Raw genomic sequence first — 144,179 nt, forward strand, 5'->3', positions numbered from 1 at the left:
ACCGTTTCATGCTTGAGAAGTGATGGTGTGATGTGTTTGAAGTGCATTTATTCCCTATTAGATGTCCTGTTGTTCTGCTCATGTGATCATCATCATCAGAATTTGCTTTGCAAAGCAAAAAGAAATGCAGGGACTTCTTTTTAGAAACTTCTACAAATGTATTAAAGCTGAAAGATATGTGAGGGAGTCGTTCAGAGAGAGGAGCACAGCGTCTTGATTTCTGTATTTAAGTGATTGATAAGAGACCTGCACAAGTACTGAAAGAAGCCTCCGGTAAGTCAGGTGTGATGCGCTTTCTAATAACGTGATGCCTTTTCATTATTTTTACAGACTCTGGGATGACGGCATTATCGATCCCGCCGACACTCGGCTGGTTTTGGGACTGAGCCTCAGCGCGGCACTGAATGCGTCGACGAAGAAGACTCGCTTCGGGGTGTTCAGGATGTAAGGCTCGCGTAGCTTGTACAGCTGTGGACCTCAGACTCGCACTGTACTCAAACTAGTCTTTCTTTGTAGTTTTTACTGTGAGGTGTCGCCAGATTAAGAGCAACAAACGGGAAGAAAAATAAAATAGAAATCACACAACCTTTGATCAATGGGAATATGATCGGATGGTGTGCTGTTGTGGGATATTTACACTAATTAGTTGTGCCTTAACTGTTACTGTTCCGAGTGTAAATGCAAACTGTACTCTCCTTCACCTTTTTCCCCTCAAACTTGGATTGTTTTTTAAAAATAAAATACTGTAAATGATGAAAAATGAAAAATATGAGAACATTCAAAGTAGCTGTCTTTTTCTTCAGGACAATCACTGCTGCTAACAGAGGAATATCATAAGAACAACAATCTGCATAAGGGGGCGCTGTTTAGCTATAAATATCTGACTGGCCACAGTCCAGCACACGTGTCAAACTCAAGGCCCGCGGGCCGAATCCGGCCCCCCACTTCATTCTATTTCATCCTTACTGACCGCCAGAGGCAGTGCTTAACACTGGATGTATCCCGTCTCGCGCATGCGCAGGTCGAATATTTATATCAACAAAGTCACGTGTGACCTCGGATGACCACCGTCATCTATAAGTTCCGGTGTCATCCTGAGCTCAGTCCTTTTTTTCTTCTCGCGTCGCAGGTTAGCTACCATGGTAGCTTAAACAAGGATGTGTCTACGATCAAGACATATTAGAGCTCGTCGCTGTAGCCTTGTGACTACCGGTCGGAGTTGCGGTTCTCTCGCCCTCCAAAGGCTGCGACGAGCTGTCCCTCTTCGGAGGGAACGGTGTGTTCGCCGTTCGGACATCGAGCCCCGGACTGGTGGCCGCCCCTATCATCGGTCGTCACCAGTCTGATAAGGGTCAGCTAAGTCGTGATGACAGCAATCGGTAAGATCGATTAACATTGTTTTCTATAACAGTTGTTTGTTCCACGGTTGGCAGAGCGCTTCCGCTCTAGTAATCGAGTGGCGCGCTAACGAGAGCGTAGAATTACGCTGTCGGCCCGCCCTTCACAGTGTTACGGCTATCACAGTTAGCAGAGTGTTCCTGCTCAGGCAAACTTTGTGAGACACTAGTCCGCATTGGCGTTGTGTACATGGAGATTTAATCTTTACATCTGACGTAATTCGCAGTTAGCAGTGTCTTCACTCAGGCTAACTTGGATGCTAGCTGGCTAGCTAAACAAAGCTGATACTGGGGCTGTAGCCATCAACTTTGTATCCTTACAGCTGTCACAGTTAACAGAGCGTCCTCGCTCAGGTTAACTCAGTGGGAAACTAGCTAAAACAAAAGCTGATACTGGGACTGCGTCCATCAACTTTGTATCCTTACGGCTGTCACAGTTAACAGAGCTGTCACAGTTAACAGAGCGTCCTCGCTCAGGTTAACTCAGTGGGAAACTAGCTAAACAGAGCTGATACTGGGACTGCGTCCATCAACTTTGTATCCTTACGGCTGTCACAGTTAACAGAGCGTCCTCGCTCAGGTTAACTCAGTGGAAAACTAGCTAAACAAAGCTGATACTGGGGCTGTAGCCATCAACTTTGTATCCTTACAGCTGTCACAGTTAACAGAGCGTCCTCGCTCAGGTTAACTCAGTGGGAAACTAGCTAAACAAAAGCTGAGACTGGGACTGCGTCCAGCAACTTTGTATCCTTACGGCTGTCACAGTTAACAGAGCGTCCTCGCTCAGGTTAACTCAGTGGAAAACTAGCTAAACAAAGCTGATACTGGGGCTGTAGCCATCAACTTTGTATCCTTACAGCTGTCACAGTTAACAGAGCGTCCTCGCTCAGGTTAACTCAGTGGGAAACTAGCTAAACAAAAGCTGAGACTGGGACTGCGTCCAGCAACTTTGTATCCTTACGGCTGTCACAGTTAACAGAGCGTCCTCGCTCAGGTTAACTCAGTGGGAAACTAGATAAACAAAGCTGGTACTGGGGCTGTGGCCATCAACTTTGTAGCATTACAACGATCACAGTTAGCGGAATGTGCTCGCTCAGGCTAACTCGGTGAATGCTAGTTATACTAAATCAACATTGAGGTTGTGCCCATTGATGGTTTTGACGCATTACGGCTGTCGAGTTCGCTCCGGCTAACTAGACTAAGCTAATACTCTGTGTGTCCATTGATTGTTGTAAACATTATGGACATATCGGTAGCGGATATCAGTTAGCAGAGTGCCCTCGCTCAGGCTAACTGGTAGCACACCAAGAGTTACAGCACCTGTCCAAGTGGAGAGTGTCCTCGCACTGTAAGGACTGTGGGTTTTTTTGTCCGTTTTTCACAGTAGCAGAGTGCTCTCGCTCAAGCTAACTGGTGGGACACCAATATCGGCAGCAACTAGTTTAGTGAAGAGTGTCCTCGCCCCTCTCACTATAAGGACTTTGCCTGACCTGTTTCCACAGTGGCAGAGTGCTCTCGCTCAAGCTAACTGGTGGGACACCAATATCGGCAGCAACTATCTTAGTGAAGAGTGTCCTCGCTCCCCTCTCACTGTACGGACTGTGGTCTGTTTTGTCCGTTTTTACGGTAACAGAGTGCTCTCGCTCAAGCTAACTGGGGGGACACTAATATCTGCAGCAACTATCTTAGTGAAGAGAGTGGGCTTAGAGAGTGTCCTCGCCCCTCTCACTATAAGGACTTTGCCTGACCTGTTTCCGCAGTTGCAGAGTGCTCTCGCTCAGGCTAACTGGTGGGTCACCAATATCCGCAGCGGCTGGCTAAGGGAAGAGTGTCCGAAGGATCACTCGCCACTGACTGCCCCCTGCCTGTTCTCTCAACCTTCAGCAGAGCGCTCTCGCTCGGACTGATTGGGAATTCCGCATAAACTAGTGGGACAAGGGTTCCACCAGAATCGCGGCCATGTTCAACTCTCCCGGCTGTAGGACCTGTATAGCTCCTCTTCAGCCGGAGGACGGCCCTGACCTCTTGCCCTAGCAGGGAGAACCCAGGCAGGACCTGCGGCATCACGCCTTGAGCAGTAAGGTCTGCTAGGCTGGCCGAAGTGGAACACCTGATGCGGGAGGTCTACCTCCCCCTGTCAGGGCAGCTGAATCCAGACCAACCTACCCTGGTCATTGGTATGGCGCTTGCACGCCGGGCATACACAGCAGCTGGAGCATCCACCTGTGAGTGCCTTCTTCAGGCACCTTCCCGCCCTCACCACCTTTTCTGTTCCTCCCTCCGAGGAATATCTGAGGGAGTTGCGTGCATGGTGGAGACACCAGGGCTCTCTCCCGCCTTACATCAGACCATGCAGGAGGTGGCAAATCTGGCCTTGCACGTATGCCAGCCAGTTCGACGACTATGGCGTCCATCAGTTTCCCCTGAGGAGACTCTGAGGCCCGATGCCAGGTGCCCTCGACCCAATGTCGGGTCAAAGATGACCTGCTATCCAGGGCTTAGGACACAGCAGCGCTGTGCACCGTATCGACAACTCCCTCTCCCACCTCATGCTTTCCCTCGCAGATTCTCTGCAGCGGGCTACTTCGACGCTTCTGCTCAGTGATGCTTCATTGCAGGCGTTTGCGCTCATATCGAGGGAACGTGGATGGATGATGTCCACCCTGGTTCAGACTCGCCGCCAGGTTTGGCTGGCGCAGTCACCCCTATCTGAGACATGTAGGAGGACCCTCCATACTGTCCCAGTGGAGCCTGGTGAGCTGTTCGAGTCAGCTGCTGTACAGGCGCTTCAGCGGACTGTTAGAGCTAGCCAGACCTGGCAGCAGTTCTCTGGTCTTTGCAGGGACATGCCTGCACCCCCAGACCTAGGGGTCCCATTTTTGGCCCACAAGGCCGTTTCTCAGCCTCCAGCTTACCCTAGTAGCGCAACAGGCCTCGGCGTCCTGCTGAGAGGCCGGACCGCTACCTATACAACCTTACTTACGTCCCCGTCCCCCCCGGCAGGGGTGCCAGGAGATGTCTCCAGGCCGGCTGTCAGGGTTCTTTCTCCCATCAGCGGATGTCCAAGGGAGAGTGGTGCACGTCTATCGACGCCTGTTCCCATGGTGCGTCACCACAACTTTCAGTCCTGGGTGCTTCCATTCGGACTCTCCCATCTCCCCATGGGTGTCCACAGTGTGTTACTGCTGTCCTTTCCCCCTGCAATCGCAGGGCGTGAACATACTGCCGTACTTAGACGACTGGCTGACCTAGGCGCCGTCCCGGCTTCAGGTGCCACAGGACACTGCTCGCCTTCTCTCACGTGGCCCGGTAGGCCTCAAGGTGAACATGGAGAGGAGCTACCTGAGCCCTTCTCAGAGCATAACCTTCATTAGGGTGGCCCTATGAGGGCCTGTCTGTCGCCCCAGTGCGGATGGCTGAACAGCCTTCACTTGGATGCCAAGTGGCACAGATACAGGGCAATAATATTATCGAAACAGTGTCTATTCATCTATTCACTATCCCCATGGAGGGAGTGCATATCTGGCGAACAGTGTCCCAGGAACCGAGCCCCAGGGGCTCGGTTCCATTCCACCAGGAGATTGTCACAACAGTTACCTGCCTCTCAAGGCGGGTGCAGGGTGACAGAACGGGACAGCCTGGGGGCAGTTGTCTGCTGAAAGACCGCAGGTCCAGGTTCTAGAGCTAGCGCTCGAGCACTTCCTTCCATGTTGAAGGGAAAGCATGTGCTTGTCCGGTGGACAGCACCTCTGCTGTGATTTCCCATGAACTATCGATGGGGCACCAGATCTGCAGAAGTTGCTACGGGGATCACCGTGGCCTTCTGACTTGGGAGGCCCCTCGCCTGACCAGCCTGTGGGCAATGTACCCACCAGGAGAATGGAACAAGGTTGTGGTTTTCCTGTTCCGTTACAAGCCTCCACCGGGAGAGTGGCGGCTGCAGCCAGACGTGTCGACCCACTGCCCCCACTGGGTCTCCCTGACGGAGGACCAGCCCTCTGGGTCAAGATGCCCTGGCTCACACGTGGCCAGAGGATCTTCTTTATGCCTTTCCACCATTCCCTCTGCTTTTGCTGTAAGCTTGTCAGAGTTCTTCCCCGACAGGAGGGATCTCCTGTCGCAACTAGAGGGTCGGATTTGGCATTCCAATCCCTGCCGCCTTCAATTAGGGGTCACGGGAGGGCCCGACCGGATGCTGAGTGGCTGCATAGAACCAGTCTGACGGACTATTCTGAATGCCAGTGCGCGGTCTACCTGCCTGCAGTACAAGAAACAGGTGGAAGCTGTTCTCCGACTAGTGTGCGGCTCAGAACAAGGTCCCAGTACAGCGCCCCGTGCCTGCTGTACTGAGTTTCTACAGTCTCTCCTGGATAAGGGCCGGTCTCCCCTGCATGGGACCTACCCTTGGTACTGGACAGCTTATGCTTGTCCTTTTGAACCCCTGGCACAGGCGGAGCCTAGATGGCTATCAGCAAGACGGTTTTCTCCTTGCTGTCAATTCAGCTCAATGTGGGGGCGAGCTGCATGCCCTATCAGTGGAAGAATCATGTCTGAGGTGGAACTCAGATGGCTTGGGTGTCACTTTCTGGCCTAAGGCAGTGTTTCTCCCAAGGGGGTGGATACGGTCACATATAAACCGGCCTATCCAGCTGGCAAAGTTGACCCCCCCCCCCTCCCCCATCGGGAGAGGAGAGGTCAAGGCTGCTGTGCCCAGTGTGGGCCCTCAGAGCTTATATGGCAGCCACCGCCTGCATAGTCAGTTATGGTGAGCCTAAGAAGGGCTGTGCTCCTTTTTAAGGGAAAAGGGAAAAACGGCACCTGTCCCACTGGATAGTGGAGGCCATTGCCGATACATACAAGGCGAGCGGCTGCGCTCGGCCATCCGGGGTGAAGGGTCACTACCAAGAGTGTCTCCACACCGAGGGCAAGCCTGAGTGGTGTGCCTGTGGGGGATACATGTGCGGCGGCCTCATGGGCATCGCCGAGCACATTCACCAAACACTACAGAGTTAACGTTGCCGGCCCTCACCCACTGGGGAGGGTTCTTGGTCAATTTTCTCTGCCGGAGCTATAAGGGGTAGTTACTGTGCTTCCTCGTGACTCTTTTGGTATAAGTCATCCAGTGTTAAGCACTGCCTCTGGCGGTCAGTAAGGATGAAATAGAACGAAAGTTACGGACGTAACTACGGTTCTATGAATCCTGGATGACCGCCAGAGTTCTTGGTCACTCGGAATCCCGTGAACTCGCGAGAAGATTCCATAGGACTGAGCTCAGGATGACACCGGAACTTATAGATGACGGTGGTCATCCGAGGTCACACGTGACTTTGTTGATATAAATATTCGACCTGCGCATGCGCGAGACGGGATACATCCAGTGTTAAGCACTGCCTCTGGCGGTCATCCAGGATTCATAGAACCGTAGTTACGTCCGTAACTTTCGTTTTATGTGGCCTGCGAATCGGCCAGCAAAAAATAAATAAAAATAAAAAATATATATATATATATATTTTTTTTTTTGGAAAAATAATTGAAAGTTAGAGTTGAAAATAAAAGTATCCCCATGGTCGGAATTATGAGATAGCATGTTGTCTGTGTACCGACATTAAAACTATCACAACAGGTGGACAGGAGAGGAAACAGCCCGTAAAACGGTTTTCCAACGATTGAAAAAGATCGACAAATAATCCCAAAATGTCCACGAAGAGAAAAATTGATGCAGAGGGAAGAAAATGTAATGAAAGATGGGAAAGTGAATACATGTTTGTGCTTCAAGGAGAAAAACGTGTCTGTCTTCTGTGTTATGAGGCGTGTCGGTGATGAAGGATACAATTCACGTCGGCATTTTGACACCAAACACGGAGCTAAATTTAGCCTCCAAGAAAAACATCAAATTGTCCAAGAATTAAAAGGCAGACTGCAATCACAGCAGAATATATTTACACAGCTACAGCCCAGTGCATGCTGAAGGTATGTGAGCAGAGCTCCGACCAGATACAGACTTTTACAAATGTCAGTTTGTGAAGAAACACCATCGCAGACCGAGTTCATGAACTAGCAGCAATCTAACAACACAGCTAGCTAAGAGACGAGCAGGTACTCGTCTTGTTAATTATCTGTTGATGAAAGCACAGACAACACGGACACAGCGCATCTATCCATGTTTATCAGACCTGACTCTCAGTGAGGAGCTCTTGGATGAAGCTGCATGCACAGGACGATGACAGGGAGGAACATTAGTGATGCAGAGAGGTGACACAAACCGCTTTGAACAAAGTTAATGTCATAACTTGTGTTTGATATTTGTCTTTGTTCTTTTCTTTAATAGTTTGATCTTTGATACAGTCATGTGGGTTTCTTAACCCTCAATTAAAATGATTTATGTTATAATAACAGAAATGTGTTTAAATATCATTTTTCATTTATATAACTGCATGTACAATATTTGTACACTTAAATAAACAATAATCAAATGCAGAGAGAGTTATTTAACAATATGTTAGGGAGAAGTTAGTTATACAGTCTTACAGTTACAACCGGCCTTTTGAGGGCGACCGTGATGCTGATGTGGCCCAGAGTGAAAATGAGTTTGACACCCCTGGTCTAGCAGGATGGCAGAAGACCACTCGAAATGCCTTTTTAGATAACAGCGTTGTGTTGACAGAGGAGCTGGTTTCAGGGAATAATAAAAATAACGCTGAAGCATGTATGCAGCACACTTAAAGCACTCTGGAGGTTTATTATGCCTTCTGATCCGGCCTTATGTTCGCTTTTCATGTTTTTTTTAATCGTGCAAATATAGCGTTACGTCACAATGTAGTAGTATAGATGGCTGCAGGGAGAATGTGCCGAAGCTGAGCCACAGAGGAGGAGTGCTTAACTTCACCAGCTGGCCACCCTGTCCTCCTCCCTCCCTCTATCTCCTAAACTGAACATGCTGCACACAGTTGGTACACTCACATATTTGTATAGACCATCTGAGCTCACTTTGGCAACAAGTGACTTTTAGCGCTCAAGGATTAGTTGCAGCAGTGGATTTGAATGTTTCAACGTCTTCCTATGAAGCCAGCTGGTAAAAAAACAAAAACGAAGTCTTTCATGCCCCTCTGTGTATGACTGTGAGTGGAGAGTGGAAATAACTCGGGCAGTGTGTGTGTGTGTGTGTGTGTGTGTGTGTGTGTGTGTGTGTGTGTGTGTGTGTGTGTGTGTGTGTGTGTGTGTGTGTGTGTGTGTGTGTGTGTGTGTGTGTGTGTGTGTGTGTGTGTGTGTGTTACATCCTCCACTACCGCCAATTTTTAGAACTGGTTCGCTGGTTTTCTTCTTGGCACTGTGGGGATCATCACCAAATGGCATGAACCAGTTTTTAGAAGTTTGGATTTCATTGAGTTGCCAGAATGTTGAGATCTAATGAAAAGTCTCATCTCAATACGTGTTGTCAAGGTGTTTGCTAAAAGAAACAGACCGGGGAAATGTATGTTCATCAACCATTCAAGATTTCCCTCTAGATTTATGACCTAACCTTTCTCTGACTGACTGCTCTTAATTGCGGTAATAATCACTCACTCGCTGGCTCAAGGACAAAGTCGTCCTTTTTGTCTTGTTAAGAAATATCTGGCAAGCTTTTCCGCTATTCTGGCTTTGAGGTTGTACAACACTTGACAACCTAGAGGCCTTCCCCAGCGTACGCTGGATGTAGAGGCATCGGTGCATGTGCATCTTCATCAAGCGTATCTGCGTTACAGGGATAGACGGCGTCTGAAGGAGGACACAGTGGCGTGTATTCCAGCTGAGCTGATTATTGCAGCTGGACACGACGGGTTGCCGTGCGCGGGTGGTGGTATCTATGGCATCTGTACAACGTTCGGAAGGAAACTTCAGAGAGAACTGTGACTGCTTCCAACCGCATGCCAGTTATCAACGTATTACATAGTCGCAACAAAAGAGTTCTTCCCCAGCTGTTCATGCATTGTTCCATATCTTTATCAAGGTGACAGGAATGTAGTACGCCACACATCTTGCAAGAGATTTCAGAATCCACCTAATTTCCTCGTTCTTGGTCACTGAAATGTAACATTATGTAATACTAGTGTTCTCATTTTTAGTTGGAATATCGACCTGCTTTCATTTCTACACAGCAAATCCAGACCCTTTTTTTAACCCCCTCGGGCGTCTGATACCGACCCACAACGTGCCCCTTTAACATCCGGGCTTTCAAGTTACTACAATGTAAACCCATCCGCGTCATAGCTGACGCTCCGGGAGTGTAATGTCCTGGTATTCAGACCAAAAAAGCCCCCACACGGAGATAGAGTGGTCAAACATTGTGGTCCCTCCATTACAAATCTCCCTGTAGAGTCAAAGTGCCAAAGACTCTGTCAAGACTTTATCATCGCATATCATCTGTTAATAATAAACAATTATCTTTTCTTCATCTGACTTGTCTCTCCTGATTGAAGTGGTTTTGTTGCCAAACCCAAGTTTACGTACTTTTGAAATTTGTAATTTGATTTCCTACACCTAACTTTTTGCCTATACTTAACTAAGGGGGGTTTGTTGCCTAAACCTAAGTTCAATAATAAAATGAACATCTTTAACCTCAGCCCTATTTTTAGGCCTCTGCTCGAAAATTGCATACCCATACTAAAAATAATGTATTTCTCTAACTACAAGGTATATTTGAATAATTTGATGTTATAATAAAGGTAACACTTGTGAGATTTTTTCAGATGTGTAAATATCAGTGTATTTTCGCCTGGAAAAAAAAGCACTGAAAGCATGAATATCTCTTTTGAATGATGCAGCTGAAAGTTTAAACCGCTCCCAAATCATAGCACAATATGTGAACAGTCTCTGCAAATTTTGACTTTGATAAAGTGAAGCAGAACAAAATTAGAGAGGTTTTAGTACAGAGAGGTCAGGCGAGGTCATCAAAATGGTCATTTTGGAACCGGCTGTTCCACTGTAATTTGATATACTATATAACGATATATTTCACTTGTTTTATCACTAATAGTGTTCAATTTATCCAAATACAGCAGTTTGGCTTCATTTTGAGAGCCAGAATCCTCTCTGAACCCTGTTTGTGTCTGTGATTCATGGGGTTTTCCTGTCTGAATTCCAGTTTCTCTGTGTCTATGGAGACCTAAGTCAGCAGCCCATTCGTCGATTTCAGTGAATGAACCCTCCTTCGACCCGTCAGAGCCTGTAGAATTGAGCTGGGATAACGTGGGAAAGATTGACAGAATCGTTAGCCAGTCAGAATCAAAACCGCACCGTCCTTCGCGAAGCGTCCTTTCCAGAACCGGGAAATTATGCCTTTGTCTACACGAAAACAGCGTAAAGGTAAGCTGCATTTCTGATTATTATCAATAAAGCGGTTTGTGGTTCTAGTGCTTGTTGGCTGATATCTCTGTGATGGTTTCACGGAGAGAAATATTGAAGATATCTCTGGAATCTGTGTCGAATTATGTTGCTTTCTGATCTTGTTGTCCGTGTTAGCTTTCAGCTTTGTGTTGGTAGCTTTGTCCGGAGTACATAGCAGGCGGACTCATGGCGAAAAATATGTGATATTGTGGTAAATCTTCAAGTTGAAATATTAGTTGTGTAGAATTGTGTTTGGAGCATGTAAAAATGGCTTACATGATATTGTTACCCAGACTTTTTTCTTCAACTGGGTATATAACATGTGTGTAACATTCATTATGAAAAGTGCATTGTATAACACGCTGTACGCTAAACTTTCTCTGTAAAATCGAGAACCCCCCACCTCGGGCTAGAACCATGATGCATTTCCTCAACCTAACTTTTTGGCTATACAAGTAGTTTTGTTGCTTAAAATTGTACGTACCTATTTTAAGCCCAACTGTGATGTTTTTCCCGAAACCTAAGCCGGTGTTTTTGTTTGAATTCATAACATTAACCATGTGTTTACTGCAACTGTTTGCTGGGCTACCAACAAAGCAATGGCAAGGGGTCTGACCAAGCTTCATGTGACGAGTTGTAATGACGACGTATTTGGACTACACATTAATGAGCTGGAAATGGATAACTGACTTCCTGTTACGACAAAATACAAACTAAATATTCCTGTCAGACTGCAAAGAGGAAAGTAAACCCTTGTTACGTGGCTCATTGTGACCATTTACTGTTCATACATTCGTTGAGATGCAGAGATCAGGTTAATTCATCGCAGGCTATTCTGTTGTCTGTAGTTGCAGCCTAAGCAACACAAACACCAGGCGGATTAGTTGACTAAACAAATTTACCTAAAAACACAAGTGTGCTGTGAGGCGACTTAGTTTGAGGTCAGCACAAAGTAAAATCCAGCTCACTCATCATTCTTAACCTGCTAGGCATTTGTTCTCAGTTCAGCGGCAACTGTTCATTTTAATGATTCATTTATGTCAGACAGATTATACCCAACCTGATTCAGGAGCTCATTCACTCTCTTGACGGATCTGCTTGGACAGTTATGACTCATGTTGAAGTCACCCCGCAGCCTAAAAATAATCATGACTGAGAGTTTGAGTCAGTCTTAATGTCCAGCTCCTGGAGGGAAATGGATTATTGTCTGATGCGGACGTTGGTGATTTAATTTTTTCTTATTATTTTTTTCCCCCAATGAGTGCATTCACCTGCTGAACATGAGCGAGATGCTTAAAATGAATATTTCAAAGTCCAGGAGATAACTATTTGTGTGTTGATTTAGCAGAATAAAGTATGCATTGTTTTTCAAAAGGAATACATAATAGCATAATGAAAATGCTATCGTTTTAGCACCCTTTTATTTTTAGTTCAGTGCAACAATGCTTATGTCATTATTAGTCTATTTAGTTAAGTTACCTTTGGCTTTACATTTTGGGTCCCACATACCCCACTGCTCTGTGTGTATGTTATATAAAATAGTAATTAATAAATAAATCATTATTATTACAAAATTTGCCAATTTCTTTCCTTCAATTTTCTTTTCTTTTCATCTGATCTTATTAAAAGCCAATATGTAATCCATTCCTTTGACGGGATCGGACTTGAATATTTGATGAAGGTGACAAAATACAAAATAAATAAGTGATAAAACATTGTCTTAAAACCAAATAAGGAAATATTTCACGTTTTGTATGTTAGCATGTTGGCGGCGCGAGCAGTCGCAGCGGCCCCTTGCGGTCCCGGAAAAACAGTGTTTTCGTCTTTTTCGTCTAGTTTGTCTAGTCTGCCGCTGTGTTCGTCATGCCCGACGGACTTATATCGCAAAACACAACAATACAGCCGTGAGTTTCTTCTTGGAAAAAGTACAACTTTCTTCAACTTGGAAGCCAAACTCTCCGTGGATCTTAGCAGCCTGGGACTTCTCTGCTCCCCCCATTGTGTCAACCCCCACCCGGTAAGGAGACATCGCAAGCGGTGCGAGAGGAAGCAAAAGCGGGGAAAGCGTGGAGGTATCCGGGCTAGGCTAACGGCTAGCCCACACAAGCCGGCAATTCCAACATTACTCATGGCAAATGTCCGTTCACTGGACAACAAGATGGACAATATACGGCTACTCAGAACCAAGCGTGAGGTGAGGGACTGCTGTGTTTACGTGTTCACGGAAACATGGCTCCACCACAACATCCCGGACTCCGCTATTCAACTGGACAAGCTAACATGCTACCGAGCAGACAGAGACATAGTTAGCGTGGGAAAGTCCCGCGGCGGCGGTGTGTGTGTTTACATCAGTGATGCTTGGTGTCGAGACGCTATTGTTGTTAACCAACACTGTTCCCCGCTGGTGGAGTTTATGGTTTTAAAGTGCCGTCCTTTTTACCTGCCGAGGGAGTTTTCAGCCATTCTACTGGTGGCTGTTTATATACCTCCGAGCCCCAACAACAAGGACAGAGAGGAGGCACTCAGTGAACTTTACAGAGCCATCAGTGAGCAACAGACAGCACACCCAGACGGCATTCTCATCGTTGCTGGAGACTTCAACCATGCTAACCTAAAAACTGTTCTGCCTAAAATATACCAGCATGTTGATTTTCCAACCAGGGAAAACAACAAATTAGACCTAGTCTACACATCGATCAAGGGAGCGTACAAGGCGTCCCCCCTCCCCCACATTGGCCTCTCCGACCACCTCACTGTCTTGCTGAAACCGGCCTACAGAGCAAGGGTAAAGGTTACCAAACCGGTTTCAAAACAGGTACGGGTGTGGCCAGAGGACAGTACTGCTGCACTTCAGGACTGCTTTGGTACTACAGACTGGGACATGTTCAAGCAGGCAGCCACCTACAACCATCACATTAACATTCAAGAATACACAGAGACAGTCACAGGTTACATCACCAAGTGCATTGATGATGTAACTACCACCAGAGCCATCACCATCCGAGCCAACCAGAAGCCATGGCTGACAGGGGAGGTCCGCACACTGCTCAAGGCTCGCGACACCGCCTTCAGAGCTGGAGACCCAGCTGGGCTGGGAGCAGCCAGGGCTGACCTGTGCCGTGGCATCAGGAAAGCTAAACGACTGTACACCAGGAAAATCACAGGACATTTCAAAGACAGCAGGGACTCACGGAGCCTGTGGCAGGGCATTAGGACCATAACGGACTACAAACTACCGCCACAGACCTGTGACAGTCACACCTCCCTGCTTAACAACCTCAATGGCTTCTTTGCACGCTTCGAAGCACAGAACAACACACCTGCGCAGAAAACCACCCCCCCCACCGACGACCAGGCTCTGTGCCTGTCCCCAGCCAGTGTGAGGAGCACACTGCTGAGGATTAATACCCGCAAGGCTGCGGGACCTGACAACATTCCTGGTCGTGTGCTGAGGGACTGCGCAGAGGAGCTCACGGATGTCCTCACCGACATCTTTAACACCTCCCTGAGCCAGGCTGTTGTTCCCACGTGCTTCAAGGAAACCACCATCATTCCTGTGCCGAAGAAGTCATCTCCAGCCTGCTTCAACGACTACCGCCCCGTCGCATTGACTTCTACCATCATGAAGTGTTTCGAAAGGCTGGTCATGAAGCAGATCAAATCCACCCTTCCTCCCTCCCTGGACCAGTTTCAGTTTGCTTACCGAACTAAACGGTCCACAGAGGATGCAATCTCCTCCGCTCTACACCCAGCCCTCACACACCTGGACACTAAGAACTCCTACGTCAGAATGCTGTTCATAGATTTCAGCTCAGCATTCAATACAATCATCCCCCAGCAGCTTGTGTGTAAACTTACAGACCTGGGCCTCAGCCCCTCTCTCTGCAACTGGTTGTTGGACTTCCTCACAGAGAGACCACAAGCTGTTCGGGTCAACAACAACACTTCGAACACACTAACACTGAGTACGGGGGCCCCCCAAGGTTGTGTGCTCAGCCCCCTTCTCTTCACCCTGCTGACCCATGACTGTAAACCCAACTACAGCTCCAACCACATCGTGAAGTTCGCTGACGACACTACCGTGGTAGGTCTCATCAGCCACAACGATGAGACTAACTACAGGAAGGAAGTGAACCAGCTGGTCCGTTGGTGCCAAAATAACAATCTCTTCCTCAATGTGGGGAAAACAAAGGAGATTGTTGTTGACTTCAGGAGAACCCACTCCCAACCCCCCCTCCCTCTGACCATCAATGGTGCTGCTGTGGAACAGGTGAGCAGCACCAAATTCCTGGGTGTGACAATCACAGATGACCTCACCTGGAACAGCAACACCACTGCACTGGCAAAGAAGGCCCAGCAACGCCTGTACTTCATCAGGAAGCTCAAGCGAGCAGGAGCCCCCCCCCCCATCATGCTCTCATTCTACCGAGGCGCCACTGAGAGCATCCTCAGCAGCTGCATCACGCTGTGGTTCGGAAGCTGCACCGCCTCCAACCGCAAGAGCCTGCAGCGCATTGTGAACTCTGCCCAGAGGATCATCGGAGTCTCACTCCCTACACTACAGGACATTTACAACACCCGCCTCACCCGCAAAGCACTCGGCATTGCGGGTGACCCCACCCACCCCTCCAACAGCCTCTTCAGCCTCCTGCCTTCAGGGAGAAGGTTCCGCAGTCTCCGTTCGAGCTCTACCCGGCTGAGGAACAGCTTCTTCCACCAGGCGGTCAGGATGCTGAACTCTCTCCCTCCCTCTCTCCTCTCGCTCCCCCTCTCTCCCCCCCTGCCATCTCTCCCCTGACCTCTCTACCCTCCCCCTCACCCACCTTTCCCCACTGCCTCAAATGGAACATACCAGGACATCTACTCCCCCTCACACCCCTTCCCTCATCCAGCACCAGTCACTTTTTCTATTTATTTATTTTAATTTTTTATTCTCTGCTGCTACGAACAAATACCCCCCTCACACACCCTTCCCTCATCCAGCACCAGTCACTTTTTATTCTCTGCTGCTACTTGTTAATCCTTTATCTAGGCCCTTATGTTCTTAACTTTATTCTATTTTATTCTATTATATGTTATATGTTCATGTCTATATTACACTGTGGGACTGCGAGAAACGGCATTTCGAATTTTCTGTATGCATAACACATGTGGAAACTTTGACAATAAAGTGAACTTTGAACTTTGAACTTTGAATATCTCGTGTTTTAACAGGGGTGGTTAACATAATGAAACGTAATAAAAAAAATACAAAGTAAAAGCTTTGTGATTGCAGCTCAGTAATAGATATTAATATTGTATATGTTTCAATGCAAAATACATGCACTGCAATGCAGAAGAAGCTGCAAGTGTCTACAACACAATACAGACGTATTTGTCACGGATGCCAGATCAGGTCAGATGTCCCATACACTCCCCCCCCCCCCCCCCCCCCCCACCCCACCCCCCAACTAGGGAGCACAGGGACGCCGAAAGTGACGAGCCTTGTGGTGCAATGTGTGTCTGCACCCCCGCCCCCCCTCCAACCAGACTGACGGGGCCGGAGGTCCAATGAAATGAGCCGACATATTGAGATTGTCAAATCAAAGCCAAAGGGGAGGAGCTGTCCCGTCGTCGTCTGAATTACGTCATGCCCAAACAGCTGGTCGTTGGCAAAAAAAAGAACTGGGAAGGAAAAAAAAAAAATGTAGACCAGCACAGCGACTGAGAACTGCACCCGGGCTGGCTGTACCCCTCCACTTAATATTTCGCTTCTAACGATGCGGCGACTGGAGCGCCCGGGCTCAGGATGTAGCCCTCCCAGGCTCCTCGTGCTGGTTTACACCTCTCTGTGGTGCGCGCTTGTCGGAGGTAAGAGTGCTTTTTCCTGTTCAGTGTGCGTTGCTTTGATTCGCGGGGAGCTGTTCCTTTTGTCGGGGGTGCTGAAAGCCTCTTCCACAGTAGCAGCAGTAACAGCAGCAGCGGCAGTAACGGCAGCGGTGGATCCCGTTTGCAAGGCGATTTCAGTCCCCGTTAAACAGCCACAGCTTGCTGCGTTTAGCCACCAATACAAACCCGTTTCTTTTCTTTTCTGTCATGAACACGAACTGGCTTCGTTACGTCTCGCGTGGGGACGATCGCTGCTAATTATGGTACGCTAACACACTTGACAGATGCTCCTATAGGTTGTGTGCGCTACGATACCGAGGGATGAATGTGGCCACGGTGGAGACAACAAATAAAAGATCCACACCGGTGCTGGACACTTTTGACATTGTTGTCGGCTCTTTCGGTGGTTTCATTTGATTTGTTTCTTGTTCTTTTTGCTCTGTTCAAGAAAAGGGCAAAACACGAGTTGAGACACGTTGGCGTTGTGCGAAAAAAAATAAAATAGGACCAGAGTCATTGGACAATAAAGAAATATTTAAGTTGCACCTTGTCATTTATTGTTTTTAATTTAGCCTAATTGAAAAAAGAGCAGATTTCCTTTATTTATGTGGCAACATTTAAGTTAAACCTTGAATTTTTGCTTCCTGTTATGATTAAATGTACAAAAGTACATATTGTTCTTGCTGTATGTGCTTTTTTATGTCGATATATTTAAGAGTGTCTTTTCTCGTGTTTGCGGTGTCCTCCGCCAAGACGTTCGCTGCTTCAAGACACAAAGCTCAGTGGTGAGACAACAATGAATCCATACCTGCAGCACATGCTGTACCTGCCACCTGCTGGCTGTGGTCACAGAAGACCTTAAAGATCCCTCTGAGGGTGTTGCAGTCCACTGGCAGACTTGTTGCTGCTTCTCTCCATCTGTTTTTTTTATTGTAAATCCTCTGACTTGGTTGAAGTCAGTAAGATCACTGTCCCCTTTTACCCTCTTTTTTCCTGGATTACTGGGTTTTTTTCGTATCAGTGAAGAGGATCATTGTCTCAGTGATCAGTCAGTTTATCCCCTTAGTGATGGTGTGTTGACCAACAAATGATGGCCATGTTTGAACCAAATCCTGTTTTTATTCATTGTGTTAATTTTCATTCTTCGTTTTTTTTTTTTCAAGTTTTTAAAACCCGACACGAACATCCTAATATAGGATTATTTTTTTTTTGGAGAAGCAACCTTTCTTGTTCCAAAAGAGACTTCCCCCACTTAAGCATTCAAGGCTAAATCTCCAGTAGAGATGACAAAAAGCAGGATTATGTCTGTATTAAGCCCCTAACGGAGTAAAACAGTGGTTGGGAGGCGCTCGTTGAAGATTACTGAGATTACTGAATTCAGAGCCGTGCTGTGAGAACGCCTGTAAGCCTTTATCTTTAAACGTCTTTATTTAGCAATCCAACAGGCATTTTTTAAATATGTCTGCGTGTAGTATTTTAGCACATACAATAACAAAATGAACACTTAAGGTGTTTTTTATTGAATAGCTACATTTTGGTACAGTGACCGCTGTCAGCCGTTTCCACACACCAAAATATTAATATTCAGACCACCAGTTAATGCGAAGCAACGTCTATACTCACTACTCAAACGTCTTTTTAGTTGTCAGCAGTTCAACCGAAGAGTGATTTTTCTCTTAACTGAAATAGTTTCTCCATGCTGAAGAGGGCTAAACTACAAAGTTTGGACAAAAGTTTGAAAAATAAACAATTTTATGTACTATGAATTCGTTTTCCTTCCTTCCTACTCCCTTTAAAGGGACAGTTCACCCCAAAATTAAAACTACATATTTTTCCTGAATGAACTGCCCCTTTAATCATCTCACTTGACCCCCCCCCCCCCCCACCACTGATTTAGTGTGTGTGTGGAAGCTTACTTTTGATGACACAATGGATATCCCTGTAACTGGGATTACATTTTCTGATGAATGTGGCGACTTTTGAATAGCCATCCATAACAAGTCTTATCTCCAGATGTGCAAAACTGGGGACTTTTTCCTCTCAAACATCTGTCGGACCGACAAGCAACTGGTATGATAACATGCTGTTGTCAACTCGTAGCAGTGATCGATAGCTGGAAGAAGTCTGTTTCTTTCTAGTCAGGCAGCATTAGTGCCACACTGGAACCAGTTTCTCCTCATCCTCAGTCGTAATCAGTGTAATGAACACGCGAGGAAGAGCCTCGATGCAATGAAGGCTCACGTGTAGTGCAAGGACAGGTTGGGACAAGAGTGAAATTAAGGCCTGGGGGCTTTGAACGGGACTAAGCTTCAGGTCTTTGACAGCAATATGGCTTCATTATTCTGAGTTGCTTCCCCCACTTATTCTGCGTCTTTAGTATTCAAAGATAGCTTCCATAGGTGAGAGCCGGCGCAAGCTTTGAGGACAGCGGTAGGGAGGGGGAGGGGGAAGGGGGGGGGGGGATGAGCAAAGCAGAGCAATTTTTTGTCCTCTATTTCCTATTAGAACACACTGCACATTCAAGAAAAAGCTTTTCCTTCCTGCATCCGCCCGCCTCAGCACCCTGTCACTGCGGACCGGGGGCCACTTGGTTTTCCTTTGCCCCGTGTTGCCATCAAGGTAAAACAAAAGCAAAACCACATAGCCACAAATGACAGCATCAGTGCAGTGTGCTTGCTTACTCTTAGGTGGATTGGGCTCCTGCTGTTTTAGAGGCACACAGGCTTTTCATTGCATCCTCGAAAACGGCTTTTACGAGATTTTACCGTTTTTTTGTGTGTGCAAATTGCAGGTGAGATAAATTATCCCCCAAAACGATGAACGACATCGCCGGAGGTACTCCAAGTGCAGATGGCGCAATAAACACAAAGGGGAGCGCGCTGCAAATGGGGAAACGTTCTCCTCCGGTGAAACATCAAGCCTCCACATTGTTCTGATGAAATATGCTTTCTTATCTCCTTATATTTATATTTACGATAACGCTAATCTGAGAGATGCAGTATGTTCCGGTGTAGCAATTAACTGCCTCGCACTCCATTTCCCCTGATTCCACCCCCCGTTGGGCGTAGCTATACACCTGTCACTCGTTCTGCTTGCTTTTATATGCGGGAGCCTTCGCTGGATGTAATCCAAGGATTTGACATTATGCAGGGACGCGAGTGAGCCTGCATACCTGCATCTCCCTCAGCTGCTTTAAAAGGAGGTGATGTCTGCGATCACATATTTGGATGATCTAGCTCTCTTTTGCGTCCCGGGTTCAAGGAGAAGATTGGTATTATCCCAGTGAGCACTAACCCGGATTTCAACGTTGATTTCTGGTTGAAAAAGCGTTGAAATGGAGCCTGAACGTCTTAGACCTTTTTTCAACGTGTTTTAAACCTTCTAAATTACGGTTACAATATCAACCTGTCACAAAACACCAATTTCTTTGAAAATATTGATGGTTTGTTCAGTTGTAGGTTGAAAGAGACGTGATTTTGGTTACTTTAAACCAGTGGCGGCTGGTGGAAAAGGTAGGGCCATCCTAGCAAACATCCCATTATGATTTAATGCAACAAAATTTAAGTATCAAACACGCATTATTACTTGGCAGTTAAATATTTAACATTTATTCCAACACGAAAAAAGCAGTAAATAACACATTATATAATATAATATAACATGTTATTGAGATGCCCCTATGGACCTTGTTATAGGAGGTAAAGATCAGGAGAAGGAAACATGAAGTGTAATTATGAATACTGATGTTAAATTAAGCTATGATGAGTTTTCACTGTTAATTTAACATCTCTATTACATGTTGATGCCTCCATGACCAAGTTAAGCAGATGAGACTGAGGCTATGTAGAAGAAAAGATGTTCACTTTGCATAATATGTAGCTTGACAGAGTTCTCCATGTGTGTCCTGGTGTTCTCATGTTTCCTTACCTCCTCATCCCTCACTCCTGTAACTGTCCGTGCTGGATCCGTCCCCGTTGTTTTAAAAAGCTAAATAAATGATTAGCATGACGTCATCCAGCTAGCCAAACCTGTCTGGTGTACAGCTTGTACAGAAGCTTTGCATGTACTGCTTCCCTTTCCCGCTAGTCTGCTGTCTGATCGTGAGGTCAGGCTGATCTGATATCAGCTCTTTGGCTGCAGAATCTCCGCCAAAGTTCTCCTCTCAAACGAGTCTTGGAGGAGTACTGCTCGGCGCTGGTGCGGGCGCTCGCCTGCAGAGACTTCTCCTGACGAGAACGTGCAGCTAGGGGGGCCAGATCGTTCTGGCCCCACTCTGAATCTATTTGAGGGCACTGATTGACTAAATTGTATGTCACTCATTTATATCTTTAATCAGCAATTGGCTAAACTGCTTCATAGACCCGCCTCTTTTGGGCCAAAACGATTAGGCCCCCCAAGCTGCTCGTTCTCAGAGTGTCGTGCACACAGGCGGAGAGGACGAGCAGACGAGCACACAGGCGGAGAGGACGAGCAGGAAAAGCATATATTTTGCGCAGATATCATATGTTACACACATTACTGGGTACATTCCATAGTTCAAAAACACAAATATTGACAATTTGTATAATTTATGATTATTATAATTTATCTTTGTGTGGCTCATGGTGGGGCCAGGCCCCATGGGCCTCTATTGACCAGCCGCCACTGCTTTAAACGTATTTCTCCAAAATCATATTACGCTGTCCGTTCATATGTGGTCTACACGGAGACGTGATTTCAACGCATTCAATGTCTCATATAAAACGTTGTAAATATAGAACTATAGACTGTGCTGTCAACAAGAAGCTCCCAGGACATCATAATGAGAGCAGAGCACATTATGTCTGTATGTTCACTAAAATACAACTCAGTGTTTACTGCTGGAATACGCATGCGCATGAACTCTTGCATTTTTCTAAGGTAGAGGCTGGCTGGAAACAAACACGGCACTATTTGAGCTAGCTAGCTAGAGCTTACTGAGTTCATGAGCGAAGTGAACGAGCTGACGGAATAAACGAGGCTTCACGCTAACGACATACTCTGTAAGTACTTGAACTACTTTATTCCAATATTGCAGACCGAAATATCATTACCATACCACTAATATCATGTAATGCTCATCATGCGGGCGAGGCTGCTAGCTTGTAGTTTAGCATGTTAGCTTGTATAGCGGTGCATGTTATGAACGGTAAACTTAGACACGTGTGTTAGTTAATGGAGACACTTTCTTTGTGGACTGTCCCTGTAGCCCAACATTATAAAATATAGTATATACTGTGTAATATCCAGGTCAGCATCGTTCCGTTCAAAACATATTTAAAAGACGTCTATGGTCTCCGGTGAAGAGGTTCAAAACTGGTCTAAAAGTCTATGTTTTTTAATACTTGTTTTATTTACAGATGTCCAGCTTGAAAATATGGCAGATCTCCTGAAACCGGCTCCTGTGTGGCTTTGAAAACGGCATTTAAAGAAGGAAAAGGAGATTATGTTTTTATATGAAGAACATTGTTCTATTTATATTGTGCTTTAATAAATACAAATGAACTGTTGCTGAACTTTTTTGTGTTGCGCAAATTAGCAAACACATCAAACTAAGATGGTTAACACTATAGCTGCTTAACAATAGGACATTAGCATTAACATTGGGAATATTTTAACACGCTAACACATGGTGAACTCAAAGCTCAGAGCAGTGCTGTGACTAAGTACAGCCCTAAGACTCTTAATCATGTCAATCAAATATAGGGAGCACTTTTTATTTTATTGATGAGGATATCTCGTGTGTTCCTGACATTTATCCCCGCACATATTGTTGTGGCAAAATGACGAGATGAGATGGCAAACTGGGGTTGCAATCCAGTGGGTAGTGTTTTAATAAGATCAAGCCAACATCAACAAGTTCAGTATATTGAAACGACTCCCCTGTACTGCTTTACACAGATCACTCTTATAGTCAAGTTTCACGCCCCTTTAGCTGTGTTTCATCAATCAAACCTGTCTGTTGAATCAAAACAGGACACATCTGGACTCCTAATTTAGGACATGTAGTTATGCTATTTTGACCTCTTGCCCTCTGATAGGACACAGCCCCAAGTACGGAAATGTTTTGGTATGCTTGAGAGATTAATTACTTTTTGTCTGGCGCCGATCATCCTTTCCCACGAACGATGCTGAGAACCAGAATAACACGTTATGTAACTGTTGCTTGTGATATGAGGTTTTACGTCTCAAATGATTCTGGATACTTTTACATAAAGAGGAACACTCGTGTTTACTGCAATCATGGAAATTAAGATTGTCACAACAGTTGGATTCAAAAGCTATATGATGATTTTCTTCAGGGAGACTCCTCTGGTTCTGTTCCCCACAGATTGCCTTTTTGTGACCGAATACTTCACCCGCACGCCTCGTAAGCTGAACGCTTTCAACTCCTTCGCCAGCGTGGAGCTGTTCCACTTCAATGTGCCTGACGACACCATGATGGCCGTATGGAACCTCATCACCTTCAAGGAGCAAGGGGGCACGTTTGGAGATAGCTGCCCGAACCGCAACGTGACCGTGTAAGACGATGACTTTGTACCCGACTTTAAAGCCTTTCTCTTGTTGGATTTAAACACTTAGAAGTTGAAGTCTGCTCCTTCTCTAGGGTATAAATGGATAACAATAAGCATCTTATACACATTGCCTTTGGGGGAAAAGGGTTATAGCAGCTGGTTCAACACTGAGCAGTGTCAGCTATTACTCGGCATATGGAGGGGACTGCTGTTAAAGCATGAGCTGCATTTAACTTTTAATTTTTCCTGTCTATATTTATCATATTGGTAAGTGTTTGTGATGAGAGCTGGCATCTCAGGTGACTCCTCTGTGTCCCTGTGATGCTGTGACTGAACATGGGCATGGTTATCACATTCAAATACGTAGGGCTAGATATGATTATTAATGTTTCGGATTTGAATTTTTTCACATTTCCAAACAGAAGATGCCATCTGTGCTCATGCTGTCAGCTGCTCCTATGGATGAATTTCTATATTCGGCAGATGCCTGTGTTGTATGTGAGAAATATTAGGGCCAAACAGCGATCGCATTTTGTGTTGGTGGTCAACAGGTACTTCAGGTCTGGTGCTCCTCCAGTAATCAACCCCCTGTACACCCGCTTCCCTCGGGACACGGTTGTACCAGGATCCTTTGCTGTGACTCTCACCTGGACTCTTCCAAACCGCACCACAGGAGCATTCAACGTGACCAGCCCGCTCCCTGGAGACTGGTTCCTAGCTGCACATTTGCCCAAGGATGAAGGCAAGATCTCAGTCAAGGTGAGCCTGAACATCTATCACCAGTGAACATCATGGCTATGTGTTAGAATTTGAATCACTGAGATGTGATTTAGGAAATATTGGTGCTAGCATTGGTCATTCTGTTTCTGCACTGCACCTCCCAGAGGTCCACTTATAAACAAACTGTTAAAAAAAAGCTGTGTTCTGTAGATGGTGTTTTTTTATTTGCTTTTACTGCCTAAATTACCACCAGATCAATCCTTCAAAAAATAATTAAGAGTCGAGAGCATAGACTATCTAAAATGGACGTTGTCTCCGTGACATCACCCATTGGTTTGTGGAATGTGGTTTTGAAACTTCAAGTTTGCCATTTTGTTCGTCACCATGTCAACTTTCAAATGTTGAGAAAACCCTGAACTATTGCCGCATAATTCAACTTTCCAATATCTTTTAAACTTTTTGAACTGCAGCAATTTAACTTTTATGATTTTTCAGCCCTTTTCTGACTTTATAATGGGTGTGTATTGCGCAGCTTAGCGTTCGTGAAGTCACCGCTAGAGTGAAGAGCAGCTTGAGATTCTTGTGAAAAAAACATTTGTGTTTTGCCACTGTGTCCACAATCTTCACTCTTCATGCATAATTTCTGGATGTAAAAGTAGCTAATATTGTCCTTGTCGTAGAAAAATGACTGTGGAATCCCACAGATTTCCACATTTGACACAGAAGCCGTTAATTGAGAGGAAAACCGACTTTCTGCTCCATAGAGACCAATGTTCAATTTTGCTTCAAAAACATCTTCCACAGAACACGGTACCCCATTTCTAGATCGCCAGTTAAGCCACATTTGTTACACTACAGACACAATTTTTACAGGATCTGTTTCTTAAGTCATCCTTCCTCTCAATTATTAATATCGGAGCAATAGGAGCTACGGTTATGGGCGTTTTGAGGATTTGTTTGAGAGGTGTTTCCCTGTTTTATCTCCATGAAATGGCTTCAGGCACACAGGTGTTTGCGATTGAGCCAATTAGTGATGTTGGTAAACATCCAGTCTCACAGACACACATGCACTCCTCTCTCCCTCTCTCTCTCTCTCTCTGTGTCTCTCATACAGTCATTCAGGTCTTGGAGACTTTTAGAGGATCCCCCCCCCACACACACACACACCCCATTTTAAAATAAAAGCCGCACACACATGATTTGTTGCAGCTGTTACGTGTTGCAGCTTGGCCAATCAAATATGGGTATTCTGATCAGTTTCCTGATTCGAGTGACATTTACACACACCGCGACACAAGACAGAGAGGCGAGGAAAGATATGGCAGAGCAGGACAAGTCATGTAAGCTGTAAAAGATAAAACATAGTACAATCTCCAAATGAGAAAGTTTGCCAGAGATATCAGTCTCTCTCTCTCACTCTCTCCCTGTCTGTGTCTCTCTCTCATACAGTCATTCAGGTCTTAGAGACTTTTAGAGGAGCCCCCTCCCACACACACACACACACACACACCCTATTTCAAAATAAAAGCCCTAAGAGTGAATTCTAATTGAAATGCTTGTGATGAAGCCAGGCATTTAATAACCTCTGTTTATGTGTGTCAGACATTATGATTATGTCTCCTCTCCCCCTCTCCCCCCCACCCAGCACCACCCTTTCAAAATAAAAGCCCCATGGATGAACTGTATTTAAACAAGCTCAAAATTTGGCTTTTTTGTTAAAAAAAATGAATGCGCTTACTAATACTGCGACAACTACTACTGCTGCTGCTAATATAGTATTACTACTACTGCTACTACTATTACTGCTACCATCAACATTATTACTACCACTACTACTATTACTTATACGACAACTGCTACAACTACTACTGCTATTCATGCTACTAAAAGTAGTAATACTACTACAGCTATTTGTACGACTGCTTCTAGTACCACTACTACTACTGTGATATTAAATACTATGACCAATACTACAGCTATTACTATGACTACTGATACTACGACCAATACTACAGCTATTACGATGACTACTGATACTACGTCTTCTACTACTTCTTCTAATTACTAATACTTCTACAACTAATAATACTTCTACTACTACTACTACAAATATCACTACTACTACTAGTACTTATTCTAATGCTACTAATACGTCTACTAATAATACTTCTACTACAACTTATACTACTACAAATATCACCACTGATGAATTTTTTTAAGCCACAGAAACTGTTCAAATATCAAAATGTTCAGCTCTTTTAGGAGAGGTGTGATATGACTTTTCATATTTGTAATCTTTAAACTTTTTGAATTATTAAGCTTTTTGCAATTTGTTTTTGAATTGTATATCTATTTTCAGCAATGTTTTTGCGATTAATTTCAGTTTTCAGCATTCCAACGCATTTTCAGCAGGAAATACATTTTCTAGTTCAGTTCATTGGCCAAATTAATTTAAATTATAATAACTTTGACCTGATATTGGCCAAAGTAATTAGATGAATGTCTGAGCCACATTTCATGGCCATCCATTCACTCAAAACCACAAAAACCTCATGGAGGCACAAGGGGAAAAGTCACGCCCCAGGCAAAAGTTTTACGCCAATCTATTTACTAGATGTTGAGGTATTTCACTGCATAAGTGAACAACTTTACCTGCTGGCGGCACTAGATAAAAGTCAGGGGATCACCATAGTCAGTAGGATTCGTCCTCCAGGCACCATGAAAGTCCGTACCAAATTTCATGGCAATCCATCTAATACTGGAGCTGTTGAGACATTCACGAATTGCCAAAAATGTCAATCTCATGGAGGTGCGAGAGGAAATGTCAGAGGATGACAAAAATTCTAAAGGACTGTTGGGAACTAAAGGAGCGTGTTTGGGTTATCAGCATTTAAGAAACTGAATTCTTGACATCAATAGAATTATTGATGTATGTAACAATTATTAATGATTATTAATAACAACGGGGCACCACCCTGCGAACAGGGACCAATAACCAAATGATAAAACTAAGTCTCATAATTAGTAGTCACTCATAATGTCAATAGTCTGCGTATGACTATACATTCTGTGACAGTGAAGGTTTTTAAGTTCGAGCACAGGCTACTACATACAGGTTTATCAAATACATATGCACAAGCAATCACAGACGACTGCTCCTTAAAGTATAACAGAGTTTATTAGATCAACATAATAAATGATCAAATCAATTAATATTGCAACCAACAAACGTATCATACAATTTTATATGCCTAAACTAAAGAATGAATAAAAATGGATGAGGGGGTATGTCTGTGTGTGTGTGTATGTGTGGGTCTGTGGGTGAAAAGGAAGGAGAGTCTTACAGCTACCGCTAAAGACTACAAAGATGGCGGCGTCGAGTGACGCGGGCCAAAAGGGGAGGGGCCTTAAGATACTACAGCTAAACTACCACCAGATGGCGGAGTCGAGTAACTCGGGCAAAATGGCGGTGGGACTGCTGTATGTAATCACGTGTGCCGATGCACACATGTGTTGTGAGGCGATCGTTTGAACGGGGTTTCCCCAGGGGCAGAGATAAGAAAGAGAGCAAAGGTGGGGGTCATGAATCAAACTTCTGCGTGCGGTCCGCGTTGCAGTGAGAATGGGGATCGCTGGCCGTATCGTACACAACGTGCCGTTGTCGGTAGAACTGCCAGCAGTTATGTACGATAGCCGAGATTCCACACTTCACTCACAGAGCTGATTTAATGAGGAGAGAATACCACACGAAGTGTAATAAAACAAATGAAAATAAAACAAATAAATCCCAAGCAAACAGTCATAGTTAATACACAAATACAGCGGAGCTTCTCTGCTCCGTAATGATTGCGCAATATCTCAATATCACGCGACAGTAACAAACACACAAAAACACGGGAATATCAACATATAAATGAATGACCTGAATTAAACTTAAATTAATTTAAGCTAAGCTACGCCTAGATATCAAGAATCTTACTTGTCGATGCGTCGTTGCAACGTTGAAGTGTGTTCGTGGCAAAGTGGTCCGTTTCCTCGTCAGGAAGGGGGAGCAGGGGGAGCTTGCTTGCAACGCGGCTTTGCCGGCGCTGTGTTGTCGTGGCGTGAGCTCGCTCTGGAGCGAAACGCAGACGTGATCTATCCTCGCTGCAGGGAGGGTGATCTAACTTCGGCTGACGCCGTGGTCCGTGCGTCTTACCGGGAATCGTCGGTGAAGGAGGGAGGCTTGGTCGTCTTTCCTTCGCCGGAATGTGTGCACCAAAAGAAAAGCAAAAAAGCGGAGAACGGATCGCTGAAGCGGATTTGTTATCGCGGGCTGAGTGTGCCTTTACTCAACGTGGAACACGGCTGTTTCGTCCAGCGAAATGGCTTGTGACCTGACAGGGTTTGAGGCGGGGTGAAGGGCCGTTGCTTCCTCGTGGCCAGCGTCGCGCTGGCGGGGAAAGCTGGATCGTCTGTGGCCTGGACGGGGGGTCCGGGCGAAGAGAGCGTTGTGTGCTCCCTGTTCGACGGAGGTCGAAGGGAAAAAGCGTGCAGGTCCGGGGCGAAGAGAGTGTTTGCGTGCCTCCTGTTACCCCGTAGGGATTGTTGGAAAAGGGCATTGAGGTGTGATCTGCAGGCAGTTTTGTAGAACAGTGGTTGAACCACAGGGGTCCTGGGGTCTCTTGGCCTTCGGCCAATGAGATTGCAGCAGTGCATTCAGGTGACCATGGTTTTTTTGGGGGGGGAGAAATTTACACCCTAGTGTGACATTCCTTTGCTCTCATCAAACTACAAATCATGATGAAACCTTTGCTTGACAAAGTGAAGGCCTTATTCTCTTTGTTCACAGCACATGTTGAAGCCATATGGTCAGACCCCAACAGGACTATGAATGTACGGACAAAATTTCATGAGTTTGTCAGTATGGACTAAAGTGGTGAACCGAAAGACACAAGTATCCTCATACAACGGTTTGTCTGATATTGTTATGATGTGGGGTGTTTCACGGACCCAAATGCAGACTCAGACAGCAAAGTTCTATTTCAAAACCAAGGTTCGTTTATTTCTCTCAGTCAAGGGAAGAAACAGGAAATGGACAAAGTCAATAGGAGGAGTCTTCACGCCTCCGGCCGGTTCCAAGCCAGAAAGTGGCTAATCCTGCGGAGCGGCAGACGAAGCTGACAGGAAAACTGTCAACGTCAATACGGCGGCGCGTCCTCGCGCTCCGCTCGGATCTTAGCCGGGAAGTGGCCGGTCCGCGTCCGCGGCTGGCAGACAGGCTGGACCGTCTGTGTGACACCCGAGGCTCGACACAGGAACGCCAAGACTAAACAGTTGATCTCCGAGGAACGAACTGGAAGGCTTCCTCGTACAGGTGAAAACCCGAGGCTCGACACTGTACGGCAGGCAGGTCGAAAAAACGAGAGGCAACGTTAGTTTCAGATCTTCAGAGAGTAACAAATGGACTACTCACGGGTCGGAATACCAGGTAGGTAAACGGACGGACTGACAACTGGGTTGAGAGTGACAGGAGTATTTATGTCAGCTGGAGGCGATCACCGGAGATGAGGCACAGCTGTGCCTACGGGGAGAGGCGCGGCAGTGGGCGGGACTCTTAGGAGGACACTACTGAGGGAAACACAGCAGAGATCGACATAAATCCTCACAGATATCTCATGAAAAAGTCATTTTTTGTGCGTTCTCTTACGAAAGTCCACCAACACATATCAATTTCTGCTCGTTGCATGCATACAGTCTTTTCAATATAAACTTTTATCTTCACAGGAAACAACTCAGGTGGTTTAGGCAACAGCACTACTTGGTAAGCTTTAGGAAACGATTTCTGAAACAGTTGGTGACTTTTCGGCAACAAAACAAATTAGTTAGGTTTAGGAAAAGATTGTGGTTTGGGTTAAAACAATTACAGAATTAACGTTAATTAAGTACAGAAGTTACGTAGGAAATTAATCTACATTGACTTCTCATTTCACACACATGAACAGCGGTTATCTGGGTAGACCGTATTTTTGTTTATACTTTCTCATTCATGATTATGTGGATTACAAACAAATTGATTTTGTTGGATGTCTAACAGATACCAAAAGCGCATCATTTTTCGTAGCTATAGCTTCAAGAGCTGTACATAGCCAACCCTAGAGCCACACTGCTAGCGCGGAGGATCAGCGGTTTGGAGTAGCAAATGAAAAGTTCCAGTCTGTTAGAGACTGATAAAACCAAAGCTTATTAATGTGGAAAGCGTTGTTTCCGATAACTTCAGTGGGATCTACATCTATAATATTTTCTTCACGGTTACTTACCTCCTCTGTAAGATAGAAAAGATTATAATAAAACTGATGTTTGTGATGGTTTGGATTAGTATTCTGTGCTTGCTCTGCAGAGCTTCTTTTTTTCTCCTCCATCTCATCATGTCCTTCTATTTGGCCACATAAAAGCACCTGCTGATTTCCATTTTCAGGCAATTTATTTGTCACTGGCATGGTGTTCAGTTGTGCTTCCTTTGTGGTTTCCACTGGCTGGCACAAGTGCACCTGGAATACACAACAATCAAAAATATCATCAAAAGTTGGTGTCAACCTCGCATGTGCAAAAATAATTGGTTTGCTTTGGGGTGCACAGAGAATAGAAGCTGCCGTGGCTCAAATATGACCGGCCTAAAATGACACACCGTATAGATGGAAATAACCTCTTTTCTGCATTCTCCTTTCTGAAGCATTTTTATTTTTTTAAACAACCAAGATGTGATGTTATCAGTTCAGAGAGGACAACACGGGTGTAAGCAATGCAAGCCAAGCAGGGGAATGCACGCTGCATTTATAACAATATCAGTCAAATACCGAACTTGAGCAATCCTGCGCACAGAGGGCATAAGGATTTGGCAACTAAGAACAAAGAAGCGATGATAAAACTGTATTTTCTGTCAAATACATCATTTTCATTATGTTCTTTGGCTTGCTAAAATTGGAGAGTCAAGATTAGCTGTGTTTGATATATTTCACTCTGGCATATCTCTCCGAGAATTATTTGACCTGTAATCTTCCTTGGAATTAATAATTGTTAAACGCATTTATCTAATTTAGTCTTACCTCATAAAAGCCAGAAATTTGGTTTAAAAGATAAAACAATGTCAACATTATCAACAAAATATAAAGAGATGTTGTGCCAAAGATGTCGATGTATTGTGTTACAGACGTAGCTACTGGAATTAGCATGCTAACCAGCTAGCCTCAGCCCGTCCTGTCTTGTAACACCACTTGTACCTCGAGAGGCGATAGTGAGTCACTAGCATCCAGTCTGACCTTAGACCGACATGAGAGGATGGAGAAGTAGAGCTCTGGGAGACGGACCTTCAGTTAGCAGTTATCTACAGCAACTTGCACACAGCTAGCTCAAACCCCAGCGCCCGCCGTCACAGCGGGCTGGCTCTGGGTCTAACCTGTGTAACGGCGGCAAGAAAACAATTCTGGATCCAGGGGGGAGTCCAGGCAGTCCCCCAGGATCAGACCCCTATAGGCGCTGTTGGTTTTGCGCTGGCTGAATGCAAGTTGTTTTAGCTAAAGGCTAACTGGAGAGCCGTCTCCCCCGGAGCTGACACATGCTCTGCTCCCTTCAAAAATAGTCTCCTGGTGGCTGCGAGGACAGTATAGAAATATGAGTCGGTTCTGCCACTTTTAATTCTAATCCAACAAACAAACTATCAAAGCATACAATGAAGTGTACAGCCCCGGTTACTGTCACGGTAAACACATAGATGGCTAACGTTTTTTTTAACTTGCTCTCAGAGTTTCAACAGTTTGGTCGAATTTTGCATATTCTTGCCCTGCTGTTAGTTAGTAATTGGCTTCTTTTTGTTTTGAATGACTGATGACTGTAAATTTAGATTGTATGGACCCAGTGGATAAGGTAAAGTCCTGCCACCTATGGAGCATATGGCCAGAACTTACACACTGCACCTTTAAGAAGACAAAAAGCAACATTGGGATGCTTTTCCCATTTTCTTGCTGCTTATCAAGGTGTATCATATCGGATTAGATATTATGTGAAGAGGAAAATACATAAGAAATAAATGCGAAGTGATACAAGCAATAAATTATCGAAGATGTTTACCAATGCCACCATCTTTGTACCTTTAGACCAGGGGTCTCAAACTCATTTTCACTCCGGGCCACATCAGCATCATGGTCGCCCGCAAAGGGCCGGTTGTAAATGTAACTACTCGTGCATTCACAGTTTAAAGTAGTCTTCAATGTGCTCACAATACATTTCCATGTTAAATGTACAGTAAGCCAAAGAGCTGCTTCTATGACTGTGTTTAAGTATCTCATAATTTTGACTTTCTATCTCAGAATTATGACTTTCTATCATAGTTATGACTTTCTATCCAATAACTTCGACTTTCTATCTCATAATTTCGACTATGGGGATATTTTTATTATTATTAGTCTAACTTAAAAAAATAAATTAAATAAATTACTTCTTTTTTTTGCTGGCGGATTCGCGGGCCACATAAAATTACGTGGCGGGCCGGGAGTTTCAGACCCCTGCTTTAGACGTTTGTTGGTACAACGTCACTGGAGTGTAGGGCAACCAGCTTATCTTGTTTCAGGATTATGGTGACTAGTTAGTTTTTGTAGTAACATATTAATAGAAATAAGGGCGGTAGAAAAAAAAGACTAACTTGCAATCAATATAATCCATCACAATTCTGGAGGGGTTTCTTCTCTCTTATCATCCATTGCTTAAAAAAGATCTTACCGTTTTATGATGCTCATTAAAATCAAGCTTTGATATGATATATTAGCTTTTCATTAAATGCTGGATATTGGCCAGTCAGCGTCGTCTGCCAGTCAGTATAATGGGGTCTCAGTTCAAGTCTGTAAATATAGAAAAAAACAGTCATTAAAAACTGCAATTAAGTATCTTTTTTCCTTACATATTAGTTACTAATTGAAATGGTCATATGTTTTGTGAATGAGTATCATTCTTTATCTAAAGACCAAACACTCTAAGTAATCTTAGCTGATAGAATCTAATAGCTTGTTCCTGCAATAAATCCTTCCTATGTGAGCATTAAAATGATAATGAAAGGTATTCCTCTCTGTCTCATTATAACGGGCGTATTCAATACATAACAAACTCAATATATTGCAATGCGATGCAACAATGTGCGCTAACTGCAGACTTTAAAATGGCCGCAGACTTTAATAAAGCTGCACATAAGCTCGTAAATGTTGCATTTTTTGCACTATTGCGATGGATTGCATTAGATTGTTCAGGTGTACCTAATAAAGTGGAAGCTCGGCGTATACCCCAGAGTGGTCCCGAACAGATCATGGTCTCAGAACATGTCCTCACTACTCCGTGTCTAGTTTGATGCAGAGTTGTCAAATAGAAATGATCTCCGTCCACACGGGAGTTTCAGCATTATTCTCAAGTTGATCTGCATCCACACGGCAGCCTTCGAAGGCGGACAGCACGTGACCATTAACGTACACTGGGCATGCGCGTGACGGTGTAAACAGGAAGTGGATTGCTTGCTCAGTTAAAAAAAATACGACAGAGTAATGAAGTAGTCTTTAAAAATGAAAGATTGTATTTGATACTTAAGATCTTCCTCTAAAATCTTCCTCTATAAACTCAAACAGACACAGTTCATGGAAAATTTTAGAAGTTTTATTTTTCAGACGTAGTTACAGCGCTGCGGGTCTATCTCTCTCTCTCTCTCACATCAACTTTACTTTAAAATCAACACTTACATGTAAACGTTTACTAGACTATGGTCCATAAATGTGGTCAACACACGTCGATCACTCGCTTCCTCTGTGTTGTTGTCTGTTGTTGCCGTGGGGGCTGATGAATGTAACGTTAGCTCCGCCATTGGGGTATTCCTTCATGAGATACGGCATCAGGGGATGAGCTGGGTCACCCAGCAGAAAAACAGGGACATCATCTTCGCCCTCTATCAATTATTTAGGGCATGGGGGAATTGCTCCATCTTTTAGGGCACAACATCATGCAACAGGTCCGACTCACTAGCTTCTAAGCTAATTTTAACATTACCTCCAATGGGGAAATGCTAACCGCGATTAGCATTCGCGAATATAATATATCTTCGTAAATCTTTTCATGCTTCATAAAGAAATACTTACAGACTAAGGTCTCTCAAGGCTACCAAACGTAAAAAAGGGTTTTACAGGCTTTAAAGGCACAGTTCACCCCGAAATACAAAAAAACATCATATTTTTGTACTTTTGATCAATATAGATTGTTTTGGTGTGAGTGGCCTTGTTTTGGAGATATCGGCCGTAGAGATGTCATCCTTCTCTCAAATAGCAGTTTCATGCAGGAAATAATGGTAGAAAGAAAATAGCCCTTACAGGAAGCAGCTCACAACAAGGACTGTGGATTATTTTGAGTAACAGGGTCATGCTTTCTGGAAAGAGACATTGCTGTTGAGTTTTTCAAGTGGTTTTCTTTTGGCGCTTTGAGCACCGTAAGACGAGCGCCATGTAGTCCCTTTATATTGGAGAGAAGGCAGACATCTCCAAAACAAGACAGATCACACCAAAACAATCTGGATTGATAAATAGCACTGCAGCTAAGAGGAAAAATACGTAGTTTAGATTTTTGGGTGAACTGTCTCATTAATATCCTGCCAAAAGATAAGAATTCTGGGGGAAATAAACAAACGGCTGTATATATTTTGGCATGACGTTTAAAGATATTAAACACAACATAGTGTAAAAACATTGGCTCCTTTAAACCTCTGTCCTAATGGTTGAGCCTTAATTAAAACACAACATCCCCTCCAAGACGCATGTGCAGGTCCAACTGACAGGCTGTAATAAATCAAAGGGTCACCTCGGCAGCTCCCGGACTAATGACATGCCACGGTAATTGTGGCTGGAGCAGGCGGGGTCAGTGATCGGCTGACAGCAAATGAAGGGCCTCATTTGGTATTCACACCTGTCCTTTTGAATCAGGTGCGAAAAGGCGCATCCATTTCCTTTAACAACTTTTCAGCAGCGCAGGAAATGATTCGCGGCCTCCGAGTCGATCGGTCCGCTCGGCTCATCTCACAGAGAAATGCACATTGAGCGTTAAATGGTTCAGAATGACACGAGTGGAACAACGGGTTGCGTGTTCCACTGCGTGGCAGGCAAGCAGAGGGAGGACAGAGTGATATTAATCCAGGAGGCTGACAGGCTTTATACACACCACCTCGCATGATATCTAATCCCCTCCTTAGCAGCTTTTAAGAAACATCGGTGACTTAAGCGCTAAAGCGCCCTGGTTAAACCGCTGCTGTGTTGTCTTTGCAGGGTTTGTCCGAAGAATGCCAGTATCTGTTCCAACCTCAGCTCATCGTCCAGAGGCTGATTGGGATTTCCGTGCTTTATCCTGGATACTTCATCGACCAGATGATCCCCATCCATAACAGATCTGCACTCTATAAGTAAGTCTTCCAGACCAAAGTGTCCCTAACCGTGGACAGTCTCAGTGAAAAATTCACTTTTATTTGTGCACAGTCTACCTCCCGGAGTTCTTCCTCTCTGTGAGTTTATCTTGCATGTTTCATTTGAAAAAGATGCAATTTCCAAGTGTGTGCTTATAGTCTGAGCATCTTTATTAGCTTCCTCTTCTCTAAAAGTCAACTTAAAGTGTTGTGAATATGAATGTTCTATAGGTTGACGCTGTTTGTGATCTTCTGAAGGTGCCAAAAGGAAGGAGAATCAGTATTATTTGAATTCTTTAATAATATTTGAAGGGTATTGAAATGTTTGTTCTTTGAACAATATACAGCATATTTTGATAGAAAGTTTGTCGTCTGATGTATTTTCAGTCTTTGATCTATGTTTGTACTGTGAAAATCTTATTTTTCATTTATTTTTTTTACTTATTAAAGCACCAGTCTTTGCAGAGTAGCAGCATTTTTATGAAAGAGACAGGCAAAATAATATACGTTCACACAATACATTACTGCAGAGCTATGGGTTTATGTAATTAAAAAAACAGCGAAGCATGTCTCACAACACCATAAAAGTAAAATTAAACCTGCAACGGCAAAGACATGCTGCTCTCTTAAGGGAAGTTTTTTCCCCAATAAACAAAAATTTGGATACATTTCATACACAGTGCTGCTCTACATTTTGCTGTCTGTTATAATGTATAGCCAAGGTTGTTGTTATTTCACCCTGAAACACATCTGTGTGTGTGTTTTGCTCTGTGTGTGTGTGTGCAGAGTGTTCATCCCCAATTATATATCAAAGGTGAAGGTCCAGCTGGTAAACTGCAGCACCAGGAACAAGAGCAGGGACAGTTGTCCCGTGGTGCTGAAGATAAGAGCGCGGGCGCCGCCGGTGCACAACTCGAGCGCCCTCGACTGCAGGGACGTGAACCCTTGTGAATTAGACACCCTCGTCCCCGTCTGGGAACAATGGTACTACATCCTGGTGGAGAGATACCCGAGCAACTGCAACGTCTACTTCCGCATCGGGGTGCAGGTCACTGGTGAGTGGGTTTCACGCGCAGAATGTGATTAATGAGTCCTTTTTTTTCTTAATTCTTATGCGTTTTATTTCGGTCTTGCAATATGCATTCTTTCTTTTTCATTAGAAAAAGTCAGACACCCAACTAAAAAGACTCTGAGATTCACCTTATCTTTGAAACATGACAGACTGAATTATGCTACTCAAACTTAATGGTAGCTTGACCTTTGCCCTTTTCCTTCGATAAGGTTGCTGGCACCCCAATATAAATATTTCAGTCAAATTATTTGACCATTTACTGTCATTAGTTATTACAGCAAGGGCCAAGTATAGACCTGTGTCTGTATACAGTTATAATAATAATATGCTACATAGGTTCGTTAACGAACATCTAAAGGAGCAGAAAAACATGGTTTTATCATAGTGGGCTGTCCTGCTCATTGCTTTCATTTACAATCACTAATCTGGCTAACAGAAAAATCTGAGGTAGGTTGTAAATTTATGATTTTTTCATTATTTTATTACTGTTAAAAGTGGAGTATGAATACTTGCAGTGTTTAATTCGTCTCATCAGGGTTTTGTGTGTACGGTCTTTGGTAAATGAGAGCATTTTGACCATTTTTGCCAATCAAACAACATTATTATTTAAGTGTTTGGCGAGGTGTTAGATTCTCCTTCCTGAGTCTGCTTCCACCGTTGTTCATCATTTTTCTTCCTGCTGCTTCTGATGTTCAATTCAATAACAATTTAAGATGATCGGGTTTTTGTTTTTTATAAACCTGAAAACTCATGAATTAGGCTCAAAGTAGATCATAACCAACATCTAAAAGTCAAAAAAGTCAAAAAAGTCAAAAGTCAAAAAAGTCAAAGTAAAAAGGAGTGTGGCTGTCGATTTGCAGAGGCGCTCACAAAAAAAACCCCAACTGACTCTTATGTGCAGTTTTGTCCTCGAATCAAAGCAAATATGTTATTTAAAACATGTTCGAGGTCGCAGATACGTTGGGCACAAATTTAATTTGAACCTGTTTTGACACGGTCAGAGCATCAAGAGGCTCGTTGTACAGAGGACTGGAGCCCAAAGGGGGGGATTCATATGCACAAACAGGGATGGCTCACAAATCTGTGGGAAGTCCTCTCCCTGAGGAGCAACCCCCTCCCTCCGTCGGACACTGTACCGTGCACTTTGTTGCCATGGCAACGCAGACACTAATTATTCACACTCTGTTTCTCTCCCCCCCTGCCTGCCAGGCAGATCTTACTTGACCTTTTGTGGAATTTGAATTGAAGAACACCTCAGGTTCAGAGGTGGGGGTGGTGGTGGGTTGAAAGAAAGACTATCTGGAGTCCTCACCTTCTCATGCTTTCGCCCTCTTATCGGTTATGGTCATTAAAAAATGGGCCCTCATCCAAAATTCAGCCCCATTCCCAGACGTCGCGGTCGCTGTGGCTAGACAGGAAGCGGTTTCACTTTATTATTGATTACTGTCGTTCAGGCAGTATTGTCACTGCAGGTATGTTGCCCTCAATAGATGATTGGGAACCGAAGAGTGTTACTCTAGACAGGAAAGCGAAAAGGAAGCCAGTTCTTTGGATTATGAATTTTATGAATGTTTACACAGCCCCTCCGCTCCCACCCACCCACGCATACATAAACATACACTGTACGTTTGTGTCTTAGCTGATTTGTCACAGATTTTCTCGTGTCTCTACCAGAGTTCCAATTGCCTTGAGCCAGCAGTATTTGGTATTTCAGTCATTTTTTAGTGAGTTCTTCAGCTGCCTGAGCGGACATAAGAAACACTTCAAACCCTTTCAGAGACAACCCTGTGTATGAACGAGGCTACAGAAGCCTTTGAAATCCTCTCCCCTTGGGGATTGGCGGTATGCGATGGTGCTTTGCCAGTTGCCATCAATGATAATTTTTTGCAGGGTTGCTTTGTGTTGAGTGAGAGCATACTGTTTGCAATTACTGCAAATCCTTGTCTCATTAAAAAGCAGTGTACGGCGCCGAAAATACCTCGCTGTTTACATTGTGGAAACCAGCCGAAGGGGATCATTTCAAACATTTGCAAAAGCCCCGGTTGCTGAGTTAGCGTGCATAACAACGCAAGTAGAATAACTGTTCTTGGTTATTGCCTGTTTGTTTGAGACATGGCAGGGATTGGTTGTTGGACTTCCTGGTGGGGATTCTTGTATAAAACAAGGTGTATTTTAAAAAAAAGCAGCAAGCCAGTGAAAAGTCCATCATACTGGAACCAGTTTGATTGATTTCCTTTGTGAATGTGATGTCTTCCTCCTCCGGCTAGATTGCTCCAAGTCCAATTTGTCCGAGGACCAAGCACAGCCCGGCTCCTCCATGAACATGCCTCAGTCTTTCGGGACGGCGATGGGCTTCTCCCTGTCTGAGACGCTGTCGGTGGCCTCCCTGCCCAGCCTGTCGCAGAATGCCAGTCTCCTGCGCACCTCGGAGGACGGCGTTGTTTACCTCGCCCCCGCGGCCGACGCCAACAAGTGCTGGCCCATCCGCCCGACTCTACGCAATGAGCTGGACACCTTCTCCGTGCACTTCTACGTCTTCTTCGGTCCAAACATATCCATCCCACCGGACAGGGCAGCCGTGTTCGCCATCAACCTGATGCCCGTTTTGGACAGTGGAGGAGTCCTCAACATGGAGCTCAAACTCAACATGGTGAGTCGCTCTGATGGCGCTGTTCTTTCCACTGTTTAAAGGGGTAATCCATGATCCAATTGTAGTATTTCAAAGATATCTTGCTATGACCCCAACTAGTTCTAATGTTTTTTATAAACATATAAATACTACACAAACTAAAGTCAATGTTCACTGATACTGTTAATATTTAGCTCACTTTCTTTTCTATACGGAACAAGATTATTTTTATCAGGCGGCAACCTCCAGGTCTGAAAAGTGAAGCCAATAGGGAAGTGTCATAAACTTGTATTCTCTCTAATGGCCATCAGGGGGCGACTCCTCTGGTCGCAAAAATAAGTCTGATTGAATAGAAGTCAATGGGAAAATTACCCTACTTCTCTCTTGATTTATTCCCTCAGTAAACATTGTAAACATGAGTTTATGATCTCAATCTCTAGTTCCAAGTCTTCTTCAATACAGCATGATAGTAAATTATGATCCATTTAGAGTCAAATAGACCACAGGGTAAGCTTTAGGGCTGGGCTATCTTGTGATTGGCACGACGTTGTCTGGTCTGGGAGTTGTCCGTGTTTTTAGACTTAAAGTATTAACCCTGTCACAGTGTGTTTTCAGTTCATTTCAGTTAATTGTAAAATCTTTGGTCACCTAAAAATGTCTCATTCAGTGTTCAGTTGTACTTAGCTCTCTCGTGTCACTTGTGGTTGCAAAAAAAAACAAGATGGCGAAGGCCAAAACGCCGAACTCGAGGATTGAAAACCGTGGTTCACTCACCAATGGGTGAAGTCACTGTGACTACGTCCACTTTTTATATCCAGTCTATGATTTTCATTTATGTTCAGTTGACAAACACAATATGATTTATTTTTTAACCAGTAAGCCACATCAATTAGTTACACGTTTGTAATTTTTGCTTTGTTAAAACTGAAGGAATGGACAAGATTGAGCATTTTATTTGCTATCTTGACAAAGCTGGAGAAATTTGTAGTCATATACGGGCTGATGTAACTTATGTGACCCTGGTATATGTGGAGGCCAAAACTCACCCCCCAGAGAAGGAGGCCAGCGCACGTGTGTCCGGCTGCTTTGTGCAGACGACACGCTGCAATAAGAAATCTACCAAGACTGGTTTACAATTATAAGGAATTTAATTCCACTGATGCAAGTACGATTACAGTTAAACATTGGAGTACATACTCCTATGAAATATTAAATCAATAAAACCCCATTTGCAAAAAACTCAACTCAGCTCCTCAGGTATAAAAAACACGTCCGTCGTCTGAGAGCCTTCACCTGAGAGAGCAAAAAAGTATTTTAAATCAAACCTCCCACATATTCGTTCGCGACTCCTCCCCTTCCGTCTATCTCAATTTCTATTGGCTAACTTCCATACACCTATCTCCACATCTCTCTCTCCCTGAGCAGCTAACACATTCAAATCCTGTCAGTTATGACTTACTCCCTTCTATGATAATCCTTCAGTATATAAGCTACACTTCTGCAAACTTGGCAGAAGCTTCATGTCTTATTAGCTACTAATCCTACATCACTTTATGTTTATCTTAATTATGCATTCCCAAAACCCTTATGTTTATGACTAATTATGAATTCTTAATTATGAATTATTAAACACTTTTATTATATCTACTAACTACAGTTTTTTGCTCAAATTTCTTACATATATCAGTCAAAAAAATGGTTACAAGACACCTAGAGGATTCTTAAAAAAGACATTTTGGTTGCACAGGCTCTCTGTTGCCATCCTTCACTTGCTGCATGCTATACTATAGTAATAGTATATAGTATAGTATATATATAGTATATAGTAATCAGGGTAACTGGACAATGTGTATGGCTGAGCTAGCATGCTAAATATGGACGCTCGTACAGTCAGACTGCCGTGGGAGCTAAAACTGTTCACAGTGAAAAAGGCGCCAATGTTTGTGACATACGTTTCTAATTAAGAGCTAACAAAATGCAAATATCAGCCAAGCAGGATTCGATGTCTCTCTGTTAAGCTGCCCTTCAGACAGTAATGATATTATACACCTGCAGGTCTGAAGGGAGTTGGAAACTAGAGAGCCACAAGCTGGCAGATGGACTTTTGAACATTTTACTCCAAATAGAAAGCAAGCCAGATGCTGTTGAAGCAACTCGAGGATGAAGCATAAAACCCTAACGAATGTCATTGTTCAGTTCAAAAGAATATCCTGACATTTTGGGAAATATGCTTTTCTTTTTTGCTGTCTTTGTGGGAGTTTGCTTGATATCAGTTTCATCTGTCTGCCTTCAGAAAGATATTGGTCGAGGATATTTTTAGCCCGCAGCACCTGTTGCTTCACAGTAAATTACCCAGTGTCAAATATGCATTGTCAAAGTATATGGACTCTTTCAGAGTTATTACAACAACGGCAAGAGTAATTACTACCAATTTATCGGCCAGTGTTGGTGAAAATAATCAGAGTTAAACATTTCAGTGTATAATATACAGTGTCAAAGTACATTGACTATTTCAGAGTTATTACAACAACAGCAAGAGTAAAACGCCCCCCAGTGTTGATGTCATTGTTCACTGTGACAAGTGTACTCTGGAAAGAACTCTGTACTCTGGTAAGCTCCGCCCCCCTCCTCCTTTCAAACGGATCAGGAGTTTCACCGTGCCGCCATCTTGCACTTCTCGACAGCCTGGTAAGTTTCTCTAAATCACTTTTGAAACCAAATTTTGGCATTTCAGCAGAAAAGAATAATTCGAATAACTTAATATTGTTGTTCAACATACACTCCAGTTGTTTTTGTGTCTTGAAATACCGAATAGCAGAGGGCTAACCTGACTGAGTTTTAAGCTAACACATGCGTGTGTGGGGAGTTGTTATATTATCAATATCTCTTCTTCAAGCACACCTTCCCTTTGAGTGCATGGGCCCTCATAGGATTCACTTTAAAGCCAATTAGTTTAATTTAATAGTTTATTTTCTGTCTGTTAAACTGAATAAGCACTTTTCAACGTAACGTGAGCGTTATATATTGCTGTCTTTAATGTGTTTGACTAAAGCTAGTTAGTGTTACATTTAACTTCAGTGTCTCAGAATGAATTGTGTTGTAGGTCATAATGCCATTTCACTTTTGCTGTTTTTACAGATACCATCATGTTGATTAAAACAAAAATCATCGTTTCACAGTTGGAAAAATCTGCGTTGGCCAAGAAACCTGGTGGAGACTATAATGTCAAGGAACACAACCGGACGAAAGGTGACTGAAGCTCTGAGGTAATTTAGATATCTCTTCTTCAAGCACATCTGTTCTTCTACGCTTGTGGGAAAAATATATATTTATTTTAGGGCTGTACTCAACTCAGAACTTTGTCTCTCAAATCAGATTTGGCTGTTCAATACGAAGATACAAATTTTGCCATGCAAGACTTCAGTCATTTGTGTTTTCCTAAGGATGATTTTTCTGCATTTACTGTGGTTAAAATAGAGTTATTGTTATTCAACTTAGAGACAACTTTCTATCATCTGCCAAGATACTAATGAATTCCAACCAAGACCTTTACAATAGAGTCATGAGGGCTGTCACTTTAAAATATTGTATCTGCAACTATATGTTTTAATACCAAATTTGAGTGCAGTTAGATTTACATCATGAGCAGATAAATTGAAATAAAGGTTGAAATCTGTGAATCTCTCCTTTAAAAATGTATTTTAAACACCTACTGGTATAGAAGACTATCTGTGGCAAATCAAAAATCCAATATTAAATCTAACTGCAGTCAAATTTGATATAACATATAGTTACAGAATTAGAAAATTACAACCCTATGATTTTAGTTTTTCCCAGTTTTCCCAGCAGCAGTACAATGTCTGGAGGCAGCAGATAATCATAATATTTAAAGCCAAAATAACATCCCAACTCTTTCAGTGGCCAATCAGATTTTTGTTTGCATTGCTTAGATTGCAGATGATAGCGCAGTTTGTTCTAAGGTGAAAAGGACTTGTACTCGGATGTGTGTATCAGCGGTTCCCAAACTTTTTAGGCCACGCACCCCCTTCTACATCCCGACCGGGTTCACGCACCCCAAATCCCCCCCCCCCCCACACACACACCTTAAAAAAAATAAAAAAAATCAACAGAGCCTATTTATAGCCGCATAAAAATCGGACTAATGAGAGAACAGTTTGCTCGCGCGTGCCGTTTGTTTACAAGATAAAAAAACACAAAAACGGACGTACACCAGAAGATTGGCCAGATTAGCCACATCTGTAGACTCGTCTACTTGCAGAGAGTAAAACTCACTCTTCTTCACGCGACCGACTAATGTAGCCAGGATGTCTTCGGACAAAGCATCGATGCGGAGCGACACTGTTGTTGGACACCGGGATTACGTCAAACTTTTTTGCTTCTCTCTCTCCAATCATACATTCCACCATCTCTTTAACATTTTTTTCCCTCTCCACCACCGCCTCTCCTTCTCCCTATTACGCGGTCAGAATACTACCACAACACGCGCCTGTCTCCGGCAGAAATGCGCTCATCCACGCACGGGAACAACACCGAGTTGTAATATATACCTCCATAACACCCCGCCACTCTCGGCTCATACCTCCCCAGCAACGAGGCACATCACCCGGTCACAATACCTCCAGAATATCCCCCGTGTGAAATCCGGGACTTGGTTTTATGGTTCCGAGTGGCGGGCGCTCACCCGTTGGCGCCGGGACGCAAGGTCTCCAGCCGTCCCCGCCGTGAGGCACCCGATCGTCAGGTCTTCAGCCGTCGGAACAGGCCGCGGGTCAACAACTTGTGGGTGGCGGGGTAGAGGCGAGGCAGATCACAGAAAAATAATAAAGACTAGAGTATGGAAAAGATATGTTGATGAGAAACGTATTTGTAATACGTCAAACACAAACGTAATCAGGGAGAAAATACGTTCATGGTAAAACGTAATTGAGAATGCATTTTAGTTTTGGGGGAACGTAATCTTTAGGAGACAGGACTGCGCCGCCATTACATTTTTCCTCTCGCGCACCCCCTAGAGGCAGCTCACTTTGGGAATCCCTGCTCTAAATGCACTGTAAACACACATATTTCAGTGTTTACAGACATTGTTAAGATTACTATTCTAAATATACCATGTCTTGTAAGAACAATGTTTTTTTTCCATCTTTGAAACTGAAAGTGAAGTTTAATTGTTGCACAATGTAGCACAAATGGGAGTTACACTTGCATCTCTAAACTGATAATGACAAATTGTATGCAAACTAAATGTTTTTTTATTTTTTAATAAATTGTTATTAAGATATGGATATAATGGTGTTTGTTGTTTTTTCCCCTGCAAACATTTTTAGTTTTATTGTTTGAAGTGTTAGCTGACATGGTAAAGTAGAAAATGCAAAACTCTTGAAAGTGTTCTGTTGAAGATTTAAAAAGGAGTAAATTGAAAATAAGGTGTTGGGTAAGAATTACACTAAGGGAGTAAATACAAGAGTAAATATGTTTTAACACTGGCAGGAGTCAGTTAAAAAGCAACACTGTATTTGGTGTAATTTCTTAATCAACACTTAGTGTCAAGTAGGTCCAACACTCATGAAGAGTAACTTGATTAGAGTTCATTCTAATTAACACTCAAAAAGACCTAGTGTCAAATTGAAATAACACTACAAGAGTTATTTACATCATAATGTCAAATTTGAGTAACACTTCTCAGTGTAGTGTAGTGTCAAATATTAACTCTAACCAGAGTTAAATTTACTCAAACAATGTAACACTATGTCCAGTGTGACTTTAACACTCTGTAGATAGGGACCATATGTTCACTGAATCAGTGTTAAAATTGACTCTTTAAGTGTTTCATTGACATTTTACTGTGTTGGCACAAAGGGCGGAGGCAGGAGGAAACAAGAGGGAAAATAAGCCCGGCTAACAACTCGAAAGCAAACAAAACAACCTCAACACAAGGTCCATTCAGAGGCTTTTCTGCTGCTTTTGGTCATATGACCTCCTCAGCTGATGGAGCTGCCCACTTGTCATGGAATCGCAGATGGTAAAAGTCCTTTTTCTTTAGAGCGCTCGAAATACACTCTTCAATTGTTACATAAAAATTGAGATTGAAAGTTGATTCTTGACTGTGGAAACAGAAGTTTGATACTATCTAAAGCTCCAAACCAGCTACTGAACAGACCTTGTGTTCGCAGACAACAAACATCTTTGTCCAGAGATTGGAAAGCACTTCCGCTTTAGTAACAAAAGAAATCGAATACAAAATCTAATTGTTCAAAACACATCATCATTTCATGTGTCAATATACAACATGTAAAACTGAAATTGGAAAAATCTGATCACTGGCAAATGGATTGGTCAATTAGTCAAGACGGAAAATCAATCAGCGACAATTGTGTAATCATTTTATTTCAGTCATTTTTAAAGGAATGGTGTGTAGTGTTTAGAGGAATTAATTGGCAGAAATGGAATAAAATATAAGTATGCTGTCTTTAATGACCTGGACATATGAATTCCCTGTGTTCTTGTTACGTTAGAATGAGCCGTTTATCTAGATACGCCGCCATGTTACTACAGTAGCCCAGATTGGACAAACCAAACATTCACTCATAAGCCCATTTTCGAGTTTTTGCGTAGGCCACCATAGTTGTCCAACACGCTACGCACATGGCAGAAGTTTTAGTTTGATCCATTCTGCAGCCTCACCGCTAGATGGCAGAAACTCCTACACACTGGTCCTTAGAACAAAAATGTACCGCCTCAAATGTGAACATTTGCTGCTTTTCTTCTTTTTATATTATATTGAACTTCTATGGACATTTTTTAACGACTCAACCATTAATCGATTTGTCGAGAAAATAATGTGGGATTAATCCATAATGAAAATAATCGTACGTTGCAGCCCAACACGTTCAAAATGTGAGTTGTTATCTTGCAGCCTCTGTGCCGTCTCTCCCTGCTTGCAGACTTTGTGATAAGCCAGGCTAAACACATCTTTCATCTCCACCGAACACCCGGAGATGAAATTGATAATCGATCTTCTCATCTAACCCCCGGTGAGAAAGCAAGCAGCCTTATTTCCCAAAATGTCAGAGTAAAGCACAAATGGTTGAGGGTTAAAGGAAATGAAAAATAATTGACTGTAATGAATCTGATGGCTTATTGATTGATTCCTTGGTGGATGTGGCTGCTGTCACCTCACAGGGAGATCGTCGTGGGTTTAAGTTTTCCTTAATGTTGATGCGTGCTTCATCCAAAAGTCATCATCTGCGTTGGTAATTAGTTTCAATAGCGATATCCTGGTTGTTTTCCTGCCTTGTACGTCCTTGCATAGACCCTGACCCCTCCAATCCATAACCCTAACTCAGCGGATGTCACTGAGACGGTATGCTGTAATGAAACCAGGCTGCTTTTGCCGTACAAGCACGAGATGCATTCTTCAGAGACAATGTCATGCTATATTATTCAATGGACAGATCCCCCCCCCCACCCCCACACACACCCTCTGCAACGATCTGTCACTCGCTTGTCACAGGCGTGGAATCCAGTCAGCCGCTGCCAGTGGGGTACTCTGGCAGATATGCAGGGCTTTAGGAGATAATAGCTGGTGCTGCTTGCCTGCCTTGCATCCCTCCCTGGGAAAGAGTGGGGAAAAGGAATGCATCTGGCCTTTTATTTCCAAAGCTACCTCGAATGGCGGGGGATCAGTTTCATCGCTTTGGATCCATCTTTCAATGTTTTCTTCGTGTGGGGATAATACAGGTAAAGAAATCATAAGCACTGCAATGCACGTTCAATGTATGTCTCGTTTTTATATGTAATTGTTGTTTCACAACAACAACAATACACTTTCATCTGAGGATGGGGGGGGGGCCTCAAATAAAATGATGAATAAATAAGCATGATAAATAAAAAATAAATAGATGAAATTTAAACGTCCCCAAAAAGATATTAAATAAATAGGCAACAGCAATAAATAAATAAAGAGTATAATTGTTCTGTATTTATTTATTCATAAATTTATGAATTATTTTAATATTTATTTATATCCACATTTATTGTCAGTGAATAGGAGCCAGGAGACACCATGACATAGTTGTGTGACACCATTTCTCATTATCACACAGGAGATGTGGAAATAAATCAAATTATGAATAAATAAATTAGAAATATATCAATACAATATAATAAATTAAATATATTTTATTCATGCCCATTAATCTATTAATCTTTCCTTTTGTTTTGGCAAAATTATATTTTATTTATTGTTAAATCATCATGCTCAATTATTTATTCATTTATTTATTTATCTCCCCCCCCCCCGTGTGTGAGAACTTCTTTGTTAAATGATCTTTAATTTGACATTTTAAAATGAAAGAAAGCATGTTTGCTGTTGCTAAGCTGCATTCATATGTTCAGAGGAGGAGATGCTTACAAAACCTAATCGTAAGGTCCAATATGTGTCAAAACAGAAGACAGCTTCATATTTTAGAGAGCAAAATTAAAACTCATCATGGAGTTTATTTTAATTAGTTTGGGCACTGGGATGTGCAGCATATAGTGTACATGCCAGCTTCTTCTCTGTTCTTGCATTCTGGCACATGTCATCAGCGTTACTCCAGGGAAATTTAGCAAAGCAAAAATCACAGGAGTAAACAACACGGATGAACCGGCATTCATCAGAAGCTTTCTTTTTTTCGATCCGCAGCATTTTCCCAAGTGTTGAAGTCTGTCCCATTGTTGCAATTATTTTGACGGGATGTTTACTGTTAAGTTTTTCCCGCAGAAGTTTGCTTCAGTCGGTAACCTTGAAGACAGCACTCCTGATTGAATTATCCCTCTGCAACTCTCCACAATCCTAACTAACAGCTGCATAATGGATCGCGGCTTATAAATCACAATATCAAATGTAATAAATGTAGTGAATGTTCGCAACAATGTTACCAAGTGCTTTACAAGTGACAGCAGTAAATAAAAACCCCAAACAAAATTCAAATTCCAGGCATGAATTAAAAAATGGGACACACAGAAAACACACACACACACACACACACACACACAAGCGCAACAAGAACATAAATTAACAGCAATGTCCCGACAACAGACGAGTGATTGAAATCCTTTTCCTAACACTGCTTACCAGACAGAAAAGATGCAGGGTGCCGAGGTCAGCATCCAGCTTGAGGCGAGATCATATATGACACGGAGCTGTAAGAGCCTTGGAAGCAGGGGCGGACTGGGGGAAAAACATGGCCCTGGAGTTTACTGTCAGACCGGCCCACTCAATACACGGCGCGTTGGCCACTCAATGCATCGCACGTATCGACCAGTCAGTGACCTACTTGGAAAAATACCCACACACTTAACATTATTTTGGATGATTACAAAGAAATTATATCATATATGTTTTTTTTTACAACATTTGGATCCACCAATTTGCCTGGATGGACACATTGAATAAAATAATACTCGCTATTTTAACACTCGAAGGTAGGTATAGTTTGCTAGATGAATATGCTTAACTCTGGGCTAGTATCAGATGGTTATACGCAGTGGCGGCTGGTGGAAAATGTTCTAGGTAGGGCTTTGAAATGGAAATGTATTGTGAGTACAATGAAGACTACTTTAAACGTGGCTTTACAACAGATGAAATACTTCACGTGGGATTGTGCAAACGCACCCTTGTAAGGATTTTAAGCATTGAACAAAGTTATTGTCATAACTTGTCTTTGATATTTTCTTTAAAAGTTTGACAGAGTAATGTGGGTTTCTTAACCCTAAATTAAAAGGGTATTGTAATAACAGAAATGTGCTGAAATATATTTTTACATTTATATAACTGCATGTATTTTACTCTTGAATAAACAATAATCAAATACAGAGACAGTTATTTATCAATATGTTAGGAGTACACAGTCTTACATTTACAACCAGCCCTTTGTGGGCGACCGTAATGCTGATGTGGCGAAGAGTGAAAGTGAGTTTGAGACCCCTGACTGAAAGAGTTTAACCCCAGTACATCGTTTCAGTTCCAGTAAGAAGTCATGGACGAATCGACCGCGACCGACCGGCCGCACACCGAACTCAGATTCGTTCCCTGCGAACGTGTTCGTTGATCTGTAGATCCACTCGAGTCTCTCCAAACGTTTTCAAAAGCACTGTAGTGTCCTGCTGTGCTCAGGTTAGCATTGCATAGCTCCAAACACGAAGATACTCAGTTAAAATTAAACACATTCCCAGCCATACAATGTGCAACGCTGTCAGCCAGGAACACCGTTCATACAAATCCTTTTCCTGGCTGAGTCAGCCATTGAGTGTTAAAAAAACAAAGCTAGGTAAAAAAATAAAATAAACTACACCAAGCAAAACCCTAAACATTTTATAATTTCTGCCATATATTTCAATTTGAATTCTTACCAGTGGCAGCTGGTGGAAAATGTTCTAGGTAGGGCTGTGCCACATCCAATCAATTTCAGCAAACATCCCAGAATGATTTAATGCAAAACAATTAAGGTATCAAACTTTATACTTTGCAGTTACATATTTAACTTTTATTCCAACATGAAAAAAGCAGTAAATAACACTTTGACAAACACGTCAGGACATCTTATTTGTGTCACCCACACAGGGAATTCAGTATAATATAATAATATATAAATCATATAATAATATAATGACATATATATCATATAATAATATATATATCATATAACAATATATATATATCATATAATAATATATATATCGTATAATATTCACTATAATATAAAACACACACACACATATATATAATTATTTATTTATAACTATATATCATTTCTCAGCAGGTGCTGAATGTCTCTCACTCCCTAACTGTCCATGCTGGATCTGTCCCCGTTGTTTTAAAAAGCTATTAGCATTATAACTTAAAAATAATAACTTAAAAATAAGTTATTAGCATGACGTCATCCAGCTAGCCAAACCTGTCTGGTGTACAGCTACTGGAGAAGCTTAGCATGTAATGCTTCCCTTTCCTGCTAGTCTGCTGTCTGATCGTGCAGTTTCTCCGCCACAGTTCTCCTCTCAAACGGCTCTTGGAGGAGTAGTGCTCGCGCTGGCGTTCGCGCTCGCCTGTAGAGAGTAGTCCGGACGGAAATGCGCAACTTGGGGCAGAATTCTGCCCCCAAGCTGAATCTATTTGAGGACGCTGATTGGCTAAATTGTATGTCACTCATTTATATCTTTAATCAGCATTAAAGCATCATTGGCTAAACTGCTTCATAGTCCCGCCTCTTTGGGGCAGATTGCATGCTGGTTGTGTGATTGTGTGTGTGTGTGTAGGGGTGCTGCCGGCTCACAGATGGAAACCATGAGTGTGAATACAGATCGCGAGGACTAGTATAAATATCAGTCAGCGATTATTGACTTTAAGTATTAGAATAAATTTAACGTGTTCTGTGACACATAGAATATAGTTGGGGTCGCGATCTCAGAGCGAGGGCCGGTTAGTAATGGATGTGGTGGTGGTGGGCATCGTGGCTGAAAAAGTGACAATGACCAGCGCAGCGTAATTTCTTTCTAAATTCTCGGCGACCAGAAAAACAATTAAAAGATAGCTGGCCTCAGGACAAAAAAAAGCTTTGGTGGACACAGCCCCTTAAAAGGAGCAGTTGTCTGGCTTCAACTAAGATGATTAAGAATTGGATAATAAAGACCTAATATGTTAAGCTCATTGTGACGCGAAAGGAACAGTCACAGGATCACTGACGTCATCAAGCGTACACCGTCTGGGCACCATGAGTGTGGGCCAAATTGTTGAGATATAACACAGAATAAACTTTGACCTGTGGGAGGAATCGCCAAAGTCAGTATAAGTTATCATCTAGGGGCTTTGAATATCTATTGTAAATTGCATTGCAATCCATTTAATAGTGGTTGATATATCATTCTGAACCACGAATGTCAACCTCGTGGTGGCGCTGGAGAAAAAGTCATAGGATCACCTGTAGAAATAGGAATAAAACGGACATTGCACTGTTTTCCGTGGTCATTTGACTGGTACAAAAGAAAATGGTGATTGTTGTTAGTTCTTAAGGTGATGCACGTCAGCGGGGCCATAAAGTGTTGTTGGAGCTTGCCGGAAAAGAGAGCGAACGCAGCTCTGGGGAGAGGCGGGTGGACCATTAGACCCAGCTTTCACCGGTCCGCTGTTTGACTCACTTTCTGTAACCAGTGTAGCATTAAAGCATGGTAAATGGACTTGTACTTGTATAGCGCTTTTCTAGTCTTCCGACCACGCAAAGTGCTTTAACGCTACATGCCATTCACCCATTCACGCCCATTCATACCATGCAAGGTGCCACCTGCCCATCAGAACTAACTAACATTCATACCAATTCATACACCGCGACCACAGCCTACGGGAGCAATTTGGGGTTAAGTGCACTAACTAGCGGAGCCAGGGATTACTCCTATTCTATTTCTCTGGGATCATTAGGGTCATTCAAATTTTACCCCTAGTGACCTTGAATATCTATTGCAAATGTCTTTCGTCAAATAGTTGTGGACAGGCCAACCGCCATTGCCATCCTGCTGGCATGACCTTAAAAACATGTCTACTTTTAACCGATCACATTGTCATACCAACCAAAAATGTCAATAGCAGTCACTTCAAACAAAGAGTGTGACTTTGGGGGGCCTCCTGTTCCCTCTAGAGTCTAGCCCCTGGGCTTGGTTCTTGCCCAGCTGGTAATCCATCCTCGAGTGTGCCTCTGCTCAAGCCTTCATCTACAAACTGTATGGCAGAGTTGGGATGAAAAGGTGAGGAGGGGCTATCTTGAAGTGCCAGTGGGCGTGATTGAGTCTTACTACCAAGAGAGTATGGGCCAGATGGCGAGTTAGGAAGCCTGAAATCTCAGCACCTGGCAATGTGTTTGTTGAGTCATTGCATTAATCAACAACTTTGCCAACTCCATGCATATATATTTTACTCATTTTGTGCTAGAGGGGGGCGGTGATAGAGATCTTATTTATTCAAGAAGTAATTGCCTAAAGTTATCCTTACCACGAAGCGCATTTCCCTCTGGACACAAAGCAAATGAATATAAGGTGCTGTATCTGAAAAAGACTATATTTTGCCTTGCACTTTCAGGTTCAGCAATTTATTATTTTCAGAGTGGATTTAAAAATGCCCTTCATTCCCAAGTAGTAATGTGAATAACTTAGAGAGAACTTAGAAACTTAACAAAGCGTCAAATGTGATGCCTGAGTGCACACAGACACTTTAATAATGCACGCAGTAATTTATTGCTGTTATTTGTACTCCCGTTGTCCTTTCACCCATTCACCTAATTGGACCGTTGTGGTCTCCTTTCACCTCTCTGCGGAGTGAGCCAATAAGTGAATGTGGCTCCCAACGCTGATGTGTTAGTTTTACAATTTGCCATCTCACGGCTGAAACGAGACCTGAGGTGACCGCGAACGGTGACCGCGAACGGTGACCGCGAACGGTGACCGCGAACGGTGACCGCGAACGGTATCGGCTCGCCGGCGTGACGGCAGCAGATGGCTGACGGCCAGATGGATGAATGACGTGTGCTTGTGCTTCCTCCCTGCAGTCTACGCTGAAAGGAGCTAATGTCACGGTGTTTGGCTGCCTGAACCACGGGACGCCTCTCTTCTTGAGGGAAAACTCCTCACTGAAATGTGAATCAGGTATGTCAAAATGACCCCCAAATTAATCAAACAGTTTTATTGTTCCGTAAAAATGTTACAAGTGATTTACGTTATTTCCATATGAGAGGGACCGTCCACACCAAGAACTACAAATACGTTGTTTTAAAAATCAAGCAAACTCCAGTGGACGGCATCCACACCACGACTTTAACGACACCAGCAAAAAATAAAAATGTTTTTGGGATTACTTTATTTCTTATATGAATATGAAGACTAAAAATAAGAAAACTGTTGAAAATTAGCTGAACAGCCGTGATGCTGTTTGTCTTTCAGCACCACGGATGATGATGTTTATTTTAACACTTTATAGCTGATGGAAAATATGTTCAGTGACCATTTGTTCTAATCCCCCCCTCTTGTGTGAAACAAATACACCTTCGTATTCCTGAGTACACACATTAGTTCACTCTTTTATTTTTCTGCTTTACAAATCGATCTGCCGTTTCCTGACCAGGAAAACAAAAGCCAAAGAACATTAGGTGACAGTGACTTAATGAAGTGGACAGCTGGAGCATGCAGCTCGTGCTTGGCGCTCTTTTTACAGAACGTTATCGTTCATCAGTGTGGCTGCTCACATCATTATCATTATAGTTCCCATTATAGTTATTGTTCCTGGTGTGCACGGCCCTTATGGCTCGTCCAGGGCTTCACCTTTGAGCAGACAAAAATACTTCTCCAGCACCTCTCAACTCCCAGAACTTTGACTATTTCTACACGATTTACTCCACCTGTTTTGCTTAAATGTCAGACAACATTTCAATTGGCATCATCTTTCAGTGTAATCACTTGAACTAGCACTGATTTCTATTAGGACATCCACTTCAAGCTCACTATATATACCAACACACGGCTGACATTTCAACTCATTTCCGTGATTGAACGTGAATCTTTAACTCTTTTCAGCACTTTCATTTCAACTTACCTCACCTCACACTAGAATTTCCCACTTCATCTACATTCAGCAATTCCAATTGAACCTCTGTTTCAACTTCTTTAAGTATTTTACTTTTGAATGTAACTTGAATTGTTCCAGTATTCAGAAAAAGCGAGTACATTTTCATCAGAAAATGTAATCTACTCTCATTAATGCTGTTTTGCTGTTTTAAGCTCTCTGATGGTTTTCTCCTGTTGCAGAATCAGTTGCCGGGTTTTTCCTCGCTGTGAACGCCTCTGCTAATATCACCAAATTGAGGATTCCTTACCCGCAAACAGGCACCTGGTACCTCAGTCTTCGCTCTCTATGTGCCACTGAACATGGGTAAGACAGGCAATGCTGCTCCTGTATTTCTATCCTATTGGCTTTACACTCTACTTCAATGGAGATCTTCACTCAACCATATTTAGAATGTTCATGAAGATAAAATTACTGTCCACATTTTTTTTTGTCTTTAACGTAAAAGTTTCACACTTCGTTCAAAATTGCTTATTCACCCTCTTGAGGCAATATTGAAGTTCAATGCAACTATTATGGCTGTACACTAAATATGAAGCTTCTACCGGCAGCCAGCTAACTTAGCTTAGCATAAAGATTTGAAACAGAGGGAAATAGCTAGCCAAGTCTCTATCCAAAGGTAAGAATGTGCCTAACAGCATTCGGAAGCTCCCTGTTTTCAGACTTTATGCTTAGGAAGCTGTTGGCGGTAGCTTCCTTATTTAGCATACAGTCATGAGAATAGTATCCATCTTCTCCTGTAAAGACCCAGACACACCAAACTGACATCAAAGAACCAGCGGCGGCAAAGACAGACTGTTGCCTTGCCTCACGTTGCAAGTGTCTTGACTGAATGTTACACATGAACACACTGCAAAAGCTGGCAACTGGCACATAAGTTGCTTTCTCGAGAGGACATTACTCTCCATACCAGCAGGTGGCGGTTGTCTGCTGGTCAAGAGCCGACTAGTGCCAAGAGTGAAGGACAGGCTGCAAAAACTAGGGCCACCGGTCGGGCTGGTGTGCCAGGGCCTTAACTATTGGCAAGAAAGCGAATGAGTTTACTTCCCAAAATGTTTAACTTTTTCCATTATACCTATAAAATGGAAACAATGGTGTAAATTGTTTGCACTGTAGAAGTCAACTCAGTGGTCTCCAAAACATTATTTACAAGCTGAAATTGATTGAAACAATTTGAGTGACGGTTACTCATACATTTTTGACATTCTCACAATCATTTTTTTTCGGCTTGGTCCCAGTGTCCCAAAGCATCCTCTGTGAGACAATATTTGCTGTCAATTACAGGAAGACAATTGCAAAATAGGTCATTCAGTATTTCTTAAAAAGCATCTCTGTATAACAATCACTAGTTTATTTACCCAAATGAATAATTCAGAGCTCTAATGAAGACACCATACTCACTTTAAACGGTGCTGCCTCCCTCATTCAACCACATACTTTCCCATCTGTCACCCTGCAGATTATTTTGGGATTGGCTTCATGAATGTGCCAATGGTGCGCACCTAGCATATGGCATGGAAGAGGGTTCAATTTTGAGGTTTAAAAAGCAAATGTTTCAGATTTCCCTCACTACCCCTGGAAAACAAATTCTTCAGTCAATGAAATCATCAAATCAGAGGCAAAAGTCAAATGTCCGAAAATCTCATTTTGCCCTTGAAAATATTTTTCCCTTTTGCAGAGAACGAACTACAAGCTATCTATCCGAGCTCCCCAAAACAGATAACATTGCCACGTGAACGGCACGTTCAAGATCATATTAACGTTTTTGAATAGGCTGATTTTGTGGAAATGTTGTGAACACACTGCCAAGTCTCGTCACATTGTAAGCAAGGTTGGATGACATTACATAACGTTGCTTTCTTCCCAACTTGTTTTAAATGGTTGAATAATAGGTAAGCAATATTTGATCCATTTGCTAAAGTTGACGCGCTTGCTAGCTTGTTTTGCTTGCGGAGGGTGGGTGATTCAACTCGGGCTAAGAGCAATGGTTTCAAATCTGGGAGATGTTGAGAGAGTATAAAGTATGATAATGTATATAATGTCAGTGCCAGAGATTAGGTGGTATTATTACTCGTGATTACAGGTTTGGTTTGCTTTAAACCATCGCTTTAGCATCTGGATAATGTTTAAAACTATCTTAATTAAATAGATTGGCCTTGTTAGACTCCGCTTAACATTACTAATAAACGGGATAAGGTATCAACAGTCAGTACATTTCAGTAAACTTGACTGTAAGTTTGAATTGTACATTTAGGTTTGTAGAGTTCAGCCTAGATTTGTAAGTTGGCAAAATTGTAGGCTATTTTCAGTATTGCTATAGAACAGATTAGTGTATGGGGCCATCTCTGTCTGTCATATCAGTGAGATTATCACAAAAAATGTGGTGGAAAAGTCCCGGAAAATAATGTGAACCCTGACACAATACATTGCCCCTGCAAAATATGAGGGGGGATTTATAAAGGGCACGACTCTTTACTTTTCATTACTGGAAAATATCTTGTTAGCTCTATTGTTCTCTCCAACATCATGTGCAGTTTAATCCACAGATGAGTACAATAATTACACACTTTCTCTCTCTGAGGGTTGTTTAAAGTCATGAGAAATGTCGCAAAGGGAAGGGGGGCTGCTATTGGTCCATTAAGTTGTCCAACGCAATGTTTTTCACAAGTTCTTAAGGATTAGCTATTTAGCAGATTGAGCTGTTTTGACAAACCCTTAATGGCACGAAAATGTGAACAGAATGAAATTAAGCAGATTTTTTCACCGGCCACTTGAGACTTTCCAATTGAATTTGAAAAACAAATAATAACAGATGGTACGGGACATGATCTCGTCCTCACATGAGAGCTTTGCTGAGGTATGTAAATGTAGAAAACAGTCACGTAGCTGTGCGTTCGATTTCCAGAAAATGTACACATGCTAAATGAATCGGGTCTCGTTAATGAAGAATAGAGGTAGCGTAAATTATGCTCTTCAAGGCTACAATTAAGTTGAGTGATATAACTTGAAGATTAAGAAGCAAGCAGCTGTGCCAATTAAGAAATAGGTTCCGGGAAAAAGCAAATAAACACATTTGATAGTTTATGGAGTTTCCTTTTCTGTGACAGATTATATCTGCCAGCAATTACAAAAGATACAATGCAAGTACAATATTGCAAGTTTTTTTTTCTGTGACCATATATAATATCAGAGATTAATTTATGCTATATAAGTACATGTACAGTTGTTAGTTGCGCTACATTTAGCTGCATAACAACAACCTCTATCAGCTCGTGAAATACCTAAACAATTTTACCTTTTATTGGAAATTGTTCTTTCGAAATACAAAACAGGAGACATAAAATATGGAGCTATTTGTTAGGTAGAGTAGTGTGAAAGATTTTAAGTAGGGTAGTACTGTAATTGACCCTTCGCTACTTTAGACTTGAAATGGAAATGTATTGTGAGTACAATGAAGACTACTTTAAACGTGGCTTTACAACAGATGAAATACTTCACGTGGGATTGTGCAAACGCACCCTTGTAAGGATTTTAAGCATTGAACAAAGTTATTGTCATAACTTGTCTTTGATATTTTCTTTAAAAGTTTGACAGAGTAATGTGGGTTTCTTAACCCTAAATTAAAAGGGTATTGTAATAACAGAAATGTGCTGAAATATATTTTTACATTTATATAACTGCATGTATTTTACTCTTGAATAAACAATAATCAAATACAGAGACAGTTATTTATCAATATGTTAGGAGTACACAGTCTTACATTTACAACCAGCCCTTTGTGGGCGACCGTAATGCTGATGTGGCGAAGAGTGAAAGTGAGTTTGAGACCCCTGACTGAAAGAGTTTAACCCCAGTACATCGTTTCAGTTCCAGTAAGAAGTCATGGACGAATCGACCGCGACCGACCGGCCGCACACCGAACTCAGATTCGTTCCCTGCGAACGTGTTCGTTGATCTGTAGATCCACTCGAGTCTCTCCAAACGTTTTCAAAAGCACTGTAGTGTCCTGCTGTGCTCAGGTTAGCATTGCATAGCTCCAAACACGAAGATACTCAGTTAAAATGAAACACATTCCCAGCCATACAATGTGCAACGCTGTCAGCCAGGAACACCGTTCATACAAATCCTTTTCCTGGCTGAGTCAGCCATTGAGTGTTAAAAAAACAAAGCTAGGTAAAAAAATAAAATAAACTACACCAAGCAAAACCCTAAACATTTTATAATTTCTGCCATATATTTCAATTTGAATTCTTACCAGTGGCAGCTGGTGGAAAATGTTCTAGGTAGGGCTGTGCCACATACAATCAATTTCAGCAAACATCCCAGTATGATTTAATGCTGGGAATCGATTCTGCCCCAAGCTGAAGCTATTTGAGGACGCTGATTGGCTAAATTGTTCGTCACACATTTATATCTTCAATCAGCAATTGGCTAAACTGCTTCATAGACCCGCCTCTTTTGGGCAGTTTCGGCAGCGCCCCAGCCAGCTGAGATGTGCACATGCGGAGAGGACGTGCAGACAGGCGGAGATGACGTGCAGGAAAAGCATATATTTACTGCAGATATCATATTTTACACATATTACTGGGTGATTCCATATTTCAATAACACAAATATTGACAATTTGTATAGTTTGTTATTATCGTTATTTATTTTATTTGTTGCGGCTCAAGGTGGGGCGGTGCCCTAGCACCCTCTATTGACCAGCCGCCACTGATTCTTACAACTCCAACTAACTTCTGCCAGCTTCCTTAAATTTCACATTAGTCACATGCTCGCCCACTGACCAATCACGGTGCACGTTAATGCTGACGTACTTAGCAAGCTACCTCGGTGCCACTGGCAGGTCAAAGAATACGCCCAACATGTCAAACTAAAGATCTGATTGGTTGAAGACTATGACAATCAACAATGTTGTCCCCATTCACTTAAACTGCAAAGTCTACGTAGAGGACCTCGGGCCTCTCTCCTTACATAGAGAAATAGGGGCTGAATCTGATTGGATAAAAGCTCCCCTTAAAGCAAGCTGCACTGGAAGCAGCGCTGCAGGCTGGAAGCAGAGTAACAGAGGAAGACAGGAGCTGTGCAATGAGAAAATAAGCTAATGGGGAAAAAAAGTATAATACATGTAGTTGTTGGGATCTAAAGGAGCGTGTTTGGGTTATCAGCATTTAAGAAACTGAATTCTTGACATCAATAGAATTATTGATGTATGTAACAATTATTAATGATTATTAATATAAACGGGGCACCACCCTGCGAACAGGGACCAATAACCAAACGATAAAACTAAGTCTCATAATTAGTAGTCACTCATAATGTCAATAGTCTGCGTATGACTATACATTCAGTGACAGTGAAGGTTTTAAGTTCGAGCACAGGCTACTACATACAGTCTTATCAAATACATATGTACAAGTAATCACAGACGACTGCTCCTGAAAGTATAACAGAGTTTATTGAATCAAAATAATAAACGATCAAATCAATTAATATTGCAACCAACAAACGTTATCATACAATTTTATATGCCTAAACTAAAGAATGAATAAAGTGGATGAGGGTGTATGTCTGTGTGTGTATGTGTATGTGTGTGTGTGGGTGAACAGGAAGGAGTCTTACAGCTACGCTAAAGACTACAAAGATGGCGGCGTCGAGTGACGCTGGCCAAAGGGGAGGGGCCTTAAGAACTACAGCTAAAAACTACAAAGATGGCGGAGTCGAGGGACCCGGACAAAATGGCAGAATGGGGCTGCTGTACGTAATTCACGTTTGCCTGGGCAGCACGTGATGTGAGGCGCTCGTTTGAACGAGGTTCCCCAGGGGTAGAACTAGGAGCTATGTGTATGTGTGTTTCGTGAAAGGAGGAAAGAGAAAAAGGGAGCGAGAACTCGAAGTGAATCACGCTTCGGCGTGCGATGTGGTAGGGAGCCTGATTGCTGGTTCTATCATGCATAAATATACCGCTGTCGTCTTTGAACTGCCGGTAACTTATGCCGTGATAAACCACGCACCTCAGCTCACTCACCGAGTCGAGTTAATGAAAAGAGAACTTCCACCCGGAGTGGAAGACAATGAATGAAAAGAAATCAAATAAATCCCGAGCAAACAGTCATAGTTGATACACACATACAGCGGAGCTTCTCTGCTCCGTAATGATTGCGTAATACCTCAATATCACGCGACAGTCTTAAACACACAAAAACACGGGAATATCAACATATAAATGAATGGCCTGAATTAAACTTACGTTAATTTAAGCTAAGCTATGCCCAAATGCCAAGAATCTTACTTGTAGATGCTTCGTTGCAACGTGGAAGTGTTTGTGGCAAAATGGTCCGTCTTCCTCGTCGGGAAGGGAGACAGGGGGGGGGGGGGCTGCTTGCAGCGCGGCTTTGCAGCGGCGCTGTTTCGGTCTGTCGTGGCGCAGCTCGCTCTGGAGCAAACGCAGACGTGATCTGTCCTCGCTGCAGGGAGGACAGTTTAACTTCGGCTGAGACGACGTGGTCCGTAGGTCTCCCGGTAATCATCGGTCAGGAGAGGAGCGAGGCTTCGTCGGCTCCTCTGTGCCGGTTTGTGCACAAAATAAAAGAAGCAGAAAGCACTGAACGAATGCTGATGCAGATTCGTTATCGCGGGCTGTTTCGTCCAGCGAAATGGCTCGTGACCTGTCAGGGTTTGATGAGGGTTCGAGGGGCTCCCTCGTGGGGGGGAAAGCTGGTTCTTCTGTGGCCTGGACGGGGGTGTCCGAGCGAAGAGAGCGTGGTGTGCTCCCTGTTCGACGGAGGTCGACGGGAAAAAGCTGGATTCTCTGTGGCCTGGACGGGGGGGGGGTCCGGGCGAAGAGAGCGGTTGTGTGCCTCCTAACTCAACCGAGGTCGAAGGGGGAAAAGCATAGAAGTGGGGGCAGCAGATAGTTTTATAGAACAGAGGTCGAACCACAGGGGTCCTGGGGTCTCTTGGCTCTCGGCCAATGAGATTGCCGCGGTTACCATGGTTATTTGGGGGGGGGGGGGAATTTCACACCCTAGTGTGAAATCCCTTTGCTCTTATCAACTACAAATCAGGATGAGACCTTTGCTTGAAAAAGTTAAGGCCTGATTTTCTTTGTCCACAGCACATGTTTAAGCCATATGATCAGACCCCAACATCCCCCCTTTGTTCTGAAGAGTGAGGTGTTGGCTTCGGTCTTTAGAGCAAACCAAGGGCTGGCATGTGCATCCATGTGGTGGGGAAACCTGAAGAGGTGAGACAGTCCAAGTGTTCCTGAGACCAAAAGCAGTGGTTAAAACAGGCAGTGTTCATTGTTCATAGAGTTCAAGATTCATAGTGGTCAAGTTCATGGTGTTCAAGTTCAGAGTTCATTGGCATCTGGGCAGATGACTAAGGTGGCATCTGGGCAGATGACTTTAACTACTTCTACCTACATCTACTATCATACACAATTCAAATCATAGGTGAGCAAAACATTATTCCCAAATAATTCAATCGCTATTATGATGTTGTGATAATCTAGCATTGCGGCATAGTGTCAAAGAAAGTAACAACCCAAATAAAACAAAACAAAACACAACAGAGAGAGAAGGAAAGAATAAAAAGACAAGAAGCAGGTGAGGGGCAAACAGTGGTTACTGGTTCAACTCCTAGACAGGACTGGAGTCCGTTGGCGGAGCAGTCGTAGGTTGGCTACGTGGTGTTATGAATAGGAGGGAATCCAGTTAGTCTGTCGCTTCTGGATCTATTAGTACATGATATGTGCGTCTACCTCTCTCTAATCGGTAGATTTAGAGCGAGTCCTGTGTCTAAGTTTTAGAATCTATCGATATTGGAGTTGCGTTGCCAAGACTATAGGCCAGAGGTACCTGTGAGGGTTGCATAACAGTAGTGGTAGCAGATTTACAGATTTCTTAGCACGGCTAGTGTGACTAGCTAGGCTGGTCTTTCGCTGCTCCCGCTGTTGACAGCTGAGCCTTCTCGGATGAGGTCCTGGGTTAAATCTGACTGCTACGGCAGAGGTTATGTCTTCTCTGGTTACTTCTGGTAGAGTCTATAAAGCATGCACAGGGTTCTCTATGAGCGTGGAGCATCAGTTTACAGTCGCAATGAACGTTTTTCAGGTCATGCAACTGTTCTGGTTGAAGTTGGCTGTGTTAGCGGTTAGTGCCTGTCTACAGGGTGAGTTGGAGCATGCAGTTAAACGTTAGTAGTCAATAGTAAGCTGCCATTCTGCCGGTTGGTTTCGGCACTGGCGAGATTAGAGTGTACTTCCTGTGAAGTGCATCTCTCTAAGTTTCTGTTGTCAGAGATCCCACCCCCCTCGCGCTGTTTGAGTGGCGAGGGCAGATATCCCACGTTACCGTCAGCACTCAGGAAAACGTCGCGAACAGTTTCACTCTGGAGTGTGTCATGGCGGGCTGGTGATATCTCCCTCCCCCACCCTCCTACTTAGAGATGGAGACAGGTCCGGCACACAGGTCAAGGTCAGTTACCTACGGCACTGGCGACTTGACAGAACCGGCCGATGACTCGGCTGAAAGAAGGCGGTGGCTTCGTTGAACAAGCTGGAGGTGGCTCATGCTGACAGAGCAGGAGAAGAAGGCTTAGTTGACGAAAGATTTTACGAGCTACTCGAAAGGGTGCTCGAAGGGCCTCTAAGGTTGTGGCACCCTAGAGGTGTATGCGAAAAGGTGGGGGAACACATGAGGCTCGTTTCTGACCCGGAGTCGGGTAGAGCAAGAGTGTTATGACCCCCCAGTAAGACTGAAGAATATGTATAGATATATACATAACGGGCATTGCCTTTGCGAACAAGGTCGCCCAAGAAGGTTGAAGAACGAGGTGCGAAATGGGAGTGGTCGTTTCCGGAAGTGTGCTGAGTTCTCTTCCCCCCCCCTACCACGTCGACTTGGCAGCAGGGGGAAAGGTCACTCGGCTGAGTCAGGTGGGCTGCGAGTCAGCGTTACCTGATGTGTTGTCCTTGAGGGCGTCTTTCACCCCCCTGGTTCCGTCGGTCTTTCGACCGCCAGGGTCGTTTGTTCCTCGGGGGTGACCAGGGCTCGCTAGGCCAAGTCCTCTCGTCGTCTTCCGACGCTAGGTCGGAGTCGCTCGACTGTTGGATGCCTAAGACTATGGCGGTGTCTTCGTACCGATTTGTCGGCCGTCCGCGTGTCTCCCATGCAAGTTGCGTGTATTTCCTAATCTCTGGCATGGTGAGGTTACTCGTTCTGCAGTGCATAGTAACATCGTATCTCACGTTGTCGTGGAGATTGTGCAAGAAAAGCGACTTGAAGGCATGGTCTTCTAGACCTTGGGCGTTACGTCCTTGGAAGTACGCAGATCTCAAGCGCTTGAAGTAGTCTCTCGGAGACTCTAGCCTTTCCTGGGAAATGGCAAAGGCGCAGAGGGTGGCAGAAGCTGGGTCGGTGTACAGGGAGTACTCCTCCCTAAGGGCGTGACAAAGGGATGAATAGCAGTCGCGGATGCTCGGCTGGAGCGTTTCCACGAAAGCGTGGACGCTTCGCGCAGTGGTTTTCCACACTAGCGTTAGCTTTTCGCGCGATGAGGGGCGCGATAGGTCGAGGAGGCAGTGATCGATCTCCCTAAGGTAGTCATCGATGCTCGAGTCGTGATTATCGGGATTAAAGCACTCTACGTCTTTTGCCAGAGACTCAATCTGTCGAGTGCGCAGGCCTCCAAGGTTGATGGGGCCTGGGCCGTCCGAGTCGTCTGAGTCTCCATACTCGCGATGGTGGTAACGACTATCATCCTCCCTCCCTGAGGGGGATGGGGTCAGTTCTTGTCGCGCTCGTGAACTGCGTGGAGGATCTCGTTCGCCTGAGGTGGTTTTGAAGCCACCTGGGCCGACTAGGACCTGGTGTTGGTCCTCTCTCCTCCTGGTTGGGGAACGCGTTTTCAAGAAATGCAAGGTGGTTCGGGTCTCGGGGAATGAGGGAGCCGAGACCAAGAAATGACTGGGCTGAAAGGCTCGGTAGGGGGTAGCAGTACCTACCGGGGTTGCTGGAACACCTTGAAGCGCTTTCAGTTTGTCATCACTCTCTGATGCTTTAGAGAGTTCTAGGTTGACCTCTCTGAGGTCACTGCGCAGGCTACTATTTTCTGACTGTAGGGCTCTACAGTCACGTGACAACTCCTGAACCTCTGTTCGGAGGGTCCAGATCTCGCGTTGCTGCTCGTCGCTCTGTGCCCGGGTTCGGGCAGCTTGCAGCTGCATTTTCTGATGATAGATGAGCAGTATTTCGCCGATTACGTCCTGAATCAGGCGCTCTCTGTTACCTGCTGGGTTATTTACATAAGCCACCAGCTGCTCTAATTGCTCGTCGCATAGGACAGCAGTGTATTTTGCAAAGTACTCTCTTTCCTTTGCTGTGAGTCCGAGGACATCAGCCACCGCATCTCGTAGTGCGGTGTCTTCTGGAGCTACAGCTCCAGGAATGGGGGGTTTCTCGTCGCTCATTCTCTCTAATGAGTGCGACTCCCAATGGTTGTTAATTCCCTAGTGTTAGAACGGAAACTGTTAGTGTTTACGGTTCTCAGTGAAATGTCTAGTTCTGTAACTTAGGATTTCTACTGTTAGATGTTAATTACTGTTAGTGTTACGGTTCATGCAGGCGCACAGTGAAATGTCTAGCTCTGTGACTTACGTTTCTACTGTTGCTGCTCTGAGGTATCACTACTGCTTTGCAGCCAGAGGTGCGAAAATGCTAATGTGGTTTAGCACTTTGGGCCTGTGACAGCTGTGTGTAACTTATTTGGAGGGATTTAAGAAAACAAGCAAGGTATTACAAATAAACGATCAAATCTACTACACAGCTGGCTGTTAGTTTAAGAAATGAAACGAATAATTAAACCTGGAAACGAAATAAAATTTCGAGAAGGGAATTAAAGATTAAGATTAAAAATCTGGATTTAAAATCAAAAATTTAATTACAATAAGACAAGATTTTGAAGATCAAAGCCTACCTATTTTGGGAAATAAGTTTCAGGAATTTGGATCATTCAAAAGAAAAAAAAAAAAAAAAAATTCGAAAAAAAAATATTTTTTGGAAAATTAATTATTCAAAAATAATTATGGATTACTGTGCATATATACTGTAACAAAACTGGAATAACGTAGCCTCACACGGGGCACCATTATGTTGGGATCTAAAGGAGCGTGTTTGGGTTATCAGCATTTAAGAAACTGAATTCTTGACATCAATAGAATTATTGATGTATGTAACAATTATTAATGATTATTAATATAAACGGGGCACCACCCTGCGAACAGGGACCAATAACCAAACGATAAAACTAAGTCTCATAATTAGTAGTCACTCATAATGTCAATAGTCTGCGTATGACTATACATTCAGTGACAGTGAAGGTTTTAAGTTCGAGCACAGGCTACTACATACAGTCTTATCAAATACATATGTACAAGTAATCACAGACGACTGCTCCTGAAAGTATAACAGAGTTTATTGAATCAAAATAATAAACGATCAAATCAATTAATATTGCAACCAACAAACGTTATCATACAATTTTATATGCCTAAACTAAAGAATGAATAAAGTGGATGAGGGTGTATGTCTGTGTGTGTATGTGTATGTGTGTGTGTGGGTGAACAGGAAGGAGTCTTACAGCTACGCTAAAGACTACAAAGATGGCGGCGTCGAGTGACGCTGGCCAAAGGGGAGGGGCCTTAAGAACTACAGCTAAAAACTACAAAGATGGCGGAGTCGAGGGACCCGGACAAAATGGCAGAATGGGGCTGCTGTACGTAATTCACGTTTGCCTGGGCAGCACGTGATGTGAGGCGCTCGTTTGAACGAGGTTCCCCAGGGGTAGAACTAGGAGCTATGTGTATGTGTGTTTCGTGAAAGGAGGAAAGAGAAAAAGGGAGCGAGAACTCGAAGTGAATCACGCTTCGGCGTGCGATGTGGTAGGGAGCCTGATTGCTGGTTCTATCATGCATAAATATACCGCTGTCGTCTTTGAACTGCCGGTAACTTATGCCGTGATAAACCACGCACCTCAGCTCACTCACCGAGTCGAGTTAATGAAAAGAGAACTTCCACCCGGAGTGGAAGACAATGAATGAAAAGAAATCAAATAAATCCCGAGCAAACAGTCATAGTTGATACACACATACAGCGGAGCTTCTCTGCTCCGTAATGATTGCGTAATACCTCAATATCACGCGACAGTCTTAAACACACAAAAACACGGGAATATCAACATATAAATGAATGGCCTGAATTAAACTTACGTTAATTTAAGCTAAGCTATGCCCAAATGCCAAGAATCTTACTTGTAGATGCTTCGTTGCAACGTGGAAGTGTTTGTGGCAAAATGGTCCGTCTTCCTCGTCGGGAAGGGAGACAGGGGGGGGGGGGGCTGCTTGCAGCGCGGCTTTGCAGCGGCGCTGTTTCGGTCTGTCGTGGCGCAGCTCGCTCTGGAGCAAACGCAGACGTGATCTGTCCTCGCTGCAGGGAGGACAGTTTAACTTCGGCTGAGACGACGTGGTCCGTAGGTCTCCCGGTAATCATCGGTCAGGAGAGGAGCGAGGCTTCGTCGGCTCCTCTGTGCCGGTTTGTGCACAAAATAAAAGAAGCAGAAAGCACTGAACGAATGCTGATGCAGATTCGTTATCGCGGGCTGTTTCGTCCAGCGAAATGGCTCGTGACCTGTCAGGGTTTGATGAGGGTTCGAGGGGCTCCCTCGTGGGGGGGAAAGCTGGTTCTTCTGTGGCCTGGACGGGGGTGTCCGAGCGAAGAGAGCGTGGTGTGCTCCCTGTTCGACGGAGGTCGACGGGAAAAAGCTGGATTCTCTGTGGCCTGGACGGGGGGGGGGGTCCGGGCGAAGAGAGCGGTTGTGTGCCTCCTAACTCAACCGAGGTCGAAGGGGGAAAAGCATAGAAGTGGGGGCAGCAGATAGTTTTATAGAACAGAGGTCGAACCACAGGGGTCCTGGGGTCTCTTGGCTCTCGGCCAATGAGATTGCCGCGGTTACCATGGTTATTTGGGGGGGGGGGGAATTTCACACCCTAGTGTGAAATCCCTTTGCTCTTATCAACTACAAATCAGGATGAGACCTTTGCTTGAAAAAGTTAAGGCCTGATTTTCTTTGTCCACAGCACATGTTTAAGCCATATGATCAGACCCCAACATAGTGTATTTGTGAAAAATTATTAAATTATAAAATAACTATAACTTCTGTTGATTGTATGATTCTGTTTAGGCCAGCAGAGAAGGCTTAGCTGGCCCTGACGGCTCGCCACTGCTGTAAAGCCAGGTATAGGTCTTTATTGTTGGAATGCTGTTAAGCATTCCAACTATTGTTATCCTGTTTCTTTATTGTTGGAATGCTGTTAAGCATTCCAACAATTCCAACAAGCAAAAAAAACAAAACAAGCATTCCAACAAAACAAAAGCTTTTTATTTTCAATGGGATCTCTATGGAGAATATTTTCAAACGGCTTAAGGCACACAGGTGTTCGCGATTGAGCCAATTAGTGATGTTGATAAACACACAGACTCACAGACACACGCGCACATACACTCCTCTCCCTCTCTCTCTCTGTGTCTCCCTCATACAGTCATTCAGGTCTTAGGGATCTTCAGAGGTCTTTCCCCCCTCCTCCACCCCCCCCCCACACACACACACCCACCCACCCCATTTTAAAATAAAAGCCGCACACACATGATTTGTTGCAGCTGTTACGTGTTGCATCTCGGCCAATCAGACATGAGTATTCTGATAAGTTTCCTGATTCGAGTGACATTTACACACACCGCGACACAAGAGGGAGAGGTGAGGAAAGACATGGCAGAGCAGGACAACAGTCATGTAAGCTGTAAAAGATAAAACATCGGAAAATCTCCAAATGAGAAAGTTTGCCAGAGATATCAGAGCCTCTCTCTCTCTCTCTGTCTCTGTCTCTGTCTGTCTGTCTGTCTGTCGGGAGTGAGCGTGTGTGAGTGAGTCGCTGAGTGAGAGGGTGTTTTCGAGAATTTTTTTTCCCCTTAGTTATGTATGATTCATTTAATGTGGTTTAGTGGTTGGTGTTCACTTTAGTTTAGTTTTGTTCTTTGTGCTTTTGTTGGGGGAGTTTGGGATTTCTTTGGGTGTTTTTTTTCCTCCTGCCGGTGTTTCGCCGGTCGGCGTCTCTAGACGCAATGGTGAATGGAGACACGCTGTCCCACCTCACGAGGAAGCACGGCATTAGGATCGCCGTCGGCTCCTCGTGCAGTGTGGAGGACGTGGGGCTGGCTGTGGGGGAGAGGGTCGGGCACAGCAGCATCAAGTCGGCCGCTCGGATGAACGGCGCCGTGGTCCTCTTCCTGGACCAGGTGGAAAAGGTGAACCGTGTCGTGGAGGCAGGCCTCACGGTGAACGGATTGTTTGTTCAGGTGTTGCCCCTGGCGCAGCCGGCAACTAAGGTTGTCCTTTCCAATGTCCCTCCCTTCATCACCGACGAGTTCCTCAGCAGAGAGCTGTCCAGACACGGGAAGATCGTATCCCAGATGAAAAAGATCTTGTCTGGGTGTAGGTCTCAGTTGCTGAAGCACGTGGTGTCCCACCGCAGACACCTGTTTATGATCCTTAACAACCGGAATGAGGAGCTCAACCTTTGCTTCCATGTTGAGGTAGATGATTATGAATACGTGATTTTTGAGACCTTGTCGGCGATGAAGTGTTTCGGATGCGGGGAGGAGGGACACACCATGAGGGCCTGTCCGAGGCGTGGGGACCTGGCTCTGCCTGGCCCGGGTGGGGCGGGGCCGTCCGTCGCTGCCCCGCGGTCGCGCCTTCGGGTGCTGCGTCTCCGGCTGGGGACGCACACGGTGATGGTGTGAGTGGTGAGGGTGTGAGTGTGAGTAGGGGGGGTGATGGTGTGAGTGGTGAGGGTGATGGTGTGAGTGGTGAGGGTGATGGTGTGAGTGGGGTGGGTGATGGTGTCCAGGGCAGTAGGGGGGAGACTTTGGGTAAGGTGGGAGGTGGTGGGGACGGGAGAAAAAGGAAGGAAGCTGGTGGAGGTGGTGCTGGTGAGGGGCCCGTAGAAGTGGCGGAGCAGGGTGATGGAGGAGCTGAAGTAGGAGAGGAAGGCATAGGCGGGTGGGCGGAGCAGGTGGAGGAGGAGGAAGCAGGGGAGCCAAGAGCTGCCTCAGGAAGGAAGCAAAAGGCGCGGGGTGTAGGCAGCGAGGCGAAGGCCAGTAAGGTGGGGGGGGGGACCAGCGGGCAGTGCTGGGGCCGAGGCAGGTGGAGGGCAGCGGCAGCGATGGAGAACTATCAGACAGCAGTGATGTGATGCCGGTCAGCCTCAGTGGCAGCCAGCAGCAGCGGCTATATACTGCAGAAAAAATCAAGACCTTCCTGCAAAGAACGAAGGGCAGGAAGGGAGTGCAGGTGGGAGAATTTTTTCCAGATCTAAGTCTGTTTCACACCTCGGCCAGGCATCATATGAGCCGGAGGGAGGAGTCCGGCCTCACGGATAAGGAGGGGTGGAGGGGTGGAAGGGGAAGTCCTCCTGAGTCACAACACCAACCTCAGTGCAGGAGTGGGCTTCCTCTTCTCCAGGTCTTTTACCCCGAATTCACTGGAGATCAAACACATCATCGAGGGGAGGTTGTTTTTAGTTAAAGCACGGTTCGACCTTTTTACAGTGATTTTATCAATGTGTATGCTCCGGCAACCGGTGCAGAGAGGAAGCTGTTTTTACAAAAAGTTAATGATGTTTTAAGTGGCTGTGCCTCGGAGAATTTTTTATTCTTGGGTGGGGATTTTAACTGTACGGTGGACGATCTTAAAGACCTTAACCACACAGAGCCACATCCTGTTATGATGTGGGGTGTTTCACGGACCCAAATGCAGACTCAGACAGCAAAGTTCTATTTCAAAACCAAGGTTCGTTTATTTCTCTCAGTCAAGGGAAAAAACAGGAAATGGACAAAGTCAATAGGAGGAGTCTTCACGCCTCCGGCCGGTTCCAAGCCGGAAAGTGGCTAATCCTGCGGAGCGGCAGACGAAGCCGACAGGAAAACTGTCAACGTCAATACGGAGTCGCGTCCTCGCGCTCCGCTCGGATCTTAGCTGGGAAGTGGCCGGTCCGCGTCCGCGGCTGGCAGACAGGCTGGATCGTCTGTGTGACACCAAGACTAAACAGTTGATCTCCGAGGAACGAACTGGAAGGCTTCCTCGTACAGGTGAAAACCCGAGGCTCGACACTGTACGGCAGGCAGGTCGAAAAAACGAGAGGCAATGTTAGTTTCAGAACTTCAGAGAGTAACAACTGGACTACTCACGGGTCGGAATACCAGGTAGGTAAACGGACGGACTGACAACTGGGTTGAGAGTGACAGGAGTATTTATGTCAGCTGGAGGCGATCACCGGAGATGAGGCACAGCTGTGCCTACGGAGAGAGTCGCGGCAGTGGGCGGGACTCTTAGGAGGACACTACTGAGGGGAACACAGCAGAGATCGACATAAATCCTCACACATCCAGCTTCCCAGCATGTCCTGAGGCAGCTGGTCCACTCTCATGGCCTGGTGGACGTGTGGAGGAGGATGCACCCTGACTGCCGACAGTACACATGGTCCCATTTTAGAGAGGGTAGGATCTCCTCAGCCAGGTTAGACCGTTTTTATGTTTTTAAGCATCATTTTAATATTTTTAAAATGTGCAGTATTGTTCCTGCCAGTTTTACTGACCATTCTTTGCTTTTATGTAATGTTTTTATTCGGAATGTTTTACCCAGAAGTGCGTATTGGCATTTTAATTCAGTTTTAACCTTTGATAAGAATTTTAGAGAGGCCCTTATCTATTTCTGGGGTGTTTTTAGGCTGAGGAAGAGTGATTTTAACAGTCTTAGGCAGTGGTGGGACCGTGGTAAGGTTGAGATTTGGCTCCTTTGCCAGCAGCACACTTTCAACGTCACCCGAGACATTACCCGATCTATGAAGGACCTGGAGACTGATATAGTGGACCTAGAAAGTTTAAGCGAGTCCACAGGAGATCGAGGACATATTGAAGTCCTCAAAGGAAAAAAGATGGCTCTGGCCGACCTGTTGGACGTTAAAGTTCAGGGTGAACTGGGTGAACCTGGTCAGGTCCCGATTCCAGAGCATCACGGAGATGGATACTCCCTCTGGCTTCTTCTTCGGCCTGGAGAGAAAGAGTGGGCAGGGGAGGGTGATCCACACACTGTTGGCAGACACGGGACAGCCGGTTGTGGAACCAAGCCAGATTCGGAGGCGAGCGGTGGGCTTTTACTCCTCCCTGTATACAAGTGAGTACAGGGAGGAGGAACCCCTCATAGAGGAGTTCTGTGGGGGGCTACCTCAGGTCTCTGAGGGGACAAACAGGGAGCTTGACAGGCCCATAAGCTTGCCGGAGCTCAGTGCCGCCTTGCAGGGGATGCAGGGGCGGCGTGCTCCCGGCATCGATGGCCTCTCCGTAGAGTTTTTTAAAGCGTACTGGGATGTGTTTGCCAGCGACATACTGGACGTTTTTAATGAGAGTCTGGCCTCTGGTTCCATGCCGATGTCCTGCCAGAGAGCGGTAATAACACTGCTGCCGAAAAAGGGGAACCTGCAGGACATCGGAAACTGGCGTCCTGTGTCTCTACTGTGTGTGGATTACAAGCTCCTGTCCAAGCTCTTTGCCTCCAGGCTGAGGGGAGCTATGGAGCAGGTAATCTATTGGGACCAGACCGACTGTGTGCCCGGCAGGTCCATGGTAGACAATGTCTACCTCATTCGGGACGTTTTGGAGGTCTCGGGGCTTTGGGGGTGGTTTTACCTGGTTTTACCTGGTTTTAGTAAGAACATGATTTTATCTGCGTATGCTGATGATGTTGTTGTTTTTATTAAGGACCAGAGGGATGCAGACCTTTTAACGAACATTGTGGGGGTTTTTAGCAGGACATCGGCAGCGAGGGTGAACTGGAGGACAAGCGAGGCCCTCGCTGTCGGTGAATGGCATGGCGGCCTCCCAGTTCTCCCCCAGAGCCTTGTGTGGAGGAAGGATGGGTTTAAATACCTGGGGATACATCTTGGGCAAGAGAACATCGTCCAGAAGAACTGGGAGGGCGTCACAGAGAAGATTGAGGGGAAACTTTCCAGGTGGAAGTGGCTGCTCCCTCAGATATCTTTTAAAGGTAGGGTACTGGTGTTAAATAATCTCATAGCATCCCAACTGTGGCACCGACTAACCTGCCTAGACCCTCCCTCAGGTTTTTTAGCCGACATACAGAGGAAAATGGTGGATTTGTTTTGGGAGGGTCTACACTGGGTGCCACAGGGGGTGCTGTTTTTAGCCAGAGAGGAGGGGGGACAGGGCCTCGTCCACCTAGCCAGCCGGACGGCCACTTTTAGACTCCAGTTTTTACAGAAATACACTATTGCTGTTAAGCATTCCAACTATTGTTATCCTGTTTCTTTATTCCACTATTTCTTCCGTCCCCCCCTGTTTTTCGTCGCAACGCTTCTTCATTTTTTAAGCTACAGAAACCGTTCAACTATCAAAATGTTCAGCTCCTTCAGCTCATCTCTGCTATGACTTTTTCTATTTCTAACCTTTAAACTTTTTGAATTATTAAACTTTCAAATCCTTCAACTTCCTCATACTTTCAGCTACAGACACCATTTCAACTTTCAAATGTTGAGGAAACCCTCAACTATTGCCAACATGATTCAGCTTTTTGATATCTTTTAAACTTTTTGAACTGCAGCAATTTAACTTTTATGATTTTTCAGCCCTTTTCTGACTTTATAATGGGTGTGTATTGCGCAGCTTAGAGTGCATGATGTCACCGCTAGAGTGAAGAGCAGCTTGAGATTCTTGTGAAAAAAACATTTGTATTTTGCCACTGTGTCCACAATCTTCACTCTTCATGCATAATTTCTGGATGTAGAAGTAGCTAATATTGTCCTTGTCGTAGAAAAATTACTGTGGAATCCCACAGATTTCCACATTTGACACGGAAGCCGTTAATTGAGAGGAAAACTAACTTTCTGCTCCATCTTCCACAGAACACGGTACACCATTTCTAGATCGCCAGTTAAGCCACATTCTTTACACTACAGACACAATTTTTACAGGATCTGTTCTTCAACTCATTCTTCCCCTCAATTATTAATATCGGAGCAATAGGAGCTACGGTTATGGGAGTTTTGATGATTTGTTTGAGAGGTGTTTCCCTGTTTTATCTCCATGAAATGGCTTCAGGCACACAGGTGTTCGCGATTGAGCCAATTAGTGATGTTTATAAACACACAGACTCACAGACACACGCGCACATACACTCCTCTCCCTCTCTCTCTCTGTGTCTCTCTCTCATACAGTCATTCAGGTCTTAGGGATCTTTAGAGGTCTTTCCCCCCTCCTCCACCCCCCCCCACACACATACACACACACACGCCATTTCAAAATAAAAGCCCCAGAGTGTGAATTCTAACTGAACTGCTTGTGATGAAGCCTGTCATTTAACAACCTCTGTTTATGTGTGTCAAACATTATGATTATGTCTCCTCTCCCCCTCCCTCCCCCACCCAGCCCCACCCTTTCAAAATAAAAGCCTCATGGATTAACTGTATTTAAACATTAAACTCAAAATTAGGCTTTTTTGTTGAAAACATGAATGCTCTTACTAATACTGCGACATCTACTACGACTGCTAATATTTCTAGTATTACTACTACTACGACTAATACTTCAATTTTTGCTGTTGCTACTATTACTACTACTGCTACTGCTAGTACTGCTACCATAAATATTATTACTACCACTACTGCTATTACTACCACTACCACTATTATTACTTTTCCACAACTGCTAATATTGCTATTCCTGCTACTACCAGTACTAATACTACTACAGCTATGTTGGTGTCTGACCATATGGCTTCAACATGTGCTGTGGACAAAGAGAATCAGGCCTTTCCTTTTTCAAGCAAAGGTTTCATCCTGATTTGTAGTTTGATGAGAGCAAACCTCCTCTGAAGGAATTTCACACTGGGGTGTGAATTTCCCCCCCCCCAAAAAAACTATGGTTCCTGAAGTCACCTGAATGCACCGCTGCAATCTCATTGGCCGAAGGCCAAGAGACCCCAGGACCCCTGTGGTTCAACCACTGTTCTACAAAACTGTCTGTAACTCACACTCATTGCTTGCTCATAGCTTTCCCCGCCAGCGCGACGCTGGCCACGCAGGCCACGAGGAAGCAACGGCCTTCTCCCCTCCTCAAACCCTGACAGGTCACGAGCCATTTCGCTGGACGAAACAGACAGTGCTCCACTTTGAGTAAGGCTCCCTTACCCCGCTGAGACGAATCCCTCCCACGACCCGTCTCCTCTTCTTTTATTTTTGTGCACACTCCGGCAGGAAGACGTCTAATCCTCTCCTGACCGATGATTACCGGGAGACGTACGGACCACGCCGTCTCAGCCGAAGTTAAACTGTACTCCCTGCAGCGAGTACAGATCGGACCCGCGTGAGTTCACATAAGACACGCCACAACGGACCGAACACAACAGCCGCTCATCAGCCGCCCTGAAAGACGCAGTCGTCTCGCTCCTTTTTCTTCTTCTGGAGGAACAACTTCCCCACGAACACTCAACGTTGCAACAAAGCATCGACAAGTAAGGTTCATGGTATCTGGGCATAGCTTAGCTTAAATTAACTTAAGTTTAATTCAGGCCATTCATTTATATGTCGATATTCCCGTGTTTTTGTGTGTTTAAGTTACTGTCGCGCGATATCGAGGTATTGCGCAACTCCTCGTGGACCACAAGATCCGCTCGATGGTACATTCCCGTATTCTGTTTGTGTTAAGACACTGTTGCATTATACGGAGGTATTTACGCAATTGTTACGGACCAGAGAAGCTCCGTTGCATTGTGTATTAACTGCTATGACTGTTTGCTTGGGATTTATTTTGATTTATTTTCATTTGTTTTATTACACTTCGTGTGGGAGTTCTCTCTTCATTAACTCGACTCTGTGAGTGAGCTGAGGTGCGTGGCTTATCACGGCATAAGTTACCGGCAGTTCAAAGACGACAGCGGTATACTTATGCGTGATAGAACCAGCAAACTCAGGCTCCCTACAACATCGCACGCCGAAGTGTGATTCACGTCGAGTTCTCACTCCTTTTTCCTTTTATTCCTCCTCTCACGTAACACACACACACAGCTCCTATCTCTGCCCCTGGGGGAAACCCCGTTCAATCGATCGCCTCACAACACACGTGTGCATCGACACACGTGATTACATACAGCAGTCTCACCGCCATTTTGTGTCCGAGTCACTCGACTCCGCCATCTGGTGGTAGTTTAGTTGTAGTATCTTAAGGCCCCTCCCCTTTTGGCCCGCGTCACTCGACGCCGCCATCTTTGTAGTCTTTAGCTGTAGCTTAAAGACTCTCCTTTACACACACACATACACACACAGACATACACCCTCATCCATTTTATTCATTCTTTAGTTTAGGCATATAAAATTGTATGATAACGTTTGTTGGTTGCAATATTAATTGATTTGATCATTTATTATTTTGATTCAATAAACTCTGTTATACTTTAAGGAGCAGTCGTCTGTGATTACTTGTGCATATGTATTTGATGAAACTGTATCTAGTAGTCTGTGCTCGAATTCAACCCTTCACTGTCACTGAATGTGTAGTCGCACCCGACTATTGACATTACGAGTGGCCACTAATTATGAGACTTAGTTTTATCGTTTGGTTATTGGTCCCTGTTCGCAGGGTGGTGCCCCGTTGTTATTAATAATCATTAATAATTGTTACATACATTAATAATTCTATTGATGTCAAGAATTCAGTTTCTTAAATGTTGATAACCCAAACACGCTCCTTTACGTTCCCAACAGCTATACGACTGCTACTGCTTCTTCAAAAACTGACTTTACTTTTACTACTACTACTTATTATACTACTACTACTGTTATATAAAATACTACGACCACTACTACAGCTATTACTATGACTACTGATAGTACTACTTCTAATTACTAATACTTCGACGACAACTGCTACTACGACAGTTACTACAAATATCACTACTGCTACAGCTAGTACTTATTCAAATGCTACTAATATTTATACTGCTAATAATACTTCAACTACAACTTCAACTACTACTACAATAAATATCACTACCGCTGGAATTCTTTTAAGCTACAGAAACCGTTCAAATATCAAAATGTTCAGCTCTTTCAGGAGAGGGGTGATATAACTTCATATTTGTAATCTTTCAACTTTTTGAATTATTAAGCTTTTTGCAATTTAAAAAAAATTGGATATCTATTTTCAGCAATGTTTTTGAGATTCATTTCAGCTTTCAGCATTCCAACGCATTTTCAGCAGGAAATGCATTTTCTAGTTCATTGTTACAATCATTAAAAAGCTAAAGCAGCATGCATTCAGTGTAGCTGCAGTTGCTAGCATGGTGTTGATGCTAGTCAAAGATGTGCTAACGTACTCTGCTAATGTTATCTCCACAGGTTTTTACTTGGAAACATAACGTTTGCGTTGGAGGGCGGGACTTAACGAAGGTTCAATTGAGATAATCAATGAATGTCAGACTATAGTCGTAGAACTCAAGATTCCTCGTTGGTCTCTAAAGCACAGGCATACTTTGTGAATGATTACTTGTGTAATTGCTTCTGGAGATTGCACACGCTTAACAGAGTAAAGTTGTCTCAATTCTGCCAACCCTAAATGGCCTTTTGATCTCTATAGTGCTGGAGCAATTAAAACAACAAGGCACAGTCTACAGTCACACTGATTGATTCTATGAAGACATAATGTGACAGTGCCGAGTGAAATGAAGTCAGCATACTAACATGCTCACAGTGTTGATGCTTAGCAAGTATAGTGTTTACCATCCTAATTTAGCACATTAGCAACAATTGCTAATAAGCAGGAAATGCATAGTACATGTGAAGCTGATGTAAATTTGATTAGTTTGGCAACATTAGGCCGTGAAGTATTTTGAGCTGATGAAGGTGCCAGATAAACAGCGAAGGGATCATGATAATTGTTACAGCCTGATCCTGAGGGGGTCCTGCATGGATAGTTAATGGCAATCCCTCTAATAGTTGTCAAAATATCAAACAAAACCACAAATGTGGACCTCATGGTGACACAAGAGGAAAAGTCAGGGCATTGCAAAAGTCATTAGGTTTCATCGTTGAGGAAATAAATGGCTGTACAGCATTTCATGGCAATCCGTCCAATACTTCTTATTAAGATATTTCCGTCTGGACGCCAGTGATGGTCTAGCTTGAGTGCAGAATATCTCAGCTGCCCTTCATACAGGCTAATCTCCCCTTCTGATGGTCCCCGTGTTCACCTCCATCTAACGTTCTGAACTGTCTGTGACTTTTTCCAGATTCGAGGCATGCGCCAACATCACTCCCGAGGTGTACATGCGCGCGTATCTGACTCCGTGCATCAATGACTGTGGGACCTATGGACAGTGCAAGCTTCTGCGCACCAACAACTACCTTTATGCTGCGTGTGAATGCAAAGCAGGTAACAAGCTTTTATAAGATCTGTCGTAGTGCGTTGCGAAGTCGGCGTGTTTTTCTATTTCCCTCTTTTGTTTATTGATTTGAATTTGTGCACAATTCAAAAATGTGAACTAAATTCAGATTCAGTGGTCCATTTATGTCTTCTTTTGATTCTATTTTAATGTCCGCTTTATTATCACATTGCATTCACATTCTCCAAACCCAGCAATATAAGCCATGTACCAACAGAGTAAAGCAAGACGTTTGATAGTGGAGAAATAAGTGTACAAATGTGGTGTGAACTCAACAAATGCCTTTAATTATTAATCAGCAATTAATAATTAGCAAAAAAAAGTGTGACCATGGATTAATTATTTGAAGTGATTTTCAGTGGTCAAAAGCTTTTTTGTATTTATTTTTTTAATACAAGATAAGATACAACTTCCTGAGAGGAAACTGGGTCATCACCGGTGCAAAGAATTTCTAATTTGCTGGAAAATGCGTCATGCAGAGTGAGGAGGAAATGAGAGAGCGAGGTGGGATGGCACGGTTCTCTTTTCCAGAGTTCAACTGGCAATATAGTGTGTGCCCCTGTCCCCAACGAGTCACACAGCGGCCTGGTATTAATCTTCTCACATAAGCCAACGAATCGCGCTCTTAATTACCAGCAGGTTTTCAATAAAATATGAGCTTATGAAACTAAACAAAGCATGTCCTCTGAGGCCTTTTTTTTTTTTTTAATCCTGCCTTTGATCTTCTTTTATCAGAGCTGCTTTCTCTTCAGTTAAATCCATTGTCATACCTCATATGTGCGACTGCTTCCTGGCAGACGCTTTGCATGCAGCACTTGCCCTTGGCCCGTCTTGCGATGCAAACTCCCCCATCCCGGTCCAACAGCGCTCACGAATATTTAATTTGCGCTGTCTCATCCAATCCACCACTTGATACGGATCCAATTCGAGTGTCAAAGCGGGGGGCGTTTTAACATAGGAGGGAGTTCACACCAGGAGGCTCCATTATTTACGGGATAAACAACTTCACACATATCTGCTTTTGATTGTTGTTGTTTTTGTTCACAGAGGAATGTCTGTTTGTGCGGAAGGGCCGATGAAGCGTTTATCTCGTTGCGAGATAAATATTTGACGCATTTTAAGTGGTACTGTTAAATTCTGAAAGGGAATGAGCTTTTGAAACAAACTGATTCATCCACAGAAGAATTCCTTCTCATCCATTCAGCCGAAAGATTTAAGAAGACCTTCCTAAAAGTTTATTTAGAGTTAAAGGAAGTCGGAAACGCTTCAACTCTATTTTTTTTATACCTTTAAAGCTTGCAAAAAGCTGTTAGATCTTTACTTTCTTAGATCATCACACAGTACTGACTGTGTGTGTGTGTGTGTGTGTGCATGTGTGTGTGTGTGTTAGGCTGGGATGGCTGGGGATGCACGGACAACTCGGAGGCCTACTCCTACAGTTTCCAGCTCCTCTCCACTCTGCTGCTGTGCCTCAGCAACCTGATGTTCGTCCCGCCCGTGGTCATCGCCGTCCGAAGCCACTACCTGCTGGAGGCCTCGGTCTATATCTTCACCATGTTCTTCTCCACTGTGAGTGACTGCCACGGAAGAACAAAACCGGTGCATGTTCTATCCTATATAAAAATTTAAAATAAAACCTGAACAATTACCGCTTCATCTGCAGCTAAACTTGACTTGAGTTATCTGTAAGTAAGACGAAAAGCAGCAAACATGGGTGCAAACATTGGGCAATTTTAAATATCAAAAACAAATCAATTGGCTTTGTAAATGTTTAACAAGTAAAGGATATGTACTCGTTTGTTAGGTGACTTTCAGAACAACTTGAGCCCTGCATGAAAAAAAAACAGCCCTGTAAAGACACGGACAAGATGACTCCAGACATCTAAGATTTGTGTAGACGGTTAAAAATAAATAGTATTTTTATTTTTTGTACTACTGCTTGGTTAAAAAACAACAATTTCAGAAATGTAAGAATTGATCACAGACAAAGAAAGAGTTTGTTTTTTTATGCAGTGGTGACTGTAACAGAAGACCGATTTGGGGCTAAATTTAGACCAAACCAGAAAGATCTATCACTTTGTCTGAGAGTCGTTGGGATAAGCCGACGACCGCAGCTCGTCAAACAATAGCGTGCACGTTAGCTGTTGTCAAGTAAGAACAAACTCACTACAAAAAAATATATCCTAATTGTACTGATGTTTTTTGTCCCTGTCACATCTGCTCGCTGCTTCAACCACCCGCTGCCTCCTCCCTCTCCTCTGACAGTTCTACCACGCATGCGACCAGCCGGGCATTGTGGTCTTCTGCATCATGGAGTACGACGTCCTGCAGTTCTGTGACTTCCTCGGCTCGCTCATGTCGGTGTGGGTCACTGTCATTGCGATGGCCAGGCTAAAGTCCATCATCAAACAGGTGGGTAGCCAAGCTCTACCTAATTATCCTTGAAGAAGAGTCAAGTGATGTAGCTGAAAGGAAGAAAAGGGACTATTTTAATGGCACTGTAGTTTGTCCTGATACGTGTGTGCTTTTCGATATGAGAAGTCGAGCACACTACATCTACAGTGCACGACAAAGTGTAGGAGCCTTGAGCTATCTGATCGTTTATTACAGATCAGATCGCTGCTTTTTTTTAACAAGCAGCACACCGTCCGATCCGGCCACATGAAAGGCTCTGATTGGCTCGGTTGTGTCTCCAAGTGCGGCTACAGCAAGAACTTCAGATGATGGGCGGCGATTTGTACGTCAAAAAACGTATGTCTGCAGTCATGCGTTGAACGAGAGCTCCATGTTGTGATGGTTGTTTAGTGAGGTGAACCCCGCAGCAAAGAGGTGATGGCGGACTGAGAAGTAGAGCAGTGACGGAGAGATTTCAATGGGTACCGCATATGCCTCAATCTTTAGTTAATAATCAGAAGATCAATGTGCTCTGAATTCCGCGGTTGTTGACATATTGTGGTGGATAGCAGTAAACACTAACAGGTGCACCTTGTCCCTGGGTCACTCCCTGGCTGCACACCAAGAGGGAGCAGTCTCAGGGAAAGTGTGTGTGTGTGTGTGTGTGTTCATGTCCATAAATGACACACCGAGAGAGAGAGGGGGCGGAGTAGTGGGAGGGAGGGAGTGTATACGAACATCTGCTGTCCTCTAGAGTTTTCATTTTTTGCTGAGCGCTGCAGAACACAGCCACTAATCAAATCGCACATGTCAGGACTGGCAAGTGGAGCTTTGTGTGTTTGTGTACTAGAGAGAGACGGTGTATGTGTGTGTGTGTGTGTTTGTGTTTGTGTATGTGTGTTTGTTTGTTTGTTTGTTGAAGTCCATGACCGCAGCAGCAGTAGAGGGTGAAGGACCCAAGGGCCGAGATAGTGTGTGTGTGTGTGTGTGAATTTTGCCAGCTAACACCGTGACTTAATCATGACGTCTGTTGTAAAAGGGTCTATACATGTATACATGCATGTTTGGGGGCCCCTGTGCGATCCAGCAGTGCAGTATGACTGATTACTGTTGGCGCACCGAGTCCTCGGGCTGCACCACGCTGCTGCTCTCCTCCTTGGTCTGTGCCAATTAGTGCTGTTCTCCTGCAGCATGGGTCATCCCTTTCCCGCTGAAAAATCCCCCCAATTTCTCCTCATGTTTCCTTCCAGACAGAATAACGCAGACCTCAGGCATCCTGGAGAGGCTTAAGTTCTCCCAACGCATGTGTAGCACAGCTTATTGATTTTTTCAACTCTCACTTTATTTCTTTTATATCCTGTGGCTTTATGTCAAATTGTGAGCTTGGAAAAAAAAAAAAAAACCTAAACTTGCATTATTTATAGCACGGGCTCTCAATAATATTCTGCAAGCACTTATGTACAGTATTCCAGCACTAATGCATTAAACTGATACCATGTTTACAAAATTACAGGCTTTCACCTTTTTTTGTAATCACAGATTTGCACGCTACTGCTAAAAGCCAGCTCGTGTAGTGGCAGTTGACATTAGAGGATATGGTTGGCATCTTTTCTCTCAATGCTTTCTGACTTAAATGTAGCAATTCCATTCGTACAGAAGATGTAAGTAAATGTTTAACAAATATATTGTTTCATTTTGAAAAAAATATATGCTAATCTCCTTAAATACTGCACTGTAGCTTTGTATTACTCAAACAGGAGTAAATAGTGCATTTGTTGAGGACTATTTTCAGTGGCAAACTAATACACAGTGCTCTGGTGCATATTGTATATGTGGGATTGAGTCTAAATAAACAGGTGTGTAGGATAATGAAGGGACATGTCACCCAGTTCAACAGTGTGGCTCATTGATATGTTTTTATTATCTTTGGCTCAACAATGAAGCTCTATGGGAGAGAGGAATACGATATATTCAGTGGGATTGGTTGATAATAAGAAAAATATAGAATATCTCCAGTCCCAGTTGTTAATTAAATATAGGTTTCAAAATTAGCTTTCTTGCTAAGCTAAGAACAAACTGTTACCACTTTTGACACTAGAGTTCGTTGTGCATTACAATAGGGACTTGTACCAAATGATTGTGGCTGTCAGGATCCAGGATCCCTGTCTGACCCGTTGGGTGTTTCCCCTGATCTCCTCTCCTCATGTGTTCTGTCATTCCCCTGTTTGTTATTGTGTGCCATGTGCTCTGTGTTTGTCCTCTGCCTCCAGACACCTCCCATGGCCGCACCCTTGATTGTGCACAGCTGAGGACACTCCAGCCGATCACCTCCTGCAGCCTGACACACCAGACTCAGGGCCCACTAATGAGTCTCCTGCCTCTATATAAACTCTGGTCCTGCAGTCTGGGGTTGTCAGGTCGTACCGTCTTCCACCCGCTGTAACCCCGTGGCATCCTCTGCCCTCCTTGTGTTTATAGATTACACTCCGCCGCTCTGCCCTCCTTGTGGTCTACGGATTACACTCCGCCGCTCTGCCCGCCTTGTGTTAAACGGACTACACTCGCCGTCAACCCACCAGCCCTCCGGTGTCGAGCCACGGCCCTCACACCGTCGATCTGCCACTCGGGTGTTGGACCACGGGCTCCACACCTGCACGCACAGTCTAAATAAAACCTGTTAATATTCACTTCTGTCTCCTGTGGTCTTGCGTTTGGGTCCTACCTGTGAACTCCCATGACAGAACGACCTGACCATAATGGACCCAGCAACCACAGGAGCAGCTACGCTGCGCAGCACTACCAGGCTGCTGGAGGAGATGAGAGGTTTCGCTGCTGAGGTTTCTCGGATTGGCTGGTGCGGGCAGGAACTAGCCCGGACAGTCAAGTCTCCACCAGTTCCAGCACCCGCACTATTCCCGCCTGTCCTCGCTCCGCCGTTCTGGGAATCCCCCGTGCCGGCTCCGGATCCCTACGACGGAACACTGGGGAAGTGCCAGGGCTTCCTGTTGCTATGCCAACGGGTATTTGACCGTCAGCCTCAGACTTTTGCCTCGGACGGGTCCAAGGTGTCCTACGTGGTGGGATTACTGCGGGGAAGGGCTTTGGACTGGGCCGCGGGAACGTTAGGTTTTGAGCGGCCTAATACTGTGGGTTATGTGGACTTTGTGGCGGATCTGATGAGAGTTTTTGACCCTCTGGGGGTCTCTGATTATATGGCCAAGCACCTTCTCAGCCGGAGACGGAGCCAAGCAAGTGTAGCGGAACACTCGGTGGCCCCTCCGGCTCCCCGTATTCGGACGGCATTGCAGCCAGCTCCTGTTCCTGCCACCTCTTCGCCGCAGCCAGCTCCAGTTCCTACCGCCTCTGCGGCACAGCTTTCCCCAGTCCCGGCCGCCGCCGTCTCCGAACTGCGGCGACCTCCAGTCCCGGCCGCTGCCGTCCCAGAGCAGCAGCGACCTCCAGTCCCGGCCGCCGCCGTCTCCGTACCGCGGCGACCTCCAGTCCCGGCCGCCGCCGTCTCCGTACCGCGGCGACCTCCTGTCCCGGCCGCTGCCGTCCCAGAGCAGCAGCGACCTCCAGTCCCGGCCGCTGCCGTCCCAGAGCAGCAGCGACCTCCAGTCCCGGCCGCCGCCGTCTCCGTACCGCGGCGACCTCCTGTCCCGGCCGCTGCCGTCCCAGAGCAGCAGCGACCTCCAGTCCCGGCCGCTGCCGTCCCAGAGCAGCAGCGACCTCCAGTTCCCGCCGCTGCCGTCCCAGAGCAGCAGCGACCTCCAGTTCCCGCCGCTGCCGTCCCAGAGCAGCAGCGACCGCCGGAGCACCCGTGTCCGGAGCCCTTCTGCCCTCCCGGCCGTCCGCCGGAGCACCGGTGGCCGACGCTCTTCGGCACCCCCGTGGCCGGTCAGATCCTGTCACCCCTCCTCCGGACCCCCGCCGCCCACCCTAGTCGGCCTTGTAGCTGTGGGGACATCCCTCCTCCGGACCCCCTCCACCCGCCCTGTTTTGTGTCTTGTTGTACGTCTGGAATCCGTTCCTTAAGGGGGGGTACTGTCAGGATCCAGGATCCCTGTCTGACCCGTTGGGTGTTTCCCCTGATCTCCTCTCCTCATGTGTCCTGTCATTCCCCTGTTTGTTATTGTGTGCCATGTGCTCTGTGTTTGTCCTCTGCCTCCAGACACCTCCCATGGCCGCACCCTTGATTGTGCACAGCTGAGGACACTCCAGCCGATCACCTCCTGCAGCCTGACACACCAGACTCAGGGCCCACTAATGAGTCTCCTGCCTCTATATAAACTCTGGTCCTGCAGTCTGGGGTTGTCAGGTCGTACCGTCTTCCACCCGCTGTAACCCCGTGGCATCCTCTGCCCTCCTTGTGTTTGTGGATTACACTCCGCCGCTCTGCCCTCCTTGTGGTCTACGGATTACATTCCGCCGCTCTGCCCGCCTTGTGTTAAACGGACTACACTCGCCGTCAACCCACCAGCCCTCCAGTGTCGAGCCACGGCCCTCACACCGTCGATCTGCCACTCGGGTGTCGGACCATGGGCTCCACACCTGCACGCACAGTCTAAATAAAACCTGTTAATATTCACTTCTGTCTCCTGTGGTCTTGCGTTTGGGTCCTACCCGTGAACTCCCATGACAGTGGCGACTGTGGCTGGAGAGCAGGTCCGTCCTTCAATCAGAGGATCGGCAGTTCAATCCCCGGCTCCACAGTCGCATGTTGATGTGTCCTTGAGCAAGGACACATCACTTGACCCCAAAATTGCTCCTGTAGCTGTGCCATACGGTGTGTGAATGTGATAGAATCTGAATTGTAAGTCTGCTAAATCAGTGATTCTCAACTGGTGGGTCGTGACCCAAAAGTGGGTCGCGGACCCGTTTTCAGTGGGTCGCGGGCCTTTGCCTGACAAAAACAAAAAAAAAATTGTGATTTTATTTTGAAGGGCATTTTTTATGCAGCGGAATTATTCCAGCATTTACGGCACTTGTTCAGTGGTGCAGGAAAAACACTGACCAATGCGTTGTGAATCACATCACGTGATGCAGCTCAGCCAATCAAATATGGGCATTCTGACAAGTTTCCTGACTTGAGTGAGATGTACACACGCCGTGACACACGGGGAGGGACGAGCATACAGAAGGCAGAGCAGGACTATTGAAGTGTGAGTTGTGAAAGTCAAATCATAGGACGATTTCCAAAAGAGAAAATGACCAGAGACCAGAGTCATTAGACTCATGTAAGTGAATTCTTCCAACACTACTTTCTCTTTTTAGAAGATGAGAAAAATATAATATTGTGGCTTTTTCACTTCACCCTGAATGAACTGAATTTAAAGCTGCAGGGCAATTCAGTGAACATAATTTATCTAAAATGAATTGTATTACGTAATTTATTCTTTAATCCAGCCGTTATTTTACTTGAAATGAGAAGAACATTTATTCATGTATTTCTATGTATTATTTATAATCCATCCAGTTAAATTTGAAAAATGAGAATATTTGTTAAAATATAATTGATGTGTACTTTCTTTATTTGATTTGACGGTTTACTACACAGACGTTAGACTTCTTGAACATAGATATACCCAAATTTTATATATATATATATATATATATATATATATATATATATATATATAATTTGAATATATAAATTTTATATATATGTATATATAATTTGGGTCGTGCGTCATTAAGGGGTGATGGTGGGTCCCGCAGCCAGACCAGTTGAGAACCACTGTGCTAAATGACTAATGTAATGATGTATTTCAATTCTTCTTTACTGCACTACTCAGTTTTCTCACTGAACTGAACTGACTTGCACCCACCCACTCCTTCTGTTTCCTGCCTGTTTGTGGTACATTCAAACTTTCTTTCTTTTTTTCTGCAATAACACAGTTCTACACTAGACCGCCATGAATGCGCCAGCTGTGTTAGGAAAAGTAGAATGCTCATTTCCAAAAAAAGCAAGAAAAAAAAGCAGGACACAGGTGCAGAAAGAATGAAAATGTCGTTCCACAAACACTGAATGAAAACCGTCTCCCGGTGTTTTGGTAAACGTCAATCATTACTCAAAGACTGCAAAGCTTTTGTCACCATTTTTCTCACACGTGAGGAGAACATTTGAATTGTAAAGTAGTTTTTCTCTCCAAAAGCAGCGATGTTCTGTTTCCAGACCACATAAACGTCTTCCTTTTTACTGGCGAAGTAAAAAAGTGTCAACAGTGTTTTATGGAGGGCTATTATTGATCCGTGTGTTTTCTGTCAAGGTGCTGTATCTGCTGGGGGCGATGTCTCTGTCCATGGCTCTGCAGCTAGACCGTCACGGTCTGTGGAACCTGCTGGGACCCAGTCTGTTTGCTCTGGGCATCATGGCCGTGGCATGGGTAAGAGCAACTCATGTATTCACTGCACAGTAGACCAGTAGCCTAAAGCTAAAATGGGTTTATTCCATAATGAGTTTACTTGCACCATAGTCGCTAGAGATGTGCGCGATTAGTCGACCAGTCAATTCATGGTTGCTACTATAACATTTAAAGATCATTGATCACGTCTTTTTGCCGCTGATACTAATTGATGATCATTGATGATCCATATTGGCAGAAACAGATCCCTTTGTTGTTTGATTATAGAAGTTGGTTTACAAGGCTACATTTTTTGCCACCATCCCAAAATCCTTTCAACGCTCTGAAGTTTGTAAAGCATCAAACATTTTAAATGTATCCTTTCACTTTGTTATAGTCAGTTATATATTTTTTTTCTTCATAAAAACACAAAATTCAAATGATAAGGAAAAAAGATTGTATTTTCATTGATTAAAACAAAGTTTGTCATTAGTAGTTTTATTGATGTATTATAATCTGCTCATAAACAGGTCATAATTCATCTCTAATATATATTTATGTTGTTATGAAAACATCTCCTTCAAACAACTTGATTTATTCAAGTTTCTCACCAACACTACATTTTACAGATTACATGTGAACACATTATGCTAACGTTATAATTTACATTCGCCCATTTTCACTGAACAGAGCCTGAACGCATCATAATGTAATTGAACGGAACCTTCGTTAGTTGTCCCTTCACGGTGCTGCTAACATTTCTAGCTCTCCTCCTTTCAATTTAAACACAGATTAGTTGTTTACAATGTAACATTATCAGAGATTGCTGATGAGAAAAGCATAAATGATGTCCTGATCTCATATTTTTACTGAATATTGACGGATAACGATGTCAGTAAAACTTTATTTCACACTGGGATGGTTAATGTTAAACTGTACAATTAATCTGTGGTTCACATGCACATCTCTGTATTTTCGAGGTAAAGATATGTTTTTACCCAAAAATATAATACAGTGTGTGAGTACAAGCTGACTTATAATGGAACTACAACCCATTATAAGTCAGCTTATACTTCCACTGACTCTTCTCCGAGTCATAATGTGCTCCCTGAACTGAGAAGATAAAAAATAATAGTCTTTCAGGCAAGGTTTCTTGAAAAAAGTAAAAATAAAAAATAAAAGTCTTTAACACCAAACCTCTGACATGAGTTTGAAAACAAGGTTTGTGGTTCCTTGGAGAAAGCTTCGCTTTGAATAAAGTGTGGGAGTTAGCTGTGAGAGTCACCGGGTCTCTGAGCTGGAGGATCCTACGGAAGCAGTGGAAGACGAAGCACTGTTTATTTCCACCATGTTAAACCCAGTTTAGCAGTTTTAGCACCAAAACTAGGAGATAGTATATTTTATCATAGAGGAGAACCTTTTTCTTGAGATTAACAACAGCGTTTCAGAATTCACGCATGCTACTACTGTATCAATGAAATGTGGATTAGAAGATTTACATGAAGCCATTGGCTTCCACTTTGGCTGGCTTTCCTTCGGTTGTGGCACATTTGTAATTCAATTACAGATGGCTTGTATGTTATTTGACAAATATAAAATATCACGGTCTGGTATACTGTGACAATATCTACAGAATGGTACACAGATTTTGTGCACTGCAAAAACGACAGACAGAGCCAAATAATCCCTCTATGGCGATGAACTCCACACTAACTAGCGCAGCGACGGCTCCATAAAAGGTCACTTGGATCTTATGCTAATGTGGCGTTTTTTTTGTTTTCTTCAAACCTGCATTCACGCTTTGATCGCTCGACACTTCATAATTTATCAGCTGCTCAATAGCGTACGTCTGCGTTTCAGCACTCTGTGCCGCCACGCCTCCGAGTTTGAGCGCCACACATTTTTCTACAAGAGCCCCCTTTCATTTCAACGTGTCATGTTCCTGCAAAGCCCCGACGTTCTGAACGTTCCGAGACACAACTGAATTAGATCAGTCAAGTGAAGGGCACGGGGGCGTCTGCTGCTTCACAGAGGTGTCAGCAGCAGTAGGGAGAAGTTAAATTATGTCAATGCCGAATATCCCCGGCCCTCCAAACTAAACAAGGTTTTATGCCTGAAAAGATCATCCAGGGCTGCAATTGTTTGTCTTAACTGGGGAAAAAACAAACGTGCAGATCCAAAATGTCTGGAGCAGCAAACAACACATTTCATGTTTTTCGTCACTTGGCTTCACATAGATTATTAGTCTTTAACCTAAAATGCATTTGGCATAGTAACTCAATCAGAGCCATTTTACCGACAGAATGCATCTAATTATTTGTGTCTCTCATGAACGGCTCACATTTCCCTCGACAGTGTCGGGATTCTTTATGGAAATGTTGAATAAAAATAAAAATCGAATAAAAGCAATCGGTGTTTATGAACCGATGAAAATAGAAACCAAATTCAACAACGAAGCACTCTCTGAACGCTGTTTAGGAAGAAACAAAATGTCCGAGTTACTCTGTGCCACAAGCTCGGCGACGAATGAGCTCATTGCTCTGTGTTAAACAAAAATAAACATCTTGTACATGTTACTGGTAGAAGAGAACGCGAGCGTAGATAACAAAAAAACAGCCAAAGCGGTGACTGTCCAATCACTGGTGACTCATTTAAAGACATCTGTCGGCTGATTATGATCATTGTGATGGACTTTACGCTGCGGCGGGAGGCATGAATGCAAATTTCAGACAATAAAAACCAACAGGGATTTATGAAGAATCCCGTCTCTCTCTCTCTCTCTCTCTCTCTCTCTCTTTCCCTCCAATCAAAGCGAACCGGCCTGCCGCTGCCTCACCCAAATCCCATTGGTCTCCATTTTTGAATGACTGCTCCCTGTGTGATCTCCCACTTCAATATCCCGCTTATACATGAAATGAGTTCATTAAATTAAGGAAAGAAGAACATTAAACGCGGGGGCCTTTGAGATCAACTAGAAAATAAATTAACTGTAGAATTGAATGGGTCCCTTGGTTTCCTAATAGTTTTCTGGAAATAAATTGACGCGCAACTGATTTTCTTAGAAAGTTTATTGGAAAGGAGTGTATTAATTTGAAACTCATTAGGAAAGAACACTGGACATTTCGCGTTTCTGTTTGATAAACTGAAGTTATCGCCCAGATTTCAACAATTTAAACTGCTGTCGGCAGGTTTTTCTCTATTTAGGAGAAAGCGTTTGGTGATACCTTTTAAGCACAGTACTGCCATAAGGGATCTTCTAACAGAGCATATGACATTAAATTCCTCTTCAAAGTAGTGTCAAGCCAACTGTTCATTCATACATTTTAATTCTTTCAAGTGTGTTTCTCTGGTTTAACGGTTTAGCGGTTACCTGAGTGAAATGTATTTCATTTTCTCTGGTCGGTGCATAGACTTTGTATGTAATCTACTCGCACGAATAATTCACGCCGCGTTTGGTGTGAACGCACCATTAGACTTAATGTAACTGTCATTTCCCAGCTCCCAAGTATAGTTATATTAATGTATCAAAAAACAAAGTATTCAATACTGCACGAATAAATACATTTAGACTAAAATGTGCTTTAATTAAACCTAATAAAAAAATTGGTCTGAATAGTGATGTTGAAAAACGTTGTTTTATGTGTCCGTCAGACGGTGCGCACCATCCGGCGGCGGCGTTGCTACCCGCCCACCTGGAAGCGCTGGGTGTTCTTCCTCTTCCCGGGCACCATGATTGCCACGTCAGCCGTGGCCCTCTACGCCTTCGTGGAGACGGAGGAAAACTACTTCTACATCCACAGCATCTGGCACATGCTGATCGCGGGGAGCGTGGGCTTCCTCTTGCCGCCCCGCGCCAAGCCCGGCGCCAAGGTGACCCCACTGAAGCGCCGCCGGGGCTGCGGATATCAGCTGTGCGTCAACGAGCACGAGGAGCTGGGCCTGGTGGACCCCGCCATCATCTCCATCAACAGCATCTGCACCAGCTGATAAACTCCCCATACACCCAGCCTTTTACCTTAGAGACACTTCATTGCCTTCTTTTACTTGGGAAATTCACACACGGGAAATTAAGCCAGAGAACTTGAAAAAGCAATGTAAATACTTTAATGCAGATGTGACACATTGGATTTTCTTTTCTTTTTTCTGGGGGGGAGGGGGGTTGGTATCGTCATGGTAATTACTATCAATACAACTGTAATTATTATTATCTATAGTTAAAGTTGTTCTGAAGAATTGTGGGTGTACAGTGGCACACTGTTGTTTGTGAATATGTATTTAAAGTCAAAGCTGAAACACTGCTGCTATCTGACGGTGACTGTAAAACTGCTTCTGTTGGTTATTTATTGGTGGTCCTGTGAACGGGCCAGTTATTATACTGTTGGGGGCCACAGATCAGGGGGGAGACGTGGGTGGGAGGGGGACATTTATCAAGGGCACGGCTTTTTCTGAAATTCTTTTCGAATATATCTTTTGCACTGAGACACAAAAAATGTTATTCTGTACATTTTTATAACAATATAAACTACAGTGGGCATCACAAATATAAAGCCTAGTCGTCATGTGGAATGTTAGACTGTCTTTTGCAATCGCAATGTATCGCTTTTACACGAATGTGCAGGTTGTTCTCGACGGTGAACAATTCCAAAGTCCAGCTGCCTGTTGTGAAAGATGAAGAGGGGAGGGCAGGATTATCACAGAGACCTCAAAACCAAGACCTCACCTCCCTGTTTCTTTTCTGACAGGACCTGTGTGACACCACATTCATAAACAATAAATGTTTTTCTTTCTTGCCTCGGTATCACTTCTGCTTTCAAAGCTTTTAAACAAAGTGCAACCGGTGAACCTCCCACAAAGACATCACATTGCAATCCCTGTCCTAATGGAAGCCAGCGGTACTCAGACAGTGAGATGAGACGCTGTCAACAGCGTCCTCCCAGGAATAGAGAGATAAATAATTGTGAGCGCAGCTTCAGAGCGTACTGTCGATATGTAGCCTCTCGCTTATATAATTCAATTCAATTTATTTTTGTGTAGCCCAAAATCACAAATTACAAATTTGCCTCAGAGGGCTTTACAATATGTACACATTTGACATCCTCTTATCCCAGAACCCTCACATCAGAACAGGAAAAACTCTCCAAAAAACCCCTTTAACGGGGAGGAAAGAGGAAGAAACCTGTGGGAGAGCAATAGAGGAGGGATCCCTCTCCCAGGATGGACAGAAGTGCAATGATGTCATGTGTAGAACAGGATAGTGAATTACAACACATTCAATGTAATTACAGCACATTCAATGTATGACACAACCACGACAGGAGGCAACACCTGGTCCAGGTAAACCCGGATACACAGGAACCTGTGAGGCGAGAAAGCACAGAGACTCTGGTGAAGAAGCAGGTCAATAATATGCATTAATGGTATCGGTAATATGAAATAGTAATGTGAGTAATAATAAAAGTGATATTAGCAGTTGGAGTCAGCAGGACCATGGTAGGAGGAAGGACCAGGGTCCAGATGAAACCATGCTCCATGGAAACCTGTGAGGAGAGGAAGCACAAGGACTCCGGGGAAGAGACAAAATCAGTACTGTGCATTAATGGTATCGGTAATAGGATTAATAATGTTAACAATGAAGATCGTAGTAGGTGTCAGCAGGGCCATGGCTGGTTGAAGAACCAGTGTCCAGATAAAACTGCGGTCATCCTGTGAGGCGAGAAAGCACAAATACTCCGGGGAAGAAGTAAAGTTAGTAATGAGCATTAATGGGACATCAATGCATACAGACGGAGGTGAAGAAGAGGAGGAGAGAGGTGCTCAGTGTAGGAAGTCCCCCTGTAGTTTTTGCCTTTACCAGTTTGTCCATGGGCCGGTCCAAGGCAAGCCAGAGCCAGCCCTAACTATAAGCACTGTCAAAGAGGAAAGTCTTAAGCCTACTCTTAAATGTGGTGAGTGTGTCTGCCCCCCGGACTGAAACGGGAAGCTGGTTCCACAGAAGAGGAGCTTGATAACTGAAGGCTCTGGCTTCCATCCTACGTTTTAAGACTCTAGGAACCACAAGTAATCCTGAATTAATGGATCGCAGCTCTCTAGTAGGGCAGTATGGTACTATAAGCTCTTTAAGATATGATGGAGCCTGACCAATTCGGGCTTTGTAGGTAAGTAAAAGGATTTTAAATTCTATTCTAGATTTTACAGGGAGCCAGTGCAGAGAAGCTAATACAGGAGTAATATGATCTCTCCTCTTAGTTCTTGTTAGTACACGAGCTGCAGCATTCTGGATCAGCTGGAGAGATTTAAGAGACTTATTAGAGCAGCCTGAAAATAAGGAATTGCAATAATCTAGTCTAGAGGTAACAAATCCATGAACTCATTTCTCTGCATCGCTTTGAGATAGGATGTGCCTGATTTTTGAAATATTACGTAGGTGAAAAAAGGCAGTCCTAGAAATAAGTTTTATCTGAGAGTTGAAAGACAAATCCTGATCAAAGGTAACTCCAAGATTCTTGACGGTGCTGCTGGATGCCAGCGCAATGCCATCTAGAGAATCTATATCATTAGATAACTGATTTCGGAGGTGTTCTGGGCCTAGTAGAATAACTTCAGTTTTGTCTGAGTTTAACATCAGGAAGTTGCAGGTCATCCAGGTTTTTATGTCCTTAAGACACGCTTGCATTTTAGCGAGCTGGTTGGTTTCATCTGGTTTGATCGATATATATAATTGAGTATCATCTGCATAACAATGAAAGGTTGTAGAGTGTTTTCTGATAACATTGCCTAAAGGAAGCATATATAAGGTGAACAAGATTGGTCCAAGCACAGAACCTTGTGGAACTCCATATCTGACGTTGGTCTTCATCGAGGCTTCATCATTTTCATAAACAAACTGAGATCGATCCGATAGATAGGATCCAAACCAGTTCAGTGCGGTTCCTTTGATGCCAATATAATGTTCCAGTCTCTGCAACAGGATGTAGTGGTCTATATCTCTGCAACAGGATGTAGTGGTCTATTGTGTCGAATGCAGCACAAAGGTCTAACAGGACAAGAACAGAGACGAGTCCTTTGTCTGATGCGATTAGAAGGTCATTAGCTATTTTTACCAGAGCTGTCTCTGTGCTATGATGCTTTCTAAATCCTGACTGAAAATCCTCAAATAAACTATTGTTACACAGAAAGTCACACAACTGATTTGCAACTGCTTTCTCAAGGATCTTACAGAGGAAGGGAAGGTTAGAGATCGGTCTATAGTTGGCCAACACCTCTGGATCCAGAGTGGGCTTCTTAAGAAGAGGTTTAATCACAGCTACTTTGAAGGACTGTGGTACATGACCTGTTACTAAAGACAGGTTGATGATATCTAATAAAGTTGTGCTAATTAATGGTAGCACTTCTTTAAGCAGCCTAGTCGGTGTAGGGTCTAAGAGACAGGTGGAAGGTTTAGACGTAAAATTGTTGAAGTCAGTTTGTCAAGGTCAATGGGATTAAAGCCATCTAAACATATATCAGGGTTTACAGCTGTTTCTAAGGTTACTCTAGTTGTGGAAAGCTCGATCGGTCGAGGGCAGGAGATTATTAATGTTCTCTCTAATAATTATAATCTTATCATTAAAGAAGTTCATGAAGTCATTGCTACTGAGGTCTATAGGGATACTCGGCACAACAGAGCTGTGACTCTCTGTCAGCCTGGCTACAGTGCTGAAGAGGAACCTGGGGTTGTTCTTATTTTTCTCCATTAACGATGAGTAATAAGCTGCTCTGGCATTACGGAGGGCCTTCTTATATGTCTTAAGACTGTCTCGCCAGAGTAACCGAGATTCTTCCAAGTTAGTGGAACGTCATGTTCTTTCAAGTTTTCGTGCTGTTTGCTTTAATTTGCGGGTTTCAGGGTTATACCATGGAGCGAATCTCCTTTGTTTTACCAACTTCTTTTTTAAAGGAGCAATAGAGTCTCGTGTCCTTCTCAGTGAGCTTGTAGCACTGTCAACAAGATGATCAATCTGGGTCGGACTAAAGCCAGCACAGGAGTCCTCCGTCACATCGAAGCATGGTATTGAGTTAAATACAGACGGAATCACTTCTTTAAATTGAGCTACGGCACCATCAGATAGACATCTAGTGTAGTAACTCTTGCTTAACGGTGTACACTCCGTTAGTAAGAATTGAAAGGTTATTAGATAATGGTCCGATAGAAGAGGGTTCTGTGGACAGACTATTAAATCTTCTATGTTAATGCCATAAGTCAGAACCAGGTCGAGAGTGTGGTTAAAACAGTGAGTGGGTTTCTGTACATTCTGACAGAAACCAATCGAATCTAATAATGAAATAAATGCAGGACTGAGGCTATTGTTCTCGACATCCACATGAATATTAAAGTCACCTACAATAATTACTTAATCTGTTTTAAGGACTAGACTTGATAAAAACTGAAAAGATTCCGATAAAAATTCCGAATACGGACCTGGGGCCCACACTATAACAAATATAACTGGCTGTATTGTTTTCCAGGTTGGGTGTGAAAGACTAAGAACCAAGCTTTCAAATGAGTTATAGTCTAGTTTAGGTTTAGGGTTTAATAATAGGCTAGAGTCAAAGATGGCTGCTACTCCACCTCCTCGGCCGGCGCCTCGAGGAATGTGAGTATTGATATGACTTGGAGGAGTTGATTCATTTAGGCTGACATATTCATCATTACTCAGCCAGGTTTCAGTAAGACAAAATAAATGAATATGAGTATCTGATATTAGCTTATTTACTATTAGAGCTTTAGATGACAAAGATCTGATATTTAAGAGTCCACATTTAATTATCCTATTTTGTTGTACTGTTGCGGTAGTTTTAACTTGGATTAAGATATTTAGTTTAACTCCTCGATCGTTTATTTTTGATTTAATTCATTTAAGTGGCCGTGGGGCAGACACAGTCTCTATGTGGTTTTGCGTGAGTAACTGCTCTAATGGTGTGTAAGACTGCAACTCTGCTTCCTGGTCTGATCTCTGGGTTGTCATGTCCATGCATGTATTTCTGAAGCCTATGGAGCAGATCATCCATCAACACATGGTGTCCATGTTGTCCATACAGAAACTGGGTCAGATTTGCAGAGATGAGATCTGCTCCATCCAAAGTAGGATGAATGCCGTCCCTCCTAAGCAAACCAGGTTTTCCCCAGAAAGTGTCCCAGTTATCTACGAAGCCCACATTGTTTGCTGGGCACCACCAAGACAAGAGGGAATATAAGAGGGAGGTATTTGACTCTTTGCTTTATGCCTTATTCCATCAGCAGATGGAATAAGGCATAGATTAAAATAAACTCAGTTCAGGCTTCAAACTCTTATATGGATGATAATAAAAGCCGTAATGATTAGAATCTCTACTAAATACTTTCTTTTCAATGAAATAAGAGAAAAGAATTAGAGTTGACATTACACAGTAAACACGAGTCTACAGCTATGCTAGCAGCTCTCTGGGGCTGTACGACGAATTATTAAGAACTTTATTACCATGTTCACCATCTTAGTTTGACATGCAAGCATGCTAACATTTGCTAATTAGCTCTAATCACAAGTTGAGGCTGATGGGAATGTAATTCGTTTTGCAGGTATTTGGTCATAAAGGTAATTTTTACTAGACGATGGCGCTAGATGAAAGGTTAGGGGATCAAAGTGATTGCAATTCATCTTCTGGGGACCATGAATGTGTTTCTATCAGGAAACTGTTAACTTAGCAAAAAATACATCATGTTCAGAATAATAATGCAAGTGAGTTGATGTTTAGCAGGTACAATTTTTCAAAGACTGAAAACAGGGAAACAATGTCTTGACAGCATTCTGTTCTTATACATTGTTAATTGTACAGATTCAACTAAAAGATAATGGCCTAATTAGATGCTTTAAAGATGCTGGTGGGTGGATTATTACATTTTTGGACAGAGTCAGGCTAGCTGTTTCCCTGTGTTTTCAGTCTTTATGCTAAGCTAAGCTAAGCATCTCCTGGCAGACGGACGTGAACGTTGAACGCCTGTATATCTTCTCATCTAATTCTCGGCAAGAAAGTGTATTTAAGTCCTTTAAGTGATACAGAATAAACACACGCACACACCTACACCCTCGCTCCAGTGACCTATTCAATATTTTTCCATTCAATTTTTTGCAAGCAAGACATTAATTTACAGGGCAAGACAGAGGAGAAAGAAAACTGTAATAAATCCTCATTTTTACCAGAGCTGCCACTGCTGTAGCGTAAATTCTTTACTCCAGGTGTTTTTGTTGAGCTTTTAAAAATGTGATGGGATAAGGTCATTCGGTTTTTGTTTTTGGTATTTGCTATATTTGGTATTTAAAGTCCTTTCGTTATACATTTATTTTCCGCCTCCTTCTGTCCACAGTTAAGTGGGGTTTCTAAATAAAAAGCAGGAGCAATATGACCAATAGAACGTGGACTTGCTTTGTGCTTTTATCTACATTGTGCTGAATCATACTCAAATTTCTATCCTTTTCTTACATTTAAGATTATATATTAAACTTAATAAGGTAGAACCTACACAACCTATATATTGGAGAAAGTCTTTGTAGCTCTCCACTTCTCATTAAGAAGATATACAAATTGGCTCTCTTCACTTTTAGTTCTGGCAGATAATTTAAGGAACAGTATTCTAAAAGGATTCAGTTGATACTGAAATAAGAAATAAAGTGCCATTGAAATGCAAAACGAAACACTGGTTAAATTAACACAAAACTTTGTGAAGTTCTATATATTTCAGGGAGTTTCTCTGTCACTGTCCTGCCACTCAGACGAAAAGCAGAGTGATGAAAATGTGTGTGATAAGAAACTCGATATTCCAAGTGGAGCGTGAACCCCTTGGCCTGTGACTGCACCTAATGAGACAAATTACACCAAAATGACAAGGTCTTAGGAATTGAAATTTCAAACAGTGGATATCCCTGTACTTCCACCCCACACGGAACCAAAGAAAGTACCTTCTTTGTATTCATGGGTTCTTGGCTAACATATCTAACAGGATTATTACTCTGACACGCCGTAACCCACACAGCACACAATTTCAGCTTGGCTTATTTGCATGGCTGTTTTTCCCTTGTATAAATCCTGCAGTCTTCAGAGTTCAGAGCTACAGCACTGGGCTGAAATATGATGAGACGCGTGGCACCGAGATATTACTTTTTTCTACTTCATTCATTTGGCTTTTGCTACCTTGCTTTTTGCTGGTTCACCTCATTCTTCAAAGTTTAAAGCAATGCTAGAAGCTCTGGCATGCTAACATCTGCATGCTGTCGTTCATAACAATATAACATGTTCAGCAGAATTAATGTTAGCATGTTATCATGATAACAGGCTGATTGGAGTGCAAAAAATAATGCTAAAATACTGGCAGCAGAGACGTCAGTAATCGACTGTAATTGATTTCAACAGTATCTTACTGTATATTGAATTACAGTATGTGATCATAGAATAACTCGGTTTTACGGTAATTTACAGTATAAACCAGCATGTTACCGTTTATTTACAAAGGGAAATCAAATCTGCTACTTTTGCATTTAATTCCCCACAACAACAAAGAAAAGTAGAAACACAACAATCCATATACAATACAATGTTGCTAAAATGTGTTACTTGTCGTCAATCATTTATACAGCTGACTTTGTAAGACAAATACTATTTCAATCAGGAGAGACAAGTCAGATAAAGATAATTGTCTGGAGTCCAGACACTGGTGGTGGTGGTGGCTGATGAGTCTCATAGAATGATGAGTTAATGAAGATGATGGATCTGTGAAGACTGGGCAGTGATGGGAAGGTGGAGGGGTGCGTAACAGCAACATGAATGTACTGAAGGTAGAGAGACAATCATATTTAATTAAAAGAGACAGCAGTAAGATGATAGGCTAATGATGTCATTGTTTTGTTGTGCTATTGGATAGGAGAGACAAGCTGATCTAAACAGCTGATGTCATGAATGACAGCCTCGAACAATGACAGCAAAGAAATGATGAGTGACCATGCCTGAGGAGTGAATGACAGATGTATCGGGCTAGTGGGCCACTACATGAGTAGAATTCCACTCTACGATGACTGATTTCATGATGGAAGCAGAAATGGAAGCACCTGCTACTCCCGAAACAAACGACGGTGGTGACGAAGACCAACACCAGTGGATCGCTAGCGATTTAGTGAGCTGAGGAAGTGTTGACAATTGTGCAGCACTAGTTGGCTAACGTTAGCTATAGCTAGCCACCACACCATAGGATTGACAGGAGCCGTGAGAGCGCAGCATTAGTGTTCTCATAATTCTCAAAATTCTGACCCTTTGCTTTTTTATGAACAGCATTTACTTGTACTTTTACTTTCAATACTTAAGTACATTTAATATCAGAAAATTACTTTTGATACTTAAGTACAATAAATATCAGATACTTTAAGACTTTTACTCAAGTAGTATTCTAATAGGTGCCTTTTTATTTTACTGGAGTAGTTTTCCAGTAAGGTATCTTTACTTTTACTCAAGTATGTTTTTTTGGGTACTTTATACACCACTGTTAGAAACACACTTTGGCAACTCCAGGTCTCCCTTTTGAACACCGTCCCGTTCCTTCTGGTTTGCAGTTCTACCGTCGGCTCTGTAATAACACAAAAAAACACAGTTAGGAAGCTGATGTTAATTGGCGATTAACTTTACTAACGTTAACTTGGCTGGCTATGCTGTTAGCAAGCTAACATTATTACAGCTACTTAAGCTTAAGCTGCCTAACATTGCAGAGCTTTCTTCACCAATTTTAGCAACCTGATGTAATGAAACAGACCAAAAGTTCAACAATCATGAAGACAAAACAATACTGGACACTGTCAACTTCCATAGATAAGCGTAATTTTACCTTTACCTTGATCTCCACATGGCTGTGCTTAGAAGGATAACTACTGGTTGCTGTGCCGTCCAAAGTCACGTTCAGGAAAAGCCGATCAAGTCTTGTTATTCAAAAATTATTATTGGGCTACAAGCAGTTTGATTCATAAAAATGTCCTATCATCATAGATAGCTGAAACATTAGCCTACACGGCTAGTACGATGTAGGTGGATAGGGACTCACTGAACTTGCAAAGAGAGGCATATTTCCACCACTTTACAGAAAATACTGTATTATGCTGATAAATTAGTTATATGCCGCTATGGTTAACTGACGGCATTAACTGTTAATTTACATGTGAAGGACGAATATTTAACTGTATGTTACAGTTAATTTGATATACTGTAAGATACCGTTGTAAATCCACTGTAAATTTACAGCAATTCATTGCAATGTAGGTATTTGATCCTAAACCAAAGATCTGGACAATGCAAAAACATTGATCTTACGGTGGAAAGAAGGGGAAAGAAGGGATCACCAAATTCAGTCGTATTCGTCCTCTGGGAAACATGAATTTCTATAGAAAATTTCATGGCAATCTATTGAATATTTGTTGAGATATTTCAGTCTGGATCAAAGTGTTGGATAGGCCTACAAAACCACATTGTTGCTCTAGAACTGTTATTTCATCAATTATAACCTTAACCGAGAGATGTCACTGTAACCAGTTGTAAAGTCTATCAAAACACTAAACATTGTATATGGAGTTTATTCAGGATTTATGGTGATATGAGTCTGCAGTAATCCAAATCAGGCACTTGTATTCACGAAATCCTTCAAATTGGTATATTTAAGTGTGATTCACATATTCACAATTTGACATTCATAAAATGTCAAATTGTGAACATGTGAATTGCCTATTACAGTTACAGTTTTTAGCATATTCATAAATATTAAGACTCACCTTACAGGTGTGCCAGTTGTCAGTGATACAAGTGCCTATAAACTATATCTTTCTTTCACATCTTTTTTAATTAACCACCTTTTTTAATTAACCCTGCGAAAAGGTGGGAAGCAGATGTGCGCTGTCAAAAATAAGTTCCATAATGATGGACGAGCACAAGCTTCATGACAACAGATACTGCTGATGTTCTGAAGTACAGCGAGAGAGTAGACAAAATGCTGCACATACCATGTGGGAAAAAAAAGAACGTAAATCAACGAGAACGTAATTGCAAAGCTGCCAGACGGACAAGTCATATTCATTTGAATACTAATTTGTGACTTTACAAGAGTTGATATAAGGTGAGTCAATCAAAATGAAAAGCAAAGCCAGGCACACCGCAATGACTTCAACATTTTTTTTATTGTACCAAATTAGTTAGCTGAACAAACACACAATAAATGATGATGACAAAACTGCATAATTTCCTGCAAAAACATGAGGCGCATATGCGCAAGAACGCGGGGTGCTCAGCAATGCAAAAGCAGCGTGCAGAACAATTTACTTTAATTGAAAACAACTGCAAAAAGCCAGCCTAGGCCCTGATCAGAGACAGCGCACCGCTGCCTCATTCACGTTTGGTGAGTAAATGCTCAGTAAATGATCGTACCTGACATTTTTATTTTGGTAGGCCAACCCCAGAAGTTTGTATCGCTCTCGTTCCCCCGACAAAAAGCCAATGGGATTTTTCCGTCGGATTTTGAATAATTCCATCTGTAAGTATCACAATGACAGAATGTATGTTTTGGTCGTTTCTGTCACAAAACATATTTTTTGCAGAGCGAGAGGCATATAACAGAAAAGCAGTATGTGCTCCAAGGTCAAGAGACAGAGATACATAATGTGGTTTAGGGAGCAGAAACGCTGAGGGGCTTATTGATGATGAGTCATCTTTAAGCCTCTTTTCATCCAGAAGGGGCTGAATTTGAAGAAAGCCAAAAGAATGCATTTTCCCTACACCGTCTGTTGCTCGCCATTAGACATGTTGGTCGATCTGTAATGGTTTGGGCATCCATCCGGTGAGAGTCATCGAGTCCAATGTTTGTTCTCCACAATTGCATAGCAACCAGGAAATATGAGGCCATTTTATCGGACCAGATGCACTCTAGGGTGCAAACAGTGGTCCGTAATGATGATATGTTACTTTAGGTTGAGTTAATTTATTTCATCCGGGATGGGCCGATTTTATTACATAGTTGTTTATTACAAATTTTTCATGAAAACATTGGCTTTTCCTTCATATCCACCCTGCTATCACTCACTTAAACTGAGCTTGAAACACTAACTTGCTTCATTTGCCTCACGAGTGAGATATTCTGCATAAAATTGTGATTTTAATATAAATGAGAGATTAGCGGATGTCCATGGGGGAGATTAGAAGTAAGGAAAGAGAGCATAACCAATGAAGTTGTTACAGCTGTTGCAGCTCTATCTGTTGGAGGAGGCAGAGAGGCTCTTCTTTAGCTGCAGCAGCAAACAGGGGAAAGTGGAGACTTTCGAGTTTTATCTCAGCTACTGAACTCGGGGCTGCAGGTTAAATACTGTTGGCGACTGGGGAACAAGCCCAGCAACAAACGTAGCAGTTAACAGGAGGAGGAGAAGATCTATTGAGTGTTGCAGAGTGTTGCAGAAAACTAGAGTGCACAAATTCTTTTTATGACCTGTATTTATTAGTTTTCTCTCAATATAATCCATGATTAGGTTGGTACACAGGACTTGTAATTTGCCTGTGAGCTATCAGCCTCAAGTACTGAAAACTGAAATTAGATAAATTGAATACACATCCGAGTCTGCGCGCTCATCCATTTCGTTTACCGGTACTCATAAAAAAGGAAGCAGGAATGCTGATTCTCCAAATTCCTTGTCTAATGAGCACTTTTATCCTGTTATCCTCAGATAGAAATAAAATGTGTTATCAAAACATTATTGCTGGCAACTCAAAGAACAGTATCTGAGTAGTCTGAATCTTTTAAATTCAGCCCGCAAACCCCCAAAAACTGTGATTGTGAACCATGACTGCACCAAATCAGCCCTGACCTTTTAATTCTAGATGAATGCCTTCAAATATAGAAGGTTAATCAGTAAAACCCTTTGGTGGGGTTCCAGATTAAACCCTTGGAATACTTTGCAATATAAAAGGGTTCTCGGTATAATCCAATGGATGGGTTTTAGATGAAACCCTTGGAATATAAAAAGGTTCACGGTAGAACTCCAAGGACAGGTTCTGGATGTAATCTTTGTAATAAAGAGTTCTCCGTACTACCCCTTGACTGGGTTGCTGTTAGCATCCTGAGATGGTGGGAAGGTTCTGAATAGAACCTCCATTGAGGATTTTGGGTAGAACCATTATACAATAAAATTGTTGTCTGTAGAACCTCCCATAGGGGGTTCTGGATGATACCTTTCACAAATGGTTCTAGGTAGAACCCTCCTGAAAGAGTTGGTGGAACAAAAAGGGTTCTCCTATGACGACAAGCTGAAGAACCCTATATGGTTGTAGTTAGCACCTTCATTTCCAAGAGTGGACTAACAGTCACATTGAATTCAAGCTAAGGCAGGTTTTCAATAAATACCAAATAAAGAGGTATGGAAGGTTGAAAAAACTGTCAAAACAGGGCCAATCTGAACAAGTATAGCTTCACTCATCTGATTTGGCTGTACTCTGCTCCTCCTCTGATTCCTGTCAGCACATAATGGACCCAAACACATCAAGCAGACAGCCTGGCAGTCTGATGGGACCAAAAAGGTCATGCTACATTTCAGATGCTGTGTGGAGAGGAACCGGCCGAATATTGGAGCTTGAAGATTCAATAAAGTCTGTTGTGGGTATATACCGTGCGTATCCCCACACAGACATCTGTCATGAAGGACTAAATGTAGCTCAAGCGCAAGTTCAGTCAGGAAGACACTCACTAGTAATCTCTGTCTTTCCTCTCCTTGTAATTACTCTATCAGCTGATTGGGGGCGTGCACTTTTAAGTAACCAACCAGATTCGGCACACCGGTTCCTCAAGCCAATCATATCGTTGCTGTCAATCTTTAAATAGTTTTCTCCTCTCTGCTGCTGTCAGTTGTCATTTCAGCGAAGCAGATGTGAAGCGATACTATTTCCCTTACATTTTAAACAACTAGTTGTGGGTAACTGAGACAATGACGGATTCCGACTTTCAGGACTTTTCAGGAAGAGTCGGGTCGCAACATCGTGTTTAGCCGGAGCCGGCATTCAGCTCACCAGGTGGCCGGCGCAGGAGCACTCGCCCAGCGCGGCGCAGCGGCTCCCCTCAGTCGAGCAAGAAGCCCTCTTGGCTCAGCTAGTAGTTTGCGGTGGTATCCTAGTAAGTCTAATGCTGCGTTCACACCGGTCGCGTTGATTTTTTGATGCACTGCAAAAAAGCGTCCAACGCACTGCACAATCGCGTCCAACGCGCCGCCGGTCGTGTTCACACCAGACGCCGCAAAATCTCGTAGCGCCGGAGAGGGGGCGTGGTTTATCGTCCTGGAAGCCTCGATCTGGCCGCCATTTTTTTCCGCCGTCAACCGGAGGAATAAGGACAATTTCTGCTCTGTACGTGTTGTGGAAGTCCCTCAAACGTCGGAATGCCAAACGCCGTCGTCTCTGGGTCCATAACAGCATCCGTAGGCGCACACAGCTCGGTGAATTTCACAGACTTCTCCAGGAACTACGTCTGGATGACTGCCGCTTCCAGCGCTACATGAGGCTAACCATTAGCCAGTTTGATGACCTGTTGGCTCGGGTCGGTCCCAGGATTTGTCGACCTACTACAGGCGTTCCATCTCAGCTGCGGAGCGCCTGTCCGTCTGTCTCCGGTGAGTGGCAGTTCCATAAAATGAATTAATGAAAGAATGAAATAAGTTCAGGCTTTGTCGGCCCACAACAGGGCAAGGAAGCCACTTTAACATAGTTTTTCTGAATGGAGTTTGGATCCATGATGGATCCGAAGTCCGACAATACTCAAAATAACGTAATCTTACGAAAATCACCAGCATTTAAGATGTTTATTATTCATGACAGCAGCTGTGCAGTCATATCAATAAAAAAACGACTTATATTAGCAGCTACAGTATGTTCAATAACTCTGTTAAATTGAATGTTCTTCTGTGCTGCAGATATCTTGCTACTGGTGACTCCTTTAGGACCATCGCAAACAGCTTCCGTGTCGGGGTCTCCACTGTCTCCGGTATTGTCCCAGATGTTGCCACAGCTATTTGGGACTGCCTTGTGGAGGAGTTCATGGCTGTGCCCACCACAGAGGAGTGGAGATCAATTGCTGTGCAGTTTGAGGAGCGGTGGAATTTTCCTCTCTGCTGTGGAGCACTGGATGGAAAGCATGTTGTCCTCAAAGCCCCTGCTAATTCCGGATCTCAGTTCTACAACTACAAGGGAATATTCTCATTAGTTCTCCTGGCAGTTGTGGATGCGAAATATTGTTTCCGGCTGATTGATGTCGGAGGCTACGGAAGAACCAGCGATGGTGGGAGTCTGGCCAACTCAGCTTTTGGTCAAGCTCTTAAATCTGGCACCCTCCAACTGCCTGCTGACCTGCCACTACCAGGAGCTGACCACCAAGGACTTCAGCCACACGTCTTTGTTGCTGACGGGGCCTTTCCACTGAGAAAAAATCTCATGAGGCCATTCCCCGGCCGCATCCTTCCAAGGGACCGCCGGATCTTCAATTACCGTCTCTCCCGAGCTCGGTTGGTTGTGGAGAATGCCTTTGGGATCCTTTCTTCTCAGTGGAGGATGTACAGGCGAGCCATTGAGGTCCACCCAGAAGTTGCAGAGAAGTGTGTGAAGGCTACATGTGTTCTGCATAACTTCCTGCGGAAAACCATCCCAACAACTGCAGTGACCATACCGGTTGGAGAGGTGGAGCCACTGCCAGATCTGGGAAGAATTGCTGCCAACAACTCTGCAAGAGAAGCCATCAGGGTGAGGGAGGCCTTCACATCCTACTTCTCTGCTGAGGGAACGGTCCCATGGCAAGACACCGTGTAATGCCCAAGCACATCCAAAACGGCTCTTTTAAGAGCCACCCACACATTACTACTGAGCAAACGTCCTGCAATGTTACTTAATATATGTTGTAGCAGTGTGTCCTTCACTATATATATATATATATATATATATATATATATATATATATATATATATATATATATATATATATATATAGTTGTATCCTTAAGTTTTCTTGTAAAACTACAATAAAGAACATGGACAAAGTAACATGAAATGAAGTGTATTTATTTATTGAAAATGTATAGAAAAACATATACAAAATACAAACTAATTGTTTTTTTTAAATTCCTGGTTCGTTCCCTGGAAAGATTGTCCCCCAGATGTCTAATCCAAATGTTCCAAATATTCCAAATTCAGCACCACAGTGCTGGCTTCATAAATTAATTTGTGAAATTGCAATTTTATATATTCCTTTTGCTGGCGTGGCAATCTTTCCAGGGAAGGAACCAGGCTCCTCATGAAGAGTTCATCCTCAGATTGTGGTGGAGCTGGTGGAGCTGGTGGAGCAGGGGTGTCTCTCTCCAATGCCTGCAGAAGGCGCTTCTCTATCTCCTGCTGCTTCTCGATCCCTCTTGGCCTTTTTGGGGCCCTTCTTTTTCCTGTATGACATGGAAACAACATATTTCGTGAAACTATTGCATCCCATCACTACAATAGCTTGTAAAGTAAATATTTGTAATTGTGAAAAACATACCATGAATGCATAAATTGTATCTGTTTCATCTTTGAACATGAACAATAAAACAATTTTATGACTCAAAAGTGCTGCTTTAATTAAATAGTAATTTGCCTTCAAAGCTATGACAGTATAGTGGTTTAAGATCCGGAGCCCAGGGTTCAAAGCTCCTTTATTATAACTTATTTTTGCTCATGAAACATTTTTTTTAATAAGTATGAAGACTATACAGAACCAGGCTTTGCCAAATGAAAAAAACAAACCTCTTGCACTGCTTTGGCCTGTCGTTACTACTTCAGCTGTAGTAATATTTTCTGTATGACTTAACTATGCTGTGCTTTTGTGTCTTCACTTCAACAAACCTCTCCTGTCAATCTCAGATGGCCCTGTTGCTGCCTCTGACATGTCGTCCTGGTCTGGTCCTGCATCTGTGAAGTACTTGGTTAATCCAAGGAGGAAGTGACGAGTTGCTGACGCTGTGCTGCTGTTTTTCCCTCCAATTTGCCTGTCACCTGATCCAGCTCACTTGTGCATAGTGTCTGTTTCACCCTCTTTTTTCTAGTTTTAATTGATCTACTAATAGTACGATGTCAGCCAACACGTACTAGAAGTTTTTTAGAACTTTTTTATAACTAGAACTGTTTTTGCATTGATCTGCTATGGCTTCACTCACCCCTCCATCCGACTGTGTCAGCTGCGCCCGCCTGGTGGATAAAATCACAGAGTTGGAGGGAAGAATATCCACGCTCTACAGGATCCAGTATGCCGAGAGCCTCATGGACACCATCATTTTCGGTCCATCACAGACTGACACAGCCAGCGACCGCGTGCATGAGTCCATCGCTTCCAGTCCTGCTGCCGCGGCACCTCCTACGGTCGCAGCTCCTGAGGCCTCCTGGCTACGGCTCGGAGCTAAGCCCAAAGCCCTGGTCAGCTCTACTCCATCACATCACGAGCCCTGGTCCCTGGTCTGTGCTCGCGGCAGCCGGAGAGGGAGACGCTCATCTCCTACACCCCATGGCTTCGATGTCCAGCTGAAGAATGGATTTGACGCCCTTGCCCTGCACGAGTTCCCTCCTCTGACTACGGACTCCCAGCTTCCTACATCATCCCAGCTGCCGCCTCGGGGGACCCACAGCCCCGGGTCCACCGACATCCCTACGCCAGTCATTCCTGAGCCCTCCTCTCGCCCCAGGACACGCCGCTCCATACCGTGCTTTACACCAGCACCGCGGCGAGCTTCGGTCGCCCGTTCTCTCAGTCCTTGATTGTCTGCTCCGCCACCACTGGTTGAATCCTCGCCTCCATCCACGCGTATTACACGCGCAGTGTTGCCGCCTCGTCCCCTCTTCGCCCCGACGACGCTGATAGTCGGGGACTCAATCATCAGGAACACCCGTTTCTTCAACGCGGAGACACACTGCTTCCCCGGAGCAACGGCTCCAGACATCCTGCTGACACTGCCTGGCCTGATGCGCGCCCTCCCGTCTTCCATTCGGCGAATTATCGTTCATGTGGGAATCAACGATACAGCCCTCCACCAGTCCGAGTTGACCAAGATGGATTTTACAAATCTTTTAAGCTTTTTAAACAGCTGTGGACTGTCTGTTTTTATCAGTGGTCCAAGTCCAACACTCGGCCGTGGATCACAGCGGTTCAGCAGAGTCCTCAGCCTCCACACCTGGCTCCAGGCCGCCTGCAGGACCAACAACGTGAGCTTCATTGACAATTTTAATCTGTTTTGGGGCCGCTCTTCCGCTTTTAAGAAGGATGGTATTCATTTTAACAAGCTGGGTAGCCGCCTGCTAGCGGCTAATTTACAGTATGCTGTTCACTCCCATTCACATGATTGACTGTTTACACCTGGATCCCCTGTCCGCTGTCACTCTTCCTCTACGATAATTCATCAGCCGCATTCATCCCCGACAAGCAACACCAGCTCCCCCTGGCGGCATGGAGGATCTCCAGCCTCTAACGTAACTTCCACTCCACGACCCATGAGCATTCCCGTGAGAATCACAGACTCGCGCTCACGCCCTAGTTATGGTCGGTTTCGAGGTGCTGCACGAGTGATCCGTCCTATTGCACATACCCCCAAAGCTTCCTGTGCTGATGACGACACAGTGTCTTCCCCCATCAAATTGTGTCTGATTAATGCACGCTCTATAACAAACAAGGCTCACATTTTAAATGACTTGTTCACAAGTCATAATTTGGCTTTTTTATTTCTGACCGAGACCTGGCAACAGAATATGGAATGCATCCATTTCAATGAACTCTGCCCTGTGGACTGTTCTTATGTTGGGACACCGCGTCTGACAGGCCGCGGTGGAGGCCTCGCCGTGGTCTGGAAGAATCAGTTTTCCTGCCACTTGGGGAGCACAGAATCCTATGCTACTTTTGAACTACAGCTGACTAAAGTGGGCCGGCAAAAGCCGTTTTACTGTTTTTTAATTTACCGACCTCCAGGTCCTGCAGGTCAGTTTTGATCAGAATTCACAGACTTTCTGACCTCTATTATCAAGCTAGACAAAGTGCTTCTGGTTGGTGATTTTAATCTGCATGTCAATGATACCACAGACTGTATAGCTACTGAGTTTCTCAATATTACTGAATCTTTTAATTTCACGCAACATGTTTCTGGCGCCACTCACAGGGGTGGTCACACCTTGGACCTTGTGTTTTCTCTGGGTCTTGATATTGATAATACCCGTTGTGAGGACCTATTGATCAGTGACCATAAATGTATTTTCTTTGATCTTTCTGTCAATGCTGACCCCTTGTGTCTGAAACAAACATTCCACTCACGCATTATTACTCAGAGTACAGCTGATCAGTTCTCGATGCACTTCTGCTGTGACTTTTACACAAATCTCAATGATGTTGAACACTTGATACAGTCATTTAATGAACATTGCACCACTTTGCTGGATAAAGTGGCACCTCTTAAGGAAAGGACCAGGGCTGCCTATAACACTACTCCGTGGATGACAGAAGCTGTGTGCAGCGTGAGACAGAAGTGTCGCAGGGCAGAGCGGCTCTGGAAAGCTACTGGGCTAGAAGTGCATCGTTTATATCTCAAAGACCTAAGAGTTTCTTTTAATACCACAGTAAAGGAAGCTAGAACTGCTTATTTTGCCAACCTAATCTCTTCTTCAAAGAAAAATCCCAAGATTCAGTTTGACACAATTAGAGGAATTGTTTCACCACCTGTCTCCACTGTACCATGCTATTCTGTTGACGATTGCAACAAATTCCTGATCTATTTTAATGATAAGGTAACAGGTATTAGGTCTGGCATTCAGCCTGGGATCTGTTCGGCTACTTGTAGCTCCTCGCAATCTCCTGCTGTTATGGGCTCTTTCCAGCCTATCAGCCTTCAAGACCTGATGGACTTAATTAACAAAACAAAGCCATCATCTTGCCCTCTGGATATAATTCCATCCTCTCTATTTAAGAACGTTCTGTTAACTATTGGCCCTGCAGTAACATCTATTGTCAATTCCTCATTGTCTACAGGAATTGTCCCTTCCTATTTCAAACATGCCACTATCCAGCCCATATTAAAGAAACCTAACTTAGATCCAGCTTTGCCCATGAACTACAGGCCCATATCAAAACTGCCTTTCCTGTCCAAACTTTTAGAGAAAGTGGTGGCCAAACAACTTACTGCTGCACTGGAGAGGCACAACATGTACGACAAGTTCCAGTCTGGGTTTCGTAAGCAACACTCTACTGAAACCGCTCTCCTGATGGTTTCAAATGACATTCTCATGTGTGCTGATGCAGGTGACTGCTCTGTGTTAGTTCTTCTGGACCTAAGTTCTGCATTTGACACTGTAGACCATGACATCCTGATTAAGAGGCTACGTGATTGGGTGGGCATAACTGGCATAGCGTTAGACTGGTTTACATCTTACCTCAGTGACAGAAGTTTCAATGTCTCTGTGGGTGCTTTTGTGTCTGTTACCTCTCCACTGTCTTGTGGTGTACCGCAGGGCTCGGTTCTGGGGCCTCTGTTATTTTCCCTTTATCTGTTACCTTTGGGACCGATCATAAAAAGCTATAATGTGTCCTATCACTTATATGCAGACGACATCCAACTTCATCTGTCATTCAAACCCAGCGAGGCATTCACATTAACTAGGCTCCTGGACTGTGTCAATGCCATCAGAGACTGGACGGCAGAAAACTGCCTGCAACTCAACGACTCTAAGACGGAGGTCCTAGTTATTGCTCCAGAGGAGTTTGTCCCCATGATCAGGCAGATTATTAGTCCTCTCTCCTCTGCTTCCCATTGCAACCTGCGCAATCTTGTATTTATTAGTTTTCTCTCAATATAATCCATGATTAGGTTGGTACACAGGACTTGTAATTTGCCTGTGAGCTATCAGCCTCAAGTACTGAAAACTGAAATTAGATAAATTGAATACACATCCGAGTCTGCGCGCTCATCCATTTCGTTTACCGGTACTCATAAAAAAGGAAGCAGGAATGCTGATTCTCCAAATTCCTTGTCTAATGAGCACTTTTATCCTGTTATCCTCAGATAGAAATAAAATGTGTTATCAAAACATTATTGCTGGCAACTCAAAGAACAGTATCTGAGTAGTCTGAATCTTTTAAATTCAGCCCGCAAACCCCCAAAAACTGTGATTGTGAACCATGACTGCACCAAATCAGCCCTGACCTTTTAATTCTAGATGAATGCCTTCAAATATAGAAGGTTAATCAGTAAAACCCTTTGGTGGGGTTCCAGATTAAACCCTTGGAATACTTTGCAATATAAAAGGGTTCTCGGTATAATCCAATGGATGGGTTTTAGATGAAACCCTTGGAATATAAAAAGGTTCACGGTAGAACTCCAAGGACAGGTTCTGGATGTAATCTTTGTAATAAAGAGTTCTCCGTACTACCCCTTGACTGGGTTGCTGTTAGCATCCTGAGATGGTGGGAAGGTTCTGAATAGAACCTCCATTGAGGATTTTGGGTAGAACCATTATACAATAAAATTGTTGTCTGTAGAACCTCCCATAGGGGGTTCTGGATGATACCTTTCACAAATGGTTCTAGGTAGAACCCTCCTGAAAGAGTTGGTGGAACAAAAAGGGTTCTCCTATGACGACAAGCTGAAGAACCCTATATGGTTGTAGTTAGCACCTTCATTTCCAAGAGTGGACTAACAGTCACATTGAATTCAAGCTAAGGCAGGTTTTCAATAAATACCAAATAAAGAGGTATGGAAGGTTGAAAAAACTGTCAAAACAGGGCCAATCTGAACAAGTATAGCTTCACTCATCTGATTTGGCTGTACTCTGCTCCTCCTCTGATTCCTGTCAGCACATAATGGACCCAAACACATCAAGCAGACAGCCTGGCAGTCTGATGGGACCAAAAAGGTCATGCTACATTTCAGATGCTGTGTGGAGAGGAACCGGCCGAATATTGGAGCTTGAAGATTCAATAAAGTCTGTTGTGGGTATATACCGTGCGTATCCCCACACAGACATCTGTCATGAAGGACTAAATGTAGCTCAAGCGCAAGTTCAGTCAGGAAGACACTCACTAGTAATCTCTGTCTTTCCTCTCCTTGTAATTACTCTATCAGCTGATTGGGGGCGTGCACTTTTAAGTAACCAACCAGATTCGGCACACCGGTTCCTCAAGCCAATCATATCGTTGCTGTCAATCTTTAAATAGTTTTCTCCTCTCTGCTGCTGTCAGTTGTCATTTCAGCGAAGCAGATGTGAAGCGATACTATTTCCCTTACATTTTAAACAACTAGTTGTGGGTAACTGAGACAATGACGGATTCCGACTTTCAGGACTTTTCAGGAAGAGTCGGGTCGCAACATCGTGTTTAGCCGGAGCCGGCATTCAGCTCACCAGGTGGCCGGCGCAGGAGCACTCGCCCAGCGCGGCGCAGCGGCTCCCCTCAGTCGAGCAAGAAGCCCTCTTGGCTCAGCTAGTAGTTTGCGGTGGTATCCTAGTAAGTCTAATGCTGCGTTCACACCGGTCGCGTTGATTTTTTGATGCACTGCAAAAAAGCGTCCAACGCACTGCACAATCGCGTCCAACGCGCCGCCGGTCGTGTTCACACCAGACGCCGCAAAATCTCGTAGCGCCGGAGAGGGGGCGTGGTTTATCGTCCTGGAAGCCTCGATCTGGCCGCCATTTTTTTCCGCCGTCAACCGGAGGAATAAGGACAATTTCTGCTCTGTACGTGTTGTGGAAGTCCCTCAAACGTCGGAATGCCAAACGCCGTCGTCTCTGGGTCCATAACAGCATCCGTAGGCGCACACAGCTCGGTGAATTTCACAGACTTCTCCAGGAACTACGTCTGGATGACTGCCGCTTCCAGCGCTACATGAGGCTAACCATTAGCCAGTTTGATGACCTGTTGGCTCGGGTCGGTCCCAGGATTTGTCGACCTACTACAGGCGTTCCATCTCAGCTGCGGAGCGCCTGTCCGTCTGTCTCCGGTGAGTGGCAGTTCCATAAAATGAATTAATGAAAGAATGAAATAAGTTCAGGCTTTGTCGGCCCACAACAGGGCAAGGAAGCCACTTTAACATAGTTTTTCTGAATGGAGTTTGGATCCATGATGGATCCGAAGTCCGACAATACTCAAAATAACGTAATCTTACGAAAATCACCAGCATTTAAGATGTTTATTATTCATGACAGCAGCTGTGCAGTCATATCAATAAAAAAACGACTTATATTAGCAGCTACAGTATGTTCAATAACTCTGTTAAATTGAATGTTCTTCTGTGCTGCAGATATCTTGCTACTGGTGACTCCTTTAGGACCATCGCAAACAGCTTCCGTGTCGGGGTCTCCACTGTCTCCGGTATTGTCCCAGATGTTGCCACAGCTATTTGGGACTGCCTTGTGGAGGAGTTCATGGCTGTGCCCACCACAGAGGAGTGGAGATCAATTGCTGTGCAGTTTGAGGAGCGGTGGAATTTTCCTCTCTGCTGTGGAGCACTGGATGGAAAGCATGTTGTCCTCAAAGCCCCTGCTAATTCCGGATCTCAGTTCTACAACTACAAGGGAATATTCTCATTAGTTCTCCTGGCAGTTGTGGATGCGAAATATTGTTTCCGGCTGATTGATGTCGGAGGCTACGGAAGAACCAGCGATGGTGGGAGTCTGGCCAACTCAGCTTTTGGTCAAGCTCTTAAATCTGGCACCCTCCAACTGCCTGCTGACCTGCCACTACCAGGAGCTGACCACCAAGGACTTCAGCCACACGTCTTTGTTGCTGACGGGGCCTTTCCACTGAGAAAAAATCTCATGAGGCCATTCCCCGGCCGCATCCTTCCAAGGGACCGCCGGATCTTCAATTACCGTCTCTCCCGAGCTCGGTTGGTTGTGGAGAATGCCTTTGGGATCCTTTCTTCTCAGTGGAGGATGTACAGGCGAGCCATTGAGGTCCACCCAGAAGTTGCAGAGAAGTGTGTGAAGGCTACATGTGTTCTGCATAACTTCCTGCGGAAAACCATCCCAACAACTGCAGTGACCATACCGGTTGGAGAGGTGGAGCCACTGCCAGATCTGGGAAGAATTGCTGCCAACAACTCTGCAAGAGAAGCCATCAGGGTGAGGGAGGCCTTCACATCCTACTTCTCTGCTGAGGGAACGGTCCCATGGCAAGACACCGTGTAATGCCCAAGCACATCCAAAACGGCTCTTTTAAGAGCCACCCACACATTACTACTGAGCAAACGTCCTGCAATGTTACTTAATATATGTTGTAGCAGTGTGTCCTTCACTATATATATATATATATATATATATATATATATATATATATATATATATATATATATATATAGTTGTATCCTTAAGTTTTCTTGTAAAACTACAATAAAGAACATGGACAAAGTAACATGAAATGAAGTGTATTTATTTATTGAAAATGTATAGAAAAACATATACAAAATACAAACTAATTGTTTTTTTTAAATTCCTGGTTCGTTCCCTGGAAAGATTGTCCCCCAGATGTCTAATCCAAATGTTCCAAATATTCCAAATTCAGCACCACAGTGCTGGCTTCATAAATTAATTTGTGAAATTGCAATTTTATATATTCCTTTTGCTGGCGTGGCAATCTTTCCAGGGAAGGAACCAGGCTCCTCATGAAGAGTTCATCCTCAGATTGTGGTGGAGCTGGTGGAGCTGGTGGAGCAGGGGTGTCTCTCTCCAATGCCTGCAGAAGGCGCTTCTCTATCTCCTGCTGCTTCTCGATCCCTCTTGGCCTTTTTGGGGCCCTTCTTTTTCCTGTATGACATGGAAACAACATATTTCGTGAAACTATTGCATCCCATCACTACAATAGCTTGTAAAGTAAATATTTGTAATTGTGAAAAACATACCATGAATGCATAAATTGTATCTGTTTCATCTTTGAACATGAACAATAAAACAATTTTATGACTCAAAAGTGCTGCTTTAATTAAATAGTAATTTGCCTTCAAAGCTATGACAGTATAGTGGTTTAAGATCCGGAGCCCAGGGTTCAAAGCTCCTTTATTATAACTTATTTTTGCTCATGAAACATTTTTTTTAATAAGTATGAAGACTATACAGAACCAGGCTTTGCCAAATGAAAAAAACAAACCTCTTGCACTGCTTTGGCCTGTCGTTACTACTTCAGCTGTAGTAATATTTTCTGTATGACTTAACTATGCTGTGCTTTTGTGTCTTCACTTCAACAAACCTCTCCTGTCAATCTCAGATGGCCCTGTTGCTGCCTCTGACATGTCGTCCTGGTCTGGTCCTGCATCTGTGAAGTACTTGGTTAATCCAAGGAGGAAGTGACGAGTTGCTGACGCTGTGCTGCTGTTTTTCCCTCCAATTTGCCTGTCACCTGATCCAGCTCACTTGTGCATAGTGTCTGTTTCACCCTCTTTTTTCTAGTTTTAATTGATCTACTAATAGTACGATGTCAGCCAACACGTACTAGAAGTTTTTTAGAACTTTTTTATAACTAGAACTGTTTTTGCATTGATCTGCTATGGCTTCACTCACCCCTCCATCCGACTGTGTCAGCTGCGCCCGCCTGGTGGATAAAATCACAGAGTTGGAGGGAAGAATATCCACGCTCTACAGGATCCAGTATGCCGAGAGCCTCATGGACACCATCATTTTCGGTCCATCACAGACTGACACAGCCAGCGACCGCGTGCATGAGTCCATCGCTTCCAGTCCTGCTGCCGCGGCACCTCCTACGGTCGCAGCTCCTGAGGCCTCCTGGCTACGGCTCGGAGCTAAGCCCAAAGCCCTGGTCAGCTCTACTCCATCACATCACGAGCCCTGGTCCCTGGTCTGTGCTCGCGGCAGCCGGAGAGGGAGACGCTCATCTCCTACACCCCATGGCTTCGATGTCCAGCTGAAGAATGGATTTGACGCCCTTGCCCTGCACGAGTTCCCTCCTCTGACTACGGACTCCCAGCTTCCTACATCATCCCAGCTGCCGCCTCGGGGGACCCACAGCCCCGGGTCCACCGACATCCCTACGCCAGTCATTCCTGAGCCCTCCTCTCGCCCCAGGACACGCCGCTCCATACCGTGCTTTACACCAGCACCGCGGCGAGCTTCGGTCGCCCGTTCTCTCAGTCCTTGATTGTCTGCTCCGCCACCACTGGTTGAATCCTCGCCTCCATCCACGCGTATTACACGCGCAGTGTTGCCGCCTCGTCCCCTCTTCGCCCCGACGACGCTGATAGTCGGGGACTCAATCATCAGGAACACCCGTTTCTTCAACGCGGAGACACACTGCTTCCCCGGAGCAACGGCTCCAGACATCCTGCTGACACTGCCTGGCCTGATGCGCGCCCTCCCGTCTTCCATTCGGCGAATTATCGTTCATGTGGGAATCAACGATACAGCCCTCCACCAGTCCGAGTTGACCAAGATGGATTTTACAAATCTTTTAAGCTTTTTAAACAGCTGTGGACTGTCTGTTTTTATCAGTGGTCCAAGTCCAACACTCGGCCGTGGATCACAGCGGTTCAGCAGAGTCCTCAGCCTCCACACCTGGCTCCAGGCCGCCTGCAGGACCAACAACGTGAGCTTCATTGACAATTTTAATCTGTTTTGGGGCCGCTCTTCCGCTTTTAAGAAGGATGGTATTCATTTTAACAAGCTGGGTAGCCGCCTGCTAGCGGCTAATTTACAGTATGCTGTTCACTCCCATTCACATGATTGACTGTTTACACCTGGATCCCCTGTCCGCTGTCACTCTTCCTCTACGATAATTCATCAGCCGCATTCATCCCCGACAAGCAACACCAGCTCCCCCTGGCGGCATGGAGGATCTCCAGCCTCTAACGTAACTTCCACTCCACGACCCATGAGCATTCCCGTGAGAATCACAGACTCGCGCTCACGCCCTAGTTATGGTCGGTTTCGAGGTGCTGCACGAGTGATCCGTCCTATTGCACATACCCCCAAAGCTTCCTGTGCTGATGACGACACAGTGTCTTCCCCCATCAAATTGTGTCTGATTAATGCACGCTCTATAACAAACAAGGCTCACATTTTAAATGACTTGTTCACAAGTCATAATTTGGCTTTTTTATTTCTGACCGAGACCTGGCAACAGAATATGGAATGCATCCATTTCAATGAACTCTGCCCTGTGGACTGTTCTTATGTTGGGACACCGCGTCTGACAGGCCGCGGTGGAGGCCTCGCCGTGGTCTGGAAGAATCAGTTTTCCTGCCACTTGGGGAGCACAGAATCCTATGCTACTTTTGAACTACAGCTGACTAAAGTGGGCCGGCAAAAGCCGTTTTACTGTTTTTTAATTTACCGACCTCCAGGTCCTGCAGGTCAGTTTTGATCAGAATTCACAGACTTTCTGACCTCTATTATCAAGCTAGACAAAGTGCTTCTGGTTGGTGATTTTAATCTGCATGTCAATGATACCACAGACTGTATAGCTACTGAGTTTCTCAATATTACTGAATCTTTTAATTTCACGCAACATGTTTCTGGCGCCACTCACAGGGGTGGTCACACCTTGGACCTTGTGTTTTCTCTGGGTCTTGATATTGATAATACCCGTTGTGAGGACCTATTGATCAGTGACCATAAATGTATTTTCTTTGATCTTTCTGTCAATGCTGACCCCTTGTGTCTGAAACAAACATTCCACTCACGCATTATTACTCAGAGTACAGCTGATCAGTTCTCGATGCACTTCTGCTGTGACTTTTACACAAATCTCAATGATGTTGAACACTTGATACAGTCATTTAATGAACATTGCACCACTTTGCTGGATAAAGTGGCACCTCTTAAGGAAAGGACCAGGGCTGCCTATAACACTACTCCGTGGATGACAGAAGCTGTGTGCAGCGTGAGACAGAAGTGTCGCAGGGCAGAGCGGCTCTGGAAAGCTACTGGGCTAGAAGTGCATCGTTTATATCTCAAAGACCTAAGAGTTTCTTTTAATACCACAGTAAAGGAAGCTAGAACTGCTTATTTTGCCAACCTAATCTCTTCTTCAAAGAAAAATCCCAAGATTCAGTTTGACACAATTAGAGGAATTGTTTCACCACCTGTCTCCACTGTACCATGCTATTCTGTTGACGATTGCAACAAATTCCTGATCTATTTTAATGATAAGGTAACAGGTATTAGGTCTGGCATTCAGCCTGGGATCTGTTCGGCTACTTGTAGCTCCTCGCAATCTCCTGCTGTTATGGGCTCTTTCCAGCCTATCAGCCTTCAAGACCTGATGGACTTAATTAACAAAACAAAGCCATCATCTTGCCCTCTGGATATAATTCCATCCTCTCTATTTAAGAACGTTCTGTTAACTATTGGCCCTGCAGTAACATCTATTGTCAATTCCTCATTGTCTACAGGAATTGTCCCTTCCTATTTCAAACATGCCACTATCCAGCCCATATTAAAGAAACCTAACTTAGATCCAGCTTTGCCCATGAACTACAGGCCCATATCAAAACTGCCTTTCCTGTCCAAACTTTTAGAGAAAGTGGTGGCCAAACAACTTACTGCTGCACTGGAGAGGCACAACATGTACGACAAGTTCCAGTCTGGGTTTCGTAAGCAACACTCTACTGAAACCGCTCTCCTGATGGTTTCAAATGACATTCTCATGTGTGCTGATGCAGGTGACTGCTCTGTGTTAGTTCTTCTGGACCTAAGTTCTGCATTTGACACTGTAGACCATGACATCCTGATTAAGAGGCTACGTGATTGGGTGGGCATAACTGGCATAGCGTTAGACTGGTTTACATCTTACCTCAGTGACAGAAGTTTCAATGTCTCTGTGGGTGCTTTTGTGTCTGTTACCTCTCCACTGTCTTGTGGTGTACCGCAGGGCTCGGTTCTGGGGCCTCTGTTATTTTCCCTTTATCTGTTACCTTTGGGACCGATCATAAAAAGCTATAATGTGTCCTATCACTTATATGCAGACGACATCCAACTTCATCTGTCATTCAAACCCAGCGAGGCATTCACATTAACTAGGCTCCTGGACTGTGTCAATGCCATCAGAGACTGGACGGCAGAAAACTGCCTGCAACTCAACGACTCTAAGACGGAGGTCCTAGTTATTGCTCCAGAGGAGTTTGTCCCCATGATCAGGCAGATTATTAGTCCTCTCTCCTCTGCTTCCCATTGCAACCTGCGCAATCTTGGGATTTTCTTTGATCGCTCCATGTCGTTTGACCCTCATGTTAAGCAGCTGTCCAGGTCATGTTTCTTCCATCTAAGAAATATCAGTAAACTGAGATCTGTATTATCAACGCCTGAATTAGAAATGATCATACACACATTTATCTCCTCTCGCATTGACTACTGCAACTCACTTTTCACATCACTCAGTGTATCTGCTCTTAACCGTCTGCAGGTCATCCAAAACGCTGCCGCCAGATTACTCACCAGGACAAACCGACGGTCTCACATCACCCCCGTACTCCGATCTCTCCACTGGCTTCCTGTAGCATCTCGGATACACTTCAAAATTCTCACCATCACTTACAGAGCACTTCACGGTCAGGCTCCGACTTATGTAGCTGATCTACTTTGCCCCTATTCACCCGCCCGCACTCTCAGGTCAAATGCTCTAGGTCTTCTGTCAGTCCCACGCACATGATTTAAGACCCGTGGTGACCGAGCCTTTGAGGCAGTGGCCCCGAGGCTCTGGAATGCTCTGCCTGCAACTCTACGCCTCGCAGATACTGTGGATACTTTTAAAAGCCAGCTAAAAACCCACCTGTTTAGGCTGGCGTTTGTGTAAAAGTAAACCCATGTCCTAGACCTGCTCTTAATATTTGTTTTACATTTTTATTTTATTTTTATTTTATTCTTTAACATTTTTTATTCACTCTGTGTATGTAATTTATTGACCCTAGGGTCACATTGTGTTTTTTATGCTTTTAAATGTCTGCTCTGTTAAGCACTTTGTGATAGTACTGTCTGTGAAAAGCGCTATATAAAAAAAATTCATTCATTCATTCATACTCTGCGGTACTGTCTCCCTCGACCCTCCCCATGTTACCGCTACTCTCCCTGGGAGTCACGAAGGGGTTGAGGAAAGACATAACCGCAGAGTACTTCCACTTCTTTGATGGCCCTGCTCCTGAGCCACTCTTTCTCTCTGTCTCCTCTCTCCTCTTTCTCAAATAGGTGTCCCTGAGAGTCTTCCACTTCCGTCGGCAAATCTCATCTGACAAGGAACGCATAACGTATTTAGTGTGAAAGCCGGTGGTTGGGCTAGCTTTCATGCTAACATGGTTCATATAGCTAGTTAGTAAATTACAACCGATAGCTAGAATCAAGTAACAAAGACATAATAATAACTTACCAGGTTGTCCGACGTCCTCACCTACTTTCCTCCATGCCATATCCTTTTTAGTTCGGTCGCGGTAGAGATACGACAACTTATCGTAGAGCTCGGGGAAGCCACAAACCGCAACTATTAATTTGTCCTCCATTGTTGTTTGCGATTCAGCACCGGCAGGAGCTACGGCACTGATGACGGGGGCAGCAACTCAACGCTGATAGGCTATCGCGCCACAGCGTCACGCGATTATGTCGCTGAAGTTGAAAAATTTCAACTCGCGCGTTGGCGATTTTGCGGCATCCAACGCGTCCACCGCACTGCAATAACGCGTCCAACGCGCGGCGCCATCGCAAAATCGCGGCGCGCCAGTCTCATCGCGTCTGTGCATAGACTTTGTATGTAATCTCGACGCGCGTCAAAAAATCAACGCGACCGGTGTGAACACGGCATAACAGTTCTCGCGATCAGTCGATCCATCGCGGGGCTCATCCGAGCTCCGCAGGCGGCGTCCCGTACTCTCCACCAGCACTCCTGGCCTCCATTGCAGACAAAGCCGTCATTTCCACCGGGTAGCTCCATCCGCTCCATCGATACTGGTCTTCAATCTCTGGTAAACGATGCAGCTTCTGTTATACTGTTAACAGCGGCGCCACCAGCCGCCATGGTAAATCAGCTCCACGGGACAGTTCAAGGCAAGGCAAGGCAAGTTTATTTCTATAGCACATTTCAACAACAAGGTAATTCAAAGTGCTTCACATAAAACCATTGAAAGCATCAAAACACAAGGCAAAAGAAAAGGAGATTTCAAAAACAATTAAAAAACAGTGTAAGAAATAAAATGCAGTAGTAAAATGCAGAAATGCAGGAAATTTAATAATATATTAATTGAACGTGGTTCAATTAAAGGCAGCAGCAAACAGAAAAGTCTTCAATCTTGATTTAAATGAGCTGAGGGTCTCAGCAGACCTGCAGCTTTCTGGGACTTTGTTCCAGATATGTGGAGCAGAAAAACTGAACGCTGCTTCTCCATGTTTAGTTCTGACTCTGGGAACAGAAAGTAGACCGGTCCCAGACGACCTGAGGGGTCGGGATGGTTCATAAGGTAGCAGCAGATCAGAGATGTATTTTGGCCCTAAACCATTCAGTGCTTTGTAAACCAACAGCAGGATTTTAAAGTCAATTCTTTGTTGGACAGGAAGCCAGTGCAAAGACCTCAGAACTGGAGTAATGTGGTCCACCCTCCTGGTCTTAGTGAGGACTCGAGCTGCAGCGTTCTGAATCAGCTGCAGCTTTCTGACGGACTTTTTACAGAGACCTGTAAACACACCGTTACAGTCGTCCAGTCTGCTGAAGATAAATGCGTGGACAAGTTTTTCCAAATCCTGTTGAGACATAAGTCCTCTAATCCTTGATATATTCTTCAGGTGATAGTAGGCTGATTTTGTAATTGTCTTGATATGGCTGTTCAGGTTGAGGTCTGAATCCATAACTACACCTAGATTTCTTTTGTATTTTGTATTTTGGCCCTAAACCATTCAGTGCTTTGTAAACCAACAACAGGATTTTAAAGTCAATTCTTTGTTGGACAGGAAGCCAGTGCAAAGACCTCAGAACTGGAGTGATGTGGTCCACCCTCCTGGTCTTAGTGAGGACTCCTCGCTGTTGAAACGGAGACTTTGTTTCCGCTCCTAGTCATTTTCCGACAAATGAGGAAGTCATGGGGCTGACACACGTCTGGAGCTCCGGAGCGTCGCTCTCATTTAATTAGTATGAAAGCACCTGTCCCAGTAGTGGAAGTGGAGCGCATTCATGAGACTACAAATCATTATGAGCCGAAATAAACATAACTAAGCAGCAGTTAGTTAGCAGTGAGTTTATCCTCGTCGTAGTGATGGGCGCGATAGGTACTCGCGGCAAGTAATCACGGCAGGCGCGTGATGCGGGTAGGCCCGCAAGTGATCACGGTTCGGTCATGCACCTCCGAATTCAATCTGGCACGGGCGGTTCTCATGATCAATTGTATCACAAATAGTGCACTGATAAAACACTATTGTAATGTCTGGGGAGTATAGGAGATGGGCCAATTATTTTGAGAGGCTTCAGAACAGCAGGGTTTTCATTTTGAGTAAATGTTTGGCAGCCACATCCAGTAGGTTACAGGATATTTAACCTTTGTTTCTTTATGATACATTTAATACTTTATTTTTCCCTAACAGGGCTTGGCTAAGGCGATCAGTAGTTTATGAATATGAGGTTACAGATGACTACAATCCCTCCTCGGCATTGGGGAGGTAGGCCATGGCTTGTGTCAGCTATGCCAACGTTCTATGAGTAACACGCCTCTGTTATTCTTCACAGCCCATGTTGTTGGTACGCCTCTGGTGTTTCAGAGAATGACAACGCATAGAGCAGGGTGTTCAAAGGAACTTCAACAAGCCCAGTTTGAGAGAGGTTCCTCATGCAAAGGTCCGGAACATCACGGTCGGTCTAACGTGCGGGATGATTTAGTCCCATATAAATTGAAGTAGCCTAACAGTTGTATCAACGTTGGTTGGTTCGTAGTCAACAGCTGATTATTAAATCAAGAAGTTGAAGGAATATGTCGTGTAAAGTAAGGGATGCATTCATAGATTAAATTACATAACATAAGCGTTTAAGAACTTTCAGCTTAAAAAGATAAAGTACCTAATTTTAGTAAATTAATGCAACTGTATCGTCATGCAGCTTTAAATTCAGTACAATCAGGGTGAAGCGATGTAAATGGAAGTATTACATCGTACGTTGAAGAGGATTGTGTGCAGCAACATTATTTGTTGTTATTAAACATTTGGTTCAGCTCTATTCCTCTTGTGACATCATAGTTGGGCAGTGAAATCATGTGATAGGATTCTGATTATTGGGCTCATATCGGTGCCTCTATTATTTTGGATTGAGCGGGTGAGTTTGCTCAAAGTTTTGCTTACTGGCGCTTCACCTGGCTGCTTGGAATAATCATAATGGTCTCTGGACATATGAAACACACGGGGTTAAACTGCATGGGAGGAATGAACTTTTAAGAGTCTGTCCATAGGGGTTAAGGCTGAGTTATAAATGTCCACATTCTGTGTTTGGGAGGCGGCCATGTGTAATGTCGTAACCCGGCTCCCAAGCTATGACAAATACGGAAGGACACGAGGCAGGATGGGATTTAAAGGTAGTTATGATAACATACTAAAGAGCGGCTACCAATGGTGAGGTGTGACAGTCAGTAACATCAGTAAGGTAACGAGAATGCAGGCCTGTTGAAGTGTGGGGCATGGTCAGCGGAAGTAAAAGACCACATCTTTAAACGGGCAGCACTGGCAGAGAGGAGTTCAGGTGCACAGAAGAGCAATGGAGTAGGGCTGTTATTCCTCAGAGCTCCAGGACCAGGGGCTCTGCAGCCAGTAATCTGCCACAACGGCGCTATTGTGACTCCTGACTGGGACGGTTAAGTGGCCAAACCATACGTGGACATTTATACATAAAGTAGATCAGCTCCATTCAAGCTCATCCCCTAGGGACGCGCTTTTCCTCTCCTGCTCGTTGGACATGGCATCTTCCTTGGCCTAAGATGCACAATCTACCTTGATGATGGGTGCCGCGCTGACCTGCGTGTCAGGTCGCTGTGCGATCACTTGAATGGTGTAACAAGCTGAGTTTCGCTGATTCACTACAACGTCGACATGGATGCAGACCATCCGTGGGTTTTGGGGGATTCTGTTAAGGCCAGTGGTTTGCTAGCCACAAAGGGTAACTCAAGCGCTTTAAAGCCTTCACAATGTGTACGGTAAGTCATGCATAATTCAGGCGTCATGTTGACCTTGTTTCTGGCATTGTGGCTCGTCATGCAATTTGTCTAATAGCATTATCTCATTCATGCTAAATGTATTATCTCTAGAGCTACCTCTCGCATGCTGTTGTTCAAGTGGATCTTCGCGCATCACGGTATAAGGCTTTGGGTCTTTGGGGCTTTGGGGCTTTGGGCCAAGTCTGTTGGACTCACACTATTCTGGTCTAATGGGTACGTGACTTGGCTGGTAACTCATGGCCTAAACACTCCAAATGCGGAGGGGCTTGCACAGTAGTTGTGGCTTGGATACACTCTACTATTCTTACTCCAGCTATACTCAGGGCACTCTTTTAGAATAGGGGCTGCTACTTCGGCAGCTAACTAAGGCATCTCTGCTACTACCCTACAACAATTGGGATGTTGGTCATCCTCTACCTTCACATCTTACATTCGCCCCGATCTCAACACCGTCCTCGATAATCAAAGATCATTGACGCCTTAAAATCCAGTAAGGAATGCATATAACTGGTGGTGGTGACATGTTTACATCGATTGGTGTATTGTTGGTAGGTCACATTATTGGTATTGGTTCATAGCAGGGGATAGCATTATACCCTTCTTGAAAGGTTCCTTATAGTAACACTAAGGTATGGTTCACATTATATTGTGCAAATGGATATCCTATCAGCACTGTATATTACTGTGCTCTGCGTTTATCTTGCTCTATTCCTCTGGTGTGACTCGACCGTTTTCTCCATCTGATTGGTCTAACACTGTTTCCCAATCTCCTGGTCTCACGTGACCTGGCTTATCGTGACTGTTTTCCTAGGTGAACGTGACCTGGTTTAACGTGTCTGTGTTTCCTAGGTGACCGTGACCTGGCTTAACGTGTCTGTTTCCTGGTCCGACGGGACCGTTTTACTTTCCTAAAAGAAAAGGTGGGTCTGAGGTGCCCCGTTTCTAATTTCCTGGTCCGTATGATAAGAGACACGTCCAGAGTTGAAAAATTTCTAATTTCGCAGTCAGATATGACATATTTTCTGTTTCGCGGTCCGAGTGATGCGAGACCTGTCAAAGTATGACATACGTTCTAGTTTTCCGGGTGAGCTCACCCGGTCTGGTTGTGCTGAGGCAGTCAGACCCCAAACATGTGGGGGCCGTAAGACCCCCAACCGTGCTGCTCTACGTTCTGCTCTGCGGTCTAAACGTGACCCATTACTATCCTACGCTGCGGTCTAAATTTGACCCCACCTATCCTTGTCTGCGGTTTAGCTTGACCCTCACCTATCCAGTCCTGCGCTCGGACCCTCCGCAGGGCCGACCCCGCCATATGTTACGGGATCTGTTGAAATCCTACCATACTCCACTAGGGGCTATCTAGACCCGCACTATCCTTTGTCTGCGGTCTTCCAGACCCCCGTATCCTAGTCTGCAGTCCATCGTGACATTCCTATGTCCTTTGCTTTGACTCAACCGGTCCTCTTACCTCTGGTCTAACATCTACTTCTTCACGTTCTACCCTTAGAGTTCTCTCATGACTAATTGTCTATTTTCTTAGGAAATTCACCACAGCAGTAGGTAAGGTATGTATTTATTTATTTATTCATATAAATAAATGTCTTTTTGGGGATTAGGCCTGTTGGACCTCAGTATCCCTACCCTCGGTGATAGTACTTCAGGATGGAGTCCAATCGCCAAAGACTTTGCACTTTTCATATTTGACGCTTGTATAATAAATCATTGTTAACTTATGAAACAAGTCTCTCCTGATTTAAATGATGGCTGGCTTTTGAAAGTGTGGAAAGCCTCTGGGTTTTGTAGAGTGCTAATGATGCTCGCAGTTCAAGATGCAATAATGTTGCAGCTTCAAAATAAAAGGGCCCTTGTCCTTCATTCACTCTCAGATTTGACTGCTACTGGTCAGAGGGAAGGGGGCTTTAATTATCGCTCCTCAATGTCAGCACTCTGTTGTGAGTGTTTGATGCCAAATCTTTCAGTGTGTTTTAAAGTTTGTCACAGTTTCAAGCAAGTTAATGATTAAGAATGCAATAATGTGAAAGGGGTCGCTCATAGTGATGAACTTAGAGAGAATTATCGCCCGAATATATAGCTTCCCATCAGCTGTACGGTGGAGGTTCACTTTCGCCATAATTTGCACTATAAGCCGCAAGCTCACAACATGTTGAGAGGCAATCGAATTGTCCCAATCTCAAATCTTGCACCTTTACGTAAATGTACTCAGCAAACACAAGCAATATGCCAATTAATGTGTCCCAAGTCTTTTCATTTGGACGTTTGCATGACCCAGCACCTGCTCTTAATGCGGTGACTAAAATATTTTGCAAATGTCGCCTTTAGACTTGACAGAATCCTCCATGCCGTGGAGAATTACAGGTTAACTTTGCAAGATTATTACTACTAAATATTTGAAGATTTATTTGAAATCTTCTGATAACATTTTTGGAAAAGACGTAAAATAGAAAATACAATCTCTATAGTAATTTAAATAATATAATTCTTATATATCTAGACCAGAAGTACAAAGATCATGAGGTGCTCTAAAGCGACAAAACTGAGTGGATCTCTGAGTTTCTTTCAAAGAATGAACTTTAATGCCCAAATGTGCAAAGCAGCGCCCACCTGTGTTGCTCTTTTACAGTAAGATAAAAATGTACCCCACTGATTTAATTTCTATTTTTAAAAGCATGTTGCTGTTAGACCGTATAACTTTCTCAAAGGTTCTCTCACTTTATAATTGCAGGACAGCTAAAAGCACTTTTCCCCTCGTCTGTGGTAGTTATTTATCATGAGACAGCTGGTCCCCCTGTTGCCGTCAGGGACTTGTGCATTATGCTAAATAGTCAAACGTATAAGCACCACATGTGGGCTCGTGCCAGCTGCTGAGTGTTATGAAATTATGAAAATCACTTTAAATTATATGATTAATTTTAACAAACTTTGTGCCTGCTGAGGTTGTCGTTCATAAGTAATCAGTGTGCAGCTCACATAGTCTGTGAAGTGTGCAGATAATATTAACCCCTTCATGTAAAAGTGTGCCTTTTTGTAAGAAAACTGTGATCATATCATGTATTGTTATTACTTTTTCAATCTTTTAGAGCGGTTTCATTTTCCCATTTGCCTATCTATTCTTCTATATTCAAATCCAGTGAAGTTATTGTGTAGCCGCCATTGTTTTATTATTTTTGCCTGGTGGATGCTGTGACGGTTACAGGAGTACGAAAACCAAGCACCTCAAGATTAAAGTGAATATGACAGCTTTTTTTTCTGGTGCTTGTCATCCACAGCTTTCTTTTGGACAGCGAGGTGTGATGTGACCGGTGCCAGAGGTCTGAATCTTTGTCAGATTGACAGCCTTCTAATTGGAAAAAAATATTACCCATTGCCTGCCATACCAGATCAAAACAATGTGGTTGAGCCAAGAGGTCGCACTGATTTGTTTCTTTGATTTACGAGAAGAAACTGGACAATTCACTGAGCAAAATGATGTAAGGCCAAAACAATGTTGTCACACAAGTATGATAAAAGCATATGCGCTTTCCAGATGAGGGAGTATTGGGGAAAATCGAAATGACTAATTAGTATGCTTTTAAATCATTAAAGAATCTTATACATTTAACAGAAGCTCATCTCCTCTGTAGTGTTTAAGGCCTGTGTCCTTGTGTGAACTTTCACTGACACTAGGTCTTCAGCAAATGTTTAATCTATTAAGAAGCAGTTGATTGCCGAAAGAACACTTCAGCTGTTTGTCCTGAATAAGAATGATGACAAACGTGTAGAAAGCGTCAATACATACGCAGGGCTGATTTGCGATCATGACTTACGAGAAAGTGACCTTTGTACTAGAACGAATTGTTAAAGTGTCCAGATACGTACTACATGTGACTACATGTGAAACGCGAAATGTGTGTGTGTGTTACCCTGTGCCAGCCCACTGCATGTTGTTTACTTAGTATAAATACCAGAGACTCGGAAACAGATCTTCGAGCGGTCTTGATGTACATTCTGTATGTGGATCAACCCTGTCTCCTTCTTTGCAAAGAATAAATGTCCATTGATGAATGATTTTTACACCAGTCTCGAGTGAATTTTTCTAATAGGGAGACACAGCTGTGAAATGGTAACCCTGCTCATTTTCCCCATGAGACAAGATTTCTACGAGAGTTTCAGCAAGTGTTTCAGGTCTTTGCTGAACTTGAGACAGAATTCACAGTTTTTCGCATGCCATTCACAGTCAAGGCTTCTGATCTGCCCGTTGACATCCAACCTCAGATCATTTTGCAACATGATTCCGATTTAAAAGAGAAATTAGCCTCTTGGGCTTGGACACTATTTTTTTTATCAGTAGCTCTTACCAGGGGTAGCCGAACTTGACAGCCCAATCGCAAAATAGTTGTTCATGTTTGGTACCATTTACTTTTGAGAACAAGCTTTTTCTGTAATGAGCATCAATAACACAAAGCTGGGTTCCAGGCACACACACAACACTTAAATGACATTGTGAAATTGGCAACTGCTCAGGATTTGACACCTAATATTGATGCTATTGTGAAGGCTATGAGGTGCCAGGTTTCAGGAGCACGTTAAACAATGAGTAGCCTACTTCATGTGAAATGTTGCTTCCGAGGCTTTTCCACCCTGCCCAGAATATAGTTCTCTGAAATTGATACATACCGTACTTTCCGGGCTATAGAGCGCACCGGTATATAGGCCGCACCAGCTGATTTTAAAAGAAAAAAAAGAATGTGTACATAGATAAGCCGCACTGGTCTATAAGCTGCAGGTGTCCCCGTTGAACAGCAAGATGCTTTTAACAGTACTAAAGTTGTCTTCTTCTATGAACATTGTTGGGAACCTAAAGGAGCGTGTTTGGGTTATCAGCATTTAAGAAACTGAATTCTTGACATCAATAGAATTATTAATGTATGTAACAATTATTAATGATTATTAATAACAACGGGGCACCACCCTGCGAACAGGGACCAATAACCAAACGATAAAACTAAGTCTCATAATTAGTAGTCACTCATAATGTCAATAGTCTGCGTATGACTATACATTCAGTGACAGTGAAGGTTTTTAAGTTCGAGCACAAAGCTACTACATACAGGTTCATCAAATACATATGCACAAGTAATCACAGACGACTGCTCCTTAAAGTATAACAGAGTTTATTGAATCAAAATAATAAATGATCAAATCAATTAATATTGCAACCAACAAACGTTATCATACAATTTTATATGCCTAAACGAAAGAATGAATAAAATGGATGAGGGTGTGTGTATGTGTGTGTGTGTAGGTGTGTGTGTGTGTGTGTGTAAAGGAGAGTCTTTAAGCTACAGCTAAAGACTACAAAGATGGCGGCGTCGAGTGACGCTGGCCAAAAGGGGAGGGGCCTTAAGATACTACAGGTAAACTACCACCAGATGGCGGAGTCGAGTGACTCGGACCAAGTGGCGGTGAGACTGCTGTATGTAATCACGTGTGTTCTGGGCAGCACGTGTTGTGAGGCGATCATTTGAACGGGGTTTCCCCCAGGGGCAGAGATAGGAGCTGTGTGTGTGTGTTACGTGAGAGGAGGAAGAAAAGGAAAAAGGAGCGAGAACTCGACGTGAATCACACTTCGGCGTGCGATGTTGTAGGGAGCCTGAGTTTTCTGGTTCTATCACGCATAAGTATACCGCTGTCGTCTTTGAACTGCGGGTCATTGTATCCCACACGGAGTGGGATACAATGAATGAAAATAATCCCCAAATAAAACAGTCATAGCAGTTAATACACAAATACAGCGGAGCTTCTCTGGTCCGTAATGATTGCGTAAATACCTCGATATCACGCGACAGTAACTTAAACACACAAAAACACGGGAATATCAACATATAAATGAATGGCCTGAATTAAATTTACGTTAATTTAAGCTAAACTATGCCCAGATACCATGAACCTTACTTGTCGATGCTTCGCGTTGCAACGTTGAGTGTTCGTGGGGAAGTTGTTCCTCCAGAAGAAGAAAAAGGCGTCAGGCGACTGGGTCTGTCAGCGCGGCTGATGAGCAGCTGTTGTGTTCGGTCCGTTGTGGCGTGGCTCTGGAGCAAACGCAGGTCCGATCTGTACTCGCTGCAGGGAGGACAGTTAACTTCGGAGACGGCGTGTCTGCGCGTCTTACCGGGAATCATCGGTCACGAGAGGAGCGAGGGCTCCTCTGTGCCGGTTTGTGCACAAAAAAAGGGGGGCAAAGCAAAAAGCGGAGAACGGATCGCGGATGCGGATTCGTTACGCGGGCTTTGTGGGCCTTTACTCAGAATGGAACACTGTCGTTTCGTCCAGCGAAATGGCTCGTGAGCTGTCAGGGTTTGAGGAGGGGAGAAGGCCGTTGCTTCCTCGTGGCCTCCGTCGTGCTGGAGGGGGGAGGAGAGGCCGATGTGTCTTCATGTGTCCAGGACGAAGGTCCGGGCGAAGAGAGCGTTGTGTGCTCCCTGTTCGACGGAGATCGAAGGGGAAAAGCATTGAGGTGTGTACTGCAGGTGGTTTTGTAGAACAGTGGTTGAACCACAGGGGTCCTGGGGTCTCTTGGCTCTCGGCCAATGAGATTGCAGCGGTGCATTCAGGTGACCATGGTTTTTTTGGGGGGGGGGAAATTCACACCCTAGTGTGAAATTCCTTCCGAGGAGGTTTGCGCTCATCAAACTACAAATCAGGATGAAACCTTTGCTTGACAAAGTGAAGGCCTGATTCTCTTTGTCCACAGCACATGTTGAAGCCATATGGTCAGACCCCAACAACATCATAACATGTTACTAGCTTCTAAGCTAATTTTAACATTACGGCCAATGGGGAAATGCTATTAGCATTAGCGAATATATAATATATCTTTGTACATCTTTTCATGCAGACATACTTGCATTACAGACTAAGGTCTCTCACGGCTACCAAACGAAAAGCAATGAGGCAATAACTGTTGTTGCTCATAGCTCTGAATAGCTGTTGTGCTAGCAGCAACTGGCCAAGCCAGTTAGCCGTAAATGCTATTCAGAGCTATGAGCATAGAAGATCAGTTTTCTGAAGTCTGCCAGTGGATCCTAACAGCGCGGAACAGTGTGAAAGAATCCATCATCACCAATAGGTTCTGAAAGGCTGGGATACTATGAGATTAAGGGGACAGCGCAATGAGGACAACAACGCAAACTCAAGGGCGGATTTGCCCCGGTTCATGATGTGGTGTGTTCAAGGACCCAAATGCAGACTCATTTTTTCCAATTTTATTTTTACAGTTCTACAAAACTTGTTCTACAAAACATTTCTCTCACTCAAAAACACGCACACAAAAAAACTCTTGAACAAGTTTTGTAGAACAAGTTTTGTAGCTTAGCTTAGAAGCTAGTGAGTCGGACATGTACTGTTAAAAGCATCTTGCCGTTCAACCTTTTTTGTTAACAGTCCTAGTGAGAGGTAGGTCAAAGGTACTTCATCCATATTGTAGCGACCCTGTCAGTAACAGCTGGTAGCAGAGGGGTTGCTGGTAGCAACTGTTCTGTGTCGGGAGCTAGTAAATGTTGTGTTAGTTGTTGTTGTGGCGGAGAAAAGCTACGGAAAAACCCGTATATAAAGCGCACCGGACTATAAGCCGACGCCTCAAAGCGTGGGGTAAAAAGTAGCGGCTTATAGTCCGAAAAGTACGGAAGTGTCATATTTAAAAAATACTGAATGTTGTGTAAAATCAGCAGCTTCAGCTCAAAATAATCTCTAGCTGACTTCAGTTCCAAAATACATGTGACTGACGTTTTGATGAATTGTCATGAAATTTGGTACAGTCATTCATGTTCCCCCCAGGATGAATAATCACTTTGGTGGTCTTCTGAATTTTATCTTTGGCCATTATCAAGTCTTTGTTTTGTCAAATACTTTGTTTTATGACCAAAAACCTGCAAAACTAATGACATGATGCTAATTCCATCAGTCTCAGCTGTACTTTTAATTCAGTCATAATTTGTCAGGTGGCAACTTCTGGCTCGAAAAAGTGAAGCCAATGCGGAAGTGCCTCAAACCTAATGCGGAAGTGCCTCAAACCTGCATTCATTCTAATGGCCATCAGGGGGCGACTACTCTGGTTATATAAAAGTCTATGAGAAGATTACCCTACTCACTTTATTTTTTACCTCAGTAAACATTGTAAACATGAGTTTATGGTCTAAATCGCTAGTTCTTCTAAATCTTCTTTATTACAGCATAATGTTCATTTAGTAAATGATGGTCCAATTTAGAGTAAAAGAGACCATGAAGCAGGGTATGCTTTAGGGAGTGGACTCTTTCACAGTGTGTTTTCAGTTCGTGAAAGTCAATTGTAACTATTTTAGTCACCCAAAAATGACTTGTTCAGCACTCAGTTGTGCTTCACAATCTCTTGTCATTCCTGGTTTCAAAAACCAACATGGCAACCGCCAAAATGCAGAACCGGAGGCTTCAAAACAGCAGTGCACAAGCCGATGGGTGACGTCACGGTGAAAAGGTCCACCTCTTATGTACAGTTTAGGTAATTATTAAATGTGAGCATGCTAACAAAAGCTAAAATAAGATGGTGAACATTGTACCTGCTTATTATCAATGAGCGTCGTTGTGAGCATGTTCGGATGCTGATGTTAGTTTTGAACTCAGCACTGTTGTGTAGCCCATCAGAGTTGCTAGCACGGCCACAAAGTCAGTCTTGCTGGTTTGTTTTCCCAGTTCAGGGTGTATCTTTAGCCACATCCACGAGCAACACAAACTGTTGGTGGTGGTAAAATAACAACATAAGACGTATCATGCCAATTTGATTGGCATCTGAAGGCACAATTTGATGTGCCGTTAGATGTACTTTCTTTCCTTCGCATCTCATTGTCATTCTGTCAGCCTGAGAATTGGTTCTACTTGGCCAAATACCATTGATTTGAAAGGTTTGGGAGGCAGTGTGATTAACTGTGGGATGTTTGACTATTATGTTCAAATCTAACACATCACATTTGTACTTGGTGCTTTTTGTAATGGTGGAAAGACAGGTGGTGATTGGAGTAAATTTACTGTGTGCCTGTGTGCTGCTGCTCCCATGATGCTACAAATAACTATGCCTTAACAAGCTCCACAGCCTGCATGCAGTTCCACTCCCGTGGAGAGGGAGACATCCTGATTGGCTCATGCTTGCTATAAGCCCACAGTCTTCCCAATTAGGGGCTTGGAGTATTGAGGTGGGGGACATGGAGCCCGGCAAGTTGGGAAAGTCACTAGATTGAGTCTGGCCAGCTTTCAACAGCTTGTTGGGTTTTTTCATGGAGAAGATCGTTGTTACACTGGAAATATAGTGTTTTGTAAGGCAAATTCCCTCTTAGTTTTTTGACAGATGGGGATGTAATGTTATCCCGGAAATCCCGGAGCAGATAAACAGTTGAGAAAAGTGGAAATTTGCCAATGCTGAGCCAGTAGCAACATTTGCATATGCTGCAATATGGAGCTTTTTGGCATTCAAATCGCAACATACAAAAAAAATTGGGTGGATTCCACATTATCAACCCATGCAGGTCTTGATCTCCTTGTTCACCTGGAATTGGCACACAGTGATGTTCAGGATGTTTTGTGGCAGAGACATTTGCTGAGGGGGAGACATCTGGTGATGATGAGCAAGTGGAAATGATCTCGTGAAGGAAGCCAGAAAAGAAAGGGAAGTTAAGTGGGAGGCAAAGACATACAAAAATTGAAAACAAAACAAGTTCATTAACAAGCTCATCGAGATGATGCAGCCTCTCACATGACACTATTTATAAGAGGCAGGTGGCAGACATGTGAACATTTTTACAGGTCTGGGAAGCCAACCTGCACGCTCCGCTTCTGTTTTTGTTCCAAACCTGTCATTTGCTCATGTGAATACTCATAACTCCTCTCTTTTGGAGTACATTTACTGTGAGCCAAAGGTTCTCAACCCTCAATACTAAGTACTTACAGAGACCCCCACTTTACACAAACAAGTCTGAGCAGCTCAAGAGTGACCTGCCCTTCATAGAGCGACCTATTTCTGTTCTGAAGATGTAAAACACTATCCAGGAATCCCAAAAAGTCCTCCTTTTATAACTCCGCTCCTGAATGGCAAAATAAAGCAATTGTATGATCTGAAGTCTCTATCTTAAGGAGGAGATTTGTCAGGGTCTTCAAAACTGAGAAAAAAAAATTCACTTTTGAAAAGTCGATGTTGAAAAATGGTTTGTTTGGGTTTAGGCACGAACACAACATGGAAAAATCATGTTTTGGGTTAAAATGATGATAATAACAACTACTCGGTTATAGGGCTGTATTGGGACGAATCAGGTGATATGATAGGCTAAATCTAACTGTAGAGAAACTGTCATTGTATAAAGAACACACCAAAATATGCATAAAATTGGAGTAAAAGTATTTTTTATGCAATCAGAACAGTTGGATCTGCATTTGTCGTCTTCACAGGGTATGGTGTAAAAGGGCTCCATTGTATCATCGTATTATGGAGGTTTTCATTCCATGCAACACTTACAGGGAGAAAATTGCTTTGCAACTGAAATATCATATTGACTGAGTTATTATGGTTGCACGCGTTGAGTTTGGTGGTACAATAATGTCGGTGAGTTGAGAGGGAGCCACTCGTTAACGGTGCACCTGCATTTGGGGCTTAAAACACAACACAAAATGAACCACTAACTGTGTTTACATAATGTTTATGCGCATTTTGAAGTGTCGCATTGAAAAAAGTTGTATTGAAACAACTTGTTAATGCTCGCTTAAATCATTTTTGCCTTTTTCTTTCGAAAAAGAGTTCATGTGCTAAATGGATTATGGAAACACCTTCATTTAACTTACATGACTGATCAGCTGTTTCTGCTTTCCCCGTCTTCTTGCCATAGCGTGTGAATGATTGTCTTCGTCTCCTGACAGCATGAAACATGGATACAAGCTGACATGAAAGAACTATTAAAACATTTCTAAAGTTCTCCCAAAAGTCGCTTGACAATTGACTGGAAACACGGCTACTGCCTGACATGAATCATTGCAGGTAAACTATTAATTCAAAATCCATGAAGCCTTTTTGAGAATCAATACAGTGTCAGAAAAACATCATATCTCGATACTCAAGTGTATCAATATTTGTTCACACCTCTACTTGGTTAGATCACGGTCATGTTTGAAAGAAACCCACGTTGACTGTCGATACAGAAATTGAACATCGGCCTGCTTTGGCAAAGTTGCAGGAAAAAGGAACAATTCGGACAAAAATGTACATAATTGTATGTAGCAGGAAAGGTTTTCCTTCAGTCTGTAATACAGTATATAGCCCTACAGATTGATCTTATATCAATATCATTAATATTTTTTCAGATGGTTCTGCAGCGTGTTCAACCGTCGCCGCAGCAATGAATAGAAACTGTAGGTTTATAAATATATTTTACTTGAGGGTTGATAAAAATGTGCTTCGACGAGATCTGTTGAAAAAAGTTTTTTCAGTGCGTGGCACTTCGACCAAAAATATATACCGTGTAGATCAGGGGTTCTTAACCTGGGGTTCGATGAGTCACTCTCAGGGTTTCGGCAGACACACACTGCGGTCAAGTGAGCCGCCGCTTTAAAAATGAATGACCGTCTATTCCTTCAGGGGCGTTCACACCAAGCGCCCCGTTCGGTGTGAACGCAGCATACGTTTTAGCTTTCGCCGTGCTTTTTGGGCTACCCAAGCCACCGTAGGGCTATCCAAGCCACTGTACCGCTAAAGCTAAAACTTATGCTGCGTTCACACCGAACGGGGCGCTCGGTGTGAACGCACCTTAAGGAATAGACGGTCATTCATTTTTAAAGCGGCAGCTCACTTGATCGCAGTGTGTGTCTGCCGAACCCCTCGGCAGACACACACTGCAAGGTACTTTACATGTAAAGTCAATGCACAGACGCGAATGGTTGCGAATGACGCAAATGGTTGCGAATGACGCGAATGACGCTGGAAGCGGCCGTCATTCAGACGCAGTTGTGCGACTACGGATAATATTATGAACCCAGACACAACAAGTATAAAACAGAATAGTGGTTCGTTCAATGGTGGATGAAGGAAACCGTACTGTTTTTAGGGAGATAAGGCACGGAGATAAGCCCCGCCCCCTTGCAGGCGCGAATGCCGCGAATTACCCACATACATTTTCAAGCAGCAGCTCACTTGGCCGAGTATCGGCGGCTGACAGCTCACTTGACCGCAGTAAGACACACGCAATATAGCCCGGTTCACACTAGCAATGTCGGCCATTTTTGTCAGCTGTCAAAACATTTTCTACAGACAATTTGGCAACACACAATTTTTTTCAAAATAAATTCAGCCCACGTATTATTCGTGACGTCATGCCATGACTGCAGCTGATCACACCACATTGCGCTCTGTTGTTGTATGCCATTTGTGATTTTCAATCCCTTCATACTAACTATGTCGAGCAAAAAAAGAAAGTGGTTGGACGAATACGTACAATATGGATTCACGTGTAAAGAGGAACGTGATGGGAGTCAGCGTCCTCAATGCATGATTTGCAATGCCAAGTTGAGCAATTCTAGTCTAGCACCGGCAAAACTAAAGGAACACTTCCTAAAGCTGCATGATGGGAAATACAAGAACAAGACCAAAATTCAGCCTCCAACTCGATGAGACCACCGACGTTTCCAATCTCAGCCAGCTTGTTGTATTCGCGCGCTATATGAAAGACGACGAGATACAGGAAGATTTTTTATTTTGTAAGCCTCTTACAACAACAACCAAGGCAGTCGATGTGAAGAAACTCGTGGACGACTTCTTCAGAGACAACAATCTTCCGTGGAATATGGTTTCTGCAGTTTGTTCGGACGGAGCTCCAGCCATGCTGGGACGACACTCTGGTTTTGGAGCGCTGGTGAAATCCGATGCACCACACATCATTGTTACACACTGTGTTCTGCACAGGCATGCGTTGGCAACAAAAACCTTGCCTCCAAAACTGGCAGAAGTACTACAAATCGTAGTTGAATGTGTGAACTACGTGCGAAATAGTGCTATGAAGCACCGCATCTTCAAAGTGCTCCGTCAGGAAATGGGCTCTGAATTCGAGGTACTTCTGTACCATTCTAACGTTCGGTGGTTATCCCGGGGAAAGGTGCTGAATTGGGTTTTTGCCATGTGGAATTAGCCCTGTTTTTGCGAGAGCACCAACATTGTCACGCAGATTGCTTCGAAGATTCTTTTCTGTACCGATGGAGCTGAAGCAAGCGATTGCCATGCACTTAGATGTGCTCGCAAAGTCCCTCGACGGATACTTCCCCCCACACAGTCATATCCAGCATGGGTGAGACAGTCGTTCACGTTTAGTGTTGCAACAGCAGATGTCAACGATGAATGCCTCGACGAAATCATTGAACTTCAGCAGAGCCAGCTTCAACAGCAACTCTTCGGAACAACAATGCTCTCAACGTGTTGGTGTCACCAAATCGTACCATACCCTCGTATTGCCAAGAAAGCCCTTGAGATACTCACACCGTTTGTTACAACGTATCTTTGTGAGCAATCCTTTTCGAGGATGGTGGACATGAAAACTAAGAAAAGGAACAGACTTTGCTGCGAAAATGATGTGAGAGTGGCACTTGCCAAGGTGAAGCCGCGCATTTCTGAACTTGTATCTGAAAGGCAACAGCAAAAGTCACATTGATTTGCAGTAAATATTCACTGAGTTATGTTTTTGTGTGAAATTCATGTTTTGTTGGTTTTGTTCTTTGCACACAGTGATTTTGTGTGCAACTCATGCATGGTTCATTTTCTGCACTAATAAGATATATACCTATGTTTTGAAGAAATCATATTTTATTTTTCCAATTACGAAGGGTTCGGTGAATGCATTGATGAAACTCGCAAGGTTCAGTACCTCCAATAAGGTTAGGAACCACTGGTGTAGATGAATAGAAGGAGAGAGTCAGGTGTAGGTAACATTTCAGTGTTTCACTTTGATTTACTTTGTGCAGATGCACACGTCAGCATTTTGTTCAAGCCGACTTCTTCAGAGCGTCTTCCTCCCACTCGCAAAGTGAAACTATCAAAAAAGATCATACACAGATCCCTCCAACAATATCTATAATCTACCGGCAGGTTCACAAACAACCAACCAGTACATCACCGCATGCCGACATTGGGGATTTCAGTCTTTTTAGTGGGGATAGAAAAGGCAGCGAGAATAGATAATTCCACTTCTTCTGCAGGAGGTAATGAACGCATCCTTTAGTTCACTCCTATATTCACATTTCACTCATGAATGCATTACAAAATGTGATAGGGGACCGCGACATTAAATTAACAAGCAGCAAAAAAAACAGATCGAGGGGAATTCAGAATAATGAGTCCCTTTTCACTGAGAGGAGCTTGTGTGACTCACAGGGTGATGAAGTGAAAATGAAGTTGATTTCAATGCCGCCAAGATGAAGGAAATCATTTTTGTGACTCAAAAGCAAACAGCAGAAAGCATGCTCCAATTAGTGTCAATGGTGATGGTGTAAAGGATTTTTAGGAGTTCAAATGTCCGAAGACCTCAAATGTTTCACAGGCTTTTGCAAACAAGCTTAGCGTTTTCGAAAAAACACCATCTAACAGGCAAGATTTCCATATTCCAGTCTAGTGAGAAAACTAAGCACTGTTGAGGGGGAGGCTTATAGACAAGGCCATAAAAACAGCACATTAAACAGCTCTGGAACACAGTTGCCATCTGTGGATGTTCATTTAGGTGCCGTGATGGGGAGATAGTCACAGATGTAAATTCAACAGGGCGACAGACTGGTAGCTCTGCTCTCATCAGGTAGATGCAATCACTGGAAGTGCCTCTCAGACAGAAATGCAAACTATTTTAGTACCAGCAGTAAAAGTTTTCAAATTTGTTGCACCACAAATACTTTTCCATCATGATGAAAATTTGCTGCTTTTCTGTGTTATTTCTCGTCTTAAATTTAATGAATTGGGGTTATGGATTGTTGGAAAGGAAAAAACAAGACATTTAAAGACATCATCTTCGTATTTTTATCTTTTTTCTTTCAGGCTGGTCTCATCCAATATTGGTAGCTATACCTACCAAAAAGTAGTTCTACGTAATTTGTAGATATCTATATTGATATAAGTCAATGTTTATTTATTTGTCACGTAACTTGTGTAATGTAGTTACGGCACTTCGGCACTTATTTTAACCCAAACGACCATCTTTTCCTAAATCTAACCAAGTAGTTTTGTTGCCTTAATCGAACTCATTTTTAAAGACTATATGCATGTAACGAGTGGAAATTGACACGTCTCGCTGGTATTTGTAGCAAAACGCACAAAAATGGGGTATAACTTTTTACATATGCATATTTTGACATTACATTGACCAAAAGATTGATCATGCAATAAAATCAATAATCGACAGATTAAAGGGTAATGAAAGTAAGTTGCAGTTGTTTTGTTTTTAATGTTAATGGTTAAAATGATGTATTGATTCATCAATTAAATAGTATATGTATATATTGTATCTATTGTTTGTATGTGTAACTGTATGTCACTGCTATCAATATATCAACATTGTCCATAATACAGGACCTACTGTCACGGGAGTTCACAGGTAGGACCCAAACGCAAGACCACAGGAGACAGAAGTGAATAGTAACAGGTTTTATTTAGACTGTGCGTGCAGGTGTGGAGCCCGTGGTCCGACACCCGAGCGGCAGATCGACGGTGTGAGGCCCGTGGCTCGACACCGGAGGGCTGGTGGGTTGACGGCGTGAAGTCCCGTGGCTCGATACCAGAGAGTAGCCAGATCGACGGTGTGAGTCCCGTGGCTCGACACCGGAGGGCTGGAAGCTTGACGGCGAGTGTAGTCCGTTTACCACAAGGCGGGTAGAGCGGCGGAGTGTAATCCGTAGGCCACAAGGAGGGCAGAGCGGCGGAGTGTATCCACAAACACAAGGAGGGCAGAGGATGCCACGGGGTTTCAGCGGGTGAAAGACGGTACGACCTGACAACCCCAGACTGCAGGACCAGAGCTTATATAGTGACAGGAGACTCATTAGTCTGGTGTGTCAGGCTGCAGGAGGTGATCGGCTGGAGTGTCCTCAGCTGTGCACAATCAAGGGTGCGGCCATGGGAGGTGTCTGGAGGCAGAGGACAAACAGAGCACATGGCACATGTTGGGCGCTGAAACACACACCCCACAGAGAGAAAGCCGGAGCACGTGTGTCCGGCTGCTTTGTGCAGTCGACATGCTCCAATAAGAAATCTACCAAGACTGGTTTACAATTATAAGGAATTTAATTCCACTGATGCAAGTACGATTACAGTTAAACATTGGAGTACATACTCCTACGAAATATTACAATATTAACCCACTTTGGAAAAAACTACCTCTGGTCCCAGGACACAGCCGTCCCGCAGATCCACACACTAGCAAGAGACAGAAAAACACTTCTACATATTCGTTCGCGACTCCTCCCCTTCCATCTATCTCAATTTATATTGGCTAACTTCTCTATGCACTTCAGTAAACGCCTGTCTCCATGACTCCCTTTCGCTGAGTTTCTAACACATTCAATGACTGTCAGTTATTGTTTAATCCCTTCTATAATAATCCTTCAGTATGAAAGTTAAACTTCTGCAACTTGGCAGAAGCTTCATGTCTTTTAGCTACTAATCCTACATCACTTTATGTTTATCTTAATGAATCATTAAATTGCAATTAAACAAAAAATAAAATCTCAAGATACTCATCCAAAACAATCCGTCTATTTCCCAAATTTCCAATATCTCACCGGATGTTTTAGAAGTCCATCTGGGCCTTTATCAGGTCCTTCAGGATCTCCGAGAGGATGGTCAGGAACCGCTCGTGAAGTCCCTCTGGTGGCCTCATCTAGACTGAGGCCATCAGAAGCTCCAATTCTCCCTCATCCTCGACACATAACTGGTTGCCCTGGACTGGTGTCTGGCTCATCGTTGAAGCAATAAACCCCTGTAGAAGTCCACGGATGCAAGGGAACCCCCATCCACAGACGACTAGGAGGCCTACGACGACAGCACACAGAGTAATTACGATTGACAAAAATGTATGTTTCCCCTTGCCAAACATACTTTCCCACCAGTCGGTGAATGGATTTGTGACACCAGAGTTCTCCGCTAGCTCTTGGCTGAGTGCTGTCAGTCCCTCCAGAGCCCTGGTCACCGATCCATCAGGAGCTGTGTTATTTGGAATGAAAGTACAGCACGCAGACCCAAACATCTGGCAAACGCCACCGATCTCTGCTAAATCATATCTAATTCCATTCTGTTCTGCAAGGTCATTAGACTAGTCTTCGCCAGCTGTGCATGCAGTCCTGATATGGCAGTTTACAAAACGCTGTTGGTTATAGTAAATGTAGTTGATCCAATCGACATTTTTATTAATCGTCACCCTCTGAGAGAAAACAGATTCTAAATCTGCTGCTATTTGATTTCTGGCTTGAAAGTTGCTAGACACCCCCCTTGGCACTCTTATGACATCTTATGTACACTTGGTCATCACAAGCTCCCTTCAGGCTACCGGCATCTCTTTTGGATCTTCTGTTAGCATGTGGGCGTGGAGAGATGAGTTCTCTATAAGTTGCATCATTGACAGGCAAGATATAGAATGACAATATAAGTTGCACCAACGCACATCTACCTGTCCAATCTTCAGGCAGGATTGGATATATGGTTCTTCCTCCACACCACCACCATAAATCAGCTCTAGGTGCTGTCTGTCTTAACACACTGTTATATAGATAGTCGCTAGCATTGTGACTATTGCTACAATTTGCTATAATTTGCAATAATACTACCTACATTGGGCCCCTTAGCTGTATCTGAGACTATACAATCAAATGGACCCTCTGAAACCTTGAACAGAGGTGGGGTATTATATTCTACAGGTGGGTAATCCCAGTGTAGCCCCTGACAAGTGTGATGGAGGGGCAAAGTGTCATCAGTAAACAGAGTTAAAATACAACTAAATTCAGGACTTAGGGGTCTAAATCTTGAAGGAACTGGTGTTGCTAGGGGTCTAGGTCCTGAACACACAATACAATCTGTACTTCTCTGATTTGAAGCCGTATATTGTACCCACCATAAATTCCCATCTGCCATTCCAGTTTCCACCCCCGGTACCTCATTCTCTGAGTCAGTCGTATGTCGAACCTGGTCTTTTTGACAGGCTTAACAATAATCCTAATGAGCCCTTGTGGGGCAGGACTATCAGTAGTTGCCTTACCCTGTATTACGTAGAGTCCTCCGTCAGTCAATTTTGGGTCTGTTAAGGTAAGTCTTAAAGGATTACATCTACCCACCCCCTTTCTACACATGTGATAAGAAGCTGGGGCATTTAACATCTTTAGTCGGTCTTTAAGGCCTGGGTTGGGGTCTTCTCCTAAACCCTCGCCGCCTGTGTTCATCGTTGCCCATCCCCAGTCTTCACAATCAGTCATAATATGATAACAGCTTCCCATACTTATTTGTGGCGGGCCCACACTGGTCAGTTATGATGCACACAGTTTTGGTCATCCAACCGTAGGTGTGTTCATACTTGGGACAGGAAACTACTTCTCAGAAGTCGAACTGGACCGTTGATGTTGTACCTTCTTTGAACATAAGAGTGAGAGTTACATTTTCATAGGTGAGTGTCGTCAGAGAAGCCTCTCTACGTGGTCGGAGATCGGTTTGATTAGCTACTGAGGCTAAATGTTGAATCTTGATGTAGTCATGCATGTGTTCTGGTTCCTGTCTGTGTTTAATTCCCCATACTAAGAGGGAAACTACTGACATCAGGAAGCAAATAATTACAGACTTCCATAACCCTAGACCCTGAGTCTCCTAATGGAAGGCCTCGCTTAAACTGTGGGGGAAACGTCATTCTCAGTGCTGTCTAAACCCCTCTTTTGAGGTGTCTTTAGCTTCAAATTTTTCCTGTTTGATGTTCAATCCTGTCTCTGCGAGTGTCTTACTCGTTACCTTCGCTGCTGCACAGTGAGTGAGGTGGTGCCAAGTCGCTCCCATTTTACCTTTTACCTTTACTGCGTGTGAGGTTGCCAATACTACCTCCCATGGACCGGTCCACCTTGGTTCACTCCACCTGCGCTTGTGGACTTTTATCCACACCAGACTGCCTGGTGACACGTCAGCCTGCTTCCTTTCGTCAGCTGCTGCTTCTGCATTTGTCACCTGAGAAAACAACACTCGGCTCATGTTAGTTAGAGCTCTCGTATATTTCTCAATTTATAGAGTTAGCAAGTCTAGGCTAAGACCTATCACTGAGTTAGAGGACTTGGATTTTGCTGTATTTAAATTCAAAAGTTGTGGTTTATCATGACGTTATTAATCTCAAAAATTGTGAGTAGCACCTTTACTGAAAACTATTCTAAATGTGGATCTACAAAAAATGTTTGACACCTTACCATATCCCCCTTCACCACGATATCTCTGCTGTAAGAGATCACGTGGTAATCATCTATGTATCTTGGCTATACACTGAACCTCCCCATGGTCCTGGTGACAGCATGGGCATCTGTTGATGTCTCATGGGAGGAGGTCCAGATGGACCTGGTCGTAGGTACTGCTGATGTTGTGGTGGGAACGGAGCATGTTGTGGTGCTGCACTGATCGGTCCTCCTGCTCTTTTATGAGGGCAATCTCTCACCCAATGACCTTCTCTCCCACATACGTAGCACACTCCTTTACTTACAAGACCTTCATGCCCCCCTTTATCGTTACCTCTCCCTCTGTTGGACGCACCACTTCTGCATCGTGGTGGGGGCTGATGGTACACCACCGTGGGGGCTGGTACTGCTGGATTTTGTTGCTGCTGGGCTTCTGCTGCTATCATCTGTTTCTTGGCCTGAAATTTTCTATTTAATTCTCTGTCGACCTCTGCTACTTGCAGTTTCAGCAGTCGCCGCTGCATTCTCTTTATATCCTCGTCTTCTTTACTTTCTGCTCATCTTTCCTCTATCTGCTGTTGCAAATCTTTTCTGATGCGTTCTACTTCTCTTACTTCACATTTTAGTCTTCCCACCAGTTCTCCTACTTCCCTTACTTCACATCTTAGTTTTCTTACCAGTTCTCCTACTTCCTTCCTCTGCTTCTTTAATGTAAACATTATGCAGCCTAGGAGTATTCAAATGTGTGTATTAAATGTGCATGCTTGTCATCACATGAATCAAAGTCAACTCACCCTCTGTGCTGTATTGTGTGCGGTCGTTGACTCCAAAACTGGGATCCACTGCTCCACTTCCCAGATCTGGATCCACTGAACCACGCACCTTGACTAAAACAAACACAAAACTGCCCAAAGTTCAGCAGTAAATGTTAGCATACGTCTGTAGTGTAAGAGAGGTCAACGATCTCTCAAATGTTAGCGCCGTCCGTGTCAAAATTGATTCTTAGGAAAGATGTAAAATAGTAAATGTACCAAAATTAGTCAATACTGGATATGTGAAGGAATCTCGAATCCAAAATTGAAGTTAGAATTCCGAAATCAAACTCAACATCAAAATCAAGATCACAATCCAGTTCCAAATCAAATTAAAAAACAATGAATAATTAATCAATTAAATATTAAATTCAACTTCAAAAAATCAATAACTGTCTTCAAAGATATTCAATCAGAAATACCAATGCAAGTCAAACTGTTGAACTGCACTTACACTCTGGTCTGCACAATAATGAATCTCATTTACTAATGAATCACAATTAAGTTCAAGAATTGAAGAAGCACAACTGAAACCATTAATCTTTGTTAAAATGCTGAATTAAAACCAAAGTCAACAACTAAAGTTATAATGCTTAATTAAAACTAAAGTCAGGATGTAAGCTCACAGGTCATGGACAATGAATCTCTAAAAAATTCACAGATTCTAAACACTTATTACTATCATCT

General features: G+C 43.9%; 2 protein-coding genes across 2 annotated transcripts in view; both read left to right on the forward strand.

Moving 5' to 3' along the window:
- Positions 1 to 1,827, forward strand: part of mccc2 (methylcrotonyl-CoA carboxylase subunit 2) — a 15,950-nt gene extending 14,123 nt beyond the window's left edge. Inside the window, exon 13 of the mRNA XM_079269781.1 lies at positions 331 to 1,827. Coding sequence (XP_079125907.1) covers positions 331 to 448 — 118 coding nt within the window. The 3' untranslated portion in view covers positions 449 to 1,827. The remainder of the gene's footprint in view (positions 1 to 330) is intronic.
- Positions 1,828 to 23,809: 21,982 nt separating this feature from the next.
- Positions 23,810 to 90,237, forward strand: tmem8b (transmembrane protein 8B). The gene is made up of 11 exons (XM_079271067.1): positions 23,810 to 23,920; positions 35,203 to 35,336; positions 36,123 to 36,391; positions 38,676 to 39,058; positions 52,630 to 52,726; positions 53,882 to 54,005; positions 77,115 to 77,257; positions 78,658 to 78,836; positions 79,533 to 79,679; positions 85,931 to 86,047; positions 89,657 to 90,237. The coding sequence occupies exons 2-11, from the start codon at positions 35,302 to 35,304 to the stop codon at positions 89,990 to 89,992; spliced, it is 1,830 nt and encodes a 609-aa protein (XP_079127193.1). The 5' UTR covers positions 23,810 to 23,920; positions 35,203 to 35,301; the 3' UTR covers positions 89,993 to 90,237.
- The last annotated feature ends 53,942 nt before the right edge of the window (positions 90,238 to 144,179 follow it).

Source organism: Melanostigma gelatinosum (genome assembly GCF_949748355.1).
Source record: "Melanostigma gelatinosum genome assembly, chromosome: 6".
Taxonomy (NCBI): Eukaryota; Metazoa; Chordata; class Actinopteri; order Perciformes; family Zoarcidae; genus Melanostigma; species Melanostigma gelatinosum.

Coding starts and splice junctions, on each gene's coding strand:
- tmem8b (XM_079271067.1), top strand. CDS start 35,302: ATGATCCCCATCCATAACAGATCTGCACTCTATAA. Junction 77,258..78,657: donor TGCGTGTGAATGCAAAGCAG/GTAACAAGCTTT, acceptor TGTGTGTGTTAG/GCTGGGATGGCTGGGGATGC. Junction 86,048..89,656: donor GCATCATGGCCGTGGCATGG/GTAAGAGCAACT, acceptor TGTGTCCGTCAG/ACGGTGCGCACCATCCGGCG.